Genomic DNA, 144,179 nt, shown 5'->3' on the forward strand with positions numbered 1-144,179 from the left:
TTTTTAAACTACCAACTTGAACATGAAGTGGGACAAGATGCCCAGAAATATCCAGTTACCTTACATTACACACCTGAAGCACACCAATAAATATAGAATCCTACCATTTAGATATACTATACATAAATAACCTAAGAGGAAGAATAATAGTAAAATAATTGGAAAATACGTTTTGAGTATATATCGTCCCTATATATTTATATGTAAGTTTATATGTTCAAATTTTTGATAATGCCTGGGTTTAACAACCAGCTTATTAAATTTGTGAACATTTAACAATCAGCTCTTTTGAACCAGTATAAAGAACCTCTAATATGCCACTAAATTGGGTTTGCCACAGCTTCAAATGCAGGTCTTACTCTACATTAAGTTCCAATTTTAGAGTCCACAAGCAATAAAATATAGCATAGTCTAATTTTTCTGTTGAAATTCACAAGAGGAAAATGCAATATATTCTTCATTCTTTAATAGACAGTTGTATCATGATTGATCATTCCTGGTCAGGGATAAGTGGAAGCATTATATAAATAAAAAATGATCTCTTACTATAGAAATATTTTAAATTCCATGATATATGGTTAAATAATAAGGCTAAATAAATATGTGCGAAAAAAGGTAAGAAATAATTGTTTCTCTGTTAGTATTATCTAACTATATTTATATACAGTATATAATACCTGTCGTGATATTTATCAAAATTGCTTGTATGCAGTTGTTAACACAAAACAATACGTAGTTACTAGATTTTTTTAATCATGAAAAAGCTACCTACAAAACAAACTGCTAGTCAAATTGAAAACTGTCTCTGTTTACTATGTAGTAGGACCATTAAATCCTATTCATGAACCAATGTGATGAAGTATAAACTATGAATGTGAAAAACAAGAAGTCTGTGGACAATTTTCTTTTCCTCCTGTGTACCACTGATATGGCTTGTTCACTCCTTGATTGACAGTAAAAAGAATTGTCTCTGATGTCATACTTAAAACACAAGCCAAAGGCAATGAGTGAAACTCCAGCATATTCTGATTCTCCCAAGGCCAGAATAATAATTAAGACCCAAAATGAATTTGAACGAGGAGAAAACCATATTAGCCACACCTAAGTATTGGCATGGCAGCTATTTTATACTGAAGAGTGGTCTTATGATTTTTTTAATGATATAGCTCTCTAGCAGATTTTAACTTATTTTTGGCATAGGAAAAAAGATGCCGAAGGTAGCAAAATGATGCATTTTTAAACACTATTTCTATTGTCCAGTTTTGTATTTGATTTTATATGCAAAAGTTGTTACTCTCTAAGTCTAATATCTCTTATAGTATGCAAGCTACTTTCATTAGAATCACAGGTAGTGGGCAAAAGAGAGCAAGGCTTGATGCAAACATAGATACCTGGGCTCCACCCAAGGCGTACTTCTGAATCAAAACATTGAAGGTGTCCTCCACTCCCCCTTCCCTCCATCATGGCTACTGGAGATGATCCAAGCATGATTCACATTAAGAAGTAGTTTGTTTTCCTGAGCCTCACCACCTGCCATCTAGTTTAAGGTGTGACCTCTGCAATTCTGGTTTCTTTTTTGAGGGTTTGTCTTTTCCAGGATGACTGAAAATGAACATTTTCATTCCCTTCAGGGGAAATCTCAGGACTGTGAACCCATCACAACAATTATATCGGAACACAAGACATGACCTGGTACATTCAGGATTTTCAGACTTGCTTAACCTTAACACTTAGTCAGGGAAACTCAGTTCCAGGTTGAACTGCATAGAAACCAGGCCAAGTGTTACTAGGTCTTTCCCCAAAATGGTGCTATTTGTGCATTGCACACTTAGACTTCTTTGGATAATCTCCATCACTCTGAACAAATGAAAACAAACTACATTTTATAGGCAGAATGTCATGTTAACTCATCAAAATAAAAATTCGTTCTCATTTTATAAAAAGCAATAGTCTGAGAGATTCATTCCAGACTCAACCACACATAATTTATATCATCAAGAGAACACAAAAATGGGGATTTTGCCATTTTCCTCATGAATAAAGGATAGGACTTGCTTTACATTTCTGAAAATAAATAGAACATTTTACAGTGACTTTTTTCCCCACATAAAAGTCTCTTCTAAAGGTAATTCATACTTTTACTTCTTGGGAGAGAGAAAACTTATAGCCTAGAAATGAGAGCATTTACTGATTGTACTCTTCAGAGTTAATATAAATGAATAGAGTTAGTTTCCATTAAAAGCAGACTTATACATAATATATATTTCAAAATACATATGTGCAATCTTTATAGAATTAAGGTATGTACTCTTTTTAATTTAAAGATACGTATTCTTTTCTTATTCTCTTTTGCTGCATCAGCATTTCTAATTTCATTAAGCATATTACTAAAGATGATTCTAACAGTTTCATGCATTCATCTTTCATTTTAGAAATATTTCATAGACATTCACTATATCCCCAATAGCGCAAGATTAATTGTAATAAAAATGGCATGTCTTTAATTTCAAAGAGCAAATAATTAATATTTCTGGTATCCTTTGAGCAGCTTTGGTGTAAAATTCAGGAACTACTCTTTTGGTTAGTACAGTATTCAAATAAATGATTTACAGATTTAACACAAATATTTAGTGTTTCAGCATTTCAATTGTCTAACAAACACTGTATTGTTTATAGACCTCATAAAAACGTATGCCTTTAAACTTAAAATTAGAATACAGAATTATTCACTAAGTTACAAACTTTAAATTGGAAATTCAGAATAAATCTGTTAGCTACTCTAATGTGCAAAATTATCTTAAACATTAATTCTACTTAAAATGCAAAACATACACAGATTATTCCTATAAGTAATGTAAAACACATTAGTTCTAAGGTTATTATTTTATTTATAATTTCTATATTTATTATAAAAATTGATTTAGAATATGTATACTACAATGCAAATAATTCTCATCCTAATCTATGGAAATGAGAATTTTCTATGCCAATGCATTGGTATTTTATTTAAACCATTAAAAATTCTGATCACATCACAGGATTTTTTTTTTTTTGTCTGTAACTCTATGGGTGCCTGCCCAATCAATTTCTGTTATACAAAATAAGTCTCTAAAACTGAAAAAAAAGTTTGTGCCCTAGGATAAGCCCATATTATTACCTAATTCTTCCAGTCTTTACTCAAAAACGTCTGAGCTCCCACTAGAATTTTTGCTACATCCCTTTACTGCTTTATTTGCATTTCTTTAGTTCTCATAATACATTTGTGTCTTCTCACGTCTGTATAGATTCATTAGTGCTGTTTGACAGAGTCCTTCATATCATTATTATATAATCTGTTGACCTCCATCCCCCTCATTTGAATGTACACAATTCTGCAATATTTGTGTTTGTTTATTGTTTTTGCTGGTTTTCTTTTTTACCACATTTTCCCTATTTGATAAGGCCAAAACTCATATAGTTATTAAAATGACATCAGACTACATTATTTTTATTTCACATGGCTTTGTCTGTTTCTGTTGGCATATTGTCATGCTAATAACAAATGTAACCAAGTAAACAGGCAACATCATTATAGGAAGAATGTACTATGATAAAAGAAGTGTGATTCTCCATAGAATATATACTACTAGCAGCTCGTCCAAACTTAGATGGGGAATTACAACTAGTTTAGTGTAGCTTAAGAGTAGGCATTTAGCAGACAGTAAACAAACAAGAATAAGATTCAGAAGATAAATCGAGGCTGTATAAAGTGGAATCCAGTTGAGTGGGAAACTATAGGAGTTTTCCTGGAAGACTGAGCTACCCAAATAAGGTAGGATATCATGAATTTGTAGCAGCCCAGGTAAATGCAAGTACCTCCAGGAGCACTTACCTTCCCTCAGAGTTCTATGGACATTATTGCCAGTTGGAGTAACCCTGGTTAGGCATTTTTGCTATCTAAAGACAATGACAGTACAGACAGACAAAAGGCATAATAATACTGCCATGTGGTGACACATGCAATTAAGCTGATTAGGAAAGGAAATGAAGTTAGGGTGTAACTACTGGGAAAACAGAGTGTTTAAGAGACTCCTGGTCTCCAAGGGATCAAAGAAAATGTAGGATAGAAGTAACAGGGAGGCAACCAGGAAAATAGGAGGTTGCAGCCAGAAAGAAGAATCTCTGAACTTACTATTATGGAAATGGACTTCTGTGATGACAAGTTTTAAAGTATAGCTTTGGCAGAAGTGGAAAACTAAAATAGGTGGGTATAAAGGTTCCTGGAGTTAGCAAGGTCAGGAATCTGATGAGCTACATTGTTCAACAGAGTACTGACACTAGATTACAGTCATCCAGTGTGATCTAGAAATTCCTTGTAAATGAGAGTGGCTGGGAGTTTGAGTAGATAAAAGCAACTCTTGTGAGCAGAGACTTCAGCCCAGTTTCATAAGCCTGCAGAGAACAAGGAGTTTTACATGAGGATAAAGAAGTAATAGTTGAGGAGCAGCAGTGGGAGAAAGGAAGGATAAATCCTCCCTTGTTACTTTGAAATAGATCCGCTTGTAAGTAATGTCTTTAGTGGAGACTCAAGTTTCCCAAAAGTGGAAACAGCATTCAGGAAACGGATTATGATAAAAGCGAGCTTGCTTACTCTGAAACAGGGATTCTAGAGAACAAAGTAGGAAGATGTGGAAAGAAAGGAGCTGTGAGAGAATGAGTTTGGGTTGAAAAAAATACAAAGCAGCATGGGGATTATTACACAGGAAAGAGGGCATGACAAGATATATCTACATCAGGGTCAATAACTAAGGGAAACAGGTATTCTAGAGTTACCTGGCTGCAAGCTTTCCAAATAATTAATCCTGAGAGTCCATTGTTAGGTATGTGATTGGTGGCTAGATCTTTCAAAGCTTAGGGGAGCTTCGCTAGATGCTTAGGCAGTCAGTGGCAGATGAAATAGGGTTAGAGCCTTGTCTCTAGAATCTGGAAGGGCTGGTAAAAATTGTTGTGATCTATTGATTCATGTATTATTTTTCCATTTTGGTCATCAATTGTTATTTAAATATTTTTTAAAATTTTAGTGTATTTACAACCGGCTGTTTCAACTATTTATGAAGGACTAGGAAGGATTATATATATGCTATATTAAGTGGATATATATTTTAATTAATCATCCCTTTACTTTTGATAATGAAGTTACTTCCTACTTTTTGCAATTATGAAATACACAAGTATTATTACACATAAATATTTATATATATATATCTCACATCATTGATTATTTTCTTAAGATAAATTCTTTTAATTAAGAATACCAGGTAAAATAATATAATTGAATTGTTTGTAACACACAGGCCAAATGCTTGAGGTGAACAATACCCCATTTACCCTGATGTAATTATTATGCATTGTATGCTTGTACCAAAATATCCTATGTACCCCATAAATATATACACCTGCTATGTACCTACAAATCTTTTTTAAGTATATAAACCTTATTCAGACTCCAAATTAATTTTCTGAGTTTTTCTCATTTTTGAGTAATAGTTTCTTTTGAGGATATCTTCCTCAAATACTGGGCTTGATAACTTTAAATAATCTTTGATAATTTGAAACCTTAAAAAATGCATTGTTATTTACTTTATATTTCTTTATTAATGACATTAATCATATTCTTATATGTTTATTTGACATGTGATTTGCTTGTTTGGTTTCTGTGTCCCACTGTTTTTAGATGCTTATATTTTGTGTGTGTATGTGAATTAATAAGACATCATTACACATTAATTTTGCTAAATTACTGTCAAGTATCTGGCATATAATTTTTCAGTTGATTGGCTTTTACATCATGTTATGCTATTTTTAATTTATAGTTTTGATTATACATGCATGCACGTGCACACACATAGACATTTATCACAGGCATATATACATGTATATCTATTTTAATTTGGCATGAGCTATTTTCAGGTATTATTTCCTGAACTATTATACAAATCACATGTACTACATTTTACTTAGACTAAATTTTATGTTATAATTATTTTATATAAAATGTTAAAATGTTTAAAAATTTTATTATTGCTAGTAAATGGTGGTCTTAATTATAACTGTTAATTAGTTTAATCATTTTCTTTTGAAAGAAATGACTAAAATCTCTAATTAGCTATTCACAAATTTTGCTGATGCCCTTTGCATGAATCTCATTCTAGAAAAAAAAAATCAGGCTACTAATTTTTTTCTTTAAATAAAAATGGTATGTATATGTTATACACTTATATATTCTTATTTGAAAATGAAATTTTGTGCGAAAAAAGAATACATGAGAATGGGATTTACAGCTTTTTTTATACCCATTTTGTCTTGCAAGTCAGCCATTACAATAGAGAAAAGTAATCATGATGGTCTTATTTTCTGAACTATTAGGAGAATTACAAGCCTAATTTTGCAGTGACAATTATTTGACTTTTTTTTAATATTATACTATCATCCAGAACTAAAAGTCAGAAATCAAACCTGGATATCTTTTTTCAGATATAATAAGTGATATAAAGTAGAAATTAGAAAAATACATATCATAAAATGAACCGAAAGGGCAAAAATATATGTTTGCTTTGTTGTAGTCTATTTTAATTAATTATTTTTCAGAATAATTAGTACATGTTAATTATATTTAACCTAATGCTTGTATAATACAAAGCTAAATAAGACAGTTGTGCTTACATGTTGATAAAAATTTGATAGCCAAATTGGAATAGCAGGTAGTACAATTTTAGTATGCTATTCCGTTGAGTGATTGCAAAGTTAAAAATTATTTCCTTGCAATTATGGAATATGAGTTTGGAGAGCACAGTGAAACAACATACTGAAGGTCATTCATGTAATATTCTGGAGGCCCATACAACTCATCACGTTTCATGCATCGTTAGTGAAAAATTGGCAATATGCTGTATGCTTTCTAATACAGAGGAATAAAAACTGTGGAGAAGGAAATGATTCAAGAGATCATTAGTGAACACCTCCAAGCTGAGTCAAGTTTCAATTCCACTTCTTTGGGGAAAAATATTATTACAAGCCAATATGGGGTTGGAAATAATGTAATATAAGTTAATAAACCATAATCTGTATTTTTAAAACCAACTGTAAAGCTTGCTTGTGGTTTAAGTTTTCTTCAGAAGAAAACTTCAAAATAAATATTCATTGAACAACTGTAATGATTACAGACAGTGGCTTTTCCTTCTAGTAAATTTAATGATATTATTGTATAAGGCAACATAATAGTAATTTACCCCAAAACATTTTTTTTTTTTTTGAGACCGAGTCTCAGTTGTCACCCAGGCTGGGGTACAGTGGCGCAATCTTGGCCCACTACAAGCTCCACCTCCCGGGTTCATGCCATTCTCCTGCCTCAGCCTCCCAAGTAGCTGGGACTACAGGCGCCCGTCACCACGTCCGGCTAATTTTTTGTATTTTTAGTAGAGACGGGGTTTCACCATGTTAGCCAGGATGGTCTCGATCTCCTGACCTCCTGATCCGCCCGCCTCGGCCTCCCAAAGTGCTGGGATTACAGGCGAGCCACCGCGCCCAGCCACCCCCAAACATTTTAACTGATTTACATTTATAAATGAGGGATGAAATGTCACTCAATAAAACCAATGAAGATGCCAGCAACTCACAATCCAGATCTGATTTCCAACACAGTGGCCATTCATTGCAAGGGTATTGTATTCTCAAGGGAAATAGATTAGTTTTTACCTATAAAACATATAAAATGATTTTAATTTGAGTTATATGTCAAAGAAAAATGCAAAAAGAAATTTAACTTTAAATCATGGCCACTATATTCATGTATTGTTTTCCCAAAACCTACTATTTCCATGAACAAACACTGAAAACTCAGCACACTGAGAGAAACACAAACCAGATTTTAGACAACTCTGTATATAGTGCTAATTATCATTTGGCAGCACTCTAAAATTTAATATAAATTATATACATATATTTATATATATACACACACAGACACACATATATAAACTTCAATGCCATCTCATCTCTTGCCCAACATTGCCTTCTAAAAAGAGTTGACAGCGATAACTCTTGAGCTGCTCCTAATCAATTTGAAACTTTTATCTCCTGTTGTTACTTTTCAGAGGCAGTGATATACTTTTAATGAAATAGTATACCTTTCTGTTTCTCATTTCCATTCTGTGTTTTTCTGACCTTCATATTTCTTAAACTGACCCTTTTATATAAGATGTATATAGACACTGAGCTGAACAGCAGCTTTCAAGAGATATCATCCTTGGTGATCAAGATATTTAAAAGGAAAGCACATTTAAGAAATTCTCAGTGCTAAACTTTACATATAGCAAATACCTTTTAGGCACCCAAGGCTATATCGTTGTATCAAGATATTAGGATGCATCTTCTAGGATTTTCTGTTGGTTTCGCTGTTGCCCCTTAAGTTATGGATACAACTTATTCTAACAAATTACACAATGATAACAGAGCTTTATGAAGATTAAGTCACATAATTTTTCATAATCTCTATATAATCAATTTAATTATCCATTTATTCAAATATTCATTCCAATTTTAACCAATCATCTATTATTTTTCATATAGATATTTGCATATTGCCTACCTATGTACTTGACAATGTAGAAGGCACTACATGTTTCCATCCTCCAAGTGTTTGCTCTACCTTAGAAATCCAATTCTGTTAAACTGTCTTCTAAGACATGCCTACTCTACCTCTCCTGTCTTTGCTCAAGTATTTTTCCAAGCCTCTTCCAACTGATTTCTTCATTCTTTAAACTATGAAATATTTTTTTCTTATTGCTGGCCTCATCCTGCATAAAGTATTCTTTATTTGATAAGGAAGGCTTCTTTTGTCTTTCCAGTTACATTATAAAGCCATGGAGGACCTATCTCTTTCTTTTTGACATCTTGAGCAGCACTACAGAACGGTAGTGGTATGATAGGCTGAATAATGGCTACCTAAGATGTCCGCACTTTAAACTCAAGAATCTGTGACTGTTACCCTATATAACAAAAATAATACTGCAGATGTGATTAAGTTAAAGATTTTGAGATGAAGAGATTATTCTGGATTATTTGCATGGGCCATAAGTATAATCACAAAGAGAAAATATTATAAGAGGTAGGTAGATCTGACAACAGTAGAGAAACCAATGTGACCACAGAAACAGAGAATGGAGTGATGTAGCCAGGAGTCAAGGAAGGATAGAATCTCCTAAAAGTAGCAGAGTCAAGAAGCAGATTCTCCCTTGGAGTCTCGGGAAAAAACAGACTTATTCTAAGCCCATACATTTTATTTTAAATTTCTAGGCTCCAGAACTGAAAGAGAATAAATTTGTGCTATTGTAAGCCTTTATATTTGTGGTAATTTGTTAAGGTGGCAACAGTAAACAAATGCAACTGGGTATATCATAGCCATTTAATGGTTACTAATTCAGTCTTTGGGCTTTTGTCCATATGAGGGACTTTTGGTAACTACTCTTCCATGACTCCGGAAATAACAACAAATTCTTCACCATCTACCTATTTTATTTGAAATAAAAGGAATAATGGCCTACTTAGTTAAAAGGCATAATAATATACTTCAAATTAAAAAGGATATTTTTCTTAAATTATTTCCAAATTGTCCTGATTGATTATATTTATTTTGTCAATAACCTCAGTTTATGATGTGTTTATTACAAAAAGCCAGTGCTTAATATTACGTACATAAAAAAGAAGGATAATAGTCTACATTTTACTATTCTTGCAGTCCATTCCACATTCTTTATTTTATTTTATTTTATTTTATTTTATTTTATTTTATTTTTTGAGACGGAGTCTCGCTCTGTCGCCCAGGCTGGAGTGCAATGGTGCGATCTTGGCTCACTGCAAGCTCTGCCTCCTGGGTTCACGCCATTCTCCTGCCTCAGCCTCCCGAGCAGCTGGGACTACAGATGCCCACCACCACGTCTGGCTAAATTTTTGTATTTTTTAGTAGAGACGGCGTTTCACTGTGTTAGCCAGGATGGTCTCAATCTCCTGACCTCGTGATCCACCCGCCTCGGCCTCCCAAAGTGCTGGGATTACAGGCGTGAGCCACTGCGCGCAGCCATTCCTCATTCTTTAATGTTTACTTTTCTTTCCTATTTTACATGGAGGCACAGTTTAACACAGGACTTTTCTATGTATAAAAATCATTTTCTTATAGTGATGACTTTAGTTCATATTTTAGAAAATATATATTTTATCTTTTCTGAAAACTGGAACAATTTGCATGTGAGTGATTTTTTAATAACACAAGAGAAGAATGACTAAATCTAAATAAAATATTTTGGGGAAAACATCCATCCCAGATATCACTTTATTATCTTGATAGCCATCTATAGGTATATACAGAAAGAAAATTAATCACATGTGATGGGTCTTCTCACTAGTTTGATAATTGTGGGCCTCACTGCACTATGTTTATAAAAAATGAAGGTTCTTATGATATTTTTTATTCAGAATCTATTATGGACTGAATTGCATCCCCGCCAAATTCATATGTTAAAGCTCTAATATCCAGTACCTCAGAATGTGACTATATTTGGAGATAGGGTCTAAAAGGTAATTAAGAAGAGAGATGATTAAATTAAAATTAGGCCATGAGGATGCACCCTAATCCAATATGACTCCTTTTCTTATAAGCAAAGAGACAGAGGCAGCAAGAGAGTGGCTATCTTTATGCCAGGGAGGGAGGCTTCAAAGTAAATCAACCCTGTTGGCACCTTGATCTTGGACTTTCAGCCTCTAGAACTGTGAGGAAATAAATTTTCATTGTTTAAGCTACCTAGTCTGTAGTTCTTTGTTATGGCAGCCTGATCAGACTAATACTTGATCTTAAAATATTTTATTTGAAAACCCAGCAGTGATAGATTTCATCAATATATATGTAGTCTTTTTCTTGATTCTCTAAATATTCAGTTTATGTAGCCAAGATATCAGCAAATTTTAATTATTAAGATTTATTAAAAGTGTTCCAGATGCTTATGTGCACGTATTTTAAAAAGTCACAAATGTACACTGAAATGGTAGAAACATCATTCACCTTTAGCCAGTCTGAAAATGTTAACTCTGCAAAAGTTGGCAGAATATGACTACATGATATCATATGAAAAGATATACAAGAATATTTTTAGTTATGAGAAAAAAAAAGTATGCTTTGAAATTTAGAGGTAACCTTTTCCAATTGGGGACTGTGGTAATCAGAATTCTAAATTTTCACCAACCCCCCAAACACTTCTGTGTAAAAGTTTTGCATAATCCTCAAGACAGTGGACATGGTGGATTTCACTCCCATGATTAAGTTATATGGCACTGGTTGCAGAAATGTAAAAGAGAGATTTGAAAGAGGAAGCAAATTTGATATGCCATGTCTGGTTTGAAGTTGAACAAAGCCATGTGGAAAAAAACCTGAGAGTGACCTTTAGGAACACTCTAGAAGCAAAACTCTAGGTATCTCATTATAACCGCAAGGAATGGGATTCTGCCAACTACCCAAATGAGCTTAGAAGCAGACTTTTTCCCAGCACCTTCAGAGGAGAGCTCAGGCCTGATTGACACCTTGAGTTCAATCTTATGATATCCTGAGCAGCACAAACCTAGACACATCTTTGTGGACTTTTGGCATAAAAAGGCATTAATTAATACGTGAGTATTATTTTCAGCTGATACATTTGTGGGACATGGAATTCAGCAATAGAAAACAAGCATATGGACTATAAAGGAGTCCTTTATTCAGGCTTCTATAGATTTAAAATTCATTCCAAAATTTAAAAAGCAGCTAACATTTTTATATGTCTTATATATTTTAATATTTGTGGTTAATGTTTTTTTAAAATTATTTGAAGTATTATATTATTCTATAATAACAAACTTTTAAGAATTATTAAATGATCAGATTATATGTTTGTAGGTATAGAAAAACTGAATAATGTACAACTCTCCAAGGAACAACTCTCTAAATTACCCAGAACCATTCATAATTCACTTTGTTTGTAATAAGTCAATTATTACTACTATTTAATAAGTGGGACCATGTGCATAGAAAATATGTGACCATAAAATAGAATTTATAGAGTAAAAGAGTGTTAACATACATGCAATGCTAATGAATATGTAATATAAACAGAAAAAAGCACTGTTCAACCCAGTGGGCTGAACACAAAGGGAAGATAGTCTAACTGAAATGAGAGCACTTTAGAAGAAGGCAGAGAAAGATGGCAAAATGGCAAAATGGTACTCCCCAGCAATCATCCCCTGACAGAAACATCAATTTGAACAATTATTCCTGCACAAATCTATCTTCACAAGGGCTAAGGAAACCAGCTGAAAGTACCTGAATATAGCATAATAATTTTTTTAAATGCATTGAAGAGAGTGGAAAGAACAGTTTTACATTACCCACATTACCCATTACCCCACTTTCAAGCAGCACAGTGTGGAGAGAAATACCATCTGCTTAAGGGAAAGAGAAAAGTAAGTATAGGATTTTTCCTTGGAATCTAACATTGGGCCTGCCACAGTAAAACCCGGCATCAGGTGGATCCCCATGGCCTCTGACTCCTGGTTGATACCAGTGGACTGAGCCAGATCTGTCCCAGTGCCATACAGGAACCCATAGTTCCTGCAAAATGGGCTCCATCTGCAGTTTTCATCACCACAGCCAACTATGAGGGACTTGGGTACCTGTAAAACCACAGCAGTATGCAGGACTCAGCAGCCGTAGGCTTCAAGAACACCTTAGTACTGAATCAGTCTCAGTGGCCATAAGATTCCAGCCCTGCCCCATGCTAGTCATGGTGGTCCTTGGCTTAGGGCACTCCATAGCATTGAAATAGCCAAAGTGGTCCTCGGTATAGGGATCACACCAGATGATATGCTCAGAATCTCTGAATAGGTTTACGGTTGAAGGGCATTCTCAGACAAAGCCAGACTGCAAGACTGGAAGAAATACATACTTCTTCGACATCAAATAATGTTTATAAGGATCAAAAACATTTGGGGAGACATGATATAACCAGGGAGACACAATAAAGTGCTAGGGGCTGACTCTAAAGAGATGGAGATGTATGAATGGTCTGACAAAGAGGTCAAAATAACTGTTTAAAGGACATTCAATATATTTCAAGTAAATACAGAGAAATAATTCAAAGCAATGCAGAACTAGAAAAGTAAATGGCCAGAATTAGAAATTTAACAGAGAGACTGAAATAGTAATTAAAAAAAAATTAAACAAATTCTGGAATTGAAATAATATCTGACAACCTTTCAAATCTGCAGAAAAACATAAATGTCCAGATCAAGGAAGGCCAAAGGTCTTCAATCAGGCTAAATTCAAATAATACTAGCCTAAGCCATATTATAATTAAATTATCAAAAATAAAAAACAAAAAAGAAATTCTGAAGGGAGCCCAAGAAAAGAAGCAAATAACATATAAGAGAGTTTTAATACACCTAGCATCAGACTCTCAGAAGACATACTACAGGCCAGAAAAAAGTGGGATAAAATATTAAAAGTGCTCAAAGAATGAGAACATGTCCTTTGCAGGGACATGGATGAAGCTGAAGCCATTATCCTTAGCAAATGAACACAAGAACAGAAAACCAAATACTGCACATTCTCACTTGTAAGTGGAAGCTAAGTGATGAGAATACATGGACACATAGAGGGGAACAACACACACTGGGGCCTTTTGGAGGGTGGAGGATGGGAGGAGGTAGAAGATCAGGAAAAATAACTAATGGGCACTAGGCTTAATAACTGGGTGATGAAATAATCTGTACAACAAATCCCCATGGCATGAGTTTATCCATGTAACAAACCTGCACTTGTACCCCTGAACTTAAAAGTTAAAAAAAAAAGAAGAGAACTACCAACCAAGCATACTGTACCCAGCAAAATTGTGCTTGAGAAATGCAGAAAAGGCAGGGCATGGTGGCTCATGCCTTTAATCCCAGCAATTTCAGAGGCTGAGACAGATTGAGTCCAGGAGTTTGAGATCAGCCTGGATGACATGGAGAAACCTCATCTCTATAAAAAATAAAGTAAAATAAAAGATTAGCCAGGCATGGTGGTACATGTCTGTAGTCCCAGCTATTCGGGAGACTGAGATGGGAGGATTGCTTAAGCCCAGAAGGCAGAGGTTGCAATGAGCCATGATCTTATCACAGCACTCCAGCCTGAGCAACAGAGCCAGACTCACTCTGTCTCAAAAAAAAAAAAAAAAAAGGAAAAAAAAGAAAAGAAGAAGAGATGAAGATAAACAAAAGCTGAGGGATTTTATCACCACCAGACTTGTCCTATAATAAATGCCAAAGTTCTTCAAGCTGAAGAAATAGCTTACTTACTACTGAGTAAGACAAAAATATCTGAAAGTATAAAATTAATTAGTAAAAGTAAGTACATAGTCCAATTTAGAATACTCTAATACTGTAAATGGTACTGTGTAAATCACTTATAACTTTAACATAAATGATATTAAAAGACAAAACTAAAAATAATAACTATTAAAAGACAAAACTAAAAAAATAGTAATTTGTTAAGAGATATACAATATAGAAAGATGACAATGATAACATTAAAAACTTTAAATGTTAGGTGGACAGTTGAGGAAATGCATAGAGATTTTCATTGTGGGTGTTTGTTGGCAATCAAAGTTAAGTTATTATTAGCTTAAAATAATCTATTTTAACTATAAGATGTTTATTGTAAGCATCATAGTAACCACAAAGCAAAACCTATGGTAGATTTAAAAAATAAATGAAACACAAGAAATTAAAACATACCACAAAAGAACAATCATTTAACCACAGAGACAAACAGAAAGAAAAAAAGAAAAAAACAACAGATCTAAAAAGCAAATAGAAAACAATTAACAAAATTACAGTCAGAACTCCTAACCTATCAGTCATAACCTTGAATTTAAATGATGTAAATTCTACTATCAAAAGATATATAATGGCTAAATGGATAGACAATCAAAACCAACTATGTGCTGCCTACAGAAACTGATGACTTAATTCTTTCAAAAAACTGAAGAGAAAGGAATACTTGAATACCTACTTTATAAGGCCATAATTACCATAATATCAAAACCAGACAAAGATATAGCAAAAATAAAATAATTCACTATCGTTGCTGAATATAAATACAAAAATCCTCAAAGAAATGCTAGAAAACTGAATTCAACAGCACATTTAAAAAGATTATTCACCAAGATCAAGTGAGATTCATCCCAGGGATCCAAGTAAGGCTCAACATACCCAAATCAAAAATCGTGATACATCATATTAAGAGAATGAAGGACCAAAACCATATGATCAGTTCAACAGATACACAGAAGCATTTGACAAAATTCAACATCCTTTCATGATAAAAACTCAACAAATTATGTTTAGAAGTAATGTATCTTGACATAATAAAGACCATGTATGGCAAAACCACAGCTAACATTCATAGTCAATTGGAAAAAAATGGAAAGCTCTCATCTAAAATCTGGAACAAGACAAGGATGCTCACTCTTACCATTTCTATTCAACATAGTTTTGGAAGTCTTAGCCAGAGCATTTAGGCAAGAGAAAGAAATAAAAGGCATCCAAACAGGAAAGGAAGAAGCTAAATTATTCCTGTTGGCAAATGAGATTGTCTTACATTTATACCACCCTAAATATAAAACTCCACTGAAAAAAAAAATTAGAACAAAAAAAAAATAAACAAATTCAATAAAGATGTAAAATACAAAATTAATATGCAAAAATCTATAGTGTTTCTGTGTATTGACAGCAAACTGTCAGTAGCTACAAAAAAAAAGAAAACTTAGTAATAAAGTTAACCAAGCATGTGAAAAATCTCTACACTGAAAACTATACAGCATTTATGAAAGAAATTGAAAATGACACAAATAAATGAAATAGTCATCCATGTTAATGGAGTAGAACTAATATTGTTAAAATGTCTATATTGCCCAAAGCAATCTACAGATTCTGTGCAATTTCCGTCAAAATAGCAGAGGCATTTTTCACAAAAATAGTAAAAAAATTCCTAAAACTTATATGGAACCACAAAAGACTCTGAATTGCCAAAGCAATCTTGAGAAAAAAGAACAAAGCTAGCAGCACCACATTACTTGACTTCAAAACATACTATAAAGTTATAGTACATTCAACAGTACATTAAATTCAACAGAACATTAAAAAATGTTATTCACTGTGATCTAGTGAGATTCATCCCAGGGCTGCAAGGACGGCTCAAAACAGCATGGTAGTGACATAAAAAAACACATAGACCAATGAAACCAAATAGAAATTCCACAAATAAATTCATGTTTACACAGCCTGTTATTTTCTCAAAAAGGTGCCAAGAACACACAATGAAGAAAGAATAGTCTCTTCAATAAATGGCTCTGGGACAATTGGATCTCCATATGTGGTAGAATAAAGTTAGACCCTTATCTGACACCATATACAAAATCAACTCAAAATAAATTTAAAATTTAAATATAAGACCTGAATCTATGAAACTACTAGAAGAAATCATAGGTGGAATGCTCCATGACATTGGTATGGGCAATACTTTTTTGGATCTGACCTTAAAAGTAGAGAAAACAAAAGCAAAAATAGAAAAATGAAATTATATCAAACAAAAATGTTTAGCACAAGAAGGAAAACAATAGCGTGGATAGAATATATACAGAATGGGAGAAAATATCTGCAAACTATGTATCATATAAGGGGAATATCCTAAATATATTATAAACTCGATGACCCAATACCAGGAAAACAAATAATTAAAAATGGACAAAAGACCTGAATGGACATTTCTAAAACAAAGCTACAGAAATGGCCAACAGATATATGAGAAATGCTCAACATGCCTAAACATCAAGGAAATCCAAATCAAAACCATGATGAGGTTATCACCTCATTATTGTTAGAATGGTTATTATTAAAACTTAAAAAATGAGTATTAGGAAACGATATGGAGAAAAGAGACATTTGCACACTGTTGGTGGAAATGTAAATTAGTACAGCCACTATGGAAAGCAGTATAGAAGTTCCTCAAAAAATTAAAACTAGAACTACCATATGATCTAGCAATACCACTATAGGGTATAAATCCAAAGGATATAAAATCAGTATATAAAGAGACATCTAAACTCCTATGTTTATTTCAGCACTATTTACGATAGCTAAGATTTGGAATCGATTTATGTGTCCATCAACAGATGAGTGGATAAAGAAAATGTGGTAACACATGAAATACAATTCAGCCATTAAAAGAAGGCAATTCAGTCATTTGTAACAATATGGATGAACCTGAAAGACAAGTGAAATAAGCGAGGCACAGAAACACAAATATCACATGATCTCACTTATGTGTAGAATCTAAAAAAGTTGATCTCATAGAAACAGATAGTAGAATGGTGTTTACCAGAGGCTGCGGAAGTTACACTGGACAGGGTCCACGAGGAGAATTTGGTCAAAGGGTACAAAATTGCAGTTAGATAGGAGAAAGAAATTCAAGAGATCTGTTATACAGCATAATGACTATAGTATATGAAGATATATTGAAGAATGCAAACGTTAACTGTTCTTACAAGAAAAATAGTAATTATGTGAGCTGATGTGTATTAGCTAGATTTTATCATTCTACAATGCATATGCCCCATAAGGCATCATTTTTTACATATTAAATACATATACTTTTATCTATACTAAATAAATATATTTGAAAAACAAGAGACACGTGGAACAAATTAAGAAAAAGAAATTGTTGGAGAAAAAAATTTTGAACAATGTAGTAAATGTGCATGAAAGATTTTTCCCCCTACTTAGAAGTGCAGAGATACGCAAAACTCAATAGCCCAATTATCATAGGAGCCATATTTACATTTGAAAGATCTTATTTCTGGCTATTTCCAGTACACACAAACTTATTCAATGCTAATTAGGAACAGAAATTAGAAAGGCAATTGACAGACCGTACATTCTGGGTTATTGTAACAAAAATTCTATTTTTTAAGGAGAAATTTCAAAGATAAATCATGGGCAATATGTAGAGAGCATGTTGTTTGTATCAACACAGGGAGCTAAGCTTACAGCACAGATCAGCGATGAGAGAAAATAAAGAAAATTGATCAAAATAAGCTAAGGGTTCACCAGGTAAGAAAGATGAAAAATGATCATTAAACCACTTAAAACTATTTACAATCTCCAAATTGTCATTTTAGTAGATTTTGCATGGCTGATTTCATAGTCTAGGTTTTATCTCAGTTCAACCTTAAGAGCCTTATCCACAATACATAATTAGCTATATGGTCTTAGCCAAATTGCTTTACCTATATGTGCTTCAGTTTGTTCATCTGTAAAATATTACTCAGTTTACCGGGACAAAAGCTGGCTCCCAAGGTGTGGTGAGGGTTTGGTAAGCTAATATTTGTAAAGCACTTAGAACAGCATCTGGCACAACATAAGCATTACATAAGCACGTGCTGTCATAATCTTTAAAACACTGAGTAAAAGGAATCCTTTGATTCATGCATGAATGCCTTAACAAATGTATCAACCAGTATTTTGATTATTGATTAGGCATTAGGCACCATATAAGATTCTGAGGATGAAGCAGTGCCAGATATAGTCCATGTAGTCAAAGAGTTTACAGTCTAACGTGGATTAGAGAGACAACTAACAAAGAAATGTCAATGTCATGTGAGAGCACAGTGCAATATATAAAATGGATATAGTGATAATACCTACTTCTAAAATTGGCATGAAGTTTCAATATAATTCCTGAAAATATTTTAGTACAGTAATTAGCATAAAATAAGGATATAATAAAAGTTAGCTCTTACTCTTGTGTTGTAGTCTTTTCTGTTTATTTCTTTTCGTGCTTGTTTTTTTGACTAGCTCATGAGATTCCCTCCAGAAAAAAAAAAATCTTATCCTCAATGAATATTTAACATTTTTTGAACAGTATATGCTTGATATTCTTAATACTAAATATATGAAGATTAATAATACAAGGTTCTTGCTCTCAAGACAAACTTACATACTTTTAAGTTACAACATAATATGATAAACACAGTTACAGTGCTATAAGCAATAAACCCTAGAAATGTAGAGAATGGGGCAACTTTCCCTGAGGAAACAAGAGGTTTCAAAGGACTTAATACCTCATCTGGATCTTAAAATGAAGGAAGGGTTTTTACAGCGAATGAGTGATATTGAATGAACCATGTAATGAAAGAATATGATTAATCTAGAGGTTTTAGGAAAGGTAATAGAAAGTAAAATTAATAAACAGGAGGGCAGACATGTGGGTTGGCCCCACATAGGAAACCAAGCTCTGGAGTAAGCTGGGGAACCAAGCCCTGGAGTAAGTTGTACTTCAAGGTAAAAAATTCAGATTGTGTACAGAGAGCAATGTGAAGCATTGGAGCAATGTCCTTGACATTACTTGCTTTTTGCATCCCCTTTTTGCTTAAGCATCTGTGGATTATAATCTTCATACAGCAAGCTTTGTTTTAAAGAAGAAGACTCTGAAGGATCATGGTTGGTTCAAGCGTCGTATAGGCTGATGCCTGGAACTGATTTTAATCCCCAGTATTGTGCTTTAGAAACACTATGTGATCTATAAACATTTGTGGAGCCAAATTGAAAGCATGAGCTTAATCTGAAACAGTTTCTTACCGAACTCACATGAAAAATATTTTTGGTAGAACGGTCCGGACTTGAATATATTTAAACCTGTGTCCTAACAACAGACTCCTCTTATCCCACAACTTGCTAAGAAGGTCAAACCTTTTACTGTCACAAGAAAGATTGATTTGTGATCTGGAAAAACTGGGAGTGAATTTTCTCCATGGCATATGAGCACCTCCCATCAGAAATTGTGCTTATTGCAATAAAGTATTAATGGTTAAAAATATTTTGGTCTCTTTCTGTTAATTTTATTATCATAGAAAAAAGAATTTGAGTATCCAATTGTTGAAGCTGAAAGAGTTAGGATATGTTGTCATAAGTTTCTATTTATATTCTGGAAGCCAAAAGTGCAATTGGTTCCTCATCAATCATCAAACTAGAAAAATAGGAGACTGGAAAATTGAGATTCTAAATTTAAAAAGTGGAGTTTTCTTCTTCATTACAACTATCCTATGAATTTTTCCTAAAATGTTTTCTCAATCATCTATAAGTGAGTTTATTATTCGGTCTTGCATGATCACACTGTATTTGTAATCTATTATTTGGCCAGTATGGGTCTGAATTTTGTAATGGGTGTGCCTTAGTATACAGTAATTAAATTATGATTAAGTCAATTTAGATGAGTATCTCCTAGTGTTTATGTCCAATTTTGAAAGCAATAACAGTATTAGTCATAGTACATGTTAGGCACACCAAATTGCCTAATGAGGTATCTCTATTAATATAGAAAAATTGAAAACTGTAATTTAGTAAAATTCAATCCTAGCAAAATACATAAATCAAGTCATAATCTCTCCAAATGGAGAATACTTTTTGCACTATATATATTTTTTCCCTAGAGTTATATGTTTCAGGTACCGCTGCATATTCCTATTTTCTATGATCTAAATTATCATAGACCAAATTCTAATCCCTAATGCACTGAGCTCATTTATCCACATGTTTGGGATGGGCAAGAGAGAAGCAAAGGTCCTGAAACTTTCTATTTAATTAGAGAGTATCTCATTGTCTATTTTCTATATTAATGGTTTCTCATTTTTTTTGCCATTGTCTATAAAGTACAGAGGCAAAACATACTTTCTCTTTACACATAATTCATATTCAACTGGGAGATTTTATAATTGTCACAAGAGGTGTCCCTATGTGCCCAATAAGCCATGACAATTTAAAAACATTTTTAAAAAGATAGAGGTAGTATATATTTATGTATTAACACAGTTTATTATTTTTAAATGTGTTAGCATTTAGGAATGGAATCCCCTAATAAAAAAGTGCTTTTTGTTAATATTATCCTCTGACTTTCCAATGCAATTGTATCTGATCGTGTCCATTTAGAGCTGTAGCCTTTATTACATTTAATTTTCACCAGCCCCCAATGAAATGAAATAAAGGCATTCATTGTCTCTTTTTTTCTCTGATTGGCCAGGAAAAACACTATTTTATACTGTGATTTATAATTAATGTCATCAAGTGGCCAGATATGCAAGCTAAACAATATTTTAAAAATATATACTTTATACTTACATGAGAATAAACTGTGAAGGAGATCAGGGAAAATACAGATCATTTTTCACCTCTAAAGGAAATAAAACTGGAGCTTATGTCACATTCTCCAAATGATAATAGACTGATGTCCAGTCATTTGTCTCCTCAGGGCTACTTACAAGACTTTTGCAGAAAAAAAAAAGCATGTTTCTCTGGGCATAAGCCCTTTTTAAAATTTATGTTCACCTATTTCCATGATGATCATATTTAATTGTACTGTATTAACAGAGCTTTTCAGCAGATTTTTCAGGCGTTGGTATTTTGTTACATACAAGTAAGAAATGGAAGAGTTCTCATTTAAAAATATATACATAATGGCAGCTTGAATTTCAGTACAGGCTTTTCAGAATAATACAACCAACAGTACATATAAACTATGAAAGAAAAATTACTAATTTACTTACAATGAACACCATATAAATAATGTCTTTATTCTAATTAAAATGATGACATAAGATGAACAGTTCCTAAAGAACTGAAATTATCCTAACAGAACCTCATTCCATATCTGGACAAGTGTGTACTACTATTTACATAAAATACTTCAATTAAAATCCTGCATTTGTCAGCTCTGATTTTAAATCTCTCAAATGTGGAGTACTGGCTTTTCAAGAATCCAACACGAAAAAAAGATGCTCTATATTTTATCTACAGAGTATTTTGTTTGTTTGTTTGTTTGTTTGTTTAGCTCAAAATTAGGTATTATCACCTAGCAGGCACAGGTGCCTCGAAAAAAACTCTCCTTTCATCGTCCTCAAAAGCAATCTCATAGAAGCAGGTCATATTTAAGGACATGATCAATGGCTCAGAAATTGCAGGCAAAATAGCTTTACCCTGAGGTTGATGAGGATCTCGTCCTAGTGGAAATTATAGTCTGTTACATTACCAGAGAAGCAGGTGCCCCAGATACTTTAATTCCCTTCCAGTTCCCACTGTGGAAAGAGGAGAGGAAGTAGAAGGTTAAACAGGCACACAGGAGCAGAACTGATCAGTAATAATGGCTCACGTTTTCATCATGAGAGAATTACTTATTCCACTGCTGTTTCTTAGTATATTTGGAGTTTGATAACAGGTTTTTACCATCTTTTATGCTGCAGTGAGCTTATATCTATGTCTCTTAAAATATCTACTTTTTAAAATTTGTAATAGTTTTAGGAAATAATGCAGTTATGTTTCTATAATGTGCTAACACTGCCTTGTTAATGTTTCTCACATGCCTCATTCATTTTCCTAAATCCTGGGCAAAATCCCCAAAAGGAAATGTCAATTGCTTATACTGTTTCTTCTTTAATAATTTTCCAATACTGAGAATCTCAATAATCTGACTGAAAAAAAAAAAACTTTCTCAAAAGTATAGCATAACATTTGGAAGAGTCAGTAAAAATGCAATGTTTTCTAGAAATTTAAATTTCTATTTTTCATTGTCTTTCAAAAGTAATTATCACTAGATTTATAATTAAGTTTTGTGAAAAAAATGCCTGAAGTGTCCCAAAATGAAATTCACCAAAAATCTTCTCCTCAAAGAAGAAGGAAAATAAAGAGGTAAAGGAGGGGTATTTTAGGCTATTTTACATATTAGGAACAGCTGAAATATTTTTAAACCACTATTCTTATTCTTCACAGATTTTATGCATAGCACACACAAGTTTAAAGGAGAAGAATTGGGAGTTTCAGAGAGAAAAGGAGTAGTACAAGTGACTGTCTCTAAGAATTCCTTTAAGGTCACAATAAAAGAAACATGCCTATCTTTTAGGACTTTTAGAATTATTTTAGGCCAACAACCATGGAAACTTTAGGTGAGAAATGGAAAGACAAAACAGAAGTCTCCTTGTCCTAAAATGATGGCTCCCAAGGAAGGAAGATGGTGGAACATGTTGATCACACACACCCTTTTTCTTCTAATTTTCATTTTCTCAGGGAGGAAATAACTTGAGTGGCATGAAGGGTACACATCAGAGAGTATCACAGACCGAAAACAACTAGAGGATGTGCAACTGTATAGCTATTCTTGGTCCTAGCATGAACAAGGTCCTTTGCTGCATCAGTGGGAGTGAACAGACCATTCTGAAAAAGCTTGTATAGAGTAACACTATCTTGAAGTTTTTGCAGGGGGTTTCAGACTCATAGGCCCTCTACAGTCTTGCTTGCTGCACTCTTACTCTTCAAGTAGTACTTGGGAGTACCTTATCTGAAGATGCTCTTTAAAGGTTAGGAGGCCCAAGGTAAGTTTCAAAGGATAGAGGTAGCTCTTTGGGTCTGACTCTTGTGTGAACTTTTGATGTAAGAGGATAAAAAAATTGGGGGGTTGATTGAGGAGTTAGTGCTACTTATTCCTTTAAAAAAAACTAAGTCATACCTATAGCTATACTTATACACACTTATATATAAGCTATACCTATAACACATATATTTGATGTCTCCTTAATAACTTATGATATAGGTACATTATTATTATTCTCATTTCACAGGTAAAGAAAAAGAAGTATAGAGACATTAAATAAGTTTTTTAAGGGGTTACAACTAGTAGGTAGCTGAGCCAAGATGCAAACCCAGACTGGATCCCACTGTAGCATTCTTGGACATTATGCTACAGGAAGGATAATACCCCTATGTTAAAAGACAATTAATAAATTATTGCTAAACAATCAAGCAATTTTCCAGGAATTTGGGATTTCCTTGTTGCCTATCTCATATCAGTGAGGTAGGAAACTTGAGTTAAATTTGGTATAAGTGCACAAACAAGGAAAAGAGTTTATGCATATTACATATCACATAGTTTTTACCTTTGCTATATTTCTTAGAAACCTAAAATTCAAAGAAGCAATTTATATAAATTTGAAATTTCTTGTTTTTAGTTAAATTCTGATTGTATTAATATTTTCCAGTGAGTCCTAATACCATAATATACCCTATGCAAAAAAGAGGGTTTACTTTTGTCAAGCAAATTTTGGAAACTGGTAGGAACTCCATTCACCTTTTGGAGCTTCTCAGGGCATCTCAAATAAAGGTTCTATGAGATCCTGCAGTGAGGTTTAGCGTTGTTCACTTCATCATTTCCCAGACTTCTTTGAGCAAGCGTTCTTTGGTTGTCTGTGTAGTTTTTGTTTCTTAGATACACCTATTCAATTTTTGTATAGCTACTTGTTCAGTGGAACACTCCATAGTAAATTCTAGATTGCTCAAATTAAAGTGTGGAATGAGGACAGCCATTTTACTCCTCTCACATTCTACAAAGAGTTGGAATCTCACAGATTTTCTCACTGGATGAAAGCACATGCAGTCTCTGGAATTGGGCAGAGTTTCCATGGTAAATTATTTCTTTCAAGCCTCTTTAAAGAAGGTATTTGGCATCTCCTTTGTCGACATTAAACAATATCACTTTCCAATTTCTATGCAACAGCAGTTTACTGTTGTCAGTTTAGAGTTACTTTGCATTATAAATGTTTCTCTGGTTCCTGTTCACTTTTAATAAAGAATTTTAGTCTTTATTAAATACACTTGTGTAATGTGTTTTAATTATAACATTCAATTTAATTTTGACGGCTTCAAATTATATTGAAAAGGCAAGAAAAGAACTTTGCATTTTTTATGTTTCCTTTCAGCTGGCTGGCTGATTGTTTCAGTATTAATTGATACTTTAGCCAAATAGAATAAATACTAACAAGCTCTTTCTGTTGTCAAACAGCTGTTACAATGATGGCTTAACTACTAATGGCAGATTTTCTGCCATCAAATACAGACTTATTATACTTTGTACCATTAACAAATGCTTGTCAATATCAAATTATCTTAAATCTCTGAACATGCAGTGCTTAATCATTATTTCAGACAAGCAGATTAGTTTTAAAATTGGCAGTGGTGTCAAACAGCAAGTTCATTATCTTAGAAAAAATAATTATATCAGCACTATAGAAGGTCATTTTTTAACTTTCTGTCTAGAGAGATAAACATTTGTAAGATCTCAAACCAGCAAATCAAGATTTTTATTTTTAATGTGTGACCTATAAATCCCACTGAGTAGTTCCACCTCATCCCTATTTTTCTTTCTTATTATTATTCCTAACTTTACACATTGGAGGTTCTAGACTCTTCAGGTTCTTGCAAGAATGACAATTTGGTTCTTCTATTAAGGGTCTTATCTCACAGTACAGGAACTAAATCTCATGTCATTTCCCATATTTATATTGTATTATCAAGGGAGTTTGGGATGGGGATGGAAAGTGTGATCGATGTAAACGGACAACCATTATTTCAAAGTGATATTTTTTCTTTTCTATTAAAAAAAGGATGGTTAGAAATAAAGCAGTTGAAAATATAAATTTTTATATGCTTTTGTAAGATATTCATTCCGATAGCATTTCCTTTCTTGTATAGTATTGTCGTTAAAAGCGTAGCTACACAGATGGCTATTAAGATGGCAGAAATGAATGAGACTTCCACTTGAGATTACTTGTGTTTGATGGATTAACACAAGGCAAAGGAATAATGGAAGAGTTAATGTTTTGTCCTCTTAGGAAAGCAAATAGATGACTAAATATTATAAATACTTCAAGGCAAGGGATGTATGGCCAGCATAGATTCCTTAAAAAGTCTATTACAGTACCTCAATGAATTTTGGATAATAGATTAATAAAGTTTTGGACCTAGAACTTAGGATAACTTAAAAAATATTTGTAGGTTAAATATCTATGGATGGAAAAAAAAAGAGTGAGTTTCGTTCTGAATCATTTTTGTTCCAATCTAAAGTGCTAACATAACCAGTTTCTCTGCCAATGTAAAACATATTTTATTCTCCTTCTCCTCCTTTAGTTGTAATTACTTCCTTCTTCCATCAAGTTTAATAATAAAAAGAGCATTACTTTTAGAGACAGACAGACCAAATATTTTCTTAGACTTCAGTACTGGGCTCTAAGCAGAGCATTAAGACAGACAAAATTGAGGTTTGTAAGCTTTTGTTTGACTCTCATTTCCCATCCTAATGCACTTCTCTGCTTCCCTTTCCCCAGTCACCTCTTATGTAGACTTTCCTTCATCATACAAGAATTAAGAAATGCAATCTCTCTGTTTCAAGAGCCTCCCTAACCTAAAGAGAGGGAAAAATGGTGTTTTTTTAGTATACCTGAGGCTACAGGCTCAGCTCATCACTGTCATGACAGCCTCTCCTGCAAATACGTTTCCTACCACCAGTAGACAAAATCATAAGTATTTCTAACTGGGTGAGTTAAATTCATCTTTTAAAAGTAAATTATCACAAAGTTCTAAATGATAAGAGACAAGCAGAACTGTTCTTGATCCAGTTGCTCTCTGCTCTGTGTTTCCAGACCCAAAAAAATTTCCCTGTTTCAGCTTTCTGAGTATATTCACTCATCCAATCCCTTCCATTCTTTCCAGGTGGAGATTCTTTCTATGTGGACTCTTCTCATGTGGGCATATCTGGAAATCAAGTGTCCCGAATATTTTCATAAAATCTATTTATTTCTTATTTTTTCCATCTTATTGAAAATATCACAGGAGATTGTAAGAATAAAATATTTTGGCAGTTTTGGTCTTGTGAGAAAGCATCTCAGGTTTATAGGTTATAGGTTCTGACACTTGTAAAAACCATATTCCAAGTTAACAAGAGATAATAAGTAAAGTTCCCATTACAAAACTCTCACTATTGAGTCTCCCACTTAGATTTGCCCATGCTGGGATCTCAGTAGAGACCATGGTGACCAAGCCATACATTTTATTTTCAAATCTTACTTTATTAAATTTTGCTTATCTCCATATCCACACCCAATTTAATACAGTGAAAGTTTCTTTTCTATTGTCTTTAACACATCCTTTATCTCTAACACCCCTAAATACGCTTCTAGAGCCTGCTCAACTATCACCCTTTCAATGTGACATTATACTACCAATCTCAGCATTCTTTGTCTATTCCTCCTCTGCTTTCCATCAGACTCTATTCATACTTCCAGTGTTGAATTTTAATGAATACCATTTATCAGCTTACATGACTGCCTTTCACATAGTAGTCTCTCAAAGAGTATGCTTTATGCGATTACAGGAATAGATGAATAAATGGTTAGCTGGTGATATGGTTTGGCTCTGTGTCCCCTCACAAATCTCATCTTGAATTGTACTCCCATAATTCCCACATGTTGTGGGAGAGACCTGATGGGAGATAATTGAATCATGGGGGTGGTTTCCCCCATACTGTTCTCATAGTAATGAATAAGTCTCACGAGATCTGATGGTTTTATCAGGGGTTTCCGCTTTTGCATCTTTCTCATTCTCTCTTTGCCTGCTGCCATCCATATATGACGGGACTTGTTCCTCCTTGCCTTCTGCCATGATTATAAGGCTTCCCAGCCACATGGAACTGTAAGTGCAATTAAACCTCTTTCTTTTGTAAATTGCCCAGTCTTGGGTATGTATTTATCAGCAGTGTAAAAACAGACTAATACAGTAAATTGTTACCAGTAGAGTGGGGTGTTGCTGAAAATATACCCAAAAATGTGGAAGCAACTTTGGAACTGGGTAAGAGGCAGAGGTTGGAACAGCTTGAAGGGCTCAGAAGAAGACAGAAAAATGTGGGAAAGTTTGGAACTTCCTAAAGACTTGTTGAATGGCTTTGCCCAAAATGCTGGTAGTGATATGGGCAATAAGGTCGAGGCTGAGATGGTCTCAGAGGGAGTTGAGGAACTTTTTGGTAACTGGAGCAAAGATGACTCTTGTTATGTTTTAGCAAAGAGATGGGTGGCATTTTGCCCCTGCACTAGAAATTTGTGGAACTTTGACCTTGAGAGAGATGATTTAGGGTATCTGACGGAATAAATTTCTAAGCAACAAAGCATTCAAGAGGTGACTTGGGTGCTGTTAAAAGCATTCAGTTTTAAAAGGAAAACAGAGCATAAAAGTTCAAAAAATTTGCAGCCTGACATGTGTTAGAAAAGAAAATCCCATTTTCTGAGGAGAAATTCAAGCTGGCTGCAGAAATTTGCATAAATAACGAGGAGCCAAAAGTTAATCCCTAAGACAATTAGGAAACTGTCTTCAGTGCATGTCAGCAGTCTTCACGGCATCCCCTCCCATCACAGGTTCAGAGGCCTAGGGGAAAAAAAGTGGTTTTGAAGGCTGGGCCCAGGTTCCCTGAGCTGTGTGGGGCCTAGGGACTTGATGCCATGTGCCCCAGAGGCTCCAGCCATGGCCATAAGGGGCCAGTGTAGAGCTTGGTTCTTGGCTTCAGGTGGTGCAAGCCCCAAGTCTTGGCACATTCACGTGGTGTTGAGCCTGTTGGTACACAGAAGTCAATAATTGAGGTTTGGGAACCCCCATCTAGATTTTAGAAGATGTATGGAAATGCCTGGATGCCCAGGCAGAAGTTTGCTGCAAGAGTGGGGCTCTCATGGAGAACCTCTTCTATGGCAGTGTGGAAGGGAAATGTGGGGTCGAAGCCCCCACACAGAGTCCCTGCTGGGGCACTGCCTGGTGGAGCTGTGAGAAGAGGGCCACCATTCACCAGACTCCAGAATGGTAGATCCACTGACAGCTTGCACTATGCTAGAAAAGCCACAGACACTTAATGTCAGCCTATGAAAGCAGCCAGGAGGGAGGCTCTACCCAGCAAAGACATAGGGGCGGAGCCACCCAAGACCATGGGAACCCACCTCTTGCATCAGTGTGACCTGGATTTAAGACATGGAGTCAAAGGAGGTCATTTTGGAGCTTTAAGATTTGACTGCCCCATTGGATTTCAGACTTCCATGGACCTTGTAGCCCCTTTGTTTTGGCCAGTGTCTCCCATTTGGAACGGTTGTATTTACCCAATGCCTGTACCCCCATTGTATCTAGGAAATAACTAGCTTGCTTTTGATTTTATAGGCTCATAGGTGAAAGGGACTTGCCTTGTCTCAGATGAGACTTTGGACTGCAGACTTTTGAGTTAATGCTGAAATTAGTTAAGACTTTGGGGGACTGTGGGGAAGGCATGATTGGTTTTGAAATGGGAGGACATGAGATTTGGCAGGGGCCAGGGATGGAATGATATGGTTTGGCTCTGTGTCTCCACTCAAGTCTCATCTTGAAATGTACTCCCATAATTCCCACATGATATGGGAGGGATCTGGTAGGAGATAATTGAATCATGGGGAAGGTTTACCCCATACTGTTCTCATGGTAATGAGTAAGTGTCATGAGATCTGATGGTTTTTCCAGGGGTTTCCGCTTTTGTGCCTTCCTCACTCTCTCTTTGCCTGCTGCCATCCATGTAAGACGGGACTTGCTCCTCCTTGCCTTCCACCATGATTGTAAGGCTTCCCCAGCCATGTGGAACTGTATGTCCAGTTAAACCTCTTTCTTTTGTAAATTGCTCAGTCTCGGGTATGCCTTTATCAGCAGCATGAAAATGAACTAATACAACTTGGCAAGGATCTTCTTTTTCAACTGGGTGTAAACTCATTATGGGTTTAGAATCAGTCCTTCACTGAGCAAACGAAGGTAACTCTGACCAGTAGGCATTTTCTGGATTAAAGTAGGTTTGCTCAGTACTGGCCTTTTGACCACAAAGTCCAATTTGAGTACAATTTCATTCATTATCTACTTCTATTATGTTTCTCATATCTATTGGCCACATGACAAATGCAGCAATTATATGCAAATGACTGAGAGCAAAGATCAAAGTGTGTGCCTCTAGCAGAGGCTATTCATTTATTAAGAACATGGTGCCAGGTTGCTCATAACTGTGCTGATTACCTGCTTATGCTTTTAACAAAAGTTTCACAAAACATTCTTATCTATCTTCCTAAAGCCTGTCATTTGGCTTTGTAATTTTTTAGAATTTAGTTTTTCAAGAATAGAATGTATACACTCTGGACACCCATGACACTATTATCTGTGCACTGGTAAGAGACATGTGTTCCAGGGAACCAAAACTTTTCAGATTGTATTTATGAGGATTGTTTCAGATTTTTTATTCAAGAGCAATAGAAAAAAATTTCTGAAATTTGATAGTACTTAAATATTCATATGTCTTCTCACTCTTAGATGAGTTGATCAACTCAGAAAATTTTATTAGATATTTTATTTATATTTTAATTATTTTTCATATTTCCAAAGGAATATATAATGGAAAAAATATTTCCCCCCCACTCAAGCAGTTCTTTGGGTTAAGAGGCAGACAACTTTCTAATAAATATCTCCATCTAGTGGTACAATTAGAAATATATCGAAGACATGGTTCTATAAGAAACATTGCTACAAATTCGTTTTCTGTGTTATGTATTAAAAGTAATGGCAATAACTGCAATTACTTTTGCACCAACCTAATGTTTAAACATCTGTGTGTGTGTGTTTGTGTGTGTGTGTGTATTCATGAAAGTATCTAGTTAGGAAGTAAAATCCAACCTCCCATATGATAACAATATTTTTGCTAAATTTTGTAAAAATGGTTGTACCAAAAACTTAAACATTATTTACTAAATATGAGACATTGTATTCACTAACTTAACTGATATTTAACTTATTCATGACCAGCCACTTGTATATAGCATACATATCAATATCAAAAATAAGGAAGCAAAACTGATGAACTTTTCACATTTTCAAGTTGGGTCAGTTGAGAAAATACTTGACATCACATTTTCTTTTTAAGTTGTGTAATTTGAGAAAATACTTGACAATGGCTTTTCACCATCTAGATTAGGTGCAGAAAAATATGCTAAATGTTGAAGCCATTGTTTTTTCCTTGCCTTTCTGTTCCTGTAAACCAGAATTCAAGTTCATAACACAGAACTTCAGAGAGGCATATTGATGGGACCATGAAATATAAGAAAAACAAACACCTGCCACTTCTCAATGTTTGCCTCTACAAAGCTAAACTGATATCAGACATTGGCATGTAAACAGGTATAAGATTTTTTTAGACGATTTTTGCTCATGTGGGTGTGTAAAAAGTTGTTGTGATATATACAACAAATATACCACGTCGTGTCAGGTCTGTTGCTAAGTAACTGACTACCCCAAAACTTAGTAGCTTAAAACAATAGTCATATAATTATAGCTCATGATTTTATGAGTGAGAATTTGGACAGAGCTCAGCTGGGGTTTCTTTTTTTCCATGTGGCAGTGATTGCAAAACTCAGTGAGATTCAGCTGATCTGGAGGGTACATTTATGAAGATGGCTTGAAGGTGAGCTCCATTGGGGGTGTTGACTGGGATATTTACACGTGGCTTCATCAGCATGGGTGTCTCAGTATACCTGGACTTCTTACATAGTGGGTTAGAGATGTAGCAGTAAATGTTCCAGTGAACAAGAAGAAAGCTACATTAATTTAAATGACCTAACTTTGGACTCATATAGCATCGTTATAGTCACATTCTCACTCACAAGTCCACCTTGGGTTACTCAAGTAAAGACCTGTCTATTTATAAATAAAGTATCAGAAAATTTGCAACCTTATTTTTAAGCCACCAGGCATCTACAGGGAATAGTTACTAAGAATATACCATATGCAGAAGAGACAAAGAAGTTCTGGTAACTGTTTTCAGCTATCTGAAGGGTTATCAATGAAATTAAGGCGTGTGTAGTCCCTATACAATAGTCATCTCTTACCTGCAGTTTTTCTTTCAGAAGTTTCAGTTAGCCACGGTCAACCATGGTCTGAAAATATTAAATGGAAAATTCCAGAAATAAACAATTCATTTCCTTTAAATTATGTGCCATTCTGAGTATAGTCATTGAATCTCACGTAGTCCCATTTCATCCTTCCAGGTATGTCAATCCTCTCTTTGTACAGCATATCGTTAGCCAATGAGTAACTGACTAAGTTATCAGATCAAAAATACCTAGCCTAAATAGGATTCAGTGCTATCTGTGGTTTCAGGTATCCACTGAGGGTCTTGGAATGTATTTCCTCAAGAAAATTGATATAAGGACTAATAAGTAAAATAATAGAGAAAAGTGTTTTGGTTTAACATAAGAAAGAATAATTTTCTGATAGTTAAATCTCCATTAAAGTAATAGGCTGCCTTGTGAGGTAGTGAACAATCAGTGTATAAGCAGGAGTCGTAACTGTTACAGATGTGATACCTACATCAAATGAAAGGTTAGACTAAGTAAACCTTAAGGTTCCAATACTGCAGCTGTATTTAAAGAGATTAATCTATTCCTTCATGGCTATTTGAGTTTAGAGGACAGATGAGATATTTAAAGTAAAAGTTATGTAATTTATAACATGACAAAACACTCAGCTGCTTTCCATATTGCCTTTATGTTGTTACACAATAGCTAGTGCACTTTTAGAGTGCATTAGTAATATGATTCAGTTTAGGAAATGTGGGAATGTCTAAAGCAGTGTGTTTTAAATCCTCACTGTGGGAAATTTTAAAACAGACAGTGATTCTCTATCTCCATCCGCAGAGATTTTGATTTACTTAATCTGGAGGGGGTCTGAGCATGGGTACTTTTTAAAGCACGCCAGGTGATTTTAATGTACACTTGGGCTTGAGGACTCATGGCTACAGCATGAGTCTCTGGACTCATAGAGAAACCTGTGCAGCAAGTCCCATAGAAGGGCAGGGAAAGTAAGTAGCTGTAACCTGAAACACCGTGTTCCAAGGACCAGAAGAAAATTTTAGTAGTTTGTTTTTTATTGCTATGCCAATATTTAGATCTGCCTAAAACTTCCTAAAGAGCCCGAATAACTTTTACCTTGCCTTTTCAGAGCAATTAAGGAAAGAGTGAACATTTGTAGCTCACATGTGAGCTACACATGTTCCACATAGAGCGGAAGTCCTTGTTTAATATCAGTTTCAAGTGACTTGTGTGTTTCTTATTAAATTTGTGTTCTTATTAGATTTGTGTTTCTTATTAAATCCAGTTAGACTGTGACCAAATTGAGGACAGGGACCATATCTCAATTATTTTGGAGACTCCAGTGCCTAACACCCTGGCCTACATTGTATGTCAAGGCGAACAACTATACACAATAGCAATTTAATAAGATATTTTAGGGACACATAATAAGAGGTCACATTATAGAGGCTCCTTGGAATGAAACAGATATTTATGAACAGCAGTGTTTCCAGAAACATGTATATGCTTAGGCCATTTACATTTGAACTTCAGCAACTTTTTAAAATATTAATCTCCATGTGATCTCTTAGATATCTCTTGAACTACTGGTTTTCACTGAAATTTAAAAATAAAACAAATAATCTAAAAATGTTCAATGAGCCCAAAGCTATGATTTTTAGTATATTTTCAATTTGGTTGTTCATGTGTTATTCAATATGAAATCAATTCAAATTCAACTGAAGGGTAAAATTAAATTTACCATTTAAAACTAGTCAGCTGGAAAATTTCAGATCTCTCAGGAACTATGTCACATCTCAATTTCTGGATTGACTTGAGTGAAGATTCAGAGCTTACTGTGAATGCTGATGTGAAAACTAGTATCATTTTTCATTTTTGTTTAGAGGCCTTAAAGTGCTAGCTATGCCACTGGAGTGAATCGTTAGTTCCAAACATCAGAGCAAAGTTCAGCCAAAATACCTTAGGGTTTAGTCATGGTAAGTCATCCAATATGATATGCTAACACTTAAAAACAAGGATTTCCAAAAAAAGATGTTTGACAGTCCTTGAAATTTCCTCATAACTTTAAGTAGGAATTATTCTGCACTGTAGTCCATAAGAAATTGGTAGACTGCTGTGCCAAATTCATCTTGTAGATGACTGCACATAGCAAATTATTTGACACTTTTACTTTCTAGTTCTGAAAACAAACAAAAAAGTTTATATAAAATGCCTGAAATTGTTTTTTATTTCTGCAAGTAGCTTATTTTACCTTTTAAATGTGTTTTATTGACTACAAGGATTTTATGCTTAGCTCTCAAATGAATAATATCATAATCAAAATCAAAACTGGAAAAGCAGGAGAAAATATGTGTATGTGGATAAACTACAACAAATATCATTTTGTGTTTCTAAACAAAATGTACTTAACATTGAATGTTACCTACTTAAGGATAGATATAGTAACCTTACTCATCATTGGATTCCTAGCATTTAGCGCAGGGCATAACATAAAGTAGGAATGTAAGACATTTTTTAAAAAAGCTAAAATGAATTAATGAATCAATGAGAGTTCTCTTTCTAGTAAATTGCAGGATTTTTTGGTAGGATTAATTATTATTGTGAGAGCAAAATTAATTCTTGATAAACATAATGGCTTTCTGAATGAAAAAGATAATTATTTTTAAATTTACTAGTTAACAATTATTGATATATATTTGAATACCAATATGCTTATTTTATAATATCATTATATTTTTTCTATTTCTGTAAAATATCCCCTTTTTACTGTAAATGTCAATTTAGAATTGTGAAATTTAAGCAGGTAACTAGATACTGCAAGATGTGATATCAACTAAAATGACAGTGATATTAATCTAACAAAAAAAGAATTTCTCAAATATCTTTATTCCTCTTAAGTTCATTTTTTTAAAAAAAGGAATGCACATTAGATTCACATAATAAATGATGAGAACAAGCTCCCACTGGTCTTCTTCATATAAGCAACAACAGTTCTAGTCATTTTTTATCAGGATAAATAGAAGAACAAAAATCTTAATTTTGAGAAGGGAATTTGATTTTAATTTATCATCTCTTACCCAGTTTAACACTCTCCCTTTATTCTCTCCCAGGAAAACTGACTTTTTCTCTGTCTTATGTTGCCTATCATCATTTCCTTTTTGAGTTTTTCTCTCTATTTCTGTTCCTGGACTATTTTATAGCAGAAAAGGATGAGTTAAAAATGTTAGCTTCCACTTATTAAGTTTCATTTGATCTTTATGACAGCCCCATGAAGTAAAGATAATACTTTAGAGTGATTAAGTAACAAAGTGAAGATTATTCAGTAATTTGCAAAGTTGAGATTTGCAAACAGTTTTGTCAGACCCCAAACCTCTGTACCATGCCACCTATCTGTTAGTGACAGATATGCTTGGGGTTAACAGCAATTTCCTTCCATTCTGTAATTAAAGAATTATTAATTTGGGTAACCTGCTAGCATTGGAGAAGCAATATACTACCACTTGGAAGTGGTGTACTCGAATCATAGGAAGTACACACATTTTTCAAAGACAACTGTTTTGACCTAAATAACTTCATTACTTTGGACTAAAAGCTTGGAAGAGGGCCAATCTGTGATTCCAAGTGGGAGGCTAATTTTGGACTTGAGATCCATGATGACAATGAGAAAACCTAAAGTCAGGTTATTCTGTCGTGGTCTTCATTCTCAGGCCTGTTTTCCTCCCCTTCGTGCAAAATTACAACATGGTTGATAGGGTAAGGAGAACTATCTTGAACTCAGAAAATTATTTTTTCCTCTTTGAAAAGCCTAGTAGTTCTATGCTAACCCTATTATAAATGTCAGCTGCATGAACCCAACTCTACTATGCAAATAAAGACTAATGATTTTTTAATATACTAATACAAATTGACATTTCCAGGAATGAAACTACTGTATAATAAGGAAATTTAGATTTTATTTTTTTCTGGATCTTTAAGACATGTTCACCATTTTAAAAAATCATGGCATTGATCTAAACCACTTATGATATTATGGTATTTTAGTTGGCAAAAAAAATAAACAAACCCTGTATTAGTTTACAATTTTTAACTGTTACATTAGTGGCAATTCTATATTTAGGTGTAGACATCTAACTACTTTGATATGTTTTCTAGTGTATTTGTTCCCAAGTATTTACATGTTGAAATACAGAACTTTTTTATCATCTAGTATATTTCTTTTTGTCTTTTATATTACAAATGGGACATTATCTGGATTTATAAATTATATTTGTAGATGAGCTATATTACTTATGAATTTTTGTTTAGGATATTTCTTATGAAAAGGAATTGGACCTGAGAGGAATGAAAATTTCTGCTAGCTCATGCTCTCTTTAATGTGGAAACTTTTCTTCTGAAAGCCTGAGCTGAAGAGACAGATATTTAGAAGATGGCCAACAATTTAACTTGCCGCTACTCAGAAACTCAGGAGTATCTACAATTGTTCTACATAGCTATTTCTTCTACAACGTTTCTAGGAGTGTAGGAGGGCATAATGCTCCTACAACTCAACCTTTTTGTACAAAAGCATTTGCCATATGACCCATAATATATCCTCTTTCCATAATAATTTATATAATGTATCTGTTTTTTAAAATGTATTTCTACCCTCATCTGAAGGATATAGATGACTGTGAAAGCGGACATTGCTCAGAAAACAGCTGGAGGACATATTTCCTAGGTATGAAGCTTCTTCATTGACTAGTCAATGTAGACTAAAGAAAAAGATCTCACTAGAAGATTTGCACAAATCAGTAGCATCTACTTATTTATGACAATTGCAGTTCTAATTAATCTACAAAACACATTTGCCAATCATCTCACATAAACACTCAATGTTGCAGAGCTCGCTACTGTGTCAGAGAAGTAAGAAGAGTGTTAATTGACATGTCCTGTCATCATCAAGGCTATCTTTCTACTCTCATGTACCAAGAAGTGAGAACAGAGAAAATGAAAACAGCAGAGGTCAATGTGATCTTCCTGTTCTCTCTCTCCTTCTGTTTTTTTCTTTCTTTTTTTTTCTCTCTCTCTGTTTCCCCTTCTTTCTTTCTTTTGTATTTCTCTAATTCTAAGCAGATGGCTAGGGTAAATCAATAACAGAATAAATACTATAAGCTAGGTATGGTGGCTCATACCTGTAATCTCAGCATTTTGGGAGACCTGGGCGGGTGGGGAGTTCTAGACCAGCCTGGGTAACATGGGGAAACCTTATCTCTACTAAAAATACAAAAATTAGTCTGGCATGGTAGTGCGCGCCTGGAGTCCCAGCTACTTGGGAGGTGGAGGTTGCAGTGAGCCAAGATCACACCACTGCACTCCAGCCTGGGCAACAGAGTGAGACACCATCTCAAAATAATAATAATAACAATAATAAAATAAGTATAATAATAATAAAATAATAAAATAAAAATAATAATAAAATAATGTAATAAAATAAATGCTACAAATATCCTAAAGTCTAACAGTCTAAAAAGATCAATCCAGACCTCGGTATAAATCTATAAAAATATTTAGATTCAAAATATAGCAACAAACTTGGTTCATTTTAAATAAGGCTTGAAATGAAAACTAGAGGTATATCGGCAGACATTGGTAAAGTGAAGAACATGAAGAAAGATATCAAATGTATTTTGTCGTTTACAGTTCTTGAAAATCTTTAAATTGAGGCTTACATTGAAATGTAGTGCTCATTATTATGCATAGATTAGTTTTTATGTAAAATCTAAATTATCTTTAAATTTTACATAAATCTAGATTTATGTAAATAAATAAATCTAGATTTTACACTCAATCATTCCTGTAAGTAGTCCAGCCTTTAAGGTCAGGGCCATAGAGAATGTGCAGTTACTGTTGGTTACTGGCGCAAAGTTTGCAGGACAGAAGAAATACTGACACTAATTTTGCATTCAGTAAAAATTACAACCATTTCTTGGATTAATAAACTACTAAGGCTTTTTTTCTGGCTTTTAAAAATGTTCTCTTTGGGCAGGGCGCCGTGGCTCATGCCTGTAATCCCAGCACTTTGGGAGGCCAAGGTGGGCGGATCACAGGGACAGGAGCTCAAGATCAGCCTGACCAACATAGTGGTGTAATACAAAAATTAGCTGGGTGTGGTGGCACGAGCCTGTAGGCCCAGCTACTCGAGAGGCTGAAGCAGCAGAATCGCTTGAACTTAGGAGGCGAGGTTGAAGTGAGCCGAGATCGTGCCACTGCGCTCTGGCCTGGGCAACAGAGCAAGACTGTCTCAAGAAAAAAAATAAATAAATATCTTTTATTTGCCTCAAATTTGAAATATAAAAAAAATTGGGAAGTGTCCCCTTAGGCCAAACTAGTCAAACAATTCTAACATTTCTCATATTTTTGCCAAACCCCATTTCAAACAATTAAAGTTTAGAATTTTGTTCTGCACTTTCTCCAATTTTGTTGGTCTGGCCTCCAAAAATTGTGTAAACATTAGAATTCTGGATATGCCAAGTGTCAGTCCTCTTTTATCTTGACTCCAGTAAATGATTTTCTAAAATCTTACTTAGCATATTAGTAAATTGAGTAAAACTTTTTCATTTCCAAAAATTGTTATTAGTAGGCCATTGTCAACTTAGAGAACATGTTCAGGGAAGTGAGGCTGGGTCTGGTATTTTAGACAGTTTTTTTTTCTGATATGAATTATTGAGTACAAAGCATTCTTATTAAAGTTACAGCCAGTAACAACTTACCTATTTTAAGGGTGATAGAAATTCAGAATGCCATTGTAAAACAGAGAAGTGGTCAGAAATAAAGAAAGGGAAATAAGTTAACATTATTGCACTATTTGTGCTATTCAGGTGCCCACACTTCATAGTACTAATTTAATTTGTTATTTAGGACACTCCAAGCAGGTTTTTTTTTTAATGTGATAACATAAATCTACATTTCAACCCAACCAATGTTTCACTCTGACAAAAAGAAAAAAGAAAAAAAATTCTGCAAGCTGATTTTTCCAAATATATTTGATAGTTCTCAATGCTTTAAAATGAAAATAAAAATAGTATACTGTAGAGTGTGATTAAGAAAACTGATTTATTTTTATTCTCTGATGATATGACTTCTTATTAATTACATAAACCCATGAAGCCAGTTTAGAGTATGCCTGTACATTCAAAAAGACTGAAATAAAGTGGAAACATTTTCAATTTAAAAAACTGAAAGAAAAATCTGTCTCATTTCAATACCTTTAAGACTGATGATTGGTGTTCAAACATATCATCAGCATGAAACTGAGTCAAGACATTTATTTAACAACTTGAAAATTTAGCATGATCGATATAATTTATACATTTTTATTGTATATGTTTGATTTCTATTGTCAAAGTTTAAATGAGCTTATTATAAATTATTACATGAAAAAAATAGGTGGATTGAAGAGGAAGCCCATACTTTATTAATATATCAAATTATTTTCTCAATTTATTTTTCCACAGGCTGAAGGTCACTAATACACATTAATTCAATTGTGTTTTCTGAATCCTCTTTTTTTTTTAATCACTCCTTATCATTCGGAGGTATTAAAATCTCACTTAATGTTCCAGTCCTGCAACCATTCCAGCTCTGATATCTCTTCCCTACAAATATACAAATAAGAGAGTTCTTCCTCAATTAAATTATGTGCAGAAAATTAGGGTTTTCTTGCTAAGACTCTTAAAGTATAAAAGCAAAGTGACCCAGCATATGTGCATTTACTAAAAACTACTTAAAGAGGGTTAATTGAAAAATACGAATGCCTTCCACCTAGAGACCCTACTGTACTATTCAAGACACTCTGTTCTGATACCCTACTGAATGCCTTATTAATATGCTTTACAAATATTGTATAATTGAAACCTCACCAGCACCTTGTAAGACTGAATATTATCATCACAATTTTACAGATGAGAAAAATGAGGCTTATAGAATTTTAATAATTTGCTCAAGATATACAAGTAGACTGTTCTAGAGAATGTTTACAGCACTATCCAGAGGAAGAAATGAGTGAAACCCAAGACAGGGCTCCTGCCTTTCAAGATGTACCATTACCCAAATAATGCCATAGATAGCACTGCTTTAGGTTAAATAATCTCATTATTTTTCCCCTCTTTCTAGATATGAAATGTTTCATCATTATTCTCATAATTTGACTATAGTCCAATTACAAATGAGTAAAGTTGGGGGTTTGTCTCAATATTTTCATCTTTTCTTCTTCTTTTTTTTTTTTTGAGACGGAGTCTCGCACTGTCACCCAGGCTAGAGTGCAATGACTTGATCTCGGCTCACTGCAACCTCCGCCTCCCAGGTTCAAGCAATTATCCTGCCTCAGCCTCCCAAGAAGCTGGGATTACAGGTGTCCACCACCACGCCTGGCTAATTTTTTTGTATTTTTAGTAGAGATGGGGTTTCACTGTGTTGGCCAGGCTGGTCTCAAACCCCTGACCTTGTGATCCACCCACCTCGCCCTCCCAAAGTGTTGGGATTACAGGCGTGAGCCACCGCGCCTGGTCAATATCTTTTTATACTACACTTTTGTTTACACATCATTATATATTTTCATCACTTAAATAAACATACAGCTTAAGACCTTCTCTTACCCTGTTATGCTTTGAATTCTACCTGTATATGATTATTAGCCATGTTGTCTTTGGCTTCCATTTCCTCACTCTGTAATTTCCAGTATTTGCTTAACTGTCATTTTACTAATTCAGGCAAGGGCAATTAAAATTAAAATTCTTGTTTATTCAAGGTGGGTGATTAGTGACATCAGATGCCAGTTCTCCTCAGAAAGATTAAAGTTACCAGTGAATAGACAACTTTTAAATAGAAAATGGAGGGAAGAGAGCCAGGACTTGTCAGAGTCCCAAAGGGAAGAAGCTGGAGGAGGAAAGAAAAGGAAAGCAGCAAAAGTCTATCAGAGATTGACCCCAAAGAACTTGGTGCCTCATGGGAAGGGTAGGTGGAAAGGCTTCTCTGCTCCCCTTCACCCCTCTGACAATTTGCTGATTGCCAAACTGTTGCAGAGTGACTCTGCCTCCCAACCCAGGCCAATACAATTGGTGGTGGTTTGGGAACTTCCCAGGGACAGAGAACCAGGTGGCTATGCAGACAAGACTGTACTCCCATCAGACATGAACTGAGGTGGTGAGTTCCATACTGGTTGTGCCCCTGTGGTGAGACACTGCCCTACCTGGGTATTCCCTCCTTGTGCCACTGCACCACCAGACACTCCCCCAGATTCACTCTGGTTTTGGCAAGTACCGAAAGCATACACTGGCAAAAAGTGTTTTTGTGCTTTTTGTGAAGGTTCCACCCCTGCCGAAGCAAGGCTGTGCTGCTCAGGCTTTCATGCAGAGCAGGGCCCAACTGTTCTCCCTACATAGACTGGCAGTGCCCCAGCAATAGAGGACAGACAAGTCTTTAAACTGCCTGCTCTGGTCTCCAGGAACAGGCTCTGACCCAAGCCCACTTTAGTGGTAGTCATCAGGGGGCCTATCATGGCCCACAGCCACACTATGGCCAGGGATCAAAAGAGAAAGTCTTCATGAACTTAGGGTCCTGTGCCTTGCAGCAGGGGCCTGGTAGGGGAACAGAACACATTCCTGCCAGTTCAGGAAGAGGAGTTGGTGCACCTCCCACCCCTATCCTGGAGACCTCAGTGCACTCCAATACAATCCGTTCCTGCCACCTCCCTGTCAGGGTGGTGCTTCTACTTGACATCAGCCTACCGCAGGGAGAGCCTACTCTTACTCTTAATTATCATCTGCGGCACTGCAGCCTGAACTTTACCATCACAGAAAAAAGCCTGCTACCAGAAGGGCTTAGTGCTAGTCCTCGAGATAAGCTTCCTGAGACCGTTGCACCCTCAGCCCTGTAGGAGATAGTGTGTCAGCGCTTACCTCCATTGCATCACTACAACCAGCAGAATATGAGAAAGCCACTGCACAGGAGTTATCCACTACTGAGGAACCCATCCAGAACTGTGGCTCCCTGAAAGCACCCAGAAATGAAGCCTAAGGATCATATATAACAAAAATCACAGTCATACCCTCAAGGGGAAAAAAAAAAACTAATCTAAAAATTAAAAGTCTTATCCAAGCAATAGCAATTTCAAAAATAAGAAGTGACAATTCCCTCAGAGGAGAAAGAATGAGTATAAGAACTCTGACAGCACAAAAAGCCAGAGTGCTTTTCCTCCTCCAAAGGATCACACTAGCTCTCTACCAATGGGTCCTAACCAGACTGAAATGGCTGAAAGGACAAAGAATTAAAATATGGATTTTAAGGAAATTTAATGAGATGCAAGGAAAAGTTGAAATCAAATACAAAGAAATCAGAAAAAATTAGGATGTAAAATATGAGATAGTTATACTAAGGAAAAAAAATCGATCTGCTGAAATTGAAAAATTCACTAAAGAAATTTCAAAATACAGCTGGATGCTTTAAGAGTGGACTACACCAAACAAAAGAAAGAATTTCAGAGCTTGAAGACAAGTATTTTGAATTAACCCAGCCAGATAAAAACGAAGAAAAAAGAATTTAAAGAAAATAAACACAGACTTCATGAAATATGGGATTATGTAAAGTGACCAAACCTATGGCTTATTTGCATTCCTGAGAGAAAAGAAGAAAAAGTAAGCAAGTTGGAAAATGTATCTGTGGGAATCATTCAGGAAAATTTTCATAATCTTGTAAGAGAGGTTGACCTCCAGCTTTAAGAAATTCAGAGAACACTTGCAAAATACTATACAAGATGACTATCCCCAAGGCATAGAGTCATCAGATTATCCAAGGTCAACATGAAAGAAAAAAATGTAAAAGAAGCTACACAGGTCATTGAGGTAGAAAACTAACACAGAAACTTGGTACTTAAATTGGACTCTACCAAATGTACTCAACAGACATCTAGAGAACACTCCACCCAGTAACAGAATATATATTCTTTTTGTCTGAGCACAGATATTCTCTAAATTAACCACATGGTCATAAAACAAGTCTCAATAAATTTAAAACAAATGGAAGTCATATCAAGCATCTTCTTAGCCCACAATGAAGTGAAACTAGAAATCAAAACTACATAAGAACATGGTAACTAAACAACTTGCTCTTGAATGACTTTGGGGTAAATAGCAAAATTAAGGCAGACATTTTTTAAAAAAATGAAACAAATAAAAATAAAAAGACACAACATACCAAAACCTCTGGGATGGAGCAAAAGCAGTGTTAAAAGGAAAGTTTATAGCCCTAAATGCCTATATAAAATTGATAGGAAGATCTCAAATTAACAACAGCATTCTCCCTAAGAACTGGAAGAAGACAAGGACATCCACTCAGCTGCGCCTACTGAACATACTATTGGAAGTCTTATGCAGAGCAACTAGGCAAAAGAAAGAAATAAGAGCCGTCCAAATAGGAAAAGAGAAATTCAAATTATCTCTGTTGGCTGATGACATTATCCTGGAAATGCTAAGATAAGTAGAAAACCCTAAAGAGTCCTCTAAAAGCCTCCTAGAGCTGAAAACCAACTGCAATGTTTCAAGATACAAATCAATGTACAGAAATCAATGGCTTTCTATACACAAGTAACCTTCAAACTGAGAATCGAATCAAGAACTCAATCCCATTTACAGTAGCCACACACATACATATAAAATATCTAATAGTATATTTAACCAAGGAGGTGCAAGATCTCTACAAGGACAACTACAAAAGTCTGATGAAAGAAATTATAAATGAAACAAACAAAGGGAAAAACAGCCCATGCTATAGATTGGAAGAATAAATATTAAAATGATGATATTGCCCAAAGTAATCTACAGATTCAATGCAATTTCTATCAAATTAACAATGTCACTTTTCACAGAATTAGAAAAAAAATTCTAAAATTCACATGGAACCAAAAAGGAACCCAAATAGCTTTAAAAACAAACTAACAAACAAAAACATCATAAGCAAAAATAACAAAACCAGTGGCAGTGGTATCACATTACCTGACTATACTATTAGGTATATCTGCTGACTATATATTACCTATAACTGTATACAAGGCTACAGTAACCCAAACAGCAGGGTACTGTTACAAAAATAGACACATACATCAATGGTACAGAATAGAGAAGCCAGAAATAGCCACACATCTACAACCAACTGATTTTCAATAAAGCTGACAAAAATAAGCAATGGAGAAAAGGCATACTATTCAGTAAATGATGCTGTGAAAACTGGCTAGCAATTTGCAGGAAAATGAAACTGGACCCCTTCCTCTCACCATATATAAAAATTATAAACAAACTCAAAATGTATTAAAGACTTAAATGTCAAACCTCAAACAATAAAAATCCCAGAAGGAAACCTAGGAAAAACTCTTTTCAACATTGGCCAAAGGAAATAATTTATGACTAAGACCTCAAAAGCCATTACAACAAACACAAAAACATTTGACAAATGGGACCAAAGTGCTTCTGCACAGCAAAAGAAATGATCAACAGAGTAAACAGACAGCCTACAGAATGGGAGAAAACATTTGTAGTCTATGTATCTGACAAAGGACTAATATCCAGAATCTATATGTAACTTAAAGCAGAAAGAAAAAAAATAACTCCATTAAAAAGTGAGCAAAAAACATGAATAGGCACTTCTCAAAATAAGACATACAAGCAGCCAACAAACAGATGAAAAGATGCTCATCATCACTAATCATCAGAGAAATGCAAATTAAAACCACAAAGAGATACCATCTCACACCATTCATAGTGGCTACTATTAAAAAATAAAAAAAAGAAAAGATGTTGCTGAGGATGGAGCAAAAAGGAACATTTGGTAGAAATGTAAACTAGTTCAGCATTTATGGCAAGTAGTATATAGTATTTCTCAAAGAACTAAACAAACAAACAAACAAACAAACCTACTATTTGACCCAGCAATTCTACTACTAGGTATCTACCTACCTGGAGGAAAAATGAATCATTTCACCAAAAAGACACCTGCACTCTCATGATATTGCAGCACTATTTGCAATAGCAAAGTCATGGAATCAACCTAAGTGTCCATCAAAAGTGGACTGAATAAAGAATATGTGGTACATACACACTCTAGAATACAGCATAACTATAAAAAAGAACAAAATCATGTTATTTGCAGCAACATGGATGCAGGGGAGGCCATTATCCTACGTTAATTTTTGCAGAAACAGAATATCAAATACCGCGTGTCCTCACTTGTAAGTGGGAACTAAACAACGGGTACACATGGATATAAAGATGGAAACATCAGCACTGGGGACTCAAAAAGCGAGGAGGCAGACAGGAGGGCAAGGTTTGAAAAAACTACCAGTTGGGTATCATGTTTCCTATTTGTGTGGTGAGGTCAATAGAAGCCCAGACCCCAGCATTATGTAACATATCCATTTCACAAACCTGAACATGCATCCCTGAAACTGACGTAATACAAAAATAAAATACAATATTTTTTAAAAATATAAAACTATCTTATTCCAAACCCCAATTATTTCTTCTGAAAATACGTTTTTTTAATTAAAGTCATAAGATGTAATAGCGAATATGAAATACAACCAAAATTATTATTAAAACTTAGTTTGTATAGTAGAGAGAGTCAAGGAAGATGACCAGTGAAAATGTGTGGCACAGCGGCTGTGCTGTTTAAGAGTTGGAAGAGAAGAGAGGCTACTGGTGAAAACACAGTTGTCTCAGTGAGAGCTGTGGTAAGACCCAAGCTCTGTCTCTGGGAAAGAGGTACTTTGCTCCTTCTGGGCTGTTTAATCTACCACAACAAACAGGAGGACCCAATAAAGGCATTCACCTGCTTACTACTGTTTGCCTACATTATAAGGTAACCCCCAAGGTATTACAATATAATTAAGTCAGATTCAACAGTAAAGTACGTATCTTAATTTCTGAAACAGTGTAAAACTCTGCAGTACTTCTAACTGTGGGGAAAAGAAAGAGAGATCACAATATTACTGTGTTTGTGTAGAAAGAAGTAGACATAGAGACTTCATTTTGTTCTGTACTAAGAAAAATTATTTTGCCTTGAGATGCTGTTAATCTGCAACCCTACCCTCAACCCCGTGCTCCCTGAAACATGTGCTGTGTCAACTCAGGGTTAAATGGATTAAGGGCTGTGCAGGATGTGCTTTGTTAAACAAATGCTTGAAGGCAGCATGCTTGTTAAGAGTCATCACCACTCTCTAATCTCAAGTACCCAGAGACACAATACACTGCTGAAGGCCGCAGGGACCTCTGCCTAGTAAAGCCAGGTATTGTCCAAGGTTTCTCCCCATGTGATAGTCTGAAATATGGCCTCGTGGGAAGGGAAAGACATGAGGGTCCCACAGCCCGACACCCATAAAGGGTCTCTGCTGTGGAGGATCAGTAAAAGAAGAAGAAAGGCCTCTTTGCAGTTGAGATAAGAGGAAGGCATCTGTCTCCTGCTCATCCCTGGGCAACGGAATGTCTTGGTGTAAAGCTCGATTGTATATTCCATCTACTGAGATTGGTGAAAACCACATTAGGACTGGAGGTGGGACATGCTGGTAGAAATACTGCTCTTTAAGGCATTGAGATGTTTATGTATATGCACATCAAAAGCACAGCAATTTTTCTTTATCTTGTTTATGATGCAGAGACATTTGTTCACATGTTTTCCTGCTGACCTTCTCTCCACTGTTACCCTATTGTCCTGCCATATCCCCTCTCCCAGAAACGCCTGATAATGATCAATAAATACTAAGGGAACTCAGAGGCTGGTGCTGGCACGGGACCTCTGTATGCTGAATGCCGGTCCCCTGGGCCCATTTTTCTTTCTCTATACTTTGTCTCTGTGTCTCTTTCTTTTCCAAGTCCCTCATTCCACCTGACGAGAAACACCCACAGGTGTGGAGGGGCAACCCATCCCTTCACTAACCAGCCAAGTAAATCATGAAACATAAATTACGGCTCTTTCAGCATTTGCTTCACTGTAAAAATCCTCCATTGATGGAAACTGGAAGCAAAGCTAACCTAAGAGTGCCATCTAGTGGAATAATCTAGCATGACCACAACAGGTTGTTCGCTCTCCCTAGATTTTTCTTAAAATGATGAAAATAAATTGGAGGGAGTCAGCCATGCAGAAATGGGATGCTCTACCTAATACTTGGCAATTAAAGAAAGAAATTTAAGCCTAGAAGTAAAGGTGGGAGGGAATGCTAATCATTGTCTCCTTTCTCCCCCACAGAAAAACTCACTACCCAGCCCAGAGGCAGAGAAGGGAGCGGAGACGGCCAGCTGTATGTCTCAGAAGAGTTGTAAATACTGTGCTGACATAGGGTGAGAAGGACCATCCCACTGTGCTCATATTCCAGGGTAGGAGGGTTCTCTCATGATGATGACTCCTGTGAAGGAGAAGATGTGACAAAGAAAGAACTAGGAGTTGAGGGGGGTTGGGAGGAGTGCAGCTTTCCCTTAAAGAATTTGATAATGGTATAGATATGACTGCAATAATGATAATTTTGAAATGGCAGCTATGGAATGTACAAGAGAAAGGAGGGCCTGATTGGAGCTTAAATATCTAATAATTGCCCTGGGGCAAGAGCTGGAGGGAAGATTCTGAAACAATAATGTTTAGAATCCCATTTATACACCAAGCACTCCTGCATGGGGCAGGATTTTGGTAACCCCCACGTATGTATACCCCAAAGTATGTATGTAACCACAACTTGGGGCCTTATTTACATAAGTGCCTGTATTACTTAAATAAGTTCAATACATCAAAAAATAAGTATGAGGCTTTTGTCAAACTCTCTCGTTATCTAAACTTGATCCAGACAGCTAAAAACAGAAGTTCTCTCTTGCTACTTTATAAATAGACTTCATAAAGAAAAACAGCCCAAACTTTAATGCATACAGATATCCCTATAAAATACTTATTAGAAATGTGGTTTTGCAGGTTCCATCTGTGAGATTTGAGGGTTGATCTGAGGTAGAACTCAAGGATTTGAATTTTAAAAAGCACTCTTACTTTGCTTCAGGTTGTATGTAACCACAATTGCAGAAATGCTTTCTACTAAGCCAAAGGTAAATTGGCACTGCCAATTGCTACTTCACAGAAGGTAAAAATGATGCTGAGAGGAAAGCAAGGAAGTATGGGGTCTTGTGCTGCTGTTGTTACCTGGCTGCTCCAAAGAACCATAAGATTATAACCAACTCATCTTGGTTTGCCTGGGATTTAACTGGTTTATCACTGAAATTCCTGTATCCTGGAAGACCCTTGAGCCCCAAGCAAACTAGGACAGTTGGTCACCTACTGAAGAAACCTCCTTAAAAAAGAGTTTGCACAGTTGTAGCTACCAGAAGAAAGCTCAGCAAAGATCCGAAGTCCTAAAATGATCCAGATTGAGAACACCAGCTGCTGGGGAATCATTATTAGGCATTACATCAAGAGGGGGCATCAAAAATCCAACAGGAGAAGCTACCTTTGCTAACAGTAGCGAAGAGGCAGAATTCAGAATTCTCATTGATTAGAGTCATCACAAGATTATATTATGTTATATTATATTATATTATATTATATTATATTAGATGGTTTTTCCTGCTAGAAGCAACTTTTATTTTTTTTACTTTAGCAGTCTTTTATTTCCAAAATGAGTAAATCGATCGACAAAAAAGATATAGGATCAAAATGAATTTGGCATAACTCATTACTAGAAAACAATGTTCATTTTGAATAATGGGAAACTGAATTTGTGTGAATTTGTGTGACATCATCCAAAGCCTCCAATTTCACCAATATCATTCCTTTGCATCTGAGTCACACAGTTGGTAATTTTTCACTTTTAAAATAAAAGTAAATAAAAATATTCTATTAGGAAACCTGATAAGTTTTGAAACCCAAAAGCTCAAGCCAGTTCTATAGACCTTGAATTTTCAACCTAGCACTAAAATTGTCAGTAATGGATTGGAAAGAATACAGGCTTACACAGAAACAAATGTCGTTGACTTTTTCCAGACACAGAAAACACGGTTATCAATGTTATAAAATCTCTAAGTTGTATCTACTTGGAGATATTGTGCTTGATATCAGTGGTCCCAATTTCATTAGGAGAAATCTGATCATCTTTCTGGAATTGAAAACTGGAAATGGCCCAGCTGGATTTCCTTTTAGAAGACACAAGTTTTCTTGAAATGAGCTATCCAAAAGTAAGATATTCCTTTCTTGCACCAGTGAAGACTGAATGAGCTTGAACAGGTGTGGCATAAATGACCACTTGATCACCCAAATGCATGAGCCTCTCTTCTTTCTGGATACAAGGTCAAGCCAAACCATGTTTTCTTGCCTCCCTCTTTACTTATGTGTGGCCGTGTACTAAGTTCTAGCCAAAAGAAAGGAAGCAGAGATGATATGTGCTACTACCAAGATTGGACTATGAAAACCTACTACACGTTCTCCTCAATGTATGTTTCACTTCAAGTCTACCAAGATGGTGGCTTACAGGGTACCGAAATCTGCTTAAGATGAGAGAACCTGCATTCACCTGGGAGCCCGAATGACTGTTAAGCAGGTAGCCTGTCCAGTTGATCACTTGACTGGTTTATGTGGGGAAAAATATATTCAGCAAGGGCTGATATGGTTTCAGGAGTATTGCTAGAGAAGTTAGCCTACTTTCACCAATTTGAACAAAAGCTTAAGATAGGCTGCATTATGAAGGTGTTGTTTCTAGGGCTTGCTGTAAAAGATGATATCCAGGTAATGAGCATTCGTGAGGGCAGGTGATGCCTTTTGCTATGTGCTCAAGCCATGTCAATGCACAAGACAGACATACTTTCTCTAAGGCAGTCTATTTCCAGCAGAGAGTTTTCTTAAGTGTGAAAAGATATTGCAGTAGACAAGCAAGATTTCTTTTTATTTCTGCTAAAGGTAATAAACATTAAGGTCTCATTTTTAAAAATATAAATAAATTGAATTACAGGTGAAAAGGAATGCATCATGCTGCTACTTAGCATTTCTTTTATTTCCCCAAATGGAAATTATGGTTAAGCCTAAGTTTTAAGTTATAAGTCATTTGAGACGCTTCTGAATGTTGTCTCCATATTTGAAGAACTATGTATTTCTCCAAGGACTCATAAAGTGGAGAGTGGTCAAATGTGCCAACAGCCTAAGAAAAGGAAACCCTTTAAGTGAAGGAAATGTTGCTAATAAGTGGAAAGGTTACGTTTTATTGAGTATGCACATTTATGGTCATAGTGTTAAGTTTCGCTTCAAGCAGCATTGCCAAGATTAAAGTTATAATTAAATCCCCATTTTATAAAGATGTCAGTTAGTTTTTTCAGTGATTTTATGATTTAATTAAGGACTAGGACAACTTATTTCAAGCATGAGTAGTTTTAATAGTAAAATATAGTTTAGATTACTAACTTGATGTTCCAGAGGGACTGCTTCCTTGTGAAAGGGTAATTCACTGTAAGACCTCCTTGTGTTCAAACCTGTTCTCTCTTCATGCAGTGTATTTTATGATTCAGTTTTGTGGTTTCCACATACAACCATCCTAATAGCAGCTGCTTCCCAACGTCCCCCCAACCCAAACACACACACACACACACACACGTTTTTGCCTTACAGATTTAGTTCTTTACTTGTGGTGAAACTATTAGAATAGAGGCAAAATGCTACATGAATCTAAAGATATGCCTCTTCCAATGAACATAGTAATTACTTTTTCATAATTTCACAAATTGAACAAGCCTAAACAAACAAGACACATGCAATGACCAGAGGAAAAAAGAGGCAAGTCCTAAAACACATGTACAAAGCTTTGTTTACACTGAGCTCTGGCCTTTTTTCACCTCTTAAGGAAATTTGTTTCAGTGGAGGAGTTGTGAGAGTACTTGTCACATACAGATATCAGCCTTTTCCTACCACCAAAGAAAGAAAAAGAAAGGAAGCAGATGAACCTGATTAGTAATAATTTAGGGTGGCAGAAGTAGAAGGGAGTCAGAGGTTCATCCAATGCATTTTTATAATCTAATATTGGACAAAACTAAATACATGTACAGGATCACAAGATGCCTTAACAGAGTCTATATTGGACATACAAAGACTTGATGATTAAAGCTCTTAAAAATAGACATCTGGTAAATCTATGATTGGTAATAGTCCGTGTGTGTGTGTGTGTGTGTGTGTGTGGAGAGAGAGAGACAGGCAGAGAGAAAGAGAGCAGAGGGAGAGCGCACGCGCATACAACAGTCTGTGGCTTGGATGGTCTAGGCACTTGGAGGATATACAAAGTATGAACCTAAATTTTAAGAACCCTCTACCAAATTGGGAAACAAGACTCATGCAATGAAACAATAAAGTAATACAAGAAAATAAGATGTGATTTAATGCCAAAACAAAACAACACGTTATTGGGAGAAAAAAAAAGAGCACTTCCTATGATATAAAATTTGAAGCTGTTAGTCAGCTCTGCAGTCTCTAGTTCTTTGACACTGATAAATTTCCTTAAATTTTCTAAGGTATTGAACTACGTGATCTCCACAATTCCAAATTTCCTTAGATTATCTAAGGTATTGAACTACATGATCTCTGAAATTCCTTACACCTGTAAATTCTAAGACTTTAATTTTAAAGATAATCAGACTAGGAAGTGAACAAATGTGTCCTCAGAGGGAATAGGACATGAAATGAGCCTCAAAGAAAAAATAGGTTTCACAAAGTATTCAAGGACAAGGTAGGCATCCAAACATGAAATGAAAAAAATAAAACACAAAATATATATCTGATATGATGAATGATGCGGCATGTCCACTTTTCCATGACAAGTCATCTGAGTGGAACACATAATCCACGTCAGAGGCAGTCGCCACATATCAGGAGATCTTGGCATGTTTTGAAAACCAGGGTGAGAGTTTGACCATCACATTTAAAAGGCAATAGGAGGAACACAGTTGGAAAATGACAGAGAAAGAACCAAGTGTTGAGGAAGAAGTTGAGGTAATGAAATGAAACAGAATTAATAGAGAACCAAAATGATACCACAATGGGCTGGGGATATTGTTGAAAAGAATAGCCAATCAAATAGTAGGTTTTGAATAAAAATATAAATGTGTCAAATGAGATAGAGACATACTGGTTCCAAGCTATTCCCAAGTAAAAAGAAAATGGAAATTTAAAGCCTTGCTGTGCTTGCTTACTTCATAAACAAAGAGAAGACTATTGTAATCAGTAGCACTGTTGCTTCCTCCATCCCGTGTCCATATAAAAGCAGTCATTGGCACGACCACTGTTACTGCCAATAGAAGGGAGAAACATAAAATAAAATAAAATAATAATTATGTGTAGTTTCTAAATGTTTGCAATTTATGTATTCAAAACTGAATATACTTTTATAACAAAAATTAATTTTAAAAACTGAGTGTTTAACATAGGCACTGATTAAAATAATGATGTATATGAGGCAATGCTACCCATATCATTATGGGTGAGATGTTTTGTGCTGCAGTCAATAATCTGATTTTTTAAATCTTTAAATTTCCCGTAGCTTAGGCATGAAAGGAGCACTTTGTGTGTATCAGCGGAAGAAAGAGAGGGAGGTTCTTGCCGTTACACTGCAGAAATTAACAAAATGTGGCCTACACAGAGGCAGTTAAGTGAAGAACATCATGATTACTTATAGTTTGGGGAAACAAAAATAAAACCCACCATGCTATAAGAGAAACAAAATTAATCTGACGCAGAGGAGTGAAGAGAATTTAACAGTTCCTGTATGTGAAAAACTGCTAAGCCAAAATTGGTTAGCAGCCGTTGTTTTCTGTAGACAGGAAGCAAGAATTAACTTAAATTGTAGCTTGCTATTAAGTTAAATATAAGGAAGTGTTCATTTACTACGCAAATTATTTCCAAATACAGGAAAGAAATACAAAACATGAGAAAATTATGGAATGAGTTTTCATAGCCATATTGAGAAATGGAAAAGTAAGAAGTAAGTCGCCTCTCTGAGATGTGAATCTGTCAAATGTAAAACATTAGAAGAAAAGCACTTAGAGATTTGGATGAGAAATATTAAATCAGAAGCCTGCATAAGGAAGAGTGACAAAGTATAAAGAATTAGAAATGAATATTAAATACATTATTATATTCAAAATACTTCCCCCTAAAAAATTAAGACAAATGGTTCATGTTTATTTTATATATTCATTATAAAAATTTGAAACAATGCAGCAAAGAATAACAGTTTTTAAATTAAACACAACAAAACTTTAGTTAAGCCACAAACAAATGACACAAACTACCACAATCCAGAAATAACTATTTTTATCATTAGGTAAATATCATTACAAATATATATAATTGACATAATAGATACAATTTTTTTACTCCTAGTGAGGTATAATCGACATACAACAAGCTGCACATATTTAAAATATACAGTGTGGTAAATTTGAGACATGTAAACCCATGAAACCATCACCACAGTCAATATATTGATATATGAGAAAAGTTTTGGGGGTAATAGACATCATTATTTTGATTATGTATTTAACAGACATTAAACATATTTTTAATAAACATTAATTAATCATTCTAAAAATCCTACAAGTGTGGTGTTATTTTATCCCCTCTTAAGAAAACTAAGGCCTACTTGGGTTAAGTTAACTGCTCAATGTCACAAAACTAGTAAGTATCAATCTGAACTTGAACCTAGGCACTCTGGAATATAAATAAGCAAATACAATGTCTGTAGGTATATACTTATAGAAATGCTATAGAGATTACAAAATAAATTCTTATAAACAATAACAAAATAAAAGGAAATTGTGTTGCTAATTTGGTTTATTTAGCAGCACTTAAGGGCTTAAAGGCGAAGATATTACTGAACTCTAATGGAGAGGCCATGCAAGATATTGGCTGGGCATACTGCTACCTTCTGGGAAGCTCTCTGTAAAGGTGAGTTTAACTGTGAGATAGGGACAGTACATCTCAGGTGCGTAACTGTGAGGTGGAGATCTAACTCATAGGGAGAAATTTAAGTGTAAGTCAATGGTTTAAATCACTTAAAATTTTGCCTACCCACCCTCCCCGACCCAGGGAACATTTAGCAATGTCTGGAGATATGTTTGGTTGTGACAACTTGGGGACATTTCTGCCATCGAGTGCCAGAAGTAGGGATCTTGCTAAACATCCTACAATGCACATAACAGCCCCCTACAGAAAAGAGTTATTTGGCCCCAAATGCCAAAAGTAGCACCGTTGAGCAGGTCCTGAATGACGAGAAGCCATGAGTCAGCCAAAGCCATGGACACAACAAAAGAGAGTAGGGACACTTAGCCTGTAGAGCACTAACAGTAAAAGCCAAAACAGACAGTAGCTTAGCTGACTGTCCACAGTGGCACAGGTCTTGTATGGAACAATGGAAGCCTACTTTTTAGAAGAAAACGGGTCGTCAAAAGGGAATCAAGTCTCTAGAACTATCCTGAACCTTGACTCATATTGAAGTTCTCCCCAAAACCTGCTGAGACATGTTCCTTTTCCTTACTGACAAACCTGTAAAATAAACTCCTCTTACCTGTTACACAGTAAGTATGCCTCTTTTATATTTTTGTATGCTGAAATATCCTAAAAGAACCTCCAAGTTTAATTATTTATGTATTATAGTCTTATGCTCTTTAGTATTGAATATACATTTAAATACTAATAAAATATTTTACCCAAATCATGTATTCATTTCTCGGAATATATTCAAGTTGGTTCTCATATATATTGTTGTTTTCCTGTACATGGTAAAATTAAACTTACAGTACTGGCATTGATCCTTAAACAGGATATTCAAGAGCTATTGTTAAAATAATTAAGATTATTTAATATGAAGATACACACAGGTTACTCTGTCAACTACCTGTATTTAAATATTATCAATGACTGAAATTAGAAGTCACTTCATAAAACTCTTTATAATTAATATTAATATTGTCTTAGAAAATATACATAATGATATATGTATAATTTTTAATGTAAGTTTATAAGAAAGGTTCATACTTTCAATATAGTCTCAATTTTTTAAGTCTTCAATGAAATTTTATGATTTTGGTAGATTAAATGATTAAATAATCTCAATTCTCTTTTTGAGATAGGCCTGTCAAATTCTTCTGTATCTGTTTATAATCATTTATTATAGTGTAATTGTTTCAAATACACCTGAAATTATAATTTAGCATATCATTTGAAGTTACAATTTATTAGTAAATATAACAAAGCCTAATATAGAATGAATTCTCAGTTATAATCTAACACTTACTAAATGTATGAGCATGAGCAAATTATATAATCTCCATAAATCTAAAGATGTATTATCTATAAATTACGGACAAAGAGCCTATGTTATAGTAGTTGTTAAAAAATTAAGATAATGCATGTAAAGCATGTTATAAGATTATGGACAAATTTTATCAATTATTTTTGTTGTTGATACTTCTAATATCATGACATCAGAAAAATACTTTTTTGAAGTGAAAAGTTCATTCAATTAAATGACAACAGCTGCAAAGAATACAACTAATTTATTATGTTTTTGTAATTCTATAGATTATTTTAAATGTGAATCATCATATAAATTAGGTAACAAAATTCTAAAGTTGAAAATAAGTGACCTAGTTTTAAGTATGATCCCATTTACTTACTGGAAGCTTACGTAACGAAAGACCAGCAAGAACTAATTCCGACAATGTTTCTTTTTAGTCTGAGAGCAGGAAAGAACTTGAGCCACAAAAGTACAAATTTAATGATAGTAGAAGTCAAATCAATTTCCATATGACAGATAAAGATTAAAAGGTGGTTGTCTCTAAAAATTAAAATTTAGTGTTTAGTGCAAAATATAGTGTTTATGAAGGCAATTGCTCCAAACACTGTGACAAATGTATAAAGCATTGATACTGATTTCTACACCCAAGTCAGACAATAAATACCAATTGCTAAAAACAGAAGACAATGAAAAACACTAATTGTCATAACAATGACAGCCCATGGGCTGAACTGGACTTGCCATTTTAGAAAAATAAGTGAAAAGTTGAGTAATATTAAGGTGCCAGCAGAGACCCAGGGACCATAGATAGAGCTCTAAAACTATCCAACAGAAATGTTAGGGGCAGGGGTTTAGGGAGACATCTATGTGAGTTTAGAAATAATTTAAGAGTTAAAGAATAGAAAGAAGAAAGGCCACACGCGGTAGCTCATGCCTGTAATCCCAGCATTTTGGGAGGCTGAGGTGGGCGGATCACCAGGTCAGGAGATCGAGACCATCCTGGCTACACAGTGCAACCCCATCTCTACTAAAAATACAAAAAAATTAGCCGGGCGTAATGGCGGGTGCCTGTAGTCTCAGCTACTCGGGAGGCTGAGGCAGGAGAATGGCGTGAATCTGGGAGGTGGAGCTTGCAGTCAGCCTAGATTGCGCCACTGAACTCCAGCCTGGCAGCCTGGGCAACAGGGCAAGACTCCGTCTTGGGGGGGAAAAAAAAAAGAAAGAAGGAAAGGAAGAAAGAAAGAAAAATAAGTAAAGAAGACTTGTCATTTATGTATGACTCCACTGCTTTTTTAGGATTCCTTTTGAGAGGTGACAGCATGCTGGCAGTCTTCACAGCCCTCGCTTGTTTTCAGTGCCTCCTCTGCCTGGGCTCCCACTTTGGCGGCACTTGAGGAGCCCTTCAGCCCACCGCTGCACTGTGGGAGCCCCTTTCTGGGCTGGCCAAGGCGGGAGCCTGCTCCCCCAGCTTGCAGGGAGGTGTGGAGGGAGAGGGGCGCGCGGGAACCGGTGCTGCGCACAGCGCTTGCGGGCCAGCTGGAGTTCCAGGTGGGCGTGGGCTTGGCGGGCCCCCCACTCGGAGCAGCCAGCCGCCCTGCCAGCTCTGGGCAATGAGGGGCTTAGCACCTAGGCCAGCGGCTGCGGAGGGTGTACTGGGTCCCCCAGCAGTGCCAACCCACCAGCACTGAGCTCGATTTCTCAACAGACCTTAGCTGCCTTCCCACGGGGCAGGGCTCCAGACCTGCAGCCTGCCATGCTTGAGCCTCCCACCCCCTCCATGGGCTCCTGTGCCGCGGAGCCTCCCCGACGAGCACCGCCCCCTGCTCCACGGCGCCCAGTCCCATCGACCACCCAAGAGCTGAGGAGTGCGAGCGCACGGCGCAGGACTGGCAGGCAGCTCCACCTGCAGCCCCCGTGCGGGATCCACTGGGTGAAGCCAGCTGGGCTCCTGAGTCTGGTGGAGACGTGGAGAACCTTTATGTCTAGCTCAGGGATTGTAAACACACCAATCAGCACCCTGTGTCTAGCTCGAGGTTTGTGGATGCACCAATCCACACTATGTCTGGCTGCTCTGGTGGGGCCTTGGAGAACCTTTGTGTCAATACTCTGTATCTAACTGATGTAATGGGGACGTCGAGAACTTTTATGTCTAGCTCAGGGATGGTAAACGCACCAATCAGCGCCCTGTCAGAACAGACCACTCAGCCCTACCAATCAGCAGGATGTGGGTGGGGCCAGATAAGAATAAAAGCAGGCTGCCGGAGCCAGCAGTGGCAATATGCTCGGGTTCCCTTCCACACTGTGGGAGCTTTGTTCTTTCACTCTTTGCAATAAACCTTGCTACCGCTCACTCTTTGGGTCCACACTGCATTTATGAGCTGTAACACTCACCGAGAAGGTCTGCAGCTTCACTCCTGAAGCCAGCGAGACCAGGAGCCCACCCGGAGGAACGAACAACTCCAGACGCGCTGCCTTAAAAGCTGTAACACTCACCGCGAAGGTCTGCAGCTTCACTCCTGAGCCAGCGAGACCACGAGCCCACCGGGAGGAACGAACAACTCCAGACGCGCTGCCTTAAGAGCTATAACACTCACCGCGAAGGTCTGCAGCTTCACTCCTGAGCCAGAGAGACCACGAACCCACCAGAAGGAAGAAACTCCCAACACATCCGAACATCAGAAGGAACAAACTCCGGACACGCCGCCTTTAGAACTGTAGCACTCACCGCAAGAGTCCGCGGCTTCATTCTTGAAGTCAGTGAGACCAAGAACCCACCAATTCCGGATACACCTTTTTTGTGACCTATAGAAACACACACAAATACATACAAATTAGAAAGAATTTTCTATGATTTTAGCCAGAGAAAAACTGTGGCAAAGTGAGTCATTAAATTGCTTTCATTTGGCAAGATAGAAAGAAACTCTAGCTATTAAGTTTTTGGACTGTTATTCCAGTGTGCTACAGCTAAGTGACTTTTTTTTTCCAAGAGCTCAGTTTCTTAGTGAAAGAAGATTGTTCAGTGTGTTCAAAGTAATTGTCAGGCAATTATGTTATTTAAAATCTTTCAGAAGGTGCTTTCCTGAACAATTTAACAATTTAGGAAAAAAATCTAATTTCAAACTCCAGATTAAATTGTTAAAGTTCTAAAATATTCCAATCAGATCTGGAAGGATAGTCTTATTCTTTTCTATTTTCCATAGAGATATTTTAAGGAAGGTGTATTCTGTACAGTGATCTCCCTGTATTCTAAAATGAATCGACCTGGCACTTGTCAAGTTAGGGCCAAGCTCAAACCCCAGAGCCTCTTTGTATTTCTGTATTTAAAGATGTAACAGTGTAAGAATATGTGTTATAAATGTAACTGACTACCCAGAGGGAAAGTACTTTGAATATTTTCAATGAGAAAAAAACTATTTTCCTTTTTCTTTTTATCTAGTACTTGTTTTTAATTTGTACTTCATTGAATAATTGTTTCAACCATTCAAGTATTTTTTTAGCTACTCAAAATTCATGACTTTAATATTTTATATTCTAGTCAAGGATGAAAAAAACACAAACACAATGCAAAATAAAAACACTTTTTAAACAATATGCTGAAATACACTTAACTACAAAGCGTAATATTAACTATAAAGATGGAGCAATTAAGTCTTCCTAGTGGAAGAAATGATGTCTTAGAAAAGATTCATTTAGTCTTGATCTGGTTTTAAAAACTAGTCATTCCCACTTACAAGTGGAAGGCGAACAATGAGGACACAGGGAGGGGAACAACACACACTGGGGCCTGTTGTCAGGGGAGGAGGGGTGGGGGAGAGCATCAGGAAAAACAGCTAATGCGTTCTGGACATAATACCCAGGTGATGGGTTAACAGGTGCAGCAAACCACTGTGGCACACATTTACTTATATAACAAACCTGTGCATCCTGCATATGTGCCCCACAATTTAACATTTTTATTAAAAGGCGGGAGAAACATATTTAATGCAATAAAGCTAGTTTAATTCTTGGATTCATGCCAAAACACTTCTTGATTTCTTCAGGCAAGCATTGTTCTTGGCATGGAGATAAAACTATGAACAAAATAAAGTTCCAATTTTAAATAAGTTATATTCTGTTGGTGAAAAACAAGGAACTAAGAAATAAATAGGGAATGTGTTAGGTAGTGAAAAGTGCCACAAAATGACATGAAATAAAATCAAACAGGTAACAGGATAGAGCATATCATAGGGAGGATTGCTATTTAGGCAGAGAGGTCAAGGAAAGCCTTTCAAACTGGTCTTTGAGAAGATGCCTGAAGAAAGTGAGATCAACTCATGTGAAGATCGTGTATGTGGGAAGTGCACTCAAGAAAAGAGAAGGGTAAGGGCAAAGACCCTGAGGTGGGATCATGTGTGGACATCTTTGAGGAACAGGTAGTATAAAATAACAAAAACAATGTCTAAGTTTAGTTTTGGCTGCAGAGTGGTTAAGGTGGGCTGGAGGTAAGGATAGTAAAGTACGTTTCACATAGGTTGTGTATCATCTCCTAATTTTACTTACAAAAGGAATATGATCTTTGTCTTAGAAAACTAGTGGCAATATAATCAATCTCATTGGTTGTAGAATATTCAGTGGAGTACCTAAGTGAGCATACTCTAGAGACAGAATGCCTACATTAAACTTCAAAAGGCACCATGCAATCTTGGACACATTTACCTCACTTGTATGCCAACATTTTCTCTCTATAACATCACTGAAATGAGGTATCTGCAGGATTGTTGTGCATGTAAAGGCTTGATATGAAACCTGACATCTGTTAGATAAGCAAAAACAAAAGAAGAAATTCTCCATTATCTTATCACAAAATTCTGAAATGGGAGAGTTCCCTTATCCCCTTCTCAGAGCATGCAACATGGGTGTGGCTCGCTTCTTCAGTGCCCCACTGCTCAAACCCATAAAGGAAGCATGCAGATGGGCAGGTCCTGGGGAGCATTTCTGGACTCCCACCCCATGGCAGCATCTAGGGTTGAGTGTTTATAGCTCCTGAAGCCCTAGTGGGTGTGTGTTACAGTGTGCTCTTTCAGTTTTGCCATCTGCTGGTGGCTTGTGTTAATCAGCTCAGTAGACCCTCTGCCTTATCACAAGGACAGAGGGCTTTCTGTATCCTGGGTTTTCTTGCCCTAGTGTACCAGAAACATCAGATCAGACGTGGGTTTGGAGGATGAGCACAAAGTTTTATGGAATGGTGGAGGTAGCTCTTAGCAAGATGGATGGGGAGCCAGAAGGGGGATGGAATGGGAAGGCAGTCTTCCCTGGAGTTGTGCTGCCGAGCAGCCAGACTCCCCTCCAACTGACCCTGGCCAGAGTTTCCTTGGCATCCACGTCACTCCACCATCTCTGGCCTGCCACTGTCTGCTGGTGTCTGTCAGTGTCTTCTTCTGCTCCTACTGATATCCAGCCACTTGGGTCTGTGCCCCGGGTTTTTATGAGCACAAGGTTGGGGGGTGGGATGTGGTGGGCCAAAAGGCAACTTTTGGGGCACGAAGACAGAAATGCCTGTCCTCATTTAAATCCATGTGGACACAGGCCTGAGGGTGGAGCCCTCACCAGGTACCCCCACCCCTCTCTACCCAGCACTTCCCTGCCCGCCTCCCGTATCAGTGCCAAATGCTGGATGAATTTCAAGAACATGAGAAAGTAGAAGGTATCAAATGCTACAAAATACTAATAATTAAAATTGGTCTTTAGGACTTAAAGAGTTAATATAAACACAAGAGTAAAAGAAAACAGGTTGCATGTGTTGAAACCACATATCTGAGAAACACAGAAATATTTAGGAGGTCAGAATGGCTGAAAGTTGGTGGTGTGATTTTCATTTAATCTTTTCCCTGGATACTTGAGGTAAGAGGAGAAGGCACCTGAGAAACAAAGAGGTAAATTGGGAAGGTAGAAGGCATACAACGCTGCAAGAGGCAGACCAGAAAGGAGTCAGGTTTATAAATGAGTTATGGAAAGCTGTGTAAGCACAACAAAATGCTGACATTCTCCTACATTAAGACCCATCTCAGCCCACCATCTCATCTAAAAGTTCTAGACATCCATTTCCAAGATGTCTTAAAAATAATGCAATCTTTTACTGAATATTTGTTGCAGAAGACACAAAATGAAATTAAATCACATAGTACATGTCAAAAACTACTCTTTAAGTTATTGCTTCCTTTCCAAAAGTTTTATACTCTTCATGTACTCTCAAATCTACGCTATCTCAGCACACATTCTTAGGTCACAATGAATCTACATTTTACCTCTCCTCTCATTTTCCCCTCTTTATGATTCACATGTTGATGTAGAGCTATCAAGCCATTCCCCAGGATTCTATTATTTCTATCCACCACTCAATATAGCAAAAGAAGAGATTCTTCCATCAGACCCACCCTCCACAGAGAGCAGAGGAGATAAATAATACACATGCTTATAATTTAAAACTATTGCCTCTCTCAGAAAGAAAAGTCATATCAGAAGATTGCATAGAGACAATATCTTTGGAGGAAATAGAAGACAAATGCACTATAATTAAAATACTGTTTTTAGGTTTATCTTGTACCATTCATGAGTACTTCAGATTATGAGATTATGTTTCTTTGGCCTGTTTAGTATTAAACATGGAATTAATGCCTTAACCTCCCTTTTAAAATTGATTCTTAGAAACTAAGCAAACATAAATTATAACTTACAGTGATAGCATTTTGATTTTAGATCTTTGGTGACATTTACTTTGCAGGCCATTGAAGACACTTATCTGAATTTCACTTTAATCTATTAGACTGGAATGCCACAAAGGGGTCAGAAAAATAAAAGAGAATCACTTTATAAAGCTATTATGCATTTTAAAATAGCATGAAAATCATTTGTGAAATGAAAAACAAGAGGTAACTGTTTTCTCTTCTTTCCATAAATGAATTGTAATCAAACCCCTTTGCCTGAAATTGCTCAATATACTTGCATTGTCACAGTATTCAAGGCAGTAATTGTGGCACTAGGATTGCTGAAAATCTATTCAAATTTTTTTTCTAAAAGGTTCGCCTATGTTGAGGTTTCTGCCAGTTTCTTATATTATCTTGCTATTCATTTGCTAATCTTTAAAAAAATAATTTCACTTCCTTAGGAAAAGAAACAGTAAGTAGGCTACCAGTAAGTAGCACTGCACTATTAGCAGCAATACTGTTTAATTTCATATGTTCCATATTTGAAATGAGATAGAAGGTGACATCTGAGAGTTGTACAGTTGCTGTCAAGAAAAGGCTGAGGTGCATTTCTCTTTAAATGTATTATAAAAATACACATAATTATGAATTCTCATGAAATGCCGGAAAATAACAGCCCTCTGTTGGAAGAGAAAGCATAATAACCAATATGTCTCTGTTTATTTTTGCTCCAACATGAGGGTAAGGGCTTTCTTTGACAGACAGTGATTTTCAAGCAGGTTTAAGAGATAGAAGTCTTGGTGATAGGTAGAAAGGTGAGGATAGAAACCAACAACTTTCTTATTTTCTGAATCTCTGCTCTCTCAATTTTAATCTGACTAGATATGTGGATACTGATAAATTTTTGCATTGGAATTTAGCCAGCCTAGTCCCATAAATCATAGTGCCTTACAGAGTCCACAAAATTTCCCTACCCAAATTAAAGTGCTCTTAATTTATTACAGCAAAACATTGTGTCCATTCTTTATTACATTTGTTGAGTGTTTTTCTTGTTTATATCTACCCTTCCTTTCCTTATATCATTCCTCAATGCTTTCACTGTTAAAGCCAAGTGGAATGTAAAACAAGTTAACTGAATTTAATTAATGCAAAGGAAATGGCTATCCTAGCAAGAGAAACGAAGTAAAAGCTTTCAGAATTCCCTTCACTAGTGAATGAGACTTTCATGGATGTAGGTAGAAGCTAGGAAGCATGAAGAAAGAGAGAAATATATTCATAGATAAATTTCTTGGAAATAATTTTTAAAGTATTAAATTATTTAAATAAATTTGTTTTAAACCTACTTATAATTCTAATGGTAGAAATTGCTCATTTCTGAAATCCCAATTTGAAAAATACAGCAAAAGCTAAAATGTCTGGAATGAGTAGAGATTTAGATATATTAAATAATAGAATATATATAAATTATAATATTCAACTAATCAGAATATTGCATCATATTTACTACTAAAACTTAACTTGAATGTGTATATTATTGTTAGATAAAAGGATTTTATGGTCTTTCCATTTTGTAGATTATTGGTCATTTACAAAATCAAAGCACTTTCTTACACATAACATCAGATCATATTTCTCTGTACTTGAGATGAAAAATATGTGAAATACACGAAAGCCTAAAATCTTAGAATTAGTGGGAGCCTGAACTTCCATCTAGTCCAAACCTTTTATTTTATAGACGAAAAGTGCTCTAAGAATTGGTAGTCAAATTCAAAAATCGGTTAAAGTCAGAACATAAAGTCAGAAGAAAGTTGTGATTGGGAGATTAAAAAAATCGAATTAGTAATCACGAACCAGTCTGAAGACTGTAATTAGGTGTACCGTGAAAGCAATATATAACAATGCGACAAGGACAAGAACTTCCAGTCCAGCCTGGATGTATATCTCAGCCCTATCAGATTTTAACTTTGTGAGTTTGGGTAAGTAGTATTTTCAATGTCGGTCTTAATTATCAGCATATTTTCTATAGCTTGTTATATGTCAAAAATATGGGGCAAATTAAGAAAAAAATATGTTATGTAGTAAATGAGACCATTTTTACCCTAATTTCTTTTGTTTGAAAATTTTCAGACCTATAAGAAATTTGAAAGAACTCCTACATGGCTTTAATTTAGATTCATCAGTTGTTAATCATTTGCTTCATTGATAAATATAGTTGCATATAAGTATAACTATCGATATTGAGTTATTCACATAGATATAGAAATAGAGGTAGGCATAAATATAGATACAGATTTGTCTTCTTTTCCAGAAAAATGTTGAGAGTAAATTGCAGATACGATGATACTATATTCCTAATTATTTAAGCATCATAATACTTTCTATATTGTCTCATAATGACAGAATATTCTCCTACATAATCACAATAACATTATCACACTGAAGAAATATAATATTAATGCAATAATAATCATCTCATATAAGAAATCCTCCCAAGTATCTCAACAATTTAGATTATAGCTGCTTTTTTCCCTCTAAATGATGATCAAAAAATTAAATACTACATCTAATTGTCTTGTTTCTTTAGTTCCTTTAATCTGAAACAGCTCTTACTTTATATTTTATGACATTCACACTTCAGACTCTAGGCCAGTTGTATTATAGAATACCTTATAGATTTGTTTGTATTTTCATGATTAGATTCAGATTAAATATTTATGTCAACAATACTATATTTTAGATAATGTTATATCCTTCCCATGGTATCATATCAGGGGAAATATAATTTAAGCTTATGCCATTACTGATTATGCTAATCTTAAACACTTGGTAAAGATGATGTTCACTAGATTTCTCCACTGTAGAGGTACATACCTCTTCCCGTTTTAAATTCATATGTAATCTATAGTGATACTTGTGATCGGTTGAGCATTAAGTTCCCAGACAACTTTTTACTCAATGGTTTTAGCATGCACTGATAATCTTTGTCTGAATCAGTTATTACAATTTTGGTTACAAAATGATGATGCTTAGCAATTTATACATTTATTTGTTTGATTGATTACTTGTTTTAATTTCTAAAATATATCCAGCTCATTATCAAAGTTATACTACATATATGTAAGGAACTAAATACACTTGTGTCTGACTTGTTTAGAACATAACAATACAAATGAAAAAAATGAGAAAAAATATGAACTTGGTATTCAAATAGAATATTTTAAATGTGTTTTATATGGTCATTTACAAAATCAAAGCAAACTTTCTTCCACAGCCATTCTCTTATCTTTTGGTGAAATGCTGTGGAACTCCTAAAGCAAACTCAGTGAACCTGATTTAAAAAACAATAGTCTAAACTAGTAATTTGGCTTCCTCACAGAGTAGAACAGTGGTTACTAGAGACTGAGGAGGTGAAGGAGGTAAGGAAGATGGGGACAGGTTGGTCAATGGCTACAAAGATACAATTAGAAAAGAGGAATAAACTCTGGTGCTCTACTGCATCAGACCTGTGCCAATCTTTTTGGCACCAGAGACAGGTTTCATGGAAAACAGTTTTTCCACGGACCAGTGGTGTGGGTCATGGTGGTTTTGGTATGACACTGTTCCAACTTATATCATCAGGCATTAATTAGATTCTAATAAGAATAATAAGGGGTGCAGAACCTAGATCCCTCGCATACGCGGTTCACAGTAGGGTTCTCTCTCCTATGAGAACCTAAAGCTGCTGCTGATCTGACAGGAGGTGGAGCTCAGGCAGTGATGCTCACTGGTGGCTCACCTCCCTTCCTACTGTTCCAGTTCCTAAGAGGCCACGGACCCATAGGGGTCCATGACCCAGGGGTTAGAGACCACTGTTCTATTGCACAGTAAGGTCAGGATAGTTAAAAGTAAGGTATTATACATTACAAAATAGCTGGAAAATAGGCTTTTGAATGTTCTCACCACAGAGAAATGATAAATGCATGAAATGAGGGTTATTGCTGGATACCTTGATTTTATCATTATACAACATATATGTGTGTTGAAACATCAAAATATACCTCATAAAGATGTGCAATTATAATGTGTACATTTTTAAAAAATGATAAACTGTTTTCTTGAAGAAAATTTTACCTCTTAAATAAATTATAAACAAAACAAAAACAATAATCTAGATTATAAATAGCTACTGCATACTTATTTTTTATTGCCATAATTTCCAGTTTTATTATTCCTTAAATATTAATAGGTTGTAAGTTTAAAGGGACAGTATGTTTCCTCAGGACAGTGATATTGATTTATATAATTTATTTGGTTTTCCACCGGGCCTGATATCATTATGCATATATAGATAATGTATTTCAAAATTTTTGAAGAATGAATGAGCAAATTAATGAATTCCAGCTGCCCACCTCCCTGCACCTCTATTCCCTGGTAACCATCTTTCTACTCTGTGTTTCTAAGACTTTTTTTAGATTCTGCATATAAGTGAAAACATAGGTTTTTAATATTTTCAGCAAAGAAAATAATAATAAGTTGGTGATATGATGGATGTATTAATTAACTTGATATAGTCTTTCTGCAAAGTATACATAGATTAAAACATTACATTGTATTCTATAAATATACACAATTATTATTCATCAATTAAAAAAAAGAAGCAGAATAGCCAAACAATACTGAACAAAAAGAATAAAGCAGAAGGCATCAGATTACCTGAGTTCAAATTATACTACAAAACTACAGTAATCAAATAGCATGGTACTATCATAAAAACAGACACATAGGCCAATGGAATGGAACAGAAAACCCAGAAATACATCCAAGAATTTACAGTCAATTGATTTTTTTTAATAAAGGTGCCAAGAACATACATTAGGGAAAGGATAATTTCTTCAATAAATGGTGCGTGGAAAAGTAGATGGACATATGCAGAAGAGTGAAACCAGACTCCTATCTCTCACCACATACAAAAATCAAATCAACATGGCCAGATTTCGGGTCTTCAATATAAGATCTAAAACAATTAAAATCGTAGAAGATAACATTGGGGAAATGCTTCAGGACATTGATCTGGGAAAAATTTCTTGAGTGCAACCTCAAAAGCACAGGCAACCAAAGGAAAAAATGAATAAATGAGATCACATCAAGCTAAAAATCTTTAGAACAGCAAAGGAAACAACAAAGTGAAGAGACAACCTATAGAATAGGAGAAAATATAAGCCAACTATTCAATTGACAAGGGGTTAATAAACAGTCTGTAGAGCCAAGTGAGGTAGCTCACACCTGTAGTTCCAGCTACTCTGGTGGCTGAGGTGGGAGGATTTCTTGAGCCCAGGAGTCCAAGGCAGCAGTGAGCTATGATCATGCCACTGCATTCTGGCCTGGGAGACAATGACCTTATCTCTAAATAAATAAATAAATGTATTTTTTAAAAAACAGAATATATAAGGAACTCAAACAACTTGATAACAGCAAAATAAATAATTATATTTTTTAAATGGGCAAAAAGTCTGAATAGGCATTTCACAAAAGAAGTCTACAAATGACCAACAGGTATATGAGAAAATACTCAACATCACTAATCATCAGAGAAATGCAAAGGAAAACCACAGTGAGATATCATCTCACCTCAGTCAAAATGGCTTTCATCAAAAAGACAAAAAAACAAAAAACAAAACACGTTAATGAGGATGCAGAGAAAGGGAAATGCTAATACACTATTGGTGGAAATGTAAATTAGTACTGCCACTATGGGAAACAGTATGCAGGTTACTTTGAAAGCTAAAACTAGAGCTACCATAAGATCCAGAAATCTCATGTCCAAGCAAATGTCCTAAAGAAAGGAAATTGGTATTTCGAAGAGGTGTTTGCACTCCCATGTTTATCACAGCACTACTCACAATAGCCAAGATATATAGAGAAAATGTAGTACATATATACTATGGAATATTCAGTCATTTTAAAAAAAGAATGAAATCTTCTTATTTCCAGCATAGACAGAACTGTAGGACATTATGTTAAGCGAAATAAGCCAGGCACAAAGAGACATGTATTTCATGTGCCCATTCATATGTGGTAGCTAAAAAACATTGCTCTCATGGAGGTAGAGAGTGAAGGATGGTTACCAGAGACTGGGAAAGGGAGTGGGGAGGAGTGGGGAATTTGGGAATAGTTAATGGTTAGAAAAATACAATTAGATAGGAAGAATAAGATATAGCATTCAGAAGCACAATAGGGCAACTATAATTAGCAAGAATTTATTGTATATTTCAAAATAACTAAAGAAGCAGATGTAGATGTCTTCAACACAAAGAAATGACAAATGCTAAGGTGATGGATATCCCAATTGCTGACCTGATCATTACAGCGTATGCTTACATCAATATACCACATGTGCTTCATGCCTATGTACAAATATTATGTATTCGGAAATATTAAAACAAAAAATGTAAAAGTAAATAAATATATTTATTTTTTAAAAAAGAATTAAATTTCTTTAGGATACAGGGAAATGTACTATACTACCATTTTTGACAATTTTTTAAAATGTACCTGTATATTATTACCCACAAGATGGTGCTATTTTTCCAGCAGCGAGACCAAAAATAGTCGTGTGGTTTATATGTACAGCTATAAAATTCAGTACATATGACTAAGGGAAAATATTTTCCTATTTGAACTGGAATCACAATTTTTTTCTATTACTGTTCTAAATGTCTGTCTTCCCCCGTAAACTCTTTTTAGAATGTAAATCTATTTCCTAATACTTCGGTTTTACAACCAAGGGCTCAATGTCTCCACATAAATGCCTAACAGTTTTCTCAGATTCAACACATCCAAGATTAAGCTTCTGATCTTCTTCATCACTCTCACCCAAATCTATTTCATCAACAGTTTTCATGTCTCATTGGATAAAAACTACATCTTTCCCACTGCTTGGGCCCAAAAGTGCTGGAGTCATCATTCACTTCTCTGTTTTATCAATTTGTTCTTTTATTGTTGTTGTTCTCACATTTCTCTTGCTATCTCTGTCTCCCTCTCTCTCCACATCCAATATGTCGGAAAGTCATGTTGACTCTATTTAAAGTATTCCCAGAATCTAACCACTTCTTCTTACCCCTACTGCTGTTATCTTCTTTTTAGCCACCATCACCTCTCCACTGACCTCTTCATTTCAGCCCCTGTTTTCCTGCAGTGTATTCTTAACGTAGTAGGTAGTGGGTCTTTTTAAATCACTACTCAGATCATGTCCCTGACCTGCTCAAAACATGAAAATGTTCCCGTTTCACTCAGAGTGAATGTCTAAGTTCTGGTTCCCTACTACCCTTCTGGCCTCAACTCCCACCATTCCCCGCTTCTCTTATTCACCCCAAGCCACACTGGCCTTGTGTCTTTTCTGCAGACAAAGCAGATACACAACTCTGCTCTAGTTCTTTACTTTGTTTTACTTGGAGTGCTGTTCCCCAGAGTATTACTTGGCTGCTGCCACACCATCTTCAAGTCTTTCCTCAAATGGTGCCTTCTCAATGAGTCCTACCTAGCCTGCCCCACCTACATCTGCATCATCTCCATGCTACCTCTTTCCTAGCACTCTGTACAGATTACTTACTTATAATTGTTAATGCCTGCCTTCCCCACTCCATGAGAGAAGAGGTTCCGTTTGTTTATTTGATTTCAACCAAAGTTCTGAAATAATAACACTAGTAGGTGCTCAATACTTATTGAATAAGTTATACTCTAAGCATTAATAGTGTTCAGTCAAAAGAGATGGGAAGTTTTTCCTTATAGAAATATGAAAAAAAATTAAAGAAGGTATCAATTATATTACATACATGGTATCAATTTTAATTCAAAAGATATTTATTTACAACCCATAATATAAAACATATTTTCAATAAATGGCTACCAATAAGCAAAATAGGTATCTCTAAAGTTTGCCAAAGCTCACTTGGCGTTACATACTATAATTTGATATAACCCCTCCTTCTGGAAAAGATAATAGGAGTTAAATTAGGATGATGCAGTGAGCCAAACTGGGTTTCCTAGAGTGTGTATTTCCATAACACAAATGCATTTGTTGCATAAAGGCATAGACATTTTTATATTTCACTTTAGCTTTTGGTTTGATGTGATTATGTTTTAATATGGCTTTCATGCCTAGTCTGTATATGTGTAACTGTGGTGGAATCAGATGTCCTAAGTGTCCATTTCTCTGATTCAGTAAGACATCCCTGTGAGAAGTCAATCCAGGGTAAGTAGTTTTTAACAATTACATTGAATTGGGGTCAGGGATTTCCAAACCAAAACAACTTTTGGTCACATTCAATTCTGTCATAGTCTTTTGGATATAATTTGAGGCTAAAACTATATGTTCTACTAATTTGATGATTTTTCTTAGTTTTACTCACTACTTTAGCTAAACACACTTGTTTTTCGCCAATTATTTGACTAAATTGAAAAATAAGTATTTAGTAAGCTCTAAAATTAGTTAAACGGTCAAAGCTGGTTATGTAGACTCAGTGAAATTTATAAAAACCCATGTTCCCATTTCTAAGAATAGTCTCTTAGGCTCCCATAGAGAGGAACTTTGATTGCAACCCTGTCCCTTCATTGCCATAATCATGGTCACAGCTTTATTATTATCATGCTTTATTTCAAATAGTTTTTCAAAAGCAGAATGATTGAATAATTTTATCAAGTATTTGTAGTTCACATTTTATGCATTTTTCACAAGTTTTTAACTGTAAAAGTTATATAAAGAAGTACAAAATCTTTTTTAAAAATCGCTTAATTTAGGTTTTCTAATGACTTAGGCTGACAGTTTATGTTTCAGATTTCGAATTCATTGGGGGGGCGGGGGGAAGGAAGGAAGGAAGGAGGGAGGGAGGGAGGCAGGGAGGGAGGGAGGGAGGGAGGGAGGGAGGCTAGATTTTATATAATTTAGATATATTACCATCAGATGGTGTTCAGAGCTCACATAATAAAGTTAATTCAAGGCATTTTGCCTTTTAGATAATATTCTCTGATCAAGGCCTTTTACTTTTTCAGAATAAACTTTCTACTTGTTTATTGTCACATTTATAATTTATCATTCAAAATCCTGAGATAAACGCTGAGCATGGTGGCATACTCCTGTAATCTCGGCACTTTGGGGCGCCAAGGCACTAGGGAGGCTGAGCCAGGAGAATCGCTTGAACCTGAGGGGCAGAGGTGGCAATGAGCCAAGATCGTGCCACTGCACTCCAGCCTAGGCAACAGAGTGAGACTCCGTCAAAAAAAAAAAAAAAATTCTTGAAATGTTACCTAGTATAAAAATTTTACTTAGTGATAAATTGTTTTAGGTCTCACTACATCTGCTTTGTTTCTCTTTCCTTTGTATAATAGAAGGCTTTCAAGACTCCTGCATTATGCAGGGCCATATGACAAGTATTGGCCAAATGGCTGTGCACAGAGTGGCACTTGTCATGTCCAATCCACAGCATTCGAGAATGAGTGTGAGTTCCCTGGTCTTGTCTCTTTCCTACTTGCAGCTGCCCTGGAAGCCATGCATTGAGGTAGTGTGTCCCAGCATTGAGGAACATCAGTCAGCTGGGGTCCCTGAGTAACCTCCTGGAGCAGTGATTTCCACTGAGCTCACAAGACAACAACATGTGGGAGGTAAATGTTTAATGCAGCATAGTCTAGCATATCCTGACTAATTAAACCAGTAAAGTAAATAATTGTAAAGTTGTGTTTCATTTTTTAAAAACTCAAGGTAAAATTTGCTACTTGATCACTATTTATCCTGTGGCTACTAATATATCTCGCATATTCTAAACATTTTAGTACAATAATCCCACTTGAAGCAGGCACCCTGATGTTAACTACTTAAGGAATAATTTCACAGCAGCTTCTATTTGCCAAGTAACAGGATAGGATTGGGAGAACAAACAGGCATCGGGTCCTACTCCAACCAGGTTTAGAATCTGTTGGGGAGAGAGCTAATAAAGAAAAAGCATATCAATCCAATCATGACAAATTCCCTGGAGGAAGAGAGTGGAAGGCAGTGATGGGTGTGACCTTATCTGGGAACAGAGGGAGGGCTGGAAAGAGGGAGCTGGGTAAAAGCTGATACTTGGTGTTTGAGGCTGGGATGAAGAGTCATGATAGAACACTTAACCTTTGCTACCTTAATCACCATCTTCATAAAGAAATATATCTACAATCACATCACTGTCTGGATCATAACAAAACAGATACATTTGTAGCCATCATTATAGTTACCAACAACTTGATCCAAGGAATGAGTATTTCAGTTTCACATTTTAGGTAGGGGAAAGAAAGCTTTTTTTTTTTTTTTTTTTGCTTATAAATTGAAGTCTAAAGTTGGAAACAAGCATGAACACAGAAAATTAATTCTCTCCCATCGACATAAAAAAAAATCCAAGAAACTGCACATTTGGCAGGAAAATTCTAAACAGCCTTCAGGTGCCAATATCAGAACAATCTTTACACTATGTAGAAAATTGTTAGTTAATCCTTCTCCAAAAATTTTATTTTGTAAAATGAAAGCAAGTTCTATGTTTTAGCTATAGTAAAAGAGTATGTAGTTCTCTCAAATTGCTGGATGATGTGAATTTCAAAAAAATCATTTCAAACAGATTTAAACTACAATGTTCCTAATATATGATTTAATCTTTTGCATATATAGAGTGATTTAGGCTTTTGAAAGCATTTTCATATACATTATGTCATTTGATCCTAATTGGTGAAATGTACATAATCATATTTAAAAATATTATACTTATGACAACTCTACCACCCTCAAAATTAAATGTGAATTGAAAATAAACTTAATCTCTCTGAAGCCAGAGTAAGTAAAATAAAATCAGATTTAAGATAGTATTAAATGGCAAAAGACAATGTACAAATCAAAAAATAAGAAATGGAAAGAACCATTACAGATGAGCTAGTTCAAATTTCCCAATTGTGATAATGATCATAATAACTTCATACAGTTTATAAGGCATACTTTAAAATATGCTTGGGACTTTTAGATCACAGATCATAAGTGGTAGATTGACAGGAGACAATCTTCTATCACAGCTTGCCTTTCAGCAGCAAATGGCACTTTATAATAAGGCTTTCTCCCTTTTGTCCCTAAATGGTCATCTAAATGCATTGAAACCTATAAGCCTTTAAATAAAAACAGGACGATACAATAGTATTTTACATTTAGGACCGGATATTATTTCTACCAACAAGTCTTACTAAGATTTCACTGAAATAATTCTCTTAAAACTGATCACTCTGTTTCTACACTTGATCCCTTCATTCTATTTTCGAAGTAGCAGTTGTACGGATTCTGTTAAAGCTTTATTCAGGTAATTCAAAGTCAAACAAGATATGTCGCCTCACTCCATCCCTGACATCTACTACTCTCTGTCCATCTCACTTCCCTCTAATCATGGCAACTTCATTGCCATTCCCCTGATGTGCCTTAAGGCCAAAATTGGATATATTATATGTGGGACCCAGTACAAAAAGCAAAATGCAAGTTTTACTGTTCAAAAATTTTTAAGAATTTCAAGATGGCAAGGGTCTTGTGCACAAGATCTTGTGCAACAGCACAGGGTGCACACTAAGGAAACCAACCTGCTTAAAGTATTGAAATGTTTTGTGCCTTCTGCCTGAACATTCTTTCCCTAGGTACCTCCTAGATACCTATGTGCTAAACTAGTCATTACTCTTTTTTTCTTCCATTCTACTTCCCAAACTTCAGTTCTTTTATTAAATATCACATCTCAGGCCTTTCTACCCACCTTATTTAAATTTATAATCTCTATTCATGCACACCTAACCCCCATCCTCTATATTTTTGTTTGTAGCATATATTGCTATCTATTACTTTATTTTTTTTTTTTTTTGAGACAGAGTCTCGCTCTGTCGCCCAGGCTGTCAGTGGTGCGATCTCGGCTCACTGCAAGCTCCGCCTCCCAGGTTCACGCCATTCTCCTGCCTCAGCCTCCCGAGTAGCTGGGACTACAGGCACTCGCCACCACGCCCAGCTAATTGTTTGTATTTTTAGTAGAGATGGGGTTTCACTGCGTTAGCTAGCCAGGATGGTCTCGATCTCCTGACCTCGTGATCCACCCGTCTCGGCCTCCCAAAGTGCTGGGATTACAGGCGTGAGCCACCGCGCCCGGTCTATTACATTTATATTTTACTTATTCAATCTAATTTTTGCCTTCTCCCGTCAGAATACGAGTTTCAAGAGAGAAGGTGGTTATATTTAGTTTTTACTGCACTTAACATATTCCCTGCATTTAAAGTAGTAATACTCAATAAAGGTGTTGAATGAATGAATGAATGAATGAATGAAAATATGATTGGCTTTCAGCAATAAAATGCTAAAGACCTGTGCATCAATAACCCATGGGCTGAATGCTGGTCCATCTCATGCAGGAAGATTCCCAGGGTTTACTTTGGAGCAAACTGAGGTCTCAGAATATGTACTGTAGTGTATATTATTGCCTGAAAGCTATTGGTAGAATCGTGGCCCTCAAGAGCTGAATCAGAAATTCTCAGGTAAATCATGGTTTCTGGGACAACTTCAATCTCCTCACCCATCTACTAGCAAATTATGCTCCACCCTTCCTGGAATAATGAGATCCAGAATCCTTAACATTCCCCTGCCTAGGGATGTTCATCTTCTATCCCTTCAGGTAAGTTTGGCTGGAAGGTCGCATTAATTAAATTAACTGCTTTTCTTTTATTAACTTTTGGTAAGTCTGTTTTTTTGTTGTTGTTGTTTTGTTTTTGTTTTTGTTTTTGAGACGGAGGCTTGTTCTGTCACCGAGGCTGCCAGGCTGGAGTGCATAGGCGCCATCTCAGCTCACTGCAAGCTCCGCCTCCCGGGTTCACACCATTCTGCGTCATTCTGTCTCTTCAGCTTCCCTAGTAGTTGGGACTACAGGCGGCTGCCACCACACCCGGCTAATTTTGTTTTAGTATTTTTAGTAGAGGCGTGGTTCCACTGTGTTAGCTAGGATGGTCTCGATCTCCTGACCTCATGATCTGCCCGCCTCGGCCTCCCAAAGTGCTGGGATTACAGGCGTGGGTCACTGTGCCCAGCCTGGTAAGTCTATTTTATCTCTACATATGCCCACCTGTTTAGAAGATTTATTAAAAACTCTTCTCATGTCACAATGAGAATTTAACAACACTATCGCAAGTGTCATATACAGCTTCAAATCCAACAGTAACTCAAATCTGGTTGTTTTTTATCTATAAGAGCATGTAAACATAGTTGCCCAGCTTCACCCTCCCAGTATTTCACTAAGTAGCTCAAAATCATCTGAGAATAACTTTTTTTGTGTGGCAAAAGTCTTCCTCTATCTTCTCTCCCTTAACTCTAGATCAGCCCTCTGGACTATCTATTAGGTGGCACTGCAAATCTCTGGATAGTTGTCTTGTCCTCCTAGAGTCAGATTAATCTTGTTTTATTTTCCAGTTAAATATGAGTTAATATAAACACCTGGAAATTAGGAGATTGTTGGATGTTTGTACAGAGGGAAAAATGTGTGTCATAATGCTCTGAGAGAATGAGTGGGAAAGAAAATATTCTGAGAAAAATATAATGGAATGGTTTGTCAGTTTTAGTACACATTTGAGATTTACAGTAAAGGAAAAGCAAAAAGTCAGCCCTGGTGTGCCTGAGTGCATGTGTCTCATGAATGTGTGTTTGTGTGAATGTGGGTGTGGTGTGTGTTTCAGTCCCATTCATCTGCATAGGTATAGTTGTAAAATATGCAGCTTGTTGGATAGTCGCTTTCTTATGATGGGCCATGATACTAAACATTTTGTAAATATTATTTGAACATTTGTGGGTTTTGGCCATGAATTTAAAATAGAAGCCCTTGGATTATGGTTGCTTTTTCTCTGATCCCACAATGGTTACATGAAATTTTCTTAGTTTATTCAGACTGCTATAACAAATACCTTACCCTGTGTAATTTATAACCACAGAAATTTATTGCTCACAGTTCTAGAAGATAGGAAATCCAAGATCAAGGTGCCAGCAGATTTGGTGTCTGGTGAGGGCCTGTTTCTTATAGACAGTGCCTTCTATGTTTCCTCGCATGGCGGAACAGGCAAAAAAGCTCCCTGGGGTCTCTTTTATAAGGGCACTCATCCCATTTATGAGGGCAGAGTTCTTATATCCTAATCACTTCCCACAGTCACCACGTTTTAATACTATTGCACTGCAGATTAAGTTCCAACTTACGAATTTTGGGGAGACACACATTAAGACTATAGCAGCAATTCAATCAGCCAGTAGTTGTAGAGAATTATCCTAATTATTGATCATAGAATATAAATCGTGTCCATAGATGATAAAGCCATGATGGGTTGAAACATATTGAAAAAGTAATGGGATAAGTGGATTGTAAACCTCAAATGAACTTATACAATTTTTGGAGGGGGGTGCTAAAATATATTTTATAAAAGAGTAGGACACAGGTCAGAGAAAAAAGTACTTGAAATTAATATATCAAGAAAGACAGCAATTATTGGTGATAACTTGTTCAAGAGTATTACCTAAGACTTCCCTTAAGGTTTTCATAAATTAAACTATCCGGACCCTGTGTGCAACAGATTCATCCAATTGCAACATCTTTTCATCTATACAGCTTTCTTATGTGCAAGTGTACCAGAAGAAATGTTATCACATGATAAAATTAATATATTCTTATAAGAATTCTGAAATACCATGAACATCAGAAAATTATCTTAGTTTATGGCCGGGCGCGGTGGCTCATGCTTGTAATCCCAGCACTTTGGGAGGCCGAGGCGGACGGATCACGAGGTCAGGAGATTGAGACCATGGTGAAACCCCGTCTCTACTAAAAATACAAAAAATTAGCCGGGCGTGGTGGCGGGCGCCTGTAGTCCCAGCTACTCGGAGAGGCTGAGGCAGGAGAATGGCGTGAACCCGGGAGGCGGAGCTTGCAGTGAGCCGAGATTGCGCCACTGCACTCCAGCCTGGGCGACAGAGCAAGACTCCGTCTCAAAAAAAAAAAAAAAAAAAGAAAAGAAAATTATCTTAGTTTGACATATTTTGGTTGTAAAATGATTCTCCATGTTTCTTGCATTTCTGCACCTCCTAGGAGAGAGGCATTCACTGCCTCTTGTTTCTGGCAATCTTATCAAGAGTGTTTGTATAGCAAACAGTCTTGAAAGATAACAGTACTTTTCTCTGTTCAGAGCAAAGGGCAGGTTTGTTTACTGCCCTGAGTAAAAGATTCTAGTCCTCTAAGGTAGTAATTTCTCTTTTATATGTAAGCCATTGTATTTTCAGGTATCATTTGGGCTTGTCAAATCACCTCAGGAGTATTGAGGCAAAATAAATTTATGAAAATATGTTGATGTTCAAATTGCTTGCTCTGCCATGAGAAATACTTTTCTTGATCTCTAACCCAGGAGTCTCATATCCTCTGCCAACATCTATGAAGTTGTGGCAGGCTAACTTGCTAGCTTGCAAGTAGGGCAATATTTCAGATCCATTGCAACTTTAGACAAACTTTATTCCAAGTGATTTTATAATATTTTCTAGTGATCAATGATTATAAATGATTATAATTTTAGAAATTTATCAATTAATGTCAGGGTGTTGGAGCCAAGATAATTAACTAGAAGTAGCTAGTGTGCATTGCTTCATGAAGAAAAGAAAGAGTGGTGAGTAAATACTAGCATCTCAAGTAGGTCATCCAGCTGGGCACGTTGGGATTCATCAAGGAAGTAAGGTGGCCCGTGGAGAACAGACAAAAGCAAGACAGGACAGCCACCCACCCAGGATTGGTGTGGAGTCAGGGTAGGCTCCCCACCATAGTGAAATGGTGAGTGAGTGAGAGCCTCCAGGAACGACTTGTGCTGTAGACCTTTGCAATCCTGGGCTCAGGAGATCCCCATGACTCTCACTAGAGCCTCCGGACTGACTCCAGACTGAAAAGACAAGGATGCCCACTCTCACCACTCACCACTCCTATGCAACATAGTACTGAAAAGTCCTAGACAGAGCAATCAGGCAAGAGAAAGAAATAAATGGGATCCAAATAGGAAGAGGAAATCAAACTATCTCTATTTGCAGATGATATGATTTTATACCTAGAAAACTTTTAGCCTCTGACTAAAAGCTCCTAGATCTGATAAACAACTTCTGCAAAGTTTCTGGATCTGACACTAATGTACAAAAATCAGTAGCATTTCTACACACCAGTAAAGTCCAACATGAGTGCCAAATCAAGAAAAACCCCCACAATAGCTACAGAAAAGATAAAATACCTAGGAATACAGCTAACCAGGGAGATGAAAGTTTTCTACAATGAGAATTAGAAAGCACTACTCAAATAAATCAGAGATGACACAAACAAATGGAAAAACATTCCATGCTCATGGATAGGAAGAATCAACTTTGTTAAAATGGCATACTACCCAAAGCAATTTAAAGACTAAATGCTACTTCTAATCAACTATCAATGACATTCTTCACAGAATTGGAAAAAAAGAACTATTCTAAAATTCATATGGAACACAAAGAGCCCAAGCAGCAAAAGCCATCCTAAGCAAAAAGAACAAAGTCAGGGGCATCACATTATGCAAATTCAAACTATACTACAATGCTACAGTAACCAAAACAGCATGGTACTGGTACAAAAATAGACACATAGACCAATGGAACAGAATAGAGAGTACAGAAATAAAGCTGCACACCTACAACAATCTGATCTCTGACAAAGTAAACAAAAACAAGCAATGGGAAAATGATTCCTTATTCAACTAATGGTGCTGAGATACCTGAGTGGCCATACACAGAAGACATACACAGAAACTGGACCCCATTCCCTAAACCATATATAAAAATCAACCCTCTATAAATTAAAGACTTAAATGTAAAGTGTAAACTGTAGAACCCTTGAAGAAAACCTAGGAAATACCTTTCTAGACATAGGCCCTGACAAACATTTTATGATGAAGACACTTAAAGCGATTGCAACAAAAACAAATTGACAAGTGGGACCTAATTAAACTAAAGAGCTTCTGCACAGCTAAAGAAACTATCAACAGAGTAAACAGGCAACGTACAGAATGGAAGAAAATATTTGCCAACTGTGCATCCAACAAAAGTCTAATATCCAGAATCTATAAGAAATTTAAACAAATTTACAAGCAAAATCCAAACAACCCCATTAAAAAGTGGGCAAAGGATTTGAACAGACACTTTTCAAAAGAGGATATATATGTGGACAATAAGCATGTGAAAAAAGCTCAACATCTCTAATTATTTGAGAAATCCAAATCAAAACCACAATGAGATACTGATACCATTTTATACCAGTCAGAATTGCCTATTATTAAAAAGTCAAAAAGTAATAGATGCTAGTGAGGCTGCAGAGAAAAGGGAACACATATATTGCTGGTGGGAATGTAAATTAGTTCAGCCACTGTGGAAAGCAGTTTGGCAATTTCTCAAAGAACTTAAAACAGAACTACCGTTCAACTCATCAATCCCATTATTGAGAATACACCCAAAGGACTGTTAATCATTCTACTATAAAGACACTTACATATGTATGTTCATCACAGCACTATTCACAATACTAAAGATATGGAAACCACCTAAATGTCCATCAATGCTAGACTTAATAAAGAATATGTTGTATGTATATCCCATAGAATACTATGGAGTCATAAAAAAGAACAAAGTTACGTCCTATCCAGCAACATGGATGGAGTTGGAGGCCATTATCCTAAGCACGCTAAAACAGGAACGGAAAACCAGATGTCACATATTCTTCCTTATAATGGGAGCTAAACTTTTAGTACACATGGACACAAAGAAGAGAAAAACAGACACCAAGGCCTACTTGAGGGTGAAGGGTGGGAAGATCAAAAAAACACCTATTGGGTACTTTGCTTATCACATGGGTGACAAAATAATATGGATACCAAACCCTAACAACACACAATTTATCTGTAGAGCCAACATACACATGTATCCCTAAAACTAAAATTAAACTATATATATATATATGTATAAAACATCTCCATCACTGCAAGAAGTGTCCTCATGCCTCTTCCAGTTAGTTCCCCTGCCGAGAGGCAACCACCATTTTCATTTCTATTCACATAGATTAGTGCTGCCTGTTTTTGAAATTCACAGAAATGGAATAATATTTTATGTACTCTTAATGCATCTTTCACTTTACACAACACTTATGAGACTGTATAAGTTGTTGTGGGCATCATTAGTTTGTTCTTTTATTGCCGAGTAGTTTTTCATTGTATGAACACACCACAATTTATCTACTCTCCTGTGGATGGATACTTGGAGAATTTCTAGTGTTTGGCTGCTACAAATAAAGCTTCTGTGAAGAAAAAACTATGGGAATTGGGATAATCAGAAGACAACTAGAATATTTCAACATTACCAAATTTTTGCATCGAATAAACATGGTTATTTTAGCATGTACTCTGGAGTCGCCCCCCTACCCCCCCAAAAAAAAGAATTAACATCAGATATGTAACACTAAATGTCACCGCCATAAATTCTTCTCCCTTTTGTTAATTTGGACATTTTTCTGTCCCTAGCTTTATTTCAAGATAGCTCTAACTTTCCATGATGTCTCATTAATAATTTGCAAATACCTGAATCACATTTCAGAATATGACACATCTGTTCTAGGAGACTTGAATTTTTGTAATGGTGCCCTCTAATGTTTTTCCAACAAATTCTTCATCAATTATATTTAAAAACATTTAAATTTACATTTTCCCTATTTTTTACTATTTCAAGAAGACAGGAGTAATGCTCAATGGGATAGGTAAGAAAAATATGAACTAATTATTATAATTCTTCATTATTCATTATGTGCACATGTTAAGTATGTATCCACTTCATTCTATCTCCTAGATAAGCCCTTTGAAAATCAAAATGAATTATAATCTAATTGTAGAGAAATATTTGTTTAAATGTATCTGTTTTTCTTCTGATTTAAATCATCTGATTCTATTCAGTGACTATTTAATGCTTATTGTATACAATGGAATACTTGCTGTGGGGAACATAGAAGTACCAAATCAGGTTAAAATATAATGAGAACAAAGAAGTAGATAATCAACTCTAATATATAACTGAGAGAAATAAGTGTATAACGTAGTACTAATTTGAGAACATAAATACAATAATTGCATTTTTGAGGGCTTCTCATCTCTTTTCAAACATCTTTTTTAGAGCCTCAAGCCCTGTTCAAATTTATCTGAACATTTTGGAAATCCTATTTTCTAAAAATAGATATTTATTTCTGATTAGGAATTCTTTGGTTAATGTCAACTTATATGATACTGTAATTTTCCCTGAAAATTCTGATAAATTCTATTTCACCAATCAGTTCTTATTCAAAATTAAGTTCAGAGGCAGATTGACATAAGGAAAGTATATGAGTTTGAAAGCTCAGCAAATTTTTATTTCCATCACAGACTTGTCTCTAGACAGCAGAGTCATCTTTTTTTGCTTATCTAATAAATTCACTCACTCATTCCAGAAATATTCACTGAATGTCTTACCATGTGACAGTCACCGTTCTTTATCCTAGGAATAGAGCTGTAAACAAGATAGCAAAATGGTATAGGGACTATTATAATTTGCTTATAATTTATTCAATTTTAAAATTTGCTTATAAGTAATTTCTTAATTTGTATTCCACCTTAAACTGTCTTTGAGGATAATTTGTATTTCTTCTTATAACAGGAAAAAATAGATAAAGAAAATAGAAAAACATAGTGAGAAAATAGAAAAACATAGTGAATTGTTATTGGGAAAACAGCTAGAATGAAGTAGTTGGTGTAGACAAACAGTAAAAAGTAAGCAAATGAATACATAAAATTTCAGATAGTTGTTAAGCGCTGAGAAGAGAATAAAACAGAGTAGGTGATGGAGAATGAGCTTAGTGGGAGAATATTAGCGAGATTTTGGAGATGCTGTTAAGTGAAATATACTAGTGTGGTAATAAAGGTAGGGATTGAGCAGAGTGCTTGGTGAGCTTCCTTTAAAGAAATGTTTTGATGATCAGCAATTTCCTATGTAAAGTATATCTCTTTGATCAATTTATTTATTTAATTTATTATTTGTGTAAGACAGTCTTGCTTTGTCACCCAGGCTGGAGTGCAGTGGCATGATCTCAGCTCACTGCAACCTCCGCCTCCTGGGCTCAAGAGATTCTCCTGGCACAGTGCAGTAGCTCTGTTGCCCAGGCTGGAGTGCAGTGGCGTGATCTCAGCTCACTGCAACCTCGGCCTCCCAGGTTCATACGATTTTCCTGGCTCAGCCTCCCGGGTAGCTGGGATTAGAGGCGAACACCACCATACCAAGCTAATTTTTGTATCTTTAGTAGAGTCGGGGTTTCACTATGTTGGCCAGGCTGATCTCAAACTCCTGACCTCAGGTAATCCGCCTACCTCAGCCTCCAAAGTGCTGGGATTACAGGCATGAGCCACCATGCATGGCCTGAAGTCTATTTATAATAAATTTTGCTTGTAAGGAAACAACATAATCACTATGATGATTTTCTTCTGGATAAACTGTATAGTGATGGTTAATTTTAGATGTCAACTTGGCTGGATTAAGCCATACCTAGGTAGCTGATAAAACATCATTTCTGGGTCTATGAGGGTGTTTCCAGTAGAGATTAGCATTTGAATCGGTTGACTAAGTAAAGAAGATCTACCCTCACCCCATGTGGACAATGTGGACAGGAACTATCCAATCGAATTAGGGCCCAGATAGAACAAAAGGCATAGGAAAGGAGAATTTCTTTCTCTCTGTCTCGCTCTCACTCTTGCTCTCTCTTCTTTCTCTTCTGGAGCTGGGAAACCTCTTCTCCTACCTTTGGATATCAGAACTCCAGGTTCTCTGACGTTTGGACTCTAAGATTTGCGCCAGTGGCCCTCCATGTTCTCAGGCCTTCAGTCTTTGTCTAAGAATAACACTATAGGTTTCCCTGGTGGTCAGGCTCTCAGACTTGAGTTAGCTATGCCACTGTCTTCCCTGGTTCTCCAGCTTGCAGACAGCTTATTGTGGGACTTATCATGCTCCATAATCATGTGAGCCAATTCTCCTAATAAATCCCGTTTCATCTATCTATCTATCTATCCATCCATCCATCCCCTATGGATTCTGTCTCTCTGAAGAACCCTAATATACATATTATTTGAGGTAAAGAAAAGTTATGAGATTGGAGGACTGAGGGCAAACTACTAAAAAGTCATTTTGTCACTGATACACACCTTTTCCCCCAAATGTTTGGAAAACTATTACATACGTATATTGCATTTTCCTATTTTGCCTGTCATTAGAAGGAGGGTTCATGCAAAGTGGAAACTACAGAGACAATTTAAATGACATTCAAATGAACTCAAAACCTCAGAGTTAGAATACAAATTGAAGCTTTTTTATAGATCAAATAAGTTCAGAAAAAAATTGTCACAATTTAACAGTTGAGCAGAAATAGGAAAAAACAAGCCCTAAATTATAAAGCATAAAGTTTATCGGTCTAAACATTTTCATCAAGTACAGCATTTTGCCTTACCAAAAGAGGACTGCCAACATTGAAAGTGCATCCGGAGCAAGCAGAATAGAAAAGAAGGTACCTGGTCTGGCAACCATAGGTTAATGTTTTTTGATCCACATAGCAAGCATTTTCAAATAAGTAGAGATAGAAAGTTGAAAGCTATTAAATAGGGAATCATTTCCCCATTTCTTGTTTTTGTCAGGTTTGTCAAAGATCAGATGGTTGTAGATATGCAGCATTATTTCTGAGGGCTCTGTTCTGTTCCATTGGTCTGTATCTCTGTTTTGGTACTAGTACCATGCTGTTTTAGTTACTATAGCCTTGTACTATAGTTTGAAGTCAGGGAGCCTGATGCCTCCAGCTTTGTTATTTTGGTTTAGAATTGACTTGGCAATGCGGGCTCTTTTTCGGTTCCATATGAACTTTAAAGTAGTTTTTTCCAATTCTGTGAAGAAAGTCATTGGTAGCTTGATGGGGATGGCATTGAATCTATAAATTACCTTGGGCAGTATGGCCATTTTCACAATATTGATTCTTCCTACCCATGAGCACAGAATGTTCTTCCATTTGTTTGTATCCTCTTTTATTTCATTGAGCAGTGGTTTGTAGTTCTCCTTAAAGAGGTCCTTCACATCCCTTGTAAGTTGGATTCCTAGGTATTTTATTCTCTTTGAAGCAATTGTGAATGGTGCTGGGAAAACTGGCTAGCCATATGTAGAAAGCTGAAACTGGATCCCTTCCTTACACCTTATACAAAAATCAATTCAAGATGGACTAAAGACTTAAATGTTAGACCTAAAACTATAAAAACCCTAGAAGAAAATCTAGGCAATCCCATTCAGGACATAGGCATGGGCAAGGACTTCATGTCTAAAACACCAAAAGCAATGGCAACAAAAGCCAAAATTGACAAAGGGGATCTAATTAAACTAAAGAGCTTCTGCACAGCAAAAGAAACTACCATCAGAGTGAACAGACAACCTACAGAATGGGGGAAAATTTTTGCAATCTACTCATCTGACAAAGGGCTAATATCTAGAATCTACAATGAACTCCAACAAATTTACAAGAAAAAAAACAAACAACCCCATCAAAAAGTGGGCAAAGGATATGAACAGACACTTCTCAAAAGAAGACATTTATGCAGCCAAAAGACACATGAAAAAATGCTCATCATCACTGGCCATCAGAGAAATGCAAATCAAAACCACAATGAGATACCATCTCACACCAGTTAGAATGGCAATCATTAAAAAGTCAGGAAACAACAGGTGCTGGAGAGGATGTGGAGAAATAGGAACACTTTTACACCATTGGTGGGACTGTAAACTAGTTCAACCATTGTGGGAGTCAGTGTGGCGATTCCTCAGGGATCTAGAACTAGAAATACCATTTGACCCAGCCATCCCATTACTGGGTATATACCCAAAGGATTATAAATCATGCTGCTATAAAGACACATGCACATGTATGTTTATTGCGGCACTATTCACAATAGCAAAGACTTGGAACCAACCCAAATGTCCAACAACGATAGAATGGATTAAGAAAATGTGGCACATATACACCATGGAATACTATGCAGCCATAAAAAGGATGAGTTCATGTCCTTTGCAGGGACATGGATGAAGCGGAAACCATCATTCTCAGCAAACTATCGCAAGGACAAAAAGCCACACATTGCATGTTCTCACTCATAGGTGGGAATTGAACAATGAGAACACATGGACACAGGAAGGGGAACATCACACACCAGGGCCTGTTGTGGGGTGAGGGGAGAGGGGAGGGATAGCATTAGGAGATACATCTAATGTTAAATGACGAGTTAATGGGTGCAGCACACCAACATGGCACATGTGTACATATGTAACTAACCTGCACATTGTGCACATGTACCCTAAAACTTAAAGTATAATAAAAAAAAGAAAGTTGAAAGCTATAACCCAAACCTATAAAACACATTCTTTCACAACTAAATACATAGATTGCTTCACAAAACAAACTATTTACTTGTTGACATGATATCAGTTGAAAATGTCTTAGTGATACTTAGTTGAAACAAAACAAAAATTAAAGATTAATTGCCAGAAAATATTTTAGAATACTTTCCATATCCCTACACTTCTCTCTATAAAAAATACTATTTTTCATAATATAACTTTTCTTTTAGTATTTTATGTATTGAGACTATAAATTGACAGTCATATCACCACCATTATCATTAGCATTTATTACATTCCCATCTAGGTAAGTGCTGATTTACAACATGATAAAGGTGAAATATCTTATTCTTTCAGAAAAAGGCAGAATAATATCTTCATGATCCTGAAATTGGCAAAATTTTGTTAAATGGACACAGAAAGTTATAAGAAAAAAATGGATAATTAAAAACACACTAGAATTAAAAATTTCTTTTCCCCAAAACAAAGCATTAAAAATGATAAGGGAAAAGGCAAGGCACAGAGTATAATAATATACTTGTAGATGAGGATAGACATTCTAGAATAGCACTATACAAGAGAACTTTCTGCAATGTCTGTAACTGAGCTAGCTGTCCAACATGGTAGCCACTAATTGTGCATAAATATTGATTACTTGACATGGGACTAGTATGACTGAGGAGTCAAATTTAAAATTTTATTTAATTTTAAATGAAAATTTATTTAACTTTTTAAAAATATTGCCAGTGGCTACTATATCAGACAGTGCATTACAAGTGAGTTTTAGAGACTTATGTATACTTGCTTATTAGAACCCAAGCCTCCTAACTCCAGATGTACTCCCCTTTGATATCATAAAAAGTATACATTTCTAGCCAGTTTTGACCTTCACAACGAAGACATATACATTATTAGAAATAAGTTTGTGTTCTATTCATTTTATTCTTTAAGCTCTATTCCCACTAGTTAATTTTACTCATCCACTTGTCATATGTAATAGCTATTGAAATAGCTAAAATAATCATTTTCATCAATTTTTAAATCAAATTTTATCAAATTTATAAATTTTACTTCCTTGGAGAAGCATCATGAAATAGTGAAGACAAACAAATTAAACTCAAAGTCAAATTTTGCAGGATTTTTTTTAATTAGCTAAAAGTTGTCTTTTTAATTACATTTTAAACCTTTGTCCAAATTATTGGAAGCTGCTTTGCAAATAAGCTTGGTTTAAAAAAGAAAAACAAGAAAGAAAGAAAGAAAGAAAGAAAGAAAGAAAGAAAGAAAGAAAGAAAGAAAGAAAGAAGAAAAAATCCTTATTTGGTGTGATTTGAGAGGTGCTAGAAGATAATTTAGTCATAAAATCTCTTTCCACTAGGCTAGGATCATTATCATTGGTCTTTGGTGTTTACCATAAACATCTATTTGCATCATCAATGCCATTAATAAATAGCAATCATATTGATCAATTTCAGCATTAGAACTCTGATTTTAAAATCAAATTATGATTAGCATAAAGAGTTCTGTCTTTACTATCAACAGCAATAATAGCTTCTATAAGTCAATGCTTACTATATGCTAGTCATTGTACTGGACACATTACATGTTTAATCCAAATGCTAGCTTCACATATCTCTTTCCTATATGAATCATCTACCTGGAAGTTGTTTCTCTGTCATATTTGAGTTCTGTATTAGGCTCTTACTGGTCACTACCTAGAAACTGGCATCTATTGGACGCCATTCTACCCAATCCCTTAATTTCACATGGACGACTACTAAGACTTTTATATATATGACAGAATTGATTGAAAAGTTGAGGCATTACTGAAGAGAATCAAGTTACAACATAGAAAAAAACAACAAAAAAATCCCTAACACACTATGCTAAGTATGACTGTTCTCATAGTGTTAAAGAAAATAACTACAGGCCTTGCGTGGTGGCTCACAACTGTAATCCCAGCACTTTGGGAGGTCGAGGTGGGCAGATCACCTGAGGTCAGGAGTTCGAGACCAGCCTGGCCAACATGGTGAAACCCCATCTCTACTAAAAATACAAAAATTATATTTGTATTTTTATATAAAATACTTTGTGCTGTGGGTGTGGTGGCAGGTGCCTGTAATCCCAGCTACGTGGGAAGCTGAGGCAGGAGAATCGCTTGAACCCGGGAGGCAGAGGTTGCAGTGAGCCGAAATTGCGCCACTGTGCACCAGCATGGGCAACAGGGTGAGACTCTGTCTTAAAAAAATAAATAAATAAATAGAAAACTACAAAAGGCAAATCCTTTATAAGACCCTTTCCTAGCTTGCTCTTGAAAGCCACCTTTTTCTTCATTCACAGTTCTAACCTCATAGTCACTTTTAGAAAAACTCAATCTCCTAAGCCTGAGTCATCTATCTCTTCCTTTCTTTCTTCTTTTTTTTTTTTTTTTTTTTTTTTTGAGATGGAGTCCTTCTCTGTCACCCAAGTTGGAGTGTAGTAGCACAATCTTGGTCACTGCAACCTCCGCCTCCCAGGTTCGGGCAATTCTCCTGCCTCAGCCTCCCTAGCAGATGGGATTACAGGGCACCTGCCCCCACATCCAGCTAATTTTTATTTTTATGTTTATTTTTTATTTTTAGTAAAGATGGGGGTTTTTCCATGTTGGCCAGGCTGGTCTCTAACTCCTGACCTCAGGTGATCGGCTCACCTCGGCCTCCAAAGTGTTGGGATTACGGGCATGAGCCACTGCACCCAGCCCATCTTTCTTTCTTAACACTATAAGTTTATTGGACAAAATGCCACAGTTGTGCATTTCTCTGACTCAGAGCTATGCAATGCTATAGAAGCCAGGAGCTTCAAAAGACTATGTTGAAATGGACATCAGCATTCCAAGGTTGAAGCTTCCTCACTCATCAAACTTGTCGATGGATAACTACCGTTTGAAATGCTTGTGCTCGCACACACTCAAAACAAGTTCTTCGGATGAACAAAATTTCTCATTGCCAGTGTCAAGTAAATCACATTAATGAAGATGTTAATTTTCCTAAAGACAAAATAATCCACATAGAGTCTACTGCCTTGAAATGCAAATCCATATTCCTACTTCCAAGCTGAGACACAAAGAAAATCGGCATATCGTATTTTCCAGATATGGCTGAAGCAATATTTCTAGTCCCTAACGTTCTTTCACAATCTTGACATTCCTCTTCCAGAAGTTAAATTTCTTTCCATTCTCTTTGAACCTGGTAAGGTTTTGACCATCCTGATAAATAGAATATGTCATAAGTGACATTGATCTCTGAGGCTAGGTTATGAAAGAAGATACAGCGGCTACCTGGCTTTCTCTTGGAATATTCACTATTAGAACCCAGCCACGAGGTAGGGCACGGTGGCTTATGCCTATAATCCCAGCACTTTGGGAGGCCGAGGTGGGCGGATCATCTGAGATCAGGAGTTCGAGACCAGCCTGGCCAACATGATGAAACCCCATCTCTACTAATACAAAAAATTAGCTGGGCATGGTGGTGTACACCTGTAATCACAGCTACTCCGGAGGCTGAGGTACGAGAATCATTTGAACCCAGGAGATGGAGGTTGCAGTGAGGCGAAATCATGACACTGCACTCCAGCCTGGACAACAAAGTGAGATTCCGTCAAAAAAAAGAAAAAATCCAGCCACTATGTTGTGAGAAAGCCCATACCACTTGGAGAGCCCATATTGCAGGTGTTTAAGCCAACAGCCTCAACTAAAGTCTAAACTAGCATCATCCACCAATGTTCCTGAGGAATTAAGCCTTCCCAGCTTTCTACGATACTCTTTTACTCAAAAGTTATCTCCTTATCTCTCAAAGATATTCAAGGACTCCTCAGTCAGATTTTTGATGACTTTTCAAGAAGAATCATTGGCTTTCTTTTCCTTCACCAAATCTGACTCCTTCTCCATGAGCACAACAGCAAGCAACCAGCCTTCATTCCATCCCATTGCTCCTCCTCTCCTTTTCAATCTCTCACTGTCTAAGTTCTACTCTTTCTTGAAGCTCCACAAATCACACCTCTTTCAATAAGGCTCACCTTGGATTTCCACCCTTCACTCAACTCTCCCTTCCCTGAACTTCTGGAATTTTCCCTAGGATAGCAACTTGAAAGTGAACTTGAGCTACTGAGTATTTCTACTTAAGTTTTATGAATGTGACTACAGTCAGATCAAGTCAAGCTTATTAAAAATCTTCCAGCCTTTATACATATGCCATTACATGTTTTGAATCCTTTTCTGCAACTCATCACACACCCTTCAATTCTATGCTTAAATGTCACTTTCTCAGGAAAGTCTTACTTCATCTTTCAATCTAGCTTAGGTCTACAAAACAAAATCAATAAAAGCATAACAAAATATCAACAAAAATTAACATAATTGAAACAAGCAAAATGCCTTTTTCAAACCAATACTCCTGTGAAGATCATCTGGCTGACTCAGAATTGCTTAGCTTTCTCTCTTTTTTGACAAGTTAGACATTCCGTTTGGTTAGAATGTGCAAATGTCTGTTAAGAAAAGAACATCTAAGATTCAACTTGAAATTGATCACCGAGTGGTGCTGTGGTGTTGACCCCATTATACATGTGAGTGATGTTTGCGGCAGGTAGGGGAACTCCAGGGGAAAAGGCTATATAATCTGTCTGGTCTACGAAAGGCAGACAGAAGGAAAAGAATGTACAAGTTAAATTTGCAGAGAAATAGAGATTTTAGTAGGAATATGGAATTAGGGAAAGAGATGACTCTCACAAAATAAGTCTGGAGGAATCTACATGGCTATGAGGAGAATATCCATTTTCTCAGAGAACATGATAGAAAATTAATATTTATTTTAAATTCCATGTAGAGGGTGACTCCCAGCTGACATTTAGACTTTAACTATGCTGTACTTTGACATCATGGTACTTACAGATGATGATTTTTAAAATATTTGAATAATGTGTTTTTGCTTAAAGTTTGTTTCTCCCACAGAACTGTAATCTTCCTAAGTGCAAGGTTCATGTCTCTTTCATTCATTGTTATACAGGTTGAGAGTCCCCAATCTGAAAATCTGCAATCCAATATGTTCCCAAATCTGAAACTTTCTGAGCACTGACATGTCACAATAGAAAATTCTACACCTGATCTCATGTGACAAGTTGCATATATTTTTAAAAATATTGTATAAAAGTATAATGTGTTTAAGATGTATAGACACATAAATGAATTTTGTGTTTAGACTTGGGTCCCAATCTCATTATGTATATGGGGATATTCCCAAATCAAAAAAAAAATTCAAAAGACTTCTGGTCCCAAGAGATATGTAAAAGGATTATTTTGCCTGTAATATCATCAATATCATCATCAAAACTAATTGCTGTTATGTACTAGGTGTTCAGTATATATTTGTTGGTGAAGAAATAATTATCTCGAGGACTGTATATATTTTAGGGCAGAGAGTGTGCCTTATGATCTTTTCATCTCAATCTATCACAGTGCCACACAGTTTGGTTTTTTAAATGTTTACTCTTGATGAAAATTGCTACCATTTATTGAGAAATTACCATTGGCTAGATGATTAAGTGTTTCATATGTTTGATCTAATCTAATAATCAAAACCACTGTTAGTTATAGGAACTATTCTTCCCATTTTCCAAATTAGGTAATGGAAATGCAGAGATATTAAGTAAATTAACCTAAATCATGTAATCTGTAAATAATGGTATCAAGATTCTAACCCAAGCCTGTTTAAAACCTGTGCTTTTGTTTTGTCAACTAGTGAACTAGTTTTCTTTGGAACTGTTGTAATTCACTGATGTTTGCTGAGCACGCCTCATTTTAAGCTGCATTTTTTTAACCAGCATTATGAGAATGTTTATTTTGACAAACAAATGCAGTACAATGAATTTCACCAGAAAAGTTTTTAAAAGTAGGTAAAAATAAATATGTTTACAAATTATTATAGAAACAATACAAAAGAAGATTAAAATTCTCAGTAAGGAAAAACCAAAATGTGCCCAATCATGTAAAGGCTCTTCCTTTGCAAGAAATGGGGATAAAGCTGAAGACCCAGTTTGGTTTTGCTGCTGAAAAGTGTACAGAATACTTAGAAAAACCAGTTGCGGTCAAACGTTGTAAGCGCACTACCCATACCTGCCTATTTTTGATCTGAGAAAAGTTGATGACCACAGTGCATGACAGAGCTGAAGATAGGACAGCCAGGCGTTCTCCATCCAAAGTCCATCATCCTACATTAATCTTTAAGTAAAAGCAGAAGAAAAGCAAGCCCTTATTGAGGTCTGAACTCTGCAGCCGGGTGACTGGATCTCCTCCATTGTAGTGCTCAAAATCGTTAATTTTTTGGCCGGCAGAACAACTTTATAGTAATCAACTGCCCTTAGCAAATGCCAGCTGCCTCACAGCCTTCACGAGCAGGGTCTGACACTGACCAACAGTCCTATCCCAAACTCAAGGTCTGTGTGATGTGGCAACTGTCGGCTATACCTGGAAAATCCTTGAGAACATGAGAGGTAAAGGAAAGCACCAGGGTTTGCCCATTACTACATGGAATATGGAGATAAGGTCAGGGAAAGAGGAGATGATTATGAAGCAAAACCAAATCACCTACTGCACAATTTGACTTATATCTGGTTCTGGTTGGTCGTACAAGGTGGGTGGTGGGGTATGGGGCACATAACTACATCCTGCAGAAGAGTTTGGCCCTAATGTGTGCTCTATTTATACTAACTTGTGCACGTCTTTCTTTTAGCCAAGACCGACCTGAAATGGGATTTGTACATGCAGATATGGAGAAAGATACAGACATTAAAGCTAGAAGAAAGAAGGAAAACCAACTCAACAAGCTAAAAGTAAAGGCATTTATCTAATACGAACCTTGACTACATCTCATTGGAATCTAAATCCTTACATAAGATTTCCTATTTATGGTTGATAACTCATGTAGCACACAAGAGCTGAGCATTATTAAACTGAAATGAATGTCCTATATAGCTGTATAGATTCCAGTTCCAGAAATAATCAGAATAGTTTATAGGGGTTGTTAATAACAGGCCATAACCAAGGAATACTATTAAGAGAAATGATACCTTTCTGGAATTTTGAAAGATTTGGGACAAGAAATACCTTCTTCAAAAGCTGTGTAAAATTATGCAAAAAAACCCCAAAACCTGATTGTAGAGAAATTGTGGTCAGTGGACGATTGAATACATAGTGGTAGAAAATATTTTATTCCTAATAATTATTCCAAAAAAATATAAGTTTACCAGTGTAGATAAAATCTTTCAATAGCTCAAAAGTTTCTACATCTCTCTGTAATGCAAAATTATCTACCAACAGGCAGAACCAGCACAGTCTGACTGACATGCAGCACTATAAACTGGTAATCTGATTAGAAGAATAGTAGTTCTGAATTAATTAACCCTTAAGTGATATTTTTTAAATTAGATTTTCAGTTTCCGGGTCTTTTAGTTGTCTTCATGATTATGGACTTTGAGCGCCACCCAGTGGAGAAATGCATACAGTTTGCAATTCTTTAAAATAGTAATGTTCTTTAAAGTCTCATTATTTAATGTATAACCTCATGAGCATCTGGATGAAATCTCATAATGGGAAAATTACATTTTTCTCATTTTTTCCTGCAGCCTAGGAAGCCAGTAGTACACTGTTCGGGCACCCTACAGGAAACTCTTCAGTGCACTTCTGCAGGCAGCCATATGGTTAGAATCAGCGGGTTCACCCAGTGCCAGCTTACAACAATGGGCGTGTATATGAATAGCATGCAAGCAATCAGACTAGCTATGGGTTTCATATACTCCCTCTGTATAGGGTGCTTTTTACACCTTATGGAAAAGGTAAGTTAGACAAGAGCTAATATTTTTCTCCCCAGTAAGGCAGCAGGACTGCCGTTAAAGTGATGTCAGAGTTTCCATTTCAGTTCCTTATTTTCAATGCTTTAGCCCTCTGCCGTAAACATTAACACTATGAAAAAAATACATATTCACTTATATTGCATCTCAGGCCAGGAGAACATTCTTCTTATTAAATAAATGGTCTTGAAAAGAAATTAGATTGAGCATCATAAAATTCTATTTTTAGGGAAAGTGGAACCAACACAAGGGGGAATGAGGGATTTTTTTGTAAACTGTAATGTGTTTTCTTTCAAATGTTTGGGAAGAAAACAAGAGGAGTCAGAATATAGAAAGTTTGCCCAACCTTGCCTAAAAGAGCCTGTCTAGTTATTCTGATTATTATAATGCTACGCAAGGAGTTTATTCTGTAAAAATCAGGTCAAAGCGGCATTCCCCAATCCTGCCCTCCTAAATAACACAAACAGGTAATTTAGAAAATATTTTTGAGTAAACAAGCAAACGCTCCCCTCACCCTGTCCAGTGGTACTCCAGCTCTCAGAGTCACGGCTCAGGCAGATTGAGGTTTCTGTGGTATGGCCTCTCTCCCCATGCAGTCAGTACCTGTTACCATGATAAAAAAGCATGCCAGTCTTCCCTGTGGTCTGAAAAGTTCCAGTTCTGAGTACTCAATTCATTTGGATGAAATGGATTTTTTTTTAAGATAAAAAAAACTCAGCTGTCTGATCAAGGCCATGTTTTTCTTTTGTATGATCTGCATTCCCTGTGTAAAAAGGAGTTGGTAGTAACTGCAGATCTCTGCCTCTGAAGGTTAAAAGAAAAAGAAAAATAAAGAAAAGAAGGAGAAGGAAGACAATAACAGGAAGAGGAGGAAGATGAGAGAAGAAAGAAAGAAAGCAAGAAAAAGAGAAAAAAGAAAAAGAAGGAAAGAAGGAAAGGAAAGAGAAAGAAAAAAGAAAGAAAGAGAAAGAAAAAGAAAGAATGAAAAAGAAAGAAAGAAAGAAAGAAGAAAGAAAGAAAGAAAGAAAGAAAGAGGAAAAAAATCTTAAGAATTTAATATTAGGTCAAAAAACTTGTGGTTTTGGCATAAAAACTGCCCTTTTAACTTCTGAAAACTTTTTTTTTCTGGTTTGGAAAAGAAATAGAGCAGTTTTGTGATGAAAGGATTTATAGAGAAGGTTTTTTTGGTATTCTGGTTGGATTTATTTCAATTACTATTTAGAAAGAGAATATTTGTTATGTGTTTAAGTTGTTTTATAGTGTTAGGATCATTCCATGAGAAGACTAAAGCGATTATAAGAATATTGTCTAACTTTCTGCCAATCCCCATCTCAATTTCATGAATACCAAAGTACTAGACATAAATTTAAATTTCCTGAATTGTGAAGAAGGATGTTAGCCATGGTGTCATCTATTTTTTCCTTATGTCTCTGTATTTCCTTGTAACCACCATGAGGTTTATAGATGCTTTACATTTTTTAAAGTGTATTTTGTCTTTTTATATTATTTACTTCTCTCATCTTTCTAAGACATGAGGAACTACATAATTTGGGGTCATAAGAATGAGGGCTATACAGGAAGACTAATTCAAGGCTTCAGATTCAGGGCAGGCAGTTTAGGACACAACACTTATCATCTCCCTGAACCTCAGACGTTATCAGTCTGCAAGAGAAATTTAAGCCTGAACATAAATTGCATTTCCTAAAAAAACATAATCTTGCCTTAAGACACCAACCTCCCTGATTACAGGGAATGTCTGTGTTTACACATTTGTACAGAGCATGCTGACTGTATTAGTGTCCTAGGAAACAAACTGTGTGCTGCTCACAGACCTGCTGCAAGCACTAGGGAGAGAAAGAAAAAGAAATTTTGAAATCAGACCCCCGATCTCCAACTCCTTTCAAATTCTTGAAGCACATTAGCTTTACTACTGCATGATGTACACGGTAGTATTTCTTCTAATGAAATGTGACTAAAAGTTTAAATGAGTTTAATGCATGAAATGTATAAATAAAATGTGGCCTTGATTAAATTTAGACTTGATACATAACTTAAATGGGTAGCCCAAGAATAGCATTGGTATCATGTGTCTAGACCTTTTCAGGCTTTGCAAAAGTAGTTTGGATTTTATCAGTTAGTGCAGAGCACTTTCTATCAGGAGCACAGTATATATAAAAAGCTGAAATATGCAAAAGTACTGTGGAGAAAAGTGAGCGTAATCGAAAAGAAGTGACTGAGAAAATAACATAAGATATTAAAAGGTGACCGCAGAGTGGAATTTTGAAGTGTTGATTTGCAAAGAGCAATTTACATAGGTAAAACATTCTATTTGCCGTTTTTTCTGGATTTATTTTCGTTTCATGACTTTGGAAAAATCTCTTAATTTCATGAAGCCTCAGTTTTCCCCAGTCGTGGATCCAGATGCCTTATTTGCCTACTTTCTAGTTTGTTGGAAGGATTAGAATGAGAAAACAAATACAAAAGGATTTGGATTGTGTAGAGTGCTTATAAATCTAAGGCATGATCATTATAATAATTTCAGCTATATATCTAATACACTGCTAATTCAGTGTATTGAAAATACATAGTTGGCTTTTTTCTTAAGGATTTATCCAAAAGTCTACAAGACCAAATCCATTACGCATATGAAACTCTTTGACCACATGGCACGGAAAAGAGACCTTTTCAGAAACAAGCTTTTCAGCTCGTGTGTTAGAGATGTAACCCATTATTTGTAATAGGTAGGGCTAAAGCTATTAGACATATTAAATGGATTTTAAAAACAGCTCTTGGGAAACTACATAAATTAGTAGTAAAATGTATGGTCTTTGAAGTCAGCCATCCTCAGCTTCAATCCTGCCTCTACTTACTTGCTACAAGTATCACAGCTGTGCAATTAAGAATGTTACTATATCTTCATAAACTGCTTTTATATCATTTTTTAAATGGAGATAAAAATACCTGCTTAATGGTTTTGCTGTGAGGATTAAATAATATGATATGCGGAGAAGTTTTAACTCATCCCTGGTATTCAATAGTAGCTATTCAAAAAAATTCTATTTTCTTTTTTAATGTTATATATACCACATAAATACTAAAATATGCATTTCAAGGCAATCACACCCATAAATAAAACGGAACATATTCCACTTCAAAAGGTCAAAGAGTTATTCCTTATTGACAGTTTAAAAACGGAAGACCAGTACTGAAGTCTCTCAAATTGAAGATGGAGAGGGGGATAAATAAAACACTGCAACATAGGGACAGCGCATGATGGAGTGGCAAAAGTTTCTATTAAACCTCCTCAGGAGAAATGTTTGATGATTTTAGGCTAACCCACAGCCAAACTCTGTTTTTGTTTTTTTGTTTTTTGTTTTTTTTTCTGTTTTAAAGATTGCACAGTGCCACTCAGTTTCAGGCATCTAACAGAATGAAACCAGGTGAGTTTGAGCCAATTTTGCCTTTCATTTTTCAACTTTGTTTATTACTTTACTTAAACCACAACATTCTGAGATCTCACAAGAAAATCTGTTTCTGTGACATTTTCAGCCTGATTTCCAAACCAGAGAAAGAGGTTCAGATAAACTTGGGCTCGTTTCAAAAAAGCATCTGAGATTCTGGATGTTTATTTGAAGCAATCTGGACTCCTGACCTTTAGAGATTCCCCCACCACCGATAAAGAAAGCCTACAATGAATTTACTGTGCAAGGGTCTAGTGCTTTAGTTTCTGAATGGATAAAAATCCCCTTGGTTTCAGGGAAAGTTGTTTCCAAACACATTCAGTGGAATCAAGCCTTAAGCAGATACATTGATGCCCTCCATTTAGGAAAATATATCAACCAGTCAGTGCCCTGGTTCAGAAAACCCATAATAGATTATGTATTCAATGTGCTTTATGAGTTTAAAAAGTATTCCTAGCTTGACACCAATAAGAAGAGGCTCTTGTTGAAGAAGGTGGAGGGTTTAGTATTTCCTGGAGCACTATAGAAAAATTCAGACCAAACTGCTCTCTCCCATACAGAGCTTCCTTTAACATCAATGTGGAACTTTAGAAAGTATGCCAATCCTCCCCACGTTCTTGAACTTTTTCAAAAACTGAATTCTGCCACTTTTGAAACGATGAACACTGAGAAATTGGATTTGAAACCACAGCATTAAATGCTTAAAATCCGATCCTTCTGTCAGGACCTGGGATAAATTAAACTGATGTACATTATTTTTAAAGAAAGGAAAAAAATATGGGAAGCGGGTTTTGAACCCTGAAGGCATAGAACAAAACAAGTTATGCAGGTGATACAAACCATCTTAGTTCATTCCTATAATGGCTTTCTACTTCCATATGGTGGCCCATACTGGAAGTAATTCTTAGGAAAACATGTTTGTATGTGATAAATAAAACATTATTTTAGAAGTTTCTTTTTTTATTTTCAGAGATTGCTATTTTTGTATTTGGAGTTCAGACTGCTGTTTAATTTTTTTTTTTTACTTTGGTATTTGAGTTTATTTTTTCAAAGAGAGAGTGCTAGAGAATGTGTATAGATGATAAGGGTATAAGGTGAACAATTATCAAGTGTTTGCATCAGATGAATTCAGTGCAGCTGGATGATATGTATTAGGATTTAATCAAAGTTTTAGGAATGTAAACATAAAATGGGTTGAGTTTCACTTTAGCATATTCTACACTTGTTAATAAGTTATTTCACTAATACTGCATAGATTTGATTAACATCTAACTCTCAAAAAATAGCATTAGTCTAAAGATAAATACACGGCTGACAGTAAAAGCCTCTAATTTATTAATTTTGGTTGTCGTCAATGGAACAATTTAATTTCATAATTGGTGCAAAACTGATTGAAAGCTTCCCAATTTGGAGAAATCTTGAAAAAAATGAATTTCTTGATAATGATTCAAGCAGTAATAAGAAAAGCTCAAATATCAGAAGAGACCCACCACAGATAACCATCATTCAAATATTTCAAAAATCTAACAATTTAAGTTCACTTCACATATTTCTGCCAAAGAGCATGGCTTTTTTCTCTGTTTCAGATCATTCTGGTATAAAGTATAAGCTTGTTTTCAGATCTGGGATATTTGCAAAGCAGGAAATAGAAGAAAGAAGATGTCTATCAAATTTTCACTTTTGAAAAAGATGCTGTGTACATATATACCTGCATTATTACTATAGGCAGCATCATTTGTCAATCACATTATAATTACTTAAATGGACTTTGAGATTTACTGTGGATTTTTTAATGTCTTCAAAAATTTCACTTAAAAAATTTGCTACTTTGTTTAATAAAATAATTAAAATGAATTATCTGTATATAATAGACTTTAAAAAGTAACAACACATTGCAGAATATAGACATAAGTGTCCCCTGTAGGCTGCAGAATATTTAGAACTAGATACATTCAAATTGAAGTGGAGACATTAAAGAGTAACTTGGAAAAAAATGGGTGAAATAGAATTAATGGAATATATAAATATTTGAGACAATGAATACTCAAAAGTTAAAAGAGTACTTTATCCACTCCACACAGAACTTTTATGTTTTCTCAAAAATACTCTTGGAACAAGGCCCAAATATCAGAGGTTGAACAAATGAATGCTTACCGGCAAACAACAAATGAGTGTAGGCTGTGAAGCTGCCACACCCATGTAACCCCTTGTTTCAGTTTGCATTCCAGACTGTTCCATTTCATTTTATAGCATCAAAAGTGAGCAGAAAACATATTCCTGAATCAATTAACACAACATGCAACCTTTTTTTTTTTTAACCTCTGATCTTAAGCAGTGCCTATGAACTAAAGAAAAAGTCATGCAGCTTTCTGGTGAATTTGATCTCTGTTTGCAGTAACCAATTAGTTCTAATCATTCGAGATCTCATATTCTTAGTTTTATGATTTGGATCATAAAGTGCCTAAGTGTTTTATTTCACATTACTTCATTGATTTGGACCTGAGATACAAGGGAAAGCTAAGGAATACTACAAATCTCAAGGTTGTAAACACTCGTGTAAAAACCAGGTAGTTCCTAAAAGAGGATGTTTTCTGGAATGTTTTTTAAGTCAACTGGACTCTCCATTCTCGTATACATTAAGCAGCTCAAAGGGCATGCTCTTTTGAGAAAGACAATGATTTGTACATCCTTCCTTTCTCCCACAAATAACTGAGAGGAATTTTAATCAATTTTTGTTAACATATTTATTTTTTACCAATTTATTTTTAAGTTTTCAATTTTGTAATGTAGTGGATACATTGAAGTTTTTAAATGGATTCTCAAAATTTTTCTCACATATGTGATATCAAAGTGCAGTTTATATATTGTGAGATTCCTTGATAGGATATGACTAACATCCTTTTGTCATTATTCATTGTATGCCAGAGTTTTCTGATAATTTATTATATTTAGAGAGTATATGTTTCAAACTATAGTACCTCTAAAATCATGTGATAACAGATTTTTATTATTTAAAGACTTTACAATAAGATAATTATGTATCAATAATATTGTTATAATTTTTTCTCAAGAAATTTTTCAAAAATTTGTTTCTGTGAAAGCATTTAAAGAATTCAGTCTTCATCTCAAATTATTTTTTCTCTATTAAATTTTATTATAAAAAAAGGTAAATCAGCACAACTGAGTACTTTGGCCTTGCGTAGATGGAAATTTATCCCATGTATTCACAAAGGGCCACTTTGTACTACAGTAACACCTTACGAAGTGGGTGTCATTGACTGTCAGCTGAAAGGAAGAAGTATTTTTGCCCTGTTGTAATTTTCATCCAAAAGGGACTCAAAATACTTTTCAAATTCAGCACTACCTTCAACTTGAAATTGAACCACCCTGGAGAAACTGCAAGGGCCGTCAATCATTTCATGGCCGCTACACAGCTGATGGGGAAACAGCATATTTTTGGCAACCATGGGGAAACCTTTTTCATACCAAAAACACAGTGGTGTCTTTGATCTCACAGAGGGAGGGCAAGACTTGTTGGCTTTTTTCTTAAGGATTTATCCAAAAATCTACAAGACCAAATTCATTACTCATACAAAATTCTTTGACCACATGACACAGAAAAGAGACCTTTTCAGAAACATTCAATAGGGAATTTTCCCTCTAGTCCTAAAGTTTGCAAAATCCCTGATAAATTTCTTACTGGAATTCAATATTAACCAAAATTTATTTTCATTGGGTATCCCACATGCTACCTTCCAATGGAAGCTTTGCTTTATTATTTTGTTAATGATGCCCATTTAATTGAGATATATATATATATATATATATATATATCTCAATTAAAGTTTCTAAGAAATTAAGAACGCCTAAAAAATTAAGAATGCACTTTTAAAAATCAGGTCTTAATTTGTCAATTCTTTATTGACAATTGCATTGGAGGATTAAAATCTTTCTGTTACTGTGATTTTTGAAATGACTTTCATTCTTTTAACTATCAATTATTATAATAAAGATTGCAAACAAAACAGACACTGGAAAATTGTTATATGTGGCTGTAATTCTTCATGAGCTTGGTCTTTGTTTAGCTTAACTCTGGATCCCATAGAATGAAAGTGAAATACAATTTCCAGAGCACGTATTATGTGCCTTAAAACCCTGCTGGGAGCTTTACTTTTTCATCTCATTTAATCATATGATAATCCGGTGGATGTTGTGGTAGGTGATAGTATTTTTCCAGTTATCCTCTGCCTTTTCCTATGAGGTGATGATACCTTCCTCCATGTGAGGCTTGGGTGTGTGACTTCCTCCTGCCTATTTAAAGGTGAGTGAGAGTGATGCATGACCCATTTAAGCAAACCCTTTCAGAGCTACCATATAATTGGTTCCTGCACCTCTCTTCTCCCTCTGCCATAAGACCAACACATCCCAGAAGGGGTGGCTTCTTCTGCTAGAAGGAAGAAAACAGGGAGCAGAACTTTAGCTGAACTGAAAAGGATCTGCAATCCAAGCAATAAATGGACCGCTGTTGTTGTAAGCCTCTCAGATTTTGGCAATGTTTTTGACCACAAACACCTTAACAGAGCACAGGTAAGTAACATTAATACTCATTTAATAGAGGAGTGCATTAAGGATTGGAGGAACAAAGTAAGTTGTACAAAGTAGCATAGTTAGTAAACTAGACAGCAAGAAAATGAATGCAGGTGTCTGGCTCCATCTCCTATGTTCTACCTTACAGTATTTCAAGAGGTCAAAATGCATGCCAACTCATTATCTGAAAGATTCCTTATTTGTATAATTCAACTAAATACCAAACAGAATTATCCATTATTCCACTGATTCACACAATTTTTCCTCGGTAGGCCTGTACAGATGCTAGACCACTAGTCTGAAAAACTTCTTTGTTCTTTTATCTATTCTATTCTATTCTGTTCTCTGTTATTTACTTATCACCTGTTTATATTTCTTCCAAGGTTAATGTACATATTTTCATTATTTTTAGTATTCAAATCTTAACTCCATACTTGGGTACAAATCCCTACTCTGCCACTTATTTGCTATATTACCATGAACAAGTCACAACCTCTGTACGCCTCAGTTCTTGGCATATATAACGGGATAATAATATCCATTCACATGATTTCTTTGATAATCAATAATGCATGAAAAACTGTTGTCATAGCAGGCATCTAACAAAGATTAACTTTTTTGTTCCCTAGTATCCTATCCCTTCTGTTAAGTGAGGTAACATCTCTAGAAAAAAATTCAGAGTCATGGATAACCAGTTCCACAAAATATTCAAACAACACTCTTGAAACCAACACAGAGAAAAAAAAATATGCTTCACCTTTCACTTTGATTTTCCTCAGTTTATATATTAATAGATTGTTTCGTTCTTTTTTGTTAGGCTGGAGTGCAGTGGCGTCACCTCAGCTCACTTCTCCTCGACCTCCTGGGCTTAAGTGATCTTCCCACTTCAACCTCCCGAGTAGCTGGGACTACAGGTGAACACCACCACATCCAGCTAATTTTTGTAATTTTTGTAGAGACCGATTTTCACCATGGTGCTCAGGCTGGTCTCAAATCCTGAGGCTCAAGTGATCTGCCTGCCTCGGCCTCCCAAAGTGCTGAGCCACTGAGCCTGGCCTCAGTTTATATAATTTTACCTTTAGTTTCTTCAAAAGAGGCAAGCTTGTTTTATTTTGCTTTGTTTTTCTAAAGGACTTTGTATATTGTTTTATAAAATCAGTAACTTTGGCTATATATATATGTATATATTTGTTTTTGAGATGGAGTCTCATTCTGTCACCCAGGCTGGAGTGCAGTGGTACAATCTCAGCTCACTGCAACCTGTGCCTTTCAAGTCAAGTGATGCTCCTGCCTCAGCCTCCTGAGTAGATGGGACTACAGGCCCGTGCCACCACGCCTGGCTGATTTTATTTCAGTACAGACAGGGTTTCACCATATTGGCCAGAATGGTCTCGAACTCCTGACCTCGAGTGATCTGCCTGCCTGGACCTCCCAAAGTGCTTAGCTTACAGGCATGAGTTACCACACCTGGCCCTTTGGGAATATTTACTTTTCTTGTGTCTGCTCAATCAAAAGTATCAGGTCTTCTATATTGGATTTCTCTTGTATTATTATGTTTCTATTCTAACACACCCTATAGCATTAACTATAAAATATTACAAAGTTTTAGCTACAACTGTGTTTTAATCTAATTATCAACCAGAATTGAGAGGTAATATCTGTGTGCACTTTTAGCATGTTAAAGCATAACATCAGGATGGCAGATCCATTCTTCATTTAACATTATTTGTCTTTACGTTAAATTTTGGCATCACTCATTATGTCTTGAGCCACTTCAACAAACCTCTAATCTTACGAAAACCACAGAAAGAAAGGTAGTAGACTTGAAGTTCAAAGACTGGATCAAGGTTGGATTTCATTAATTTTTATTTCTATTAAGTAGATAAAACAATCTATCTTCGTAAAATGCAATGTACCTTTGAGGTTCAAATGAGAAAAAATAGCAAAACATTAAACTAGAAGATTAATATTACAGTGTTATGAATGTTTTTATTGTACCTAAAATAAAAAATACCAGCATTTTCTTCCTATATTCTTTGTCATCTCAGCAGTTCAGTAAACTTCAATGTAATATTTTAAACAAATTTTATATTAAAACCAATATTAAAATATATTTACCTATCCTTTTATATATGCATGAGGTATATACTTTTTAATTTACAAGACAATAAATTATTTTCAATATTTATATCATTTTATTAATAGATTAGCACAGGTATTAATGATTCTGACTTACATGGAGAAAGAAAAAAGTCTTTTTTTAAATAAAATTAGGGTGTTTTAAAATATAATAAGGCAATAGCATATTATGACTTGCAGTTGTAAATCTCACAAAAAGACAGCTCCACTGACTCTTTACCTTGTAGTTCAGTTTTACCTTTTCATTTTAAGATGTTCATATTATGTTCAATTTCCTCTTCCATCCTCTATTGAATTTAATGTCCAGGTTATTTTCATTTCTGTAACTCATCACTATTCATCAAGAATTATTAGTGGTAGTATTTTCTGCTTAAGCAAATGTGTAACAAATTTAAAACCAAAGAAGCTGATCATGAAGTAATCCTAGAAGAAAACACGGTTTTCAGATTTTCCACAGCCTGCACAATAAATTAGGTTGAAGACAGAAAGACTTTTACAGGGAAACTCAACAACACATGTAGAAAACATAGATTTTCGCCTGGGTGCTCATGTTTCTAGATTGTATTTCCTCTAATGCTAATATACTTGATTCAACCTGAGTACTTTTGGCAAATGGTAAATCACCGGGTAGCAAATGCCTACCTGTTGCCTCTTTATAAATTACTAGACATTGTTCGCTCATCCCTGCATTGTCTTATAAATTTTCACTCATTCTCATACCTAAAACAATGTATAATCACATCTCCTTAGTTGTTGTTTTTCTTAACGATTTAACCTAGCGGCTTTAAATATAAACTCAGCAGCAAGAAAAAAGGAAAAAGTACTCTTGTTAGCATTTTAGCATTTGTTAGAATCGACCATGTTGGAAATTACCCTTTAATTATTACAGAACCCTGACTATGTTGTCGTTTGAAATGAATGCAACAGAGTTCATAATCTTGACTAACCATGCTATCTGTCCACGGTCTTTGAAAGATGCCATATTTTCAAATATCCCAGACTGGCTCACAATGCTGTCATATGTCACATTGGATTACCTTAGCCAGCTTGTGTTATGTTACATCAAGGATGTGACTAACATTAACCACATGTAATACAGCAGAGCAGTGCTATCCGCCAGGGAAATTTCAAAATGGCACAGTTTTAGAAAACAGAATTTTAGACATTTCTGGTCATTAAGAGAAAAAAAGGCATCTTTAAATTGTTTTAAAAGAGATTTCTATTTTTTTCACTCTCACTTTCAAAAGAGCTGGCAGTTATAGACAAAGCACAACTTGCTATACTCAGTATTGCAAATAAAAGAAACTGTAATATCAAAGCAATGTAGATTCAAGATATTCAAGTGAAACAAATGTAAGTACTTTAGAAAACAACATTCAATTGAAATTTTGCAAATTAAGTAAATAACTTTAATAAAAGAGGAAGCAAATGATGTGTAATTTAACTTTACCTCAGGTTCCACAGGTTTCATTTTGTAAAATGATTATATATTTATGTATCTTTCAGGGAATAAATTATTTTGCTTATCAACAAAATAAAGCAATTATTTGCTTACCAACAAAATAATCAGACCAACAGTGCAAATCATATTTCTAATATATGTAATCTAAATTTATATAAATCAATGAATAAAAATTAGGTATTTAAAATACTGTTAAACAGTAGCATGTAACTAATAATGTTTATAGTAGCATGTAACTAGTAATGTTACCTTACAGGGTTCAACAAAGTCCTAATATTCTATCAATCTTCAAAGATACTAAGACTTGCCATGAAGCCACTAGAGTTCATTGCCAGTAACAGGAGCAAAAATTCCAGTGAAAAAGATTCTGGCCTGATTAATGTCCACATGTATAGTAGAGATACAGACCAGCTCTGCTTTTTCCAAAAATGAAATCAGCAAGAACATGGTCTCTCAGTTAAGCTTATTCATGGATATGCAGGATTAACCACCTGTATAAGTAGATACACCCCACCCCTTTCAAATTGGAATTTACAAACACTTCACACCTTTTAAAATTCTTTTGTTTCCAGTAAACTTAATCTTAAACCACTTGGAAATCTCTAACTCTTTTGGCTTTACTTCTCCGTCTACCCTGGATCCTACTTTAACTGAAAGTCTCATAATAGTACTGAAAAATAATGTTGCGTTCCTGTTCTTGTTACCCACTTTTATATCATGACAGTTATTCCAATTAAAGAAAATTATTTGAGCCATATATATTGGAGCCAAATTAAATTTAAGGTTTCTTCTCTCAGTAGGGTTATATGGTTTTCTTATTACTCTGCATTCTCTTCCTACTTACTATCATTTAACGAGTGTTTCTCAAAAAGGTGTGGTTTTGCACCCCTGTGGAATATTTGTTAAACACTGCAGACATTTTTGGTTATCATGACCCAGGGGTTGCTACAGACATCTGTGAGCAGAGGCTAGGGATGCTCTAAACATTCTGCAATACACAGTATCGCCCTGTACAATAAAGAATTATTAGGCCAAAATGTCAGTGTTCCAAGGTTGAGAAACTTTGTCTTGAGCTTCAATTATGCCACCTATATGACTAGGCATTAAGATTTTTACTGCAGATGGCTCCTTTGAATCTTTGGTCCTTGTATTCAGCTCTCTATATAATATCTCCACTTGCATGTCCCAAAGTTGTTCAAACTCAACTTGTCACAAACTAATCTTAAATTTTGTTCTATAAGTCTTCAAGTCCAGTATTATTGAATAGCATCACTACCCACTACCTAGTACCACAGCCAGACACTGTGCCACCCTTCCCATCTTTCTTCCCCATCCACTTGCCCAATTCATTACAGAGCTCTCCCATTCCCAAAGCCTAAATATTCTCTAATGTGTCCACTTCTTTCCACTATAATGTCAAACACCGTAAGCAAACCACTTGGACTCCCCAGATCCCAGATCCATTCTTAAATTTCCTGAATCCATTCACCAAATGTCTCCGGAGTGTTTTTTTGTTTGTTTGTTGTTTGTTTATGAAAGCTTGACTCTCATCATGCCACCCTACTTTCTACCATATGCAAACTTAAAAAACTCAATATTCTGTTCTTGTCCCTGCTTGCCACTCCAGTGTTCATTTTATCTTTCTTCAGGTTTCTCCTTTAGATAATCTCATGCTTCACATGTAATTTCATTAATTTCACAACACACGTATTACCTTTCAATAATTACTCTTAACATCTTAAATTATTTTTACTGATATTTATAATAATTTTTTAACTTAACTCAGAAAGTTAGAAGTCATCACCATCCCTTTTAGCCAATGTCTTCTTCATTCTTGAGTTCAGCTTTTTAGAATGTATCTTTTTGTTTTTCTAAATGAAGCATAAGTACTATATTTTCCATGTATCTATACACATAAATATGTATTCTTATTGTCTTATACATTAGTCTAGTGATCACATTGTTGGCCATAACTTTTTTTTAATCTTCATTTTTTTTTTCTGATACTTTGTACTATAGAGATGTCAGAAACTAGACTTATGTTTTTTGGTAGGTATTTTTTTCCTGTTTATAGGGATTATTTTAAAAATTATTAAATGTAATTACATGTAATTAAAATAGTTTTCCAATATGTATCTAGTGGAATGTCTTTTCTAATATTAAAAAATAATAATGATGAGAGTATTGTTGATTAAATCCTTAGTATGAGTCAAATACTAACTGTTTTATATATAGCATTTAATCTCCAAAATTACCATGTGAGCTCATTACTTTGTTATCCCCATTCTACCAATAGGAAAACTGAAATTTATAAAGGTTAAGCAGTTTCCCCAAGGATGTACAAATAGGGCTTAAATGAGGCCGTAAGACTAATTCTTGCTAATTGAACGACGGTAAAAGTAATTTGTCATTTTGTGGAGAAGACAAAACAGACTGTCTTCCCACAGTCTCTCTCATCAACTTACCAGTTGTTTTTTGACACCCAGGGTGACTTTGAAAGCCATTGTCATAGATGAAAGTGCCTCTATCAAATGACTCCATGAATGACTGCGTGGAACAGAAGTCCTTCTCAGCTCCAACCAGAAATACCTACACGGAATTTCTAGGTGAGTGAAGCATAAATCTGTATTATGTTAAGCTTCTGGGCAGGGCACGGTGGCTGACACCTGTAATCCCAGCACTTTGGGGAGGCTGAGGTGGGCAGATCACCTGAGGCCAGGAGTTCGAGACCAGACTGGTCAACATGGTGAAACCCTGTCTCTACTGAAAAAAACAAAAATTAGCTGGACGTGGTGGCAGGCACCTGTAATCCCAGCTACTCAGGAGGCTGAGACAGGAGAATCGCTTGAACCCTCCTGGAGGCGGAGGTTGCAGTGAGCTGAGATCACGCCATTGCACTCCAGCCTAGGGGACAAGAGTGAGACTTCATCTCAAAAAAAAAAAAAAAGCTTCTGAAATTTTGCAGTTTAGTATTGTTTCTCTCTAAATATTTATTAACACAGTCAAAAACAAAAAATAAAGCTACACATTTAATCTTTACTGGGTAAAACAGGGTGTGCCATAAATGTTCTTTCAGTGTATGTTAAAGGAAAATACAGTTTACTTTAGATAGAAAATTAACTATGTTGGACTGGCATTGGTAAGGTACCTGTTCTGAATGGTTTTCCTACTGATAGTATTAGTACAGCCTATCCCTACATGGAAAGATTACAAACATCAAACATTTGCATAACAAGCATATTCATAGCTAAGTATATAAAAGTCAGAATTTGCTGAGGATCTTCAGGTTGATTATAACATTTTTGTATCCAGTAGGCCCTTAGCGATATTTTAAAGTATATTATTTTTATTAAAAAGTTAAAATGCTTAACCCCTTTAACCTCAATTTTAATTATGGTAATCCATTCAAAGCAAATTATGCTAAAACACATAAAAACATAAAGATGTGCATAAAAATATCTTTCAGTTATAAGATTAGTTCCTGTAAAAATTGGAAACAAATTGCATGTCAGGGAAAGGGGCATGTATTAAGGAAATCATGGCACTAATGTTTTTGTTTAATTATTCATCCATTTTGTTGTTCAGAAGTATATAGCTCCATACATACAAAGACAGTAAAATATAAAGACAGTGAAATTGATGTGTCCTAAATTGGAGCTTTGGTGTAATCTTGCCATATCTGCATCTAAGTTTGTTCTGTTTATATGCCTATATGGGTATATATGTTTGTATTTATATCTCTATTCCAAGATTTTCTCTTGCAGCCTTTTTTATCTTTGTTGTATTACATTTATTAAAATATTTATCTGTTTATTGCTTAAAAGATGAATTACACAAAATAATTATATAAAAACTATCACCATGTTTATTTTAAGGAGTGGGTTGAGGATTTTTTTTATTAGATCATAATGTGTCCTTTTTACTAGGAGTCATGAAAAAAAAATCCCTTCAATTCCAGGCATAACTGAACTGCTCATGTGCAAGAATTTAATTTTCAATTTGGACTAAGAATCGAGTAGTTGATGGTCACTACTTTGGCTTCTAGGAAGCTGAGCTAAAATCAGGGCTTGTTTCTAATGTGTGCAGGATTTTGTGGCACATGTTTTATGTTCTGAATTCCACCTGGCACCATTCTCATTTTTAATCCTTATTTTACTTTTATTACATTTTCATTATTTTAATTAATTATACATAATTCTAGTGTTGCGTCTTAGCAGTACCTACTTTAGGGAACAGGAAAATCTACCTTTAAAGCCTGTTGATAACCACATTGAGCAATAGGTGGGGAGAAGGTTATATTCCTGCACAGTTAAGACAAAATATGTTCTAAGATGAAAAAGCACATATTTATTACAGAATTAACATCACTTTTACTTCTTATTTGTGTTCATTCATTGTGCACTGAGATTTCATTTATTTTCTCCAATCAGTTATTTTAATCGAGGTTATGCCTTTTCTTGCAAACTGTAGACCTCAGAATCCACAAGTAAGATGTAAAAACTAGGTAGCAGGCACAAAAGATCTTGTCAGCAGATGTGTTAAATTTAGTTGTCTAAAATGAGATACTAGCTACATTTATTTATTTAAATATTTATTTTTAATGGAGATGACAAGGCACAGACTCTGGGCTTATACTGCTTGGATTCAATACTCACTTCCACTATTTAGTAGTTGTGATGCTTAAAACAAACTATTAATGTAGTCTCAATTTTTTCATCTGTCAATTGGGAATAATAGTATCTATCTCAAATATACTTTGTGAAGTCTAAATAAGCTAATATGTTTAAAAGTGCTTAGGATGTAGTTTGGCACTTCATCAGCATTGTGTGTGTTAGTTATTGTCTCCTTGCAATTAAAACATAGTTTCAAAATGCTTGATACTAACTATTAAGTAAGAAATCATTGAATGAGGTATGCTCACTTTAAGTATACCTACTAACTGACTGAATCTGGATAATTAGCTCTTATCCTTTGCCAATTATAAATTGTAGGTAATGTTACTGCTTTACACAAAACACTAACTAGTGTTCACAGCAGGGAAGAATAGTTAGCAAAGCCTCCAATTAGAGTTTTGTTTATACTTCCACTGGGAAAGATGATTTGTTAGTTTAGAAGATACTTATTGTGTTGATTACAGGTGTCAGCACATTCAAATTTTGGCTGTGCTCGAATACCTGCTGTGAGATGTAAGACACAAGAAAATCAAGCCTAATTGTTTTAATTCAAACGTATTTTCATTTACAACTGTGCTGATTGCTTTGACCCTGGCTAAGTAACTTATTTAAAACTGTTTTTAACTACATAAGTAATTTGACCTAAATTGATTAATTTCTTATTGCTGTCTTTGCTACTGAAAATAGCTTACGTTTAATACATAAGCATCCAGTACATTTATTACATTTATTTTTTATGGAAATAAATTAGGAGTTCAATTCACCTTTAGAAGGGCCTATCACGTATATGTGGTTGTGGGCATGACTGGCACATTTTTAAGTTCAAAGAATTCAGGAATTAACACTCTAAATTACTCAAGTAGAACACATAAAAGAAACTACCAAAAATGAATTAAGATTTTTAAAAAATGCCATCATAGATCCCCCAACATGTAATCCTTATTCCTGGGTATGAGCGTGGGATGGATTTAAGGGGGCATTGGCTGACTACCTTCATGCAAAAAGAAGCTAGACTGTGACACTTCTAGATGTCTTGATTTCTATGAGACCCCCAAAAAGTTATTACAGGGAAATGCACAACCTTAAAGTGAACCTACAGACTTGGACACGTTATATTCCCTTTATAATCCCACAATATGCTTAAGGTATTTAATATTTTATTTATTTTATAACCAGCTCTTCAGAATTTAGTTCCAAAAAACAAAATCATGCAAATATTTTAAACTTCTTCACACTGATACAAGCTATTTATTACTGCTGCTATTTTATTGAAAGAATAGAAATGGAAAATATTAGATAAGTGAAAAAAATTAACCAGTGTACTAAACTAATATTTCTCTTTTTTTTCTTATCTTTCAACAAAATGCCTATCTCTTTCATTAACTTTAACTTTCGGGACTCTTAGCTTGGCTTATAATAAAATAAACAACCTAAGGTTGTCTTCCCTGTCTAAGTTAATTTGAATCAGAAGAGAATATTTACCTTTTCTTGGAATTTGTGTGATTCAAGGTTAGTCTATTTTGGAAAGACTGAGTGAGGCAAACCTAATCCTTTTCTGAAGCTCATTAATTGGAAGCAGGACCACACTGCAATAGCCTTTCTAAACTGAGGGGAAAAATTAAGAATTTAAATGAGGTGAAAACTCCAAAACAAGATTCTCCCAGTGGCCTCTTCTGTTTATACAGTAACACTCTAAATAAAAAGCCGACACCATCCGTGTTGAATTTCACTAGTTAACTGATAAGCTGGAGCAGAGAGTACATTGACACTCTGGGTAGTCCTGTCAGTCACTCAGGCAGAGTCCATACATAATGCATGAGGATTTCCACTTTATTAGCAATGCTATTTTTTAAGTCAATGGATGAATAGATAAATTGATAGAGAAATAGAGAAATAAAGGGGCTAGACATTCAATTTAAACTCCCCTCAGTATTACTATCAGATTTGAAGATTTTAAATATTATTTAAGCTTCTCGAAGTGAATGAAAATACACCGGCATTTTGTACTGTGTCTATGAAGATCTGGAATGCATAACATTCCTTATAATTTTGCAATTGACCACAATGTCACAATCTTGCACTATTTCAGCTGTCTCCACAATGAAAACCAAATTGTAGGTTAAAATTACTTGCATAACGGAATGAAATTCTTGCACTAGTACTTTAAGCCTTGTCTAGATTTTAAGCACTCACTTAACCACCAATTTTTTTTTCATCAGTTATAACTAACCAGTAAATTTCTCAAATCCACAAATTAGTTACTAAATGACTTTTTGGCATGTTTGGGCTATAAAAAATAATTCCGGTGCAAAGCATGGTTCATCATCTTTATTCAACTATGTTTCAATGGAGAAAAACACCAATATCTTTTACGCTGAAGCATCCGAACACAGCTCAGAAGCATAGAAGGACAATTACTTTTTCCAAGGAGGCATCAGGGTGTGTCAAAGGAGCATGGACCTTGAGTTATGACACCTGGAATCTAGTCCCTGCTCTGCCACTAGCCAGTTGAGGAAACATGGGCAAGCCTCTGGGACACCCCTATGTCATGTGAAAAATGAAGATGTTAGATGATCTCTTCTGTTCCTTCTATCTCAACTCGATGAGACCACAATATTTGAATTATTTATGCACAAACAGTGGCATCCAAGCCTGTAGATCTGGAAGACTCACTGGCCTTCCCTTTACATTTACATGCAAACTGCCCAAAAGATGAGTCTGCACAAAAAAATCTTCAAGTTCACCTCTGTCTGCATTTTTTGTCCTTTTCATCTGGAGCATAATGTAGAGTCTGTAAATTATACGCAATACAGTACAAGACTGTGGTACATGATCACATGTGTTTGGGGGGAGTTATATTAGATTTTCAAAGGAATCTATGACCTTAACTATGATGTCTATCTTAATTCATCTATAAGATCTAGCCACAATATAATCCCATCTCCTACCACAGTTTCAAATATTTCTTTTTAAATAAGATTTTTTTAAATTTTTTTCTTTTGAGTGCAGGGGTACAAGTGGAGGTTTGTTACGTAGGTAAACTTGTGTTACGAGGGTTTGTTGTATAATTTCATCACCCAGGTATTAAGCCTAGTATCCATTAGTTATTTTTCCTGATCCTCTCCTTCCTCCCACCTTCCACCCCCTGAAAGGCCTCAGCGTGTGTTGTTCCCTTCTATGTGTCAATGTGTTCTCATCACTTAGCTCCCACTTGTGCCTTAAATAAATGTTCTAAGTTTTTATATTTTTAAGTTATAGAGCAGAAACTTTAATCCAATTCTTTTTTACTTCAAAACCTTAGTTATTTTATGGGGATATAAATCCCAATATTGACTTGAAAATCTTCTTTAGTTCCTAACGCTTTAGCTCCTACAATTTAAGCCACAAGGTACTCATTTCCAAGATGGATACTATTCCTTGAAATATTGACTGTTCACTCAAATATTTTGGAGCACCCACTATGATCCAGTAATGGTGTGAAGAGGCTTGTTATTAGAATAAGATAGTTAAGCAAAGCCTCTTTGATTAGGCGCCTTTAAGCAGAGACCTGGAGCTAGAAAAGGGGTAAACCTTGGAAATGTAAGATGGAAGAACATTCCAGACAGAAGAAAGACCAAGTAATAGAACCATAATGGTGAAGGCTTCTCAGAGTTCCAGGAATAGCAAGAATTACATCCTGGTAATTAAAAGGTGTACAGAAGTTAGAGGTTACCAGAGGAGTAACCAGGCTTTTTGCTAAGGACTTTGACTTTTTTATTCTGAGGGTTGTTAGCAGAGGAGTGGTATGATCTATCATATGTTTTAAATAAACAACTCTGCCTGTTCTGTGGATCATAAATTGAAAGCGGGCAAGAGTGAAACAGAGAGACCATTTAGGAAAAAATTGTATTAATTTAGATGGGACAGGATGCTGGTTTATATCAGGATATAGTAGTGAATATGATAAATGAATTCTGGATATATCTTGAAGGTAGAGTTACCGGATTTACTTATCGATTGAATGTAAAGCGTGAGTGAGAAAAATAAGTATAGAGCAACTCTTTTTTTTTTTTTTTTTTTTTTTTTTTTTGCCACCTCAGTAACTGGAAAAATGGAGTTACCATTCTCTAAGATGCGGAAAGACTGCCAAAAGGTATGTGGGTGGAGAAACTGAAATAAAAACTTTGTCTTTGATCATCTTAAGTTTAAGATATCTATTAGATATGCTAAGTCCCAGGAGAGTCTAGCCAAGTACATTTATGTAGGTGTTTTTAACAACATAACAATTGTGCTTCAAGTCATAGGACTGGATGTGAAATTACTTAGGGAATGAGCATAGTTAGAGAAAGAGAAAAAGAAAAGAGGGTCAATCACTGCACTTTGAAGCATTCTTACATTTACTAGTCAGAGATATAAGGTAAAATCAGGAAAGGGACTCAAAAGTGACTCATTAATAGATGGTGACATGAATTAATGGGTGTATACAATTGTAAGGTTTTAAAAAGAAATGACCTGCATATTGTGAATCCTCAATAAATAAAAGTTACTTATTGAAAAGCTTATGAATAAGCTCTATTCATAATAACTTCTCTAGGCTAAGTCTAAAATTTTAACATCAATTGCCCACAGGCCATTGCTATCTAACTGTTCCACTACTACCTCAAACTCAATGTTTAAAATTGAGCTTACTCACCTTCCCTGTAAACCAGATGCTTCAATTGTGTGCACTCTCTTGGTTTTGAGCATCAATGCTCTCCAGACAGGGTAAAGTAAATTCAATTTCCAAAAAGAATTTTTCATGTTTACACAGTAGTTTTGCTTAAATGAAAGTTCTCATGAGCTCACTTTCTGAAGCATGAATCCAAACTTCTGGATTTCTTAACTGTGCATTCAAGGTTCTCAGCGATTTGTCCCTTTCTTTGCAGGGACCTTTTCAAAGCTCACTTCACATTTCTACTTGCTTTTAAGAATAGCCTGCCCCACTTTTTGATGAGGTTGTTTTTTTCTTGTAAATTTGTTTCAGTTCTTTGTGGATTCTGGATATTAGCCCTTTGTCAGATGAGTAGATTGCAAAGATTTTCTCCCATTCTGTAGGTTGCCTGTTCACTCTGATGGTAGTTTCTTTTGCTGTGCAGAAGCTCTTTAGTTTAATTAGATCCCATTTGAAAAAGTGGGTGAAGGATATGAACAGACACTTCTCAAAAGAAGACATTTATGCAGCCAACAGACATATGAAAAAATGCTCATCATCACTGGCCATCAGAGAAATGCAAATCAAAACCACAATGAGATATCATCTCACACCAGTTAGAATGGTGATCATTAAAATGTCAGGAAACAACAGGTGTTGGAGAGGATGTGGAGAAATAGGAACACTTTTACACTGCTGATGGGACTGTAAACTAGGTCAACCATTGTGAAAGTCAGTGTGGCGATTCCTCAGGGATCTAGAACTAGAAATACCACTTGATCCAGCCATCCCATTACTGGGTATATACCCAAAGGAATATAAACCATGCTGCTATAAAGACACATGCATACGTATGTTTATTGCGGCACTATTCACAATAGCAAAGACTTGGAACCAACCCAAATGTCCATCAATGATAGACTGGATTAAGAAAATGTGGCACATATACATCATGGAATACTATGCAACCATAAAAATGATGAGTTCATGTCCTTTGTAGGGACATGGATGAAGCTGGAAACCATCATTCTCAGCAAACTATCGCAAAGACAAAAAACCAAACACCGCATGTTCTCACTCATAGGTGGGAATTGATCAATGAGAACACATGGATACAGGAAGGGGAACATCACACACCGGGGCCTGTTGTGGGGTGGGGGGAGGGTGAGAGGGATAGCATTAGGAGATATAACTAATGTAAATGATGAGTTAATGGGTGCAGCACACCAACATGGCACATGTATACATATGTAACAAACCTGCACGTTGTGCACATGTACCCTAGAACTTAAAGTATTTTATATATATATATATATATATATATATATATATATATATAGAGAGAGAGAGAGAGAGAGAGAGAGAGAGAGAATAGCCTGCTCCAGCCAACATTAGTAATTCTCTCTTGTCAAGTCTACTGTGTACACTGCTGCCAAGTTATCTCTGTTTAGATTATCTTTCTTTCCATCTCTGTTTGGTTCAATAATATTTAAGACTTTGTGTTGTCACAATATCACAATTCCATTTCCTTGGGATTTTACCCATTCTTTTAGGGCTGACTCCAGTGAAGTGTTATTCACAAGCTTTCTGCCGTCTCCATTCAGAAGGGATCTTACTGTCTTCTAAGAGCATTTGTCTCCTTCCTGGCTTACAACATATCCAGTTCGAACCTTATCTTCTTTAAAATTACTTAGGCATGGCCTCATAGACCTTCTACATTTTAAACCGCTCCAGAGGCCATGAATACTATCTACCAACTCTAACACCTTCCCTAAGTATTTTTGTCAAAATTCTGTCTCAATTTTTACAAACTTTACTTGTTGAACTGTATTCACTGTATATTAACTGCCTTATTTTACAAAATGAAGCACCGATGCCTAGCAAGCTTAAACTACCTGCTCAGGGGCCACATACTGACCTTGGCAGAATTATGCTCAGTTCATTTTTTTTTCCCATTCTACCACAGTAAATACAGATAATAAATAATCATATATTTGATTAACAGAGAAGAATATAAATATTTTAAATGGTATAGAATAGTGTCTGACTTTATAGTATCCCAAATCAATAATGCTTTCAGTTCTTGAAAAAGGTATGTATTATCAAATTATGTTGATAAATATATATACCTACCCAGTTGTGCCCTAAGAAAACCAGTAGCATCTATTTTGTAAAATTACTTGCAAAATATAGTTTCATCATTTCACTTTCTAACTTTTTTTAACAAAAGCTTTATTGAAGTGTAAATGACTTAGAAAAATGCACATATTTACACAATTTGATAGGTTTTTAAATTTATACCCATAAAAACCTCACCACAATCAAGATTGTGAATATATCCATCACCCTCAGTAGTTTTCTCATGCCTCGTTTTACTCCTTCCATCCTCAGCCTTCCAGTATTTGCCTCACCGAAACCCCAGCAACCACTATTCTGCTTTCTGTCACCATAGAAGAGTTCGCATTGTTTTGATGTTTTATAAAATTGGTCTATATACCCTATACTTGTGTTTTCTGACTTCTTTCACTCAGCATAATTGTTTTGAAATTCATTCATTTCATTGCATTTCTCAAAAGTTCATTCTTTTGTATTGCTGTAAATAGTATTACATTGTATGGGTGTACCACAGTTTGTTTTTCCATGCACCTGTCGATGGAAATTTGAGTTGTTTTCAGTTTTGGTTATTAAAATAGAGCATCTAAGAACATTATTGTACAAGTTTTTATATGCACATATGCTTACTTACACGTGAGTAGCTACCTAGTAGTGTAATAGGCAGATCATATATCTGTACGTGTAGCTATTTAAAAAATTGCCCCAGGTATTTTCCAAAGTGGTTTTACTATTTTCCCACTATTTCCAGCAGTGTATGGGAGTTTGAGATCTTCCACAGCCTTGACTCGACTTACTTGATTTAATTAGTCTTTTGAATTTTAGCCATTATAAGAGGTGTCTACTAATTCACCTTTTAACTTTTAAAACACTCACTATGTGCCAGGCATTGGCAGTGGGAATATAATGCTTAATAATATGTCCCTTCTTTCACAGATGTGACAGTCAATGAGAAAATAATAATCAAACTCATAACTTCAAGTACAATATGGTAAACCCTTCAATATAGGTACAGAGAAATTCCTTTAGAAACATAGGGAAGTGAAGTCAAAGAAAGATTATGGAAAACTTTTAAGGATTTAGAATTAGAAAGATACCTTGACTCAGCTAGATATGCAAGGCTGGTTCAACATACGCAAATCAATAAATGTAATCCAGCATATAAACAGAACCAAAGACAAAAACCACATGATTATCTCAATAGATGCAGAAAAGACCTTTGACAAAATTCAACAATGCTTCATGCTAAAAACTCTCAATAAATTAAGTATTGATGGGACGTATCTCAAAATCATAAGAGCTATCTATGACAAACCCACAGCCAATATCATACTGAATGGGCAAAAACTGGAAGCATTCCCTTTGAAAACTGGCACAAGACAGGGATGCCCTCTCTCACCACTCCTATTCAACATAGTGTTGGAAGTTCTGGCCAGGGCAATCAGGCAGGAGAAGGAAATAAAGGTTATTCAATTAGGAAAAGAGGAAGTCAAACTGTCCCTGTTTGCAGATGACATGATTGTATATCTAGAAAACCCCATTGTCTCAGCCCAAAATCTCCTCAAGCTGATAAGCAACTTCAGCAAAGTCTCAGGATACAAAATCAATGTACAAAAATCACAAGCATTCTTGTCCACCAATAACAGACAAACAGAGAGCCAAATCATGAGTGAACTCCCATTCATAATTGCTTCAAAGAGAATAAAATACCTAGGAATCCAACTTACAAGGGACATGAAGGACCTCTTCAAGGAGAACTACAAACCACTGCTCAATGAAATAAAAGAGGATACAAACAAATGGAAGAACATTCTGTGCTCATGGGTTGGAAGAATCAATATCGTGAAAATGGCCATACTGCCCAAGGTAATTTATAGATTCAATGCCATCCCCATCAAGCTACCAATGACTTTCTTCACAGAATTGGAAAAAACTACTTTAAAGTTCATATGGAACCAAAAAAGAGCCCACATTGCCAAGTCAATCCTAAGCCAAAAGAACAAAGCTGGAGGCATCATGCTACCTGACTTCAAACTATACTACAAGGCTACAGTAACCAAAACAGCATGGTACTGGTACCACAACAGAGACATAGATCAGTGGAACAGAACAGAGCCCTCAGAAATAATGCCACATATCTACAACTATCTGATCTTTGACAAACCTGACAAAAACAAGCAATGGGGAAAGGATTCCCTATTTAATAAATGGTGCTGGGAAAACTGGCTAGCCATATGTAGAAAGCTGAATTTGGATCCCTTCCTTACACCTTATACAAAAATTAATTCAAGATGGATTAAAGACTTAATTTTTGTAGGCAAAAATTCTCCTGCCTGATTGCCCTGGCCAGAAAACGTAGGCAATACCATTCAGGACATAGGCATGGGCAAGGACTTCATGTCTAAAACATCAAAAGCAATGGCAACAAAAGCCAAAATTGACAAATGGGATCTAATTAAACTAAAGAGCTTCTGCACAGCAAAAGAAACTACCATCAGAGTGAACAGGCAACCTACAAAATGGGAGAAAATTTCACAACCTACTCATCTGACAAAGGGCTAATATCCAGAATCTACAATGAACTCAAACAAATTAACAAGAAAAAAAAAACCCACCAAAAAGTGGGTGAAGGACATGAACAGACACTTCTCAAAAGAAGACATTTATGCAACCAAAAAACAAATGAAAAAATGCTCATTATCACTGGTCATCAGAGAAATGCAAATCAAAACCACAATGAGATACCATCTCACACCAGTTAGAGTGGTAATCATTAAAAAGTGAGGAAACAACAGGTGTTGGAGAGGATGTGGAGAAATAGGAACACTTTTACCCTGTTGGTGGGACTGTAAACTAGTTCAACCATTATGGAAGTCAGTGTGGCGATTCCTCAGGGATCTAGAACTAGAAATACTATTTGACCCAGCCATCCCATTAATGGGTATATACCCAAAGGACTATAAATCATGCTGCTATAAAGACACATGCACACGTATGTTTACTGCGGCACTATTCACAATAGCAAAGACTTGGAACCAACCCAAATGTCCAAAAACGATAGACTGGATTAAGAAAGTGTGGCACATACACACCATGGAATACTATGCAGCCATAAAAAATGATGAGTTCATGTCCTTTGTAGGGACATGGATGAAACTGGAAACCATCATTCTCAGTAAACTATCGCAAGGACAAAAAAACAAACACCGCATGTTCTCACTCATAGGTGGGAATTGAACAATGAGAACACATGGACACAGGAAGGGGAACATCACACTCCAGGGACTGTCGTGGGGTGGGGGGAGGGGGGAGGGACAGCATTAGGAGATATACCTAATGCTAAATGACGAGTTAATGGGTGCAGCACACCAACATGGCACATGGATACATATGTAACAAACCTGCACATTGTGCACATGTACCCTAAAACTTAAAGTATAATAATAATAATAAAAGAAAAAAAAGTCAAATCTAAAAAAAAAAAGAAGAAAAAAGTAAAGATGCAAACGCATAAAAGATGATGGCATTTTTAGAGAAGGGGAAAGACGTGTGTGGATAGTCCATGAGTAGTGAGGATATAGTTGGTCAGAAGGGTAGAGAGTAGATTTCAAAATAATTTACCTACCCTGCTATGGAGGTTGAGTATTTTTGAGGCTAAGGACAGACATTTCCAGATCTGTGCTTTTAAAAATTAAACAAAACAAAACAAAAAACAGAGAAAGCTCTGAAGAATGGCTAAATTTAAAAAAGAATGTGAGCAAAAAGACACTCAGCAGGCTAAGGCAATGGTCTAATCAAAAGAAAATGATGAGGCTTTAACGTATGCTTTAGTTTCCAAACAGAGAAAAACTCTACATGATGTGTTTTTTTGGGCCATATATAATTTTAAATTCCCCCCTCCCGTAATAAAGGCACTGATTTCCCAAAGGACCAGAACCCTTTATTATACACTTATGATGGAATCCCCTGAGTAGGAAAGTTTTTGAATTTTTAGCATCCATTTATTCTTTTACAGATTTCAACAGCTATTTAGTCTCTTAATAAGAAAAAATCCCCACAAAACTGAAAAACTCCTAGCACAAGTCTTTAGAGAGTTTACAGAGGGTATTCATTAGGTTATATACATCTTACCGTCCAGCACCACATTCTCTTCTGTAACTTCATTAAGTAGGAATAATTATTCTTGCAGTATAGTTGAGATTTCCATGCAGCAAAAGCCACAGCATATGGTTTGACTCTGATCAGTCCCCTTAATAAAAAAAAAAAAAAGTTTAAGTTAAAGTGGCGTATGGTATAAATTTATAAGCAATATTACTGCCTGGGGCATATAAAAATTCTATCATTTGTGGCTAAAAATTGTAAAAAGGCCCTTTTCACAAGTTTTATTGTTCCATAAGAATGAGAAGTAATTTTATAGTATAATAAAATGGCTACATGTAAGTATTACAAAATCCATCTTAATATGTCCCATATACAGAAAGGAGTTGAAACATATTTGTATCCTTCATTTACATGCATTCTGAAGTATGGCATAAACATAATCCTAAAAATGCTTCTCATACATAAAATAGGATATGTTGTCCTACAGCAATGATTATTAACTTGTTTTGGTATTGAAAAGAGTATCTACCTGTGTTTGTTTATTTACAAATACTGAGCAAGTCTGCAGTGAACAATTGTATTTTGCCTGTTTGCATTCATTCAATGAATATTTACTGAGTTTCTGTAATGTGCAATACACAAAGATTAGCCAAATAGAATCTGTCCCTGACTTTATAATGCTTACATTCTTAGTATATCATTTTTAATGCACTTTGTACTATTATGGTTCCTTAATACCTCTCTATTTCAGGGTTTTCCAAACTCGGCACTATTGATGTTTGGGACAGGATAATTATTTCTGTATTGTCCTGTGCAGTGAAGGATATTTAGCAGCATCCCTGGCCTCTACCAACTAGATCCTGCTAGTGCCCCTCCCCCAGCTGCATCAAACAAAAATGTGTCCAGATATTAAAAAATATATCCTAGGGGACAAAATCAACCCCCATTGAGAATCACTTCTGTCCTCAAATATGAAGACAGAGTTGTGCTTTCCACTTTAAATAATGTTGCTTTAAAAACTTAAATAAATTTTAATCCAAAGCTATTTCTAAATGATGCCCAAAATCTAAGTAAAAAGTAAAATAAAAAGTTCATTATCCTTAATGTCTTGATATTTGATGTTATGTAGCCAAACAATCAGGTGACTAACTGAATGTGCCTTTGTTCATGTGGAAATGAAGGTAGGTTTTTCTTTTGAAATTCATTTCTTTATAATTATTGTTTTAAAGGATACAGCATTTATTTCATTTCTCTTCTAAAATCTCAGAGTAGCTGAACAATTGTAAAACAAAATGTATATTCAACAAACATAAACAGTTATGTGATGCAAAATGCCTACACTGCAACATTAAAATTATTATATTAAATTTAACTGAATCAGTGAGGACAGATCATGGGTAATCATATATAACAAAGACCTGTTGATTTTAATTGAATGACCAACTCGTTTTTCCAAGTATTGAAATCAGCTTTATACTGGTGAAAACACATAGCTTTTGAATTTTGCATAACATGTTTCAAAATATTCATAAAGTTTTCCATATATCAGGTAAGCGTCTCTGAAAACTGACTCTCAGTTATTTAACTGAATCTAAGTTAAATAACTTTCTGGTAGTAAAAGTGGGAAGTTAATAAAAGAGGAATGTTAAGAAAATGTTGATCACATTCTGCAATCTGAAATAGGGCGTAATTCTTCTTCCATTCTTTTTTATCCTTTTAAAAGTTAACAATAGCATAGATCTGCTTTTGTTATGTAGGCAAAGCAATATTTTAATTTTACTTTTAGCTATACAAAGTGGCTATATCTTCAAATTTTCTGTTAAAATATGAGATCTATTTTGAAATCAAGCATTACTTAAATTAATTCTTCCATCATCATTACGTGCTAATACAAAATCAAGGTTAACCCCTTCATAGTCCATTTAATTTTATAAATGGACTGACTGATAAACTTCCTTCTAGGCTTTCCTAAGAAAATCAATGTCAACTTATTGATTCAGAAGCATTCTTTATTTACTTCAATGGGCTAAGATTACAGTCAGAATTCAATCAGTCAACAAGAAAATAAGGTACCATAATCTTCCTTGGCCTAAGGTTCCTGCTATACTGTAACAAGGGAAACCCACAGTAGTTTTTCAAGAATTCTTACTTAGGAAATGTGTCGAAATCAGTCTTCATAGATAATTTATGTGTTATGTTTTTTTCTTATGCTCCTTTTATCTTATGTTGCCATGGAGAAGTGTGGTGATAAAAGGGAGAAATTTGAAAATAAGGCCAGTTTGTCACCTGATCCATTCTGCTTTGCTGAATTGTATAACTCTGGGGCTATCATTTACTCTAAACTAAGCAGATAACAATGACCAAGGCAGCTTTATGACACCACGCTATATTCTGAAACTAGATGTAAAGCCACAATCTGTAGAGTTTTTATTGTTTTAAAAGGTGCTAACATAGCTACATGTTATTAAGCATGTAGTATCCAATGTATATATGAACAGGAATACAACTACATGTTATCAATCATCATTCTATATTTCCTTCTTTCCTTGTCCCTTGAGACAAGGTTCAGACATTTCCTAGCTATATTCTATTGTTCATTTTCTAAGAATGAAGATACTGGAACTGGTTAAAAGCAATAACTTTTACCTATTGATATTCCTTTTTACACCTGTAATCATATACAGGAACATTCTTCTTTGTGATGCTTTATGTCTGTTAAGGTCCCAATAATTGACAAAAAGGAATACATTCTCAACTAAAAGGATAGGTTACCACGGTGAAACAAATAAGAGCTTTATTTGTGAGAAAACTCATGCTTCAAACCCTGATTCTGCTACTAAACAGCTGAAAAATTTATTGCCTTTTCTTGAGTCATTATTTGTAAGTGATAAACTTTGGCTTCAGTTGTTAAAATAAATTATATTATACCCAATTTTTTTTTTTCTTTTTGAGACAGGGTCTCGCTTTGTCATCCAGGCCGGAGTGCAGTGGTGTGATCTTGACTCACTGCAGCCTTGACCTCCCAGGCTCAATCGATCCTTCCATCTCAGCCTCCAGAATAGCTGGCACCACAGGTGTGCACCACCAGTCCCAGCTAATTTTTGTATTTTTTGTATAGAAATGATTTCACCATGTTGTCCAGACTCCAAATTATTATTATAAATAATATATTATAATTTATTGTTGAAGATAAATTTATGGAAATTAAAATTTATCTTAATCAAGGAAGATTTCATGAAGGAGGTAGGGTTTATGGATATTGGGGACTGGAAAGTAGATGGAAAATGAATATTTCTGGAATCATAGGCAAGGCAATGTTTACAGCACATGTGAAAGATAAACATAAAAAACATAAGGAATTTATCAGAATTGTATTACATATACAAACCCCTCTCCCATTCAATGTTGTGTCACATAATCCAGCCCACAGCAATAACAAAGTGACTACAAACCTCCCTCATTTCGCCGGTTAGCTGTATTCCTAGGTATTTTATTCTTTTTGTGGTAATTGTGAATGGGATTGTGTTTTTAATGTGGCTCGTGGCTTGGATGTTGCCAGTGTATAGGAATGCAACTGATTTTTTGTGAAATATATTGATTTTGTATGCTGAGACTTTGCTGAAGTTGTTTATCAGCTCAAGGAGCTTTTGCGCAGAGGCTGTGGGGTTTTCTAGATAGAGAATAATTTTGTCTGCAAATAGGGATAGCTTGATTTCCTTCCTATTTGGGTATATAAATTATTCATTCTACGATAAAGACACATGCACACGTATGTTCATTGCTGCACTCTTCAGAATAGCAAAGACATGGAATCAACCTACATGCCCATCAACAAAAGACTGGATAAAGAAAATGTGGTACATATACACCATGAAATACTATATAGCCATATAAAAGAATGAGATCATGTTCTTTGCATGGGTGGAGCTAAAGGCCATTATCCTTAGCAAACTAACGCAGGAACAGAAAATCAAATACCACATATCCTCACTTATAAGTTGGAGCTAAATAATCAGAACCAATGGACACAGAGAGAAGAATAACAGACATTAAGGTCTACTTGAGGGAGGATGGTGGGAAGACAGAAAGGATCAGGAAAAGTAACTGTTGAGTACTATGCTTAGTACCTGGGTGATAAAACAGTCTGTACACCAAACTCCAATGAGATAAGTTTACCTGTATTAACAGACTTGCACATGTACTCCTGAATCTGAAATAAAAGTTAAAATAAAGAAATTTATTTCAGCTACTGCTTGTCTATAATCTATTCTATATATAATGGACAGAAGGATGTTTTTAAAAACATAATTCATAATACTCCTCTTCTTAACATCTTTTAATGGCTTTCCATCACAGCCAGAGGAAATTCTAACTTTTTGCCCTAGCCTGTGCAGTTGTCTGTGATCTGGCCTCACATTCCTCTGATCTCCTCTCACCCCTCTTTTACCCATTTCGCTCACACTGGGGCTCCAGCAATGCATACCTTTATTTCAGTTCTTCCAACACACCCAGCTTATTCCTTCAGGGCCCTTGCATCCTTTGCCTTGAATTTCTGTACAGATATTCACATAACTTTTGCCATCTTATCATTCAGATCTCAGCTAACAAGTCACCTCCACAAGGAGGGCTTAACATTTGCTATTTGTCTTATTCTTGTTAATTTGCTTGGTTATCATGCTATTCCCATCGCGAGGCTGTATGTGCTATGACAATGAGACCAGGCCTACCTTCTCTTTTTGCTACATCCTCAGAGCCTGGCATTAAGATTTATCATGGTTGGTGCCCAATAAATATTTGTTATAGGAAAGAGTGAATGAATGAAAGCCATGAGTATATGGGGATAAAAATAAAAAACAAACAAACAAACAAACGAAACACAACAATTCCTTCACAGGGAAGAGATTCCTATGTTGCTGATTCACTTCGTGTGTCTAGGAGGATTTTAAAATCTCATCAAAGTATTTTATATTTCTACTCATTTGCTTTTAGTTTGCTTAACCCACAAAATGTAAGGGAGAAATACGAACAACAATTTTTTGAGCCAGTTATTTGTATTTTCCATTTCTTGGAACTTAACCAACACTTTTAGAAATCCACATTCAGAACATTTGGATCTATTTACAAAGTATAGTATTTTGAAAGTGATTGAGCAACTACTGAATGTATGGAAGCAAAGATATATCAAATAATTAAACAACCAGCAAAAGTTCCATACACTGAGGACAACGTTTTCATTGGTAGAAAGCAACACCATACTCTTATTAAAGAAAAAGGTGTCTTATTACGAAGCCTATAATTCACTTCCTTTGTGACATTCACTGCAAAGAGCTTATTTCAGCACACGTGTACAAACACCCCCTAATTCACAAATCCTGTTCACTTAGATTGAAAAGAAGGTTTTAAACTGCAAAATTATGAATGGGTTCTCTTTCTCAGATATCTCTCGTTTGATTACGATAAATTGGGGTTACTCTAACAACTGAACACATGACATGTTAGGATCTTTGTTCTTACAGCACAAGACTGTTAATTTAACTACATAGCTTTGACACATCATTTTACTGCTTTGAAGCAAAAAAGGCAAGTGGACTTTTTAAAAAATGTTTTAAAGAAGTTAACTTTCAGTAATAAAGTGAGGAAGACATTTTTTGGATTATATCTTCCTTTTGGCTTGTCTATCCTCACATCATCACATTTTCAGAAAGAAGGATTGGCTGGAAGCTGGCTCCAACTAAATCCTCTCTAGTGCTGTTTCACTGAAGGATTAGAAAGTGACAATTCCCATCAGGCAGCTGTTTTTTTTCTTTCCTTGCCAGACTCCAGGGCAATCATATGAAACTGAGAGAAACCACAACTCAACTGTTGGCCTTCCACTTAATTTTTCATACAAATTTAAGGTCAGCCTGTGGCGTAGCAACCAGTGAAGTACTTGTAACACGGAAAAAGTCACACAATTATGTGGCTATTTTGAATATGATCACTGTATTACCTGACAACTAAAAGCATGCTTTTAAGTTGGTAGCAGAAATGGAATTCAATGCAATGGTATATTTTGAAGGCTGTACTAATTCTTTTAAGAAATTAGTTTTTATTTCCTATGGATTGTAAACTTTTGTCAGTAAGCAGAGTTAATATGTTCGAATTAATTTTTTTTGTAAAAGCACGCATTCCCTTTAGAAATGTCAATAATTTCAAATAATCTATTATAGATAAAACATTTATTTATACATATTTATCTTCTTACATAACGGGAGAACTACGTGCGTTCTTGAATCTGAAATTTCTATTTAAAAACAAAGTATCATGTATTTTTACTTTTTAATTTGCTGTAGCACATTATGATTTTTAAGTAATTGAATAAAAATGGCTCTAACGTAACTTTTTGTTTTCAGGAAACATCTAGGACTTGCTGACATTTTTAACAGAACCTTGAATACTTTGATTTTGTAAAGGTTGATAACTCTTTTTCCAATTATTCATCTGAAGAGAAATGCAAATATTAAACTGCATTTGCTAAGCTGCTCTTAAGTCTTTTGGTTAACATCTTCTATGAATTGACTATGTGATGCCTGATAGAGTCCTGAACTCTATGTTTTTCTGATGACTAGATTTGCCCTTCAGTAACATTTGCTCATCATCAATATCCCGTGAATGAGATGACGTTTCATTGGAAGAAACAGATTGAAAACTTGTGTCTCTTATTTTGTGACATCTGGGTGAAGCTCCCAATGTGATTGTTTTTACTTTCTTTTAATCTTACAAAGAAATGTTAAAATTGAAGGACTGACCTTGTGTTCAAAGTTATTGTCAGAAACAGTGAAGTCATAGGCTTCTGTTTTTAATAATGCCTCACAAAACACAGAGCATCATTAATCATAAATGACTGCAGATTTCCTAGATCCTGGCACTGCTATGGGGCTTGAGCATTTTTAAGAGTCTTATAAATTTGAGCAGACAACAGCCTCATGACATTGCATAAAAATTTAGCTGTGATGGAAAGATGAAACAAAAGTTGAAAGCATTAAAATACTTAGAAACCGAAGATAGTTTTATTGCATTTCAATAAAATATGAATCTAATTTTCAACTACTTTCAGATTTTATGTTTCACTAACATATCTATCAATCAGCACCTATTTATTGAATGACTACAATGTGTTCAGCACCATTTACCACCATTGACAATACAGAGACATGAAAAATTTATTCAAGAAACTTTATACTGAGCATTTGAGTGTGACATTCTGTGCTGAGTACTTTAGAAGTACTCTGTACCTTTTAAAGATGAGAAAGATATTCTTTTCTTAAAGAATTTTATAGCCAGCTATGGAGATGTTATAGACTTAATGTTTCGTCCCCCACCCCCAAATTCATATGCTGCAATTCTACCCCCCAATGTGATAGTATTAGGAGGTGGGACCTTTGGGGAGCAATTAGGTCATGACAATGGAGCCCTCAGGAATGAAATTAGTGTCCTTATACCCCAGGGAGCTCTCTAGCCATGGGAGGATACGACAAGAAGACCGCAATCTGCAACCTACAGAAGGGTTCTCATCAGAACCTGACCATGCTGGCACCCTGATTTTGGACTTGTAGAGCTATGATAAATAAGTTTCTGTTATTTATAAGCCACCCAGTCTGTGGTGCTTTGTCATAGCAGCCTGAATTAAGACAGAAGGCAATTTTTAAAAAATATAACATTTAAGAAAAGTACTAGATAAGCGAAGCACACTGAGGAATCTATCCTTTGGCTCTTAATTTCAGGGAATATTACTTGCTTGAGAAGGGAAACAACGTGGGTCTTAACGAGTAGGTAGGATTCAGATGAGAAGACAAATAGATGAAGAAGTTATTTCTTAGAGAATAACTCTAAGAAAGGGCATTCATGTAAAAGATGTGTTTTGGGAGAAAGTGAGTCATACTAAAGGGAGATTATGTGGAGGAAATAATGCTAACAAAAATATCTCAGCAATTTTATTATTCAGTTCAATTCAATAAAGTGCATTAAACACTATGAGTAGACACAACTAGATTCCATAAAGAGTGAAAAATTGAAGAGATGAAACATGTGCTCTCAAGGAAGTTTTAATCAAGAAGGAACTTTTTTTCAACTGTCTCTGCTGAAACTACTCTACTCTGCCACTGCAGTGCAAAGGCAGTCATAGGCGATACCTAAAAAGTATACAAAAAACTCTGATGTGTTGCAAAGAAATACAGAAAGAGCACTCTTGTATTTAGTGCAGAAATAAGTCATATGCAATGAGAGGTAATGGTACTCTTAATGAAGGCACCATATGAACTAAGTCTTGAAATGTGTATAAAGCAATAATAACAGAATTAGTTTGTGAAGTCATTCCATGTGGAAGGAGCAACCCAGGCACAGGGAGTTGGGAAAATGAAAGGTATGCTCATGGAAGAGCATATATTCACTTTCATTTGAATGCCTGTAAATAAGGGAAAGAAGCTGAAAATAGAGCTATATCCCATGTTCTGCTGATACGTACTTAACACCAGTTCTCATAAAATGTATATATACACACAGATTCATGTACACTAATTTATAATAAATGTTATTGGTGTAAAGGATGTATAACTCACAATTTTACAAATGACAATAAAATACAGTATTTTTTATTATAATTTCCACGTAGTCAAATAATTCTCACAGAGTACTTTCATTTATTTTTGATGCACTCTTGTATCCAAAGCCAAACTATAGTTGCAATTAACAACTCATTATAGTTCCAACATGAATATTGGTTGATAGTTTTGCTTACATTAATGAGTAAGATGAGGGTAAAATAAAGATGAATGTTGGACATTTATTCATTTTTTTCAATGACATGCACAACTTTTTAATCAAATCATATACATAATAGTTTTTGAAAACTGAAAGAATATTTCTTCAATTTATTATGATAGTCATAATTTGAGGGCTACACACAAGACATTTTTAAGTTTGATGTGCATTATTAACATTTTTTTCTATTACTTTTGTAAGTCAAGACCAAGGGTTAGCAAATTATACACAGTCTATGGGCCATGTTTGGCCCACCATCTGTTTCTGCAAATAACGTTTTATTAAAACACAGGAACTACCATTTGTTTCCCTGTTAGTTTTGGCTGCTTTCCCCTTGCAATCATAAGCAAACTGTTTCTTAAAGGGCCAGAGAATAAATATTTCAGGGTTGGGAGCCAATTGTCTCTGCCAAAACTACTCTAGTCTGCCACTGCAGTGTAAAAACAGTCATAGGCAATACCTAAAAAATGAACATGGCTGAATTTTAATACAAAAACCAGCAGCTGGTCCACTGGATATCATTTGCCAACTTTGTACGCAATCAAGAAAACAACTCATTTTAATTCCCAATATGCAATATTTTCCCATTTCTGTGGTGTAAATTTTCCCACAATGGTGATTTCAATTTACTAACAACACATTACTGTACGCAGTTAGGAAAAGATGCATAGTATCACACCATAAAGAGTATTTCCACCATACAGATGCAACATATGTTAATAACCTCAAGAGCATAATGGTAAAATGGCAAAATAATTTTAAAGTAATGAATTTTGAAGTTTTGTTACCTTTGTTTTTAATAAAAATGTTTAATTCTGTTTATATAATTTAATCTTTCCTAATACTTGTATTTAACAATTAGGTCACAAAATTTCTCAAAATTTAACATTCAGTCTCGGAAAGTGATATGAGCTTTCTCCAGCACACTAATGTCAAACTCAAGAGATAGTGATGTAATTCACTAGGCCAAATAGAGTATTAGAATCATTTTGAAAAAAAAAAAAGGAAAATGCAAGTTACGTGATTATGATTGTGTTTTAATGAAGATGTATCTGAAAGCAATGTGAAGGATAAACTAAACTGGAGGGAAATTAAAGAGCAGGACACAGGTTATGAAGTGCTTACAGTGTTTTAAGCAGATATGACAAGAAATGAAACTACAGGAGTGACAGTAAGAATAGAAAGGAAGAGACTAAGATGTATGAGACTACAGGGAAGTATAACCAACATGTCTTGGCTATCGATTGGATCTGGAGAATGTGCAATCAGTAGAGTTAAAGATGATTTTAATTCTAAGGACTTTTAAAAATCATATGTGATGGTAAGTATGTTGATTTCATTGACAAAAATAGGATTTAAAAAATGTTTTCAAACACTATTAAGATCACTATCATTATATTTTTAAAAGTAAAAATAATTTGATATACAGAAAAGAAAATACACTATTTTCTGGAATATTTGATAATCAAAAAGTTTTGATTATTGATGCCCCATCGCAAAGTGTGGTATTTATATGGATCAGTGTGCAGGGTGGAGACCCAAAGATTAAATATTCAAGGAAACTTCCTGTTATCATAAATAAAATGATAAATTAATAGTGAAATGTTTCACTTTTTAGTTAAAATTATTTTATATGAAAACATTCTAACATATGAATGAAAATTAAAACACTTATGTTTCTCTTGCTTGAACTATGATGATGAATAAGGGACAAAATATATGTATATGCCCATATTAATTGCAATATTAGTGAGAATTAAAATTGAGTTGCATTTTACATGAGGTTCATTCCATTGGAATGGAAGAGTGACTAACAGTGAAGAATCTGAGTCATGAATCTATCGCTTATTAGCTGTGATCATTTGAACAAGTTACTTAACTTTTCTGGCCATAATTTTCTTAACTTGTAATTAAAGAATATGGTAGTATCCCACTAAGATCCCCAACAGGTTGTGAATTTTAAGTAAGGCATTTCAAATAATGCACTTACAACAGTGCTTGGCACGAACTAAGTGGTGAATAAGTGTTAGAAATTAATATTATTTTATTAGTAGTAATGCAAATAGACTGTTCAAACTATACCTTCTTTCAAATATTTGTGACTTATAATTTATCTCTACTCTACCCATGTAAGCATGTGCTATTTTAAACTCGAAGTATCAAGAAATATTTTATACTGATATTGTTTTGAATTTAACAAAAATCTTTAGGATAAAGGAAAAAACGGTACTTAAAAAGAAGTATGTAATTTTTGGTTAAATATAGGCCCAGAAATTGGGGATTTTGGATCTTTCCCAAATGATCTAATGAGTTTCTTTCTACTGAAGGAAGGCTATATGTTTTCTGCACAAAACAATATTTGCTTTTTGGAAAGGTGAATTCACTCTCAGGGACTGAACTCCCATCTCTGTGTTGAGCCATACAGGTCCATACCTTCTATCCAGATTTCTCTTCTGATCACTGTCAGAAAAATTCACTCAAGTGCCTTCTCTCTTTTGATATTTTACATGCAAATTTAACTCAACATCTCTGAGAATAATTTCATCATATTCCCACCCCACTCCCACACCCCCAATCTTCTCCTCCATTATTTACTAGTGATCCAGGCCAGAAATCTGGGAGTCATTATTTATTCCGTTCTTTCCCTCACTTCACACATTTAATTACTGGTAAATTCTGCATATTTTGTTCTCTGATAGTTCCTTGTATGAATGGTGGTGACAACAGATCCTTGCTAGCCCTGGGAAGTTCTAGACTTTACCTGTTGTTCTAGTTTAAATATGGGTTACACTCTTTCATGCTCAAAGAAGTTGCAGCTTGATGACAAAATATATCCTACTCATTTTCCTTTTTATCCTTTCAACAGCCAATGACACTACTAAAGTTAAAATCCTAGACACCTCTTCATGGATGTGTGCGATAATATCCTAAATGATCTCCAATCCTCCAATCCTTTTTCACTTCAATTAAAAATGTACATTGAAAATTGAATGGTCTTTCCATAAGGTAAATTTGACATTTACTTCCATGCTTAAACTTACAAGGGATTTAACATTTATCGGAGACCAGGCAGATAAAACCCAAAGTCCTTACATCAGTCATATAGATGTTTCTAATGTCAAACCACTCTTGCCTTTCTATAATAAACCTTTTTATTTTTGTATATAATTTTATTCACTGTTGAATTGAGCTTTTATTTACAGTTGTTGAATCTGTATTCATGATTAAGCTAGGCTCATACTAAGTAATTTTCCCTTTGTGTGTGTGCTGTCAATATCTGTTTTGTCATCAAAATGATACCAGCATCACAAAAGGAAAGCATTTTTTGAATGTTCCTATTTGGAAAAAATGGTATAAGAAAGGAATTCCCTGATTCATGGAATTTGTTGCAATATACCTATGAAACCATTTGTTCCTGGGGTCTTCCTTCACGGCTAATGGCTCATTATAGCAAAATTATATTCTTCAGAATATTGTTTATGTTTTTTAATTTCTAGTGCATGTTTTTCAAAACCATCATTTTAAACTTGTCATTCATCACTTGTAAATATCTGTTGTCTGTAGTTATTTGTTTTTTTATTAATTGCTAATACCTTTTTCAGGATAAGTATTGCAAACTGATTATTTTGTTAATCTTTTGAAGAAACCAGTTTGTGATTTTCTTACTCTTATTTTTGTATCGTTGTTCTCTATAGTGTTCATTCCTTCCTCTGTCTTTATAATTTACTTTTCTCTTATTTCTTTAGTTTGTGGCTTTCATTTCAGCTTTTCCAATTAAACTCAATTCATTTATTTTAAAATATTTCTTGCTCTTGTTTTTTGATTTTGTATTTTTAACTATTACTTTTCTTAGCAGTGTTTCACAGATTTTGTTTTCTTATTTATTTTTACCATGGTTCAGTTCTAAGATTACACTGTTGCTCTTGTTCTTTGTTTTTTAATGGAATGCTTTTGAGCTTCCAGATATGAGATTTTTAAAGCTATCCATTTCACTGCATTATGATCAGACAACATAGTCTGTATGATAAATTTTGGTATTTAATATTAATTTGTGACATAGAATTTGAACAATTTTTGTTAATATTTCATTTGTTATTTAAAAGAATTGGAGGCTTGATCTCCAAGCCTCCAATTAAGACTATTAAAACTAAGAATTTGGGGGCTGGGCAGAAAGTTAATAGATATGTAAAAAGTTGCTGAGAGAATAGTTTGAAAGGGAAGTAAAAGTGGAAAAAGTCTGTTAACGGGGTTAATAAGGTTTTTTAACAAAAGCTAAACAGTGATGAAAAAGCTAAAGGAAAGATACTTCAAAAACCACAGCGACACCCACACACACACACAACAACAACAACAGAGAAGCAGAAGAAAGTTATATATGTTGCATGGAAATCTCAATATTGACAGTAATGTCAGTCTGAGTCAAGCTATTTGCATGCTTATCTCCTCATCCTTCATCTCTCACCTTAAGTTGGTGTCCCCAGGAAACAATTCCCTGACTATTCAATCGAAAGCAGATCTTCCTATCACTTTCTACCTCAGTACCTAATTTATTTGTTAATAGCAGTTACCACAATTGTTAACTCTTTTACATATTTGACTACTTTTTTAATCTATCATTTCTAAGTGGCTGGACCTCCATGAAGGAAGATCCACCATCTTTCTCACTGATCATTGTCTCTTGGGTATCTAGGACTAGACTAAGCACCAAGAGGAGAAAATACATATCATAAGGAGAACACAGGAGATCTTTGCAATAATGCATGGTGTGATTTGAAATATATACAATAGGAATTTGAAAATAAAAGATAATGTTTTTAAATGCTCTTTACTAGATTTGGAAACTATATTAATTTTAGAAGCTAAAATCTTCTAAGTCTTATAGGTCATCACTTTCTGTTAAATTAAGGGAGTAACTAATAAATACATGTTTTGTGACTTTCGTCATACTGGAAATTGAGATAAATCAAGAGAGACAACGAGGAAAAGAGAGACAACGAGGAAAAGAGAGACAGAGAAAGAGATAATTATATATTGTTAAGAACTTTATTTTTGGATAAAGAGATAGACATATAGAGAACAAATTAAAAATAATAAAAACAGATAAAAATCATATAGGCAAATGGATGGTATTTATTCAAAGTTGTCAGGTGAACTGAAATACCAAAACAGTAAGAGTTGTGGGTCATCATCTCCACTAGGTAAATAAATTGAAAGGGGAGGAAGGGCAGTTTCCCATATGGCTTTAGTTTGGTTTGGCTCTGAAACAAAAATACTGTACTCTTAAAGGGAAAATAATATTTCAGCCTTTCTGTTCCCATGAAAAGAAATATGAAGAATTGTAAATCTTTAAAGAGGAAGTTCATTTTCACTAAGCTTTTACCTAAAATTCCAGAAGAGGAGAAATAACTTCATTAATGTTGGATAAACACTTATGAATATTTTAATTTCTAACAAATAACAAAAAAGTTTGAAGTTTCTCTGATGTTTTTCTTCTAAAAAATTATTTAAATGAAAAAGCTGCTCTTAAACAAACAAGTTGCTGAAATACGGTAGCCATAGCATATGAACTATGACTTTCTCTTAAGCTGCCAAGTTCAATTTCATAAATTACCCAAGTTTTCTAAAGTATCCACTGGAAGATATTTTCTAAAATAGGCTTCAGTATTTGTACCTTACTATTAAAGCTTATCAATAAATGCCCTGTCTCTTAATGTATCAAGATGATCTAATTCTTCATGAAGAAGTACACAGGTACACAAAATAATTTCATAGTTATGTACATGATCCAGAATAAACTTAGATACTTAACTTAGAAATCTACTTTTTCAAAGAAAAAATACATAACTTTTTATAGTGTAGTGTGCATATTGACTTTATTTTTGAATATATTATTAAAATTTAGATAGTTTTAATTTATATTTACTTTTGATGGTATGACTAAGCCATTCTAACATCAAATATTAAAAATGCCTTATTTATTAAATGTCTACAAATATTTTTAATTGAAGTGATACATTTGAATAATTAATGATTTCATACTTAGGTCAAAAACTTCTTAATCTCATAACTATACTAATAGTTTCCACTGAGCTTTCGTACACATGATAAATAAATGTGCCCTGACAAAAGAATCTTTTGCTACTTAAAGCCAAGAGTCTTCTTTTTGTTGATGAGAATTGTTACTTTTGAAATGATACTCATTCATCCCCCTTTTAGCACCTCTAAGTTTCCATTCACTCAAATGATTAACAAGTATCAAAAAGTTTCCCTATGGAACAGACCAAAATTGGTATCTGCTTTCTGACCAAGACAGTGTAGTTGATGCAAATAAATAAATAAGGTACACAGAAATTCTGCAGTAATTCTTTGTTCTTTGTTTATTTATTTATTTATTTATTTATTTATTTATTTATTTGCATTAACCTCATTGTCTTAGAGAACAGAAACCAGTTTTTATATTTGAACATTTACTTGGTTTTTGTGTTTTAATGTATGCTACAATAGAAACCAACCATTTTATAATTTCTACAGCTTAGACAAATCAGGTTAGACAGAAGGTAGAATGAGAATTTTCACCCACTGCATATTCATTATATAACCAGTACTGTGCTTGACTTCTTCACATCAGACCAATGAAGTAAGCAAAATTACACAAAGTCCAGATCATCTGTATAAGTTACAGAATCCCACATACCTAGAGGGACAAGGAGCAAGGATTGTACATTTCGAAGCTACCCTGTCCCTCTCCTTGCCCCGCTTCATTCCACTTGCCATATACATATAATAGTATTTATCTGCTATCAGCCCATCCAGGAAAATTTATCTGTCTTACATACAAATATTTTAAGAAAATTTTAAAACATTGCATACTGTTACAATAAAAGCTAAGAGTTACGAATCTTTTATACATGTGAGAAAAACTCACTAGAAAAAAATTCACAGGGAAAAAAATCTCACATTTTCAATAATTATAATTCAACATTACTACATGAAAACCACCACAAAAACAACAATGTAGCAATTGCTGATTTAAGAGAAGATCAAAAATACAACAATGCTAAGAACAGCAGTATAGGCTGGAATAGGTAGGAAGCATACCATAGAAGAAAGAGAAAGGGGAAACTGTAGCTCTCAGGAAATAAATAGAAGGAAAATAGCCAAAATACTTGAGAAATAATGGCTTAAATTACAGAAAGAAAAAGGACAGTAGCCACTTAAAGCAAAATGACAAACATAGAAGGAAAAGGTGATTCCACTGTACATATCATTGAAATTCCTGAAGGAAACTAAACAATGACTCAAGACAAAAAGTTAAATATGTAAGAAAATATTCTGAAATAGAACTGTATCATTTCATATATTGAAAGACAATATTGTGTACCAAGAAAAATTCACTCAGGACAATGTTACATTTCTTTGTAAATTTATTTGACTTTCAAATTAAAGAATCCAGGCAAAAAATATTGTGTCACATATATGAGAAAACAATGAAGCTGGTATCAGACTTGCACACAACATTCCATATGAACCTTCTTCACATTCCTATAAGCTCTCCTTCAGGTATGTAGGGTAAAGACACATTTAAAAAAAAATTTTAAACAACAAAAATTTATTTTCTCAGTTTCACAGGCTAAAAGTTTAATATCAAGGTATCAGCAGAGTTGCTTTCGTCTAAGGCCTCTCTTATTGGCTTGTAGATGGCTATCTTCTCTCTATGTCTTCACATGGTCTTCCCTTTATATATGTATGTGTCCAAGTTTCCTCCTTTTATAAGGACACCAGTCATATCAGATTAGGGCCCACTCATATGACCTTATTTTAACTCAATTACCTCTTTAAAAATCCTGTATCCAAATAGTCATATCCTGAACTCCAGCATGTGAATTTGGGGAGACATAATCAGCACTTAACAGGTACCAGTGCTAACTACCTCTAGTTATTTGCAGAGCATATAGAGAACCAAAGGAAGAATTTCCAAATTACTTGTAATCTCATCACCCACAGGGACCCCTCTACATACCTTCTAGTCATTTCTTATGTGTACACAGCTAAGACAGACAAATGTCTTTTTTACCAAAATAGGATCCTACTGTGCCTACTGTTTTGCAGTCTACTTTATTTCACCATTATCTTGAACATCTTTCCACATCAATTCTATTTTTTAATATATGGATTTACCAGTGTTTTCTTAACTAATCTTGTGTTGTTAGGTACTTAGGAAGTTTCAACGTTTTATGATAAACAACACCGCAATAAATATCTTTATAATTAGATGAAGTTGCATCTCTATCATTATTTATTTATTTATTTTAAGTTCTGGGATACATGTGGAGAACATGCAGGTTTGTTACATAGGTATACAATGTGCCATGGTGGTTTGCTGCACCTATCAACCCATCATCTAGGTTTTAAGCCCCGCATGCATTAGATATTTGCCCTAATGCTCTCCTCCTCTTGCCCAACAAATGGTTTTTAACTTGAAGGTACTCAGAGAAGAGCATTCACATAGTCATTCTTGAAGAGACTGCCTGATAATGAATTCCATTCAAATAGCAGCAAAAAGATGAGCTACTAGCATTGACTACATTTAACTGCAGATCCAAAAATAAAAGGTGGGGAGGGTGATTAAAGAGTGAAATTGAAGGGTATATATTTGGACACAATAGACATTGCACAACAAACAAAATTTAGAGAAGGGAAGATAGGATAGATAGAAAAATAGATATTGATTGAACATTTATATTCATATCAGTCTGAAAGCCAGCATCAGATTAAATGGAAAAATAATACTGGGGACATTTTCATTAAAGCTAGTAATAATATAAGACTGTTACCATCGCAACTATATATTGTACATTTTTGGGAGGTATTCTCCAGTGAAAATATATTAGGAAAATAAAGAGATGTATATAAATGGGAAGGTAAAGTTTTTATTATTTGTAGATGCAATTATTCTCTAGCTATCCAAACATCTATCCAAACAAAAAGATAATTCAGTAACATAGTGATTTAAAAATAATATGGAGATATACTGTCATCATAAATGACAAGATCTAGGTAAAAATATAATGTAAGAGAAAGTCTTATGTACAATATCAACAGGAACAATAAAATTAAGAAATTCAATACAATAACAATGAAAAGATTTCTACAGGTTTTATTTATTTTCAATCCTGGAAGAAATGGATGTGCTGATTCGAATTTACAATAAGAAAAATAAATGAACAATAAAAGCTACTGAAACTCTAAGTAAGAAAACAATGAAAGGGGACCAGCCCTATCAGATAGTAAAATAGCACACAATAAAAAGCTTCAATAATTGGCTGGGCGTGATGGCTCACGCCTGTAGTCTCAGCACTTTGGGAGGCCAAGGCAGGCTGATTACCTGAGGTCAGGAGTTTGAGACCAGCCTGGCCAACATGGCAAAACCCCATCTCTACTAAAAATACAAAAATTAGCTGTGCGTGGTAGTACATGCCTGTAATCCCAGCTACTCAGGAGGCTAAGACAGGAGAATTTCTTGAACCTGGGAGGCAGAGGTTGCAGTGAGCCAAGATCGTGCCCAGCCTGGGCGACAAAGCAAGACTCCATCTTAAAACAAAAACAAAAACAAAAACAAAACAAACAAACAAACAAAAAAAACAAAGCTTAGATAATTAAAACAGTGCATGTAAAATAAGATGGAAAGGACAGAATTGAGAGTTATAAGTGATTCTACTACACTTATCACATTTGTTTTAAAGTGAAGACTGCATCTTCAATCATGGGCAAATACAAACTTTTTAATTCATAGTGTTGAGACAACTTTGTGCTGATCATAATCCTGCAAGACACAACCCCAAACTCCATAATCCAAAATGTTGAAATCCCCAAAGTCAAAATCCCTAAAATCTAAAATCCCTGATGTCTAAAATCCAGACAATACTGAAACATTAAAACTCCAAATGTTAAAATCCTGAAAGCTGAATTCTGGGGAAGAAATTAGTGCATTTTTCAGTTGTGTGAAAGACAGTTGCATGGACTTAATTTTTGGTGTCAACTTGACTGGCTTAAGGAATATCTAGAAATCTGGTAACGCATTATTTTGGGTGTGTCTGTGAGGATGTTTCCAGAAGTGATTAGCATCTGAGTGTGAGTAAATTAGGAGGAGATCTGCCCTCAGTGTTGATGGGCACCATCTAATAGGCCATGTGCCCTGAGAACAAATTCAGAAGACAAACTGGTCCCTATCTCTGAGAGCTGGGACAGACGTTTTTTCTGCTGCCTTGGACATCAGAACTCCAGGCTCACTGGCCTTTGGACTCCGAGACTTACACCAGTGGCTCCCTGGGTCCCAAAGCTTTTGGCTATACCATAAGTTTCCCTGGTTCTCAGGCCTTCAGACTTGGACTGAGCCATGCTGCTGGCATTCCCAGGTCTCCAGCTGGCAGACAGCTTGTCATGGGACTCTCAGCCCCATAATTGTGTGAACAAATTATCATAATAAATCCCTTATCATATATTTATATATATATATCCTAATGCTTCTGTCTCTGTGAAGAACTGTGACTAACACAGATTTGGTATTAGCGAAGCTAAATATTGTACCTTTTACTGTATACAACACAATGAAAGATATGTGAAATTATTCCCTCACAAAAAGGCTGTGATAATGACTTAATGATAAAAGTTTAAAAGCTAACTATTATAGGTACTGCATGTGAAAACAGAAAATTGCTTGTGATGTCTGAGCAATAACCAGATTTTCAAATGCACAGCATACACTTATAGAATGTATAGACCACAACCACTCTCCACACACAAGTGCACAGAGTATTTTGAAGATCACAGAGGTGAAAACACAGGTGAAAAATGCTTGAAATCTCCTCTGCCAAATAATTTGATAGTGCACTTCTGTACCATAATGTAAATTTGCTGTGTTATGTATTTAATCATTATATCATTGTTTAAAAACTTTTATAGATTTTTTATTTTTTATGTTTTTCAAATTTGACTCCACAGAAGTGCATTATCACAATGTTGACTTCGTGTGTAAGCATTGTGAGTGAATATAAAAACTCTGATCCTCAATACATGAAGAGATATCTTATTTTGTATATCTGCATTTGTGAAAGAAAAAATTTTTTCAAGATCTCAGCTCTGTGGGCAACTGCATACTTTGTTGGGACCCATTGCAGTATTTGATAGATCTTGTCAAAAGACTCAGTGTGTCCATCATAGTATTTTAGATGACCACAGTTTAAAACTTGGGTGCACACAATTGCCAACCATAGTGATACGTGTTTATGCATTTCGCTTTTTGTGGGGAAAGGAAAGAGAGATCAGCCTGTTACTGTGTCTATATAGAAGGAAGTAGACATAAGAGACTCCATTTAGTTCTGTATTTGAGATGCTGTTAATCTGTGACCCTACCCCCAACCTTGTCCTCGCAAGAGACATGTGCTGTGGTGACTTAAGGTTAAAAGGGTTTTGGGCGGTGCAGAATGTGCTTTGTTTACTGAGTAAGGAGAAAACCGCCTTTAGGAATAAGGTGGGGCTTGCTGGAGCAATACTGCTAAAAGGTTTATGGAGATGTTCTCGTATACATCTCAAAGCACAGCACCGGTGATGGTAAAGATAATTATGAATAAATACTAAGGGAACTCAGAGGCCGGGGCCGGTGTGGGTCCTCTGTAAGCACAGCACCGGTCCCCTGGGCCCCGCTTTTCCTTCTCTACATTTTGTCTCTGTGTCTTATTCCATTTCTCAAGTCTTTCGTCCCACCTAACGAGAAGCACCCACATGTGTGGAGGGGCAGGCCACCCCTACAGCTTTTTGACCTGTTTCTTTATAAATATGGTTTATTTATAACTGTTATATTTGTGTGACTTTTGTTAGTATTAGTGTTTATGCTTGCAAAAATATGTGTCCTGTTATTGTACGTCTTATTGTGTAAAGTAGCTGATGAAGCATCCTCTCATGTTCTTATACGTTTCTCAAATAAACCCCTTTTTTTTTTTTTTGAGACGGAGTCTCCCTCTCTCCCCCAGTCTGGAGTGCAGTGGCGCGATCTCGGCTCACTGCAATCTCCACCTCCTGGGTTCACGCCATTCTCCCGCCTCAGCCTCGCGAGTAGCTGGGACTACAGGCGCACGCCACCACGCCCAGCAAATTTTTTGTATTTTTAGTAGAGAGGGGGTTTCACCGTGTTAGCCAGGATGGTCTCCATCTCCTGGCCTCGTGATCCACCCGCCTCAGCCTCCCAAAGTGCTGCGATTACAGGCCTGAGCCACTGCGCCCGGCCCTAAACACCATTTTTAAAACGTAAATAATGTCTTTGAAAAGTTCTTTATTTTCGTCTCCAAAATTATATTTTCAAGGTTTGATGTTTTGGGATTTTAGACGTAAGGAATTTTGATCTTTGGGGATTTTAACATTCAGGATTATGGCATTCAGGTTTTTGTCTTTTGGATTACGATCCAAACCCAGTTTGAGTTTACAGCATGGTGGCTGGCTTACCCAGAGCTAGCATTCCAAACAGTATGGGTCAAGTGGCAGCTACATCTTTTTTATGACCTACTATTCGAAGTCATACAATATCACTTCTGCCTTACTCTTCTGGTTGAAGTAGTTAAAAGTCTGATCCAGATTTAAAGGGAGGAAACAGTCTACACTTTTCCTGCCAGCTTTTCCATATAATTTTGTATGCTAGTTGACATTGTTAATTAGCCATGGGTAGTTAATATTTGACAGCATTTGCCAAATATATCCAAATTTACTTTTTTCTTTTCTTCCTTTTTTTTCTTTCTGGATAGAAGGGTCTATTAACATCTTACAGAGCAAAGTTTGAGAATTTCTATTCTCTATATTAAAATGTCATGTTGATAAAATGTTCAACCAGCAGCAACCTTGGAATGATACATTTTGTGGTTATTTACTTAAATTGGAGATAAAATATTGTGGTATTCCTTCAATGCGTCCTTAGAAGAACTTTACACTCTGTCCAACAATAACAATAGATCATTTTTAAAGCCCCTAGACTAGGAATAAGCTTGCTTTCTACGTTGTGTTTGAATTCTCTCCCTTGGCAACCTGTTTTTTCTTCCCTACAACTAAGGCACCATGCTAACCTTTCCAAAGAAGGTCTGTTTCCTAAAATACACAAGAGGTACAGGTGTGGTCCACTTTTGGCTAAGGTAACCAGGAAAAATTTACTGAAAACAATGTGAATCAGCCCTTGAACTACTAAAATGAATGAAGGTTTTGGAAATGTCATCCAATACAAAATTATGACAATTCTGGGAATCACTGTTCCAACTTAGATAAAGTGACATAGCCACATAGCCACTCTTCTGGGCTCCCTCTTTAGAATTCCATTGGTCATTTTTTTTCTTTCTTTGAACTAGTGCCACCTTGTCTAATTTACTGTAGATTCATACTAAGTTCTGACAGTAGATATGGCAATTCCCATTTCATATTCCTCCTAAAATATCTAATAGCTGATCTTGAACATTTACTCTAACACATACATTTTATCAAATTTCATGGAAAACTCTGCTGATATTTTGATTAAAATTGCTTTTAATTAATAACTTATTTGGGGAAAATTGAACATAATCTTCACATTATTTGTGTTCTTTCATATCTACTAATAAAGTTTTAAAACTTTCTTTGCAGAGGTCCTTCACACTGTATGTTAGATTTATCTATGTACTTGATATTCTCTGAGAATATTGCAAGCAGTATTATCTTCTACTTAATTGCAATTTCCAGTTATTTTTGCTGGCATATAAACTGAAAGCACAAAAATTTTTTATTCATTAATTCTATATCCAGCTTTAAAAAAAGATAAAAACCTTATATTACTCCCTAAATCTTTTTCTATATTTGGGGGACTTTCTAAACAAAAGATCCTGTTATCTATAATAATGACAATCATATCCCTTTTCAATGCTAGACATATATTTTTATGCTTGTCAACAAAATACAAAGTACCCAGGTAACTCTTTAAAGAATAATTAGTAATTATTTCTGCCTTTCACATGTATTGTATCATATCATTCACTATTTATAACAGTCATGCAAGACTGACATATTTATTATTATTGTTAGTATTATTATGTTTATTTAATATCCCCATTTCATGATGAAGTCCATGAAGTGACTTTTTCAAGGTTGCTATTCATTAATATGAGTTCACATTGTAAAATCAAATTACCTTAAGTAAAAAAAAAAAACCAATAATAATAATAGTATTTGAAGTGTAAAACTCTGCAAATAGATCAGGAATGTCTGGCACTAGGTGCTCAAACAATATAAGAAAACTAGGCTCTTTTTTTCTCTTTCTCTGTCCTCCTCTTTCCCTTGCCTTCTTCCTTTTTGTCTTTTTTGTTCTCTCTCATCAATCATCTTTCTCTGTGTTAGTTATATTCTCAGAGTAGTTGACATAGTAACCCACAGAAACTTTAGTGTACATTCCTGTAGCTAACAATTGCCTAATTTCTCTTTCCATGATTTAAAGAAAGAATTCTAGAAGGGATTCTCAGTATTCTGGCTTGATATATGGGCATATCTTTGAACTAATCACAATAAGCAGCTTGGTTATTCGTGCACAGATCTTAGTGTATGTGACTGTGTGCTGTGAAAGTTCCTAAGTGGGATGTACTGATTTGCAGTTCACTGTCTCCACTGGAATGGGGCCCTAACATGAATGTAAACCAAGTTGGCTAGTTCCTTACCCTTGCCTAGCCTTATCTGCATTCTTCTCATTGAGGTGAACTTTGGAGATTTGGGAGACAGATACTGTCCCTGAATCCCAGATGCTGAGTATGATCCTTATTAACCCACAAGGAACTAAGAGCAGCAGCCTACCTGAAAGAATACTTCTATTGACACATCTCCTACTGTTTTTTTTTTTT

General features: G+C 35.3%; 1 long non-coding RNA gene across 1 annotated transcript; it reads right to left on the reverse strand.

Annotated features, from left to right (window-relative positions):
• Nucleotides 1-22,079: 22,079 nt before the first annotated feature.
• Nucleotides 22,080-120,633, reverse strand: LOC115837054. The gene is made up of 3 exons (XR_004032114.1): nt 120,514-120,633; nt 93,794-93,882; nt 22,080-22,223 (listed from the first exon to the last, which is right to left on the reverse strand). It is a non-coding gene; the product is annotated as an uncharacterized LOC115837054 (long non-coding RNA).
• Nucleotides 120,634-144,179: the final 23,546 nt, after the last annotated feature.

The sequence above is a fragment of the Nomascus leucogenys genome, chromosome 10 (genome assembly GCF_006542625.1).
Source record: "Nomascus leucogenys isolate Asia chromosome 10, Asia_NLE_v1, whole genome shotgun sequence".
Taxonomy (NCBI): Eukaryota; Metazoa; Chordata; class Mammalia; order Primates; family Hylobatidae; genus Nomascus; species Nomascus leucogenys.